Source organism: Heteronotia binoei, chromosome 16 (assembly GCF_032191835.1).
Source record: "Heteronotia binoei isolate CCM8104 ecotype False Entrance Well chromosome 16, APGP_CSIRO_Hbin_v1, whole genome shotgun sequence".
Lineage (NCBI taxonomy): Eukaryota > Metazoa > Chordata > Lepidosauria > Squamata > Gekkonidae > Heteronotia > Heteronotia binoei.
Window position 1 is genome coordinate 38,990,275 of NC_083238.1, and position 115,151 is coordinate 39,105,425.

At 45.3% G+C, this 115,151-nt stretch overlaps 2 protein-coding genes across 3 annotated transcripts; one reads left to right on the plus strand and one right to left on the minus strand.

Annotated features, from left to right (window-relative positions):
• The first annotated feature begins 981 nt into the window (after positions 1-981).
• On the plus strand, positions 982-101,049 carry ITPRID2 (ITPR interacting domain containing 2). Of its 2 annotated transcripts, XM_060256895.1 has the most exons (18): positions 982-1,480; positions 2,179-2,224; positions 27,429-27,478; positions 28,369-28,425; positions 33,900-33,939; positions 35,227-35,325; positions 36,489-36,697; positions 38,250-38,956; positions 61,257-61,329; positions 70,835-70,926; positions 76,644-77,840; positions 83,463-83,540; positions 84,242-84,369; positions 86,724-86,874; positions 89,467-89,532; positions 89,724-90,134; positions 96,138-96,258; positions 99,808-101,049. In XM_060256895.1, the coding sequence occupies exons 1-17, from the start codon at positions 1,333-1,335 to the stop codon at positions 96,243-96,245; spliced, it is 3,660 nt and encodes a 1,219-aa protein (XP_060112878.1). In that variant the 5' UTR covers positions 982-1,332; the 3' UTR covers positions 96,246-96,258; positions 99,808-101,049. The 2 variants fall into 2 exon arrangements, with proteins under 2 accessions (XP_060112878.1, XP_060112879.1); XM_060256896.1 differs by lacking the exons at positions 86,724-86,874; positions 89,467-89,532; positions 89,724-90,134; positions 96,138-96,258; positions 99,808-101,049 and adding an exon at positions 84,520-84,769.
• Positions 49,318-49,512, minus strand: LOC132585487 (small ribosomal subunit protein uS14-like). The gene has a single exon (XM_060257425.1). The coding sequence runs from the start codon at positions 49,510-49,512 to the stop codon at positions 49,318-49,320; it is 195 nt and encodes a 64-aa protein (XP_060113408.1).
• Positions 101,050-115,151: the final 14,102 nt, after the last annotated feature.

Sequence of the window (115,151 nt, forward strand, 5' to 3'; positions counted from 1 at the left end):
TTTCTTGAACTGGGCTTGGCAACTCTACTCGCCACCTAACGCTGTTCGCACGTCAGGACGGACGCCCCGGGTCAGAAACGTCAGGACGGACGCTCCGTGCCGCGAAGCCCCTCGGAGATCTGATCAGGAGGAGGCTGCCACGGCTCCGCGGCGCCTGCCGCAGTCTCTTTTCTCACGACACCAGGCGGAGGACGAGGCACGACTGGCCCCTATTACGTGGGCGGCGGCGGCTGCAGCAATCTTGCCTCCAGGCTGCCGCTGCGGTATGAGGAAGTGGGGGCGAGGCTGCAACTGCCTGCGTCCCCACCAGTCCAGCCACCCCGCCCGGAGCCTGTGCAAACCAAGCAACGCACCCCGCAGCACGAAGAGCCCCTAGCAGGTTGCCCCGGCCGCCCTTCCTTCCACCCAGCCCTGGCTAAGGAGGAGGAGCCGCATCCTGCTCGAAAGCCCGCCCTCCTTCCCCTGCCCGGGGCAAGGGGGAAGAAGAACACCCTGATGGAGTAAATTCTCGGGTTATCCGCTACGCGCTCCGCTGGGTTAGCCTCGGGCGGGCGCGCTCGGAGCCAACAGTCCAAAAATTTTGCGCTCTTTCCCATTTTCCAGCGCTTCCGGCTGTTCGGGAAGCGCGCTTCCTCGAGAGTAAGAGACCAATTGCCCACTAGATCTTTAATCTTGGGTGGGTTCACTCTGTCCTCCAGCTGACATTCTACACTAGAATCAGAGAAGCCAACTCTATGTTTCTATGTAGAATGTCAGTTTGGGGACGGAGTTAAACCACGATTAAAGGTCTAGTGCGAAATTGGTTTAAAGATCCGCCGGAGAAGCGGCTCGGTTGCGGTGGGGAGGGAGTCCACGAATCTTGGCGCGGGCGGGCAGGAGCAAACGCAGAATTAGTTGCCTTCCTCTTGCCCTCCCCTCGGATCCGCTCCTTGCTACTGTGTGTGTTGCAAGTTGGAGAAAGCTGTGCAGAGTCGCTGGGCAGCCCCGGGAGCCGGAGGCGGGGATGGTGGTGGGCAGCGCCTGGGGGGTTGGAGGCTCCCCGCCAGCTGTGCGCCGGGCAGATGTTTGGCAGTAGCCCCCAGCACTGCCGCAGCTGGTGGCCCCGATCGCGCCTGCTTTCTCTGCGGGGCAAACTTTTGCAAAGGAAACCCTCGACTTCTGCTGCTGCTGCGGGTCACCGAGCCCAGCTTCGCTCTGGCCGCGGCGCGCCTCGACCCGCCTCCGGATTTGCTTTGGGCAGGTCGACCGGCGGGCGCTCAGCCGGTGGATCCCTCGATCCCGGGCCATAGCGAGCAGCCCTGCAGAAAAGCAGGAGCCAGCCGGGGCTGTCCGATGGAGGAAGCGGCGGTGGCGGGCGACGAGGGGCAGGGGGCTGTCCAGAAGAGGAAGGCCTGGGCCAAAAGCCGAGACTCCTGGCAAGCGTCGGAGGCCGAGCGGCTCTCGCCAGAAGCGCCCAAGCTGAATCCGGAGCGGGAAGGAGGTCTGTCCTATCCGCCCCCACCCCCTCTTTTTCCCGCATCCGTCCTGGCGGGAAAGGTCAACGGCCGCCGGATCGCACCCTCCCTCCAGCTATGTGGCTGCGATCCCTAGCCACCAGGGCCGGCCCTAGACTGTCTGGCACCCTAGGCAAGGCTAACTTCTGGTGCACGTCCTGTCCTGCATTGATAACATCGCATGGGGGGTGCACAATTCGGCGTCCCCAGAAGGCTGGCGCCCTAGGCAGTTGCCTAGTAGGGCCAGCCCTGCTAACCACGCTCAGTAAGAAGCAATCCCCTTGATCTGGAAGGGGCTTGCTCCCGATTAAACGGGGCTGGGATCCGGCGAAGGGGGGCTCGGCCGTAGCCGTCACGATTGGGAAGGCCGGTGCTGCTGCGGATCCCGCAATCCTAACACACACGTGGGCTCGTCCCGTTCTGTCGGGCTGGTTTCCGGAGAGGGCGGTTAAGAGGGTTCAGCCGGGCTTCCTTGTGAGCAAAACTTGCTCAGGATTCCACTTCGAGGCGCCAAATTGTATTTGAAAGAATGAAAATGTGTCCTTCTCCCTCCTCCCTCCCTTCAACTGCTGACTTCCTGCATTGCACTTTTAAAAAAAATAAATGTGATCTTTAATGTAGCCTTTCTCAATGACAATTCCTTGCTTTCTCTCCCCCCCCCCCCTTTTTCTCTGTTCTTCTCCAGGCAATATCCCAAATGAAAAGATTGCAATATGGCTTAAAGATTGCAGGTAAGCCGCTTTAATTTTAGAGGCCCTGGCTTGTGCCTCTCTTGATTTCTATTCTGACACCTACAGTGCAACCCTAAACAGAGTTATGCCCTCCCAAGCCAATTGGCTTCAGTGGCCTTAGAAATATATAACTCTACTTAGACTTGTTCTGCTGGAAAGAGCGTCTTTGGTGCTGTGGGATAGTAAGAAGCGTCAGCCTTCCCTTTTAACCTTAATCCCTTCCCTTTTAGTGCTACTGGGGAGTAAATCCCATTGATTGCAGTGGGACCATTCCAGAGAAGACTGAGACGGTGTGTGCTTGTTTGACAGCTGACTCCCTGAATACTTTGGGACTTGCTTCTGAGTAGACCTGAATAAATCCCTCCGTCAGGCATGCTTATGTGTCTGTTTTCATTGGGTTTACATAGGCTTGCCTCTGTGTTGGGTTATGACCAGATTCTGTGTGTGTGTGTGGTGAGGATTTTTGTTTAGGGAGTTGAAGGAGAAATACTTGGTGTTGTTTAGCTCAGCGTTTATGATGTTGTTCAGGAAACAGCAGCTGTTCTCTGGAACTGCAGGTTCTGTGTTATAAAGCCACAGGGTAATGCCATAGTTTGGAAACAAGATTTTTTTTTTAAAGAAAGGAAACAAATCATGTAGACTTCCTGCAATTTGTGATTTCAGCTGTGATTCTGAATGCATTCAAGCTGCAGTCTTGAACGTGTCACTTTGCAATTAGCTGGGTTTTCTTCCCTGTAAAATAATGCGTTTGAAATTTGGCTGTTATAAGAATCCATTGAGCAATCCTGTGGAGGTTTACTGAGAAAGGTGTTCACAGAGGCTTTCTCTTGGGTAAGTCAGCATATTGAGTATTGGTGCCTTCAGGTGCGATCCTGTGCTAATTTAACCCTATCTGTGCCCATTGAAATCAGTGGGATTGGTTTGCAGTAATTCTCCATAAGATTGTGCTGTGATTCTCAGCTGTGTTACTAGAAATGAATTGGGTTGAAATCAAGCGTCCAATTGTAAATGACTTTAGAACTGGAAAGTGCTGCATGTCATGTGGCCATATTACATTAATTACTCAGGTTTCTCCAGATACTGAGAAATGAGTTTTTATTCCGTTAATACTGAAGAAGTCATTGAGCTGCTGTGTGCTCCAGTTTTCTCAGGGGACAATGATAAATCCAGGGAGTCGTCGTGGAACAGTGTAGTGCAGTGGTTAGTGTCGGCATTGATGACCAGCAATTAATGTCAGATTAAGACTCGAGCAATCTAGGTCTGAACCTCCATTCCTGTATGAGGCTCACTGGGGGAACTTGGGCCAACCCCACCCTCTCAGCCCAGCCTACCCAACAGGGTTGTTGTCAGGGGTGGAATTCTAGCAGGAGTTCCTTTGCATATTAAAACACACATCCCTGATGTAGCCAGTCCTCCAAGAGCTTGCCATTCTGGGCACCTCCAGATGCGGAGGTGCTTCAGAATCCGGACCACTCTTTCTTCCCCCAACAAGTTAAGCTCTCAAGCACTCCCAACAGTTTTTAAGAGGAACAAAAGGTGGAAGTGGCTTGGGCTGGCTTGATGCTTTCACACAGTCAAGTCTCCTCGCATTCGCCCTGCCACTTCCAGACTCCAACTGGGCGGCTCAGAAATTTGCTACCACTTCAGAAGCGGTAGCTTTCTGAGCTGGCCTGCAGAGGCTGGGGTGAGTACGGGATCAGGATGGGTGGCAGATGTCTGTGCATGGAAGGATTTTTTGGGTCGATTTCCGAGCTGTCTCTGAGTCATCCCAAAGTGCTAGTCTGTAATCACCCCTAGTTACTTACAACTACCTACCCCTTACTTCCACTAACTGTAAAGCTCTGAATCCGTAAGGCTGTGCCTCCCATGGGCTCCTTTTGAAGTTGTAGCATAAAACATAGATATATTTATTTATTTATTCTTCCATCTTTCCCTGCAGCAGGGACCTCAAGCTGCTTCCATTATTCTTCTCTCTTTTGCTTTATCCGCACGGCAGCCGTGTGAGCTGGGTTAGACTGAGACTATGTGACTGGCCCATAGTCAACCATGGCAAAACAGAGATTTGATCTTGGGTCTCCAACACTTCAACCACTACACCACACTTTCTTTCAGTAGTGCTTTATTCTTAGAATAATAGAATTGGAGGGGATCTCCAGGGTCATCTAGTCCAACCCCCCCTGCACAATGCAGGAAATTCACAAATAGAAAAGTAAAAGTAGTTACCTGTGCAAGCACCAGACGTTTCCAGCTCTGGGGTGACGTTGCATTATGATGTTTTCACAGTAGATTTCTTTACGGGGTGGTTTGCCATTGCCTTCCCCAGTCATCTACACTTTACCCCCAGCAAGCTGGGTACTCATTTCACCGACCTCGGAAGGCTAAGTCAACCTTGAGCTGGCTACCTGAACCCAGCTTCCGCTGGGATTACCTCCCCCTAAATTCACAGGATTCGCATTGCTATCTGATGGCCATCTAGCCTCTGTTTAAAAACCTCCAAGGAAGGAGAGCCCTCCACCTCCTGCGGAAGCCTCAATACTTTTTTGGGGGGTGGGGAGGGGAGGGAAAGTTGGCTGTTAACCCTAGCCCTGCAAAGTTTCCCCATCTCTGCTTTTAGGCAACATTCCCCATTTTCTTGAATAAACATTTTGATTCCCCATGTAATTGCAAAATAGCTGTGCTGAACGTTCCCATGCAGCTAATTCCAATGGACAAAAGCTCAGGGGCAATCTAACAAACCACTGTTGAAACTACGGAAGAATTTCAAATGCTGATTTTGGTTTGGCACATCAGCCCAAGATGGTTAGCGCACTCCTCATTAATTGGCCATGGTTGGACTTTTGCACAAAGCCAAGAATGCTGCTTCCTTTTGAACTTCCATTACGGTTATCTTCGTTAGCAAGGTCAAAGCCAAGGGGCAGCTGACTCTTAGCCAATCGGCATCCAGGTGGGAGGCTGCGCAGCATGCCAAAGCTTCTCCTGCTGGCCACCCAGTGTAACTGCATGCCTCTCCAAACAAACTTTTCTTGGGTTTTAATACTAGCTGTGGCTTTGCTTAACTTCTGCTTTTATTTATTTAATATGCATTGACTTGAAGTCTTTAGATACCTGCCTCTTTCCCAGGCATCCAGAAGCCTCAGAAAATCTCATTTCTTTTTAATCTCTGTAAAAAGTATCCCTGTTTTAGGAGAAGAGCCAAACTGAGAATTGTTCCCTATGTGCAGCAGTCTTGCTTTCCTTTGATTGCATTCCTTCAGCAATACAGTTATGTTAATTAGAAAAACAGAGCCGTTAAGTTTCAAGCCTGTTGATTAAAAAGATGATTGTTTTGTTCCAATAAACACAATGCTTTGACCTCTCAGTCGGCTAAGTCTGTTTTGACAGGTCAGATGCTGAATCTTAAGCTATATGTGTTGCTGGAGTGGGACGAGAATTACTTCAGGTATTCAACCAAAATTCTGTCAGATTGCTCAGTTCCATTGTCTGTTTTTTTGACCAATGAAGGGAGAGCCAGTGGTTAGCTATCTAGCTCACATACTTCAGCTTTAGAAGTCTGGGATGAAACACCAATGTGTGAATCAAACAGTCTCTTTGTAGACAGATGGCTCTGAAAGGGGCGGAAAATAAAAGGCTTTCAGTGTTTGCTACACAGCAAGAGCTTGGAATTTAGATCTGGCATATCTCACTGATTTGATTGTAAATGACTGTTTCATCTAGAGAGGGAGAGGGGGGAGAATGCTCCTTCGGTGACTTACAGGCCTGTCCGAAAGAGAATTCACTTTTCAGTAGATCTTGGGAAGAATTGTGTCTCTTGCATACGAGTAGCTTTGTTCTCTGTGCTGTTCTGCAGCTGAAACAAGTGACAAGGGAGATTTGTGTGTGTGTGGGGGGGGGAGTAGTGTTCCTCTCAGGGTCCTTCAAAGACTTTTCTGCTTAGAGAGAGAACTTCTGTGCAGATACCTTTATTCCCCAGTGGACTTTCTTTAAGGAAACAGTACCGATGCTGAGACTGCAAAAACAGCCCCTTTTGTTAGATTCTAAGTGGCTGGGCACCCCACCTCCTGCAATTTACCAAAGTGGAACTCCCCCTCCCCCCTTTGGCTATCGAAGGAGGAGGAATTTGTATTTGTGATGTGTAAGGCGAGTGCTCTTCAGAGCGAGGCTTGTAAGAGGCACATTATGAGTTTGCACTGAGGTTATTTATTGCCTTGTTAATTGGTAGCTTGTTTGGAAGTAACTTGTCTTGGTTGTACCTCTAGCTTTGACGCTCCATGATGCTTTAGCGCGCTGTGCGGAAACAGAACATTTAGATGTATCTTTGAAATCCTTGCAGGATCTTACTGGGGCTAAGGAGGTCTCAGCCAGAACTTGTTTCTGCCTTTACTTTTGACATTATTGCAAAGTTGACAGTCCAGTCCCAAACAGCCTTACACCATTCTAAGCCTATCTCATTGGAATCACACCAGCAGATTCTGATTAACTTCTCATCTTTCCAGGGCTTTTTTTTTGTAGCAGGAACTCCTGTGCATATTAGGCCACACTCCCCTGATGTAGCCAATCCTCCAAGACCTTGCAGGGGTCTTAATACAGGGCCTACTGTAAGCTCCAGGATGATTGGCTACAGGGGTGTGTGGCCTAATATGCAAAGGAATCCCTGCAACAAAAAAAGGCCCTGCATCTTTCAGAGATGAGAGAAGTTGCCAAAAACAATTTGAACAGAATTCAGCAGCCCCCCCACCAATGTTCCCTCTAAGCTGTGGAGTCTTGTGAGCAAAAATTCTACTTTGTGAGCTCCTGGCATTAAAGTTGTGAGCTACTGCATAAATTAGTTTGCTTTGGGGCAGTTTTTCCTGAGCTGAGACAAAATATGTGAGCTGGAGGCTAAACAATTGTGAGCTAGCTCACACTAACTCAGCTTAGAGGGAATGTTGCCCCCCAATAAAGGTATGTGTGAAAGGTTTAAAGAAACAGGGACTAAACTTGAGAGAGGCTTTTTCAAACTTTTATCCCAGTTTGCTCCTTAACAGGGATTTGAAGTTGCTCCACATCCTTCTCCCCTCCTCCACAGTGGCCTCACCACACCTCTGTGAGATATGAAAAGGTGGAATGGGCCCCGGGTCACTGAAAACCAAACTAGATGCAGTGGTAGATTCGTGTGGGCAGCTGAGTTGATCTGAAGCAGCAGAACAAAGTTTGAGACCAGTGGCACCTTTAAGATCAACACCCTTCTTCAGATACAGTGAAATGGGAATTACCAGTTCGTACATATAGGTAGGGGGTGAGCAGTGAATGAGCACACAGCATAATGAATGGTTACCATTTGGGGTTAATTCAAAATTGGAGGCTGATGGGCAGATATGTGTCCTTAATTGTGGAATGCTGAGAGTAATTAAATGAGACCCTGCCATTAAGTTTCATCCTCCTCCTCCCAAGCATATGGAAAAAATACATATGTTTGTAATGCATAATTATATTAACATTCATGGGTGTGTATAGGTATATTCGGAGGCTAAAGCCAGTAGAAGCTACTGCCAAAAAACTTGGCTGGTTAGTCATTTTTTTATTGGACTTGATTGTTCTCCACCCTTCTGCTGAGGAATTTCAAAGTGGTATATGAGGCTGTCTAATTTTTGTCATATTGTAAAAATCTGTATGCATTCTGCATATGCGAATGTATCATTCTCTCTCTCCCCTTCTTCAGCACCAACTTGCACGATTCAGTAGCTTTCCTGAGTTTGTAAGTGTCTTTGTGGTTTTTCTTTTCCTGGTCATGCTCCACTATATCTGCTTTCCTAAGATCATGTTTTCTTCAGCCAGCATGGTGTAACGGATAAGAGCTGTGAACCCTAATCGGGAGAACTGAGTTTGAGTACCCCACTCCTCCACGTGAAGCCTGCTGGGTGACCTTGAGCCTATCACAGTTCTCTCAGAACTCTCTCAGCACCACCTGCCTCACAAGGTGCCTATTTTGAGGAGAGGAAGGGAAGGAGATTGTAAAACGCTTTGAGGCTGCAACCCCAGATAATAAATAATGCACTTGAGACCACTTTTAGTGCACTTTTCAGCTGGATTTTACTGTCTGAACTGGCAAAGTCCAGTCAGAAAGTGCGCTGAAAATGAATTGGAAGTGTGTTTTTTAGTGTGTGTGATGTTAGGCTAAAAGACTTGAGTCCTAAGAGTAAGGAAAACTGAGGAATAAAGCCTGACTCCTCTTTTTCCATCTGTTCCTCCATGCCTTCCTTGTCTCACACTTCTGCATCCACCCTCATAAATAATGTCCCAGAGTTTCTGCTTCTCCACCCACTATGTTTTCCTTTCACTACCAGGGTCTCTCTTTCCCAACCTTCAGTTGCTCAGTCATTCTCTTTGTGTAGAGCAGGGGTGGCCAAACTTGCTTCACATAAGAGAGAATAAACTTCAGATGTTTGAGAGCCTGAAGACATGGTGTTTGAGAGCCACAAGACAGGAAGAAAAGCAGGAGGGCAAAAAGATGGGGGGAAGGGAGAGGTGAAAACAAAGCAACTTTAACTTTAAATGCATTCTCCAGGCCACTGGCTGGCTTGGAGAAGTGATTTAAAGAGAGAAATGTCTTCTCCAAGCTGACCAGTGGGGTGGTGGGGGCTTCAAGAGCCACATAATGCATGTGAAAGAATCACATGTGGCTCCCGAGCTACTGTTTGGCCGCCCCTGGTGTAGAGGCACTAGATAAAATGGGCACAAATCAGACATTTGTTTTTGGGAATGCTCCTGGTACTGGTAGGCATTCTGGGATCTTCAGTCACTCAGGTTTAAAAACCATCATCTGCAAAAACAGAGTTTCAAAAGTGCGACTGCAAGATGAAGTTTACTAAGTGGAAATTTATAAGCTGATAGGGGTAATAAGCTTGGATTTAATGTCTGGAGTTGGCAGGCATGCCAGCTGAATAACACACTTCCAGTCCACTTTAGCAATCGTTTGCAAGTGGATTTTCCCGGTTCAGCCAGTAAAATCCAGTTGCAAAGTAGTTAGAAAGTACATTATTTAGCATGCCCTGACACCTAAAAGGTAATTGTCCATGTTTACAGCTTTATGTCATACTTTGACAATTAGGAGCGGTCTCTGCCTGATCTGGGTTAATCCTTTAGACTGCATCTTATTTTCCATCTGTGCTATGTAATGTAATAAACTTGTCTTAGATCTTCTGGCTTTCCTTGTTCCCTCACCCACATTCTCTGGCTGTGTGTGTATATATATTCATGTTGATGTATACATCTTCCAGCAAAGTGTGTCACTTCAAGCCAGCTGAGAAAGGGGGGCTGTGGAGCTTAAAAACACCTCATAAAAATATAAAAGAAGACATGTTGGATCAGGCCAATGACCCATCCAGTCCAACACTCTGTGTCACACAGTGGCCAAAAACCCCAGGTGCCATCAGGAGGTCCATCAGTGGGGCCAGGACACTAGAAGCCCTCCTGCTGTTCCCCCCCCACCCCAAGCACCAAGAATACAGAGCATCACTGCCCCAGACAGAGATGAACCTCTGCTCCATATGTTTATCCAATCCCTTCTTGGAGCTGGCTATGCTTGTAGCCGCCACCACCTCCTGTGGCAGTGAATTCCATGTGTTAATCACCCTTTGGGTGAAGAAGTACTTCGTTTTATCCATTCTAACCCGACTGCTCAGCAATTTTGTTGAGTGCCCACAAGTTCTTGTATTGTGAGAAAGGGATTGGTTTGCTGGTCTTTAAGGTCCTGTAAGACACTTGGGGTTGGTTTGAGTTGTGACAGACCAGCAAGGTTGTGTGTGCACAAAGTGCTGTCAAGTTGCACCCTACTTATGGCGCCCCTGTAGGGTTTTCAAGGCAAGAGCCGGACAGTGGTGGTTTGCCATTGCTAGCAAGGCTACTCCTCTGGAATGCCTGTCTTCTCCTCAGCTGCTTGTGCCACCAACCAATGTCCCTGGGCTCTCCCCCCCCACCCTGTTTTCTCTGGGCTTTACTCCAAGTACAGGGGTGTCTTCCTGGGTATCACCCCTCCCAATTCTCATCCTTCCTCTTTCCCTCAGACTTCTGTCTTTTAATGCTCCTTCCTCTAGCGACCATCCTTCTGGGGCCCTTTTTCCCTTCAGCTTTTAGGTTTCTCAGAGCAAAGTATATAAATAGTTCCTAATAAAGTTTCTGAGGGAAATAATGATCAGTAATAGCCAGGGGTGGAATTCTAACAGGAGCTCCTTTGCATATTAGGCCACCCCCCCCCCAATGTAGCCAGTCCTTGCAAGTTCTTGGAGGATTGGCTACATCAGGGGTGTGTGGCCTAATATGCAAAGGAGCTCTTGCTAGAATTCCACCCCTGGTAATTGCTATGGAGACTCCTAGCCTGTGTATTTGTATCTCCCTCCCCCTAGGGCTTGTACAGCTCTTGCCCCTCCTCATTTCCACGGGTCTTGTATCTGATCTTTTCCAGCCCACAGTGACTTTTTACTTCCCCCCTTTTTTACTTTGTGTCATCATTCTGCTGCAGGCGCTTCCCCTTGAGCAACTGGAATATTAGTGAATGTTCGGTCTGAAGTATTTCAGTGAAAGCTTGGGGGAGAGGAGGGTTCTTGGAGCAAGAATGAAAACGGCACTGAAATTTTTAGTAATTTGGGGGCATTTCCTCAAACTAGACATCAAGCAGACTTTTAAAAAGTGCTTTTCCGGCACTCTGTAGTGAAACCTGCAGTTCTCACACCTGAAGTTGCCTGGTGCTGAGGCAAGCCATTGGCATCACCACTGTCCACTATGACTGGCTGCAGTTCTTTCTCCAGGGTCCCAATTAGGGCTCTCAGTTTGGTTAGAGCCAGTTTGGTGTGGTGGTTAAGTGTGCCAACTTTTATCTGGGAGAACCGGGTTTGATTCCCCACTCCTCCACTTGCAGCTGCTGGAGTGGCCTTGGGTCAGCCATAGCTCTGACAAAGGTTGTCCTTGAAAGGGCAGCTGCTGTGAGAGCCCTTTCAGCCCCACCTACCTCACAGGGTGTCTGTTGTGGGGGGAAAAGATATAGGAGATTGTAAGCCACTCTTGAGTCTGAGTCAGAGAGAAGGGCGGGGTATAAATCTGCTGTCTTCTTCTCACATTCAGGGGTCATTTTGTAGAAAAAGAGGTATTGGAACTCATTAGCACAGTTCATTTGCATAACTCATTTGCATATACCGCACACCCCTGACTTTACCAGGTGTACTAAATTATATCAGCCCAGCATCTACCTTAAAATGCTTCTTGAATTATAATGGTTATAATAAAACCTTACTTCCATCATACTTTTAAAAATTACTTTCTCCTATATCTGCTTTATATGTTTTGGTTATTTTCCCATTTTTTGTGAGGAAAATGTTGAAAAGTTTGTCAAATCTTAAAGGTCAGCAAAATTCCCACAGGGGGTTTGCTCGATGAAGCCCAGGAGCAAGTATTTGAGGGGTTGGTGGGTAAGAAAGAAAGAAAATACACAATAAACCTTAGAGGTTCTGGCACTCAGCTCCTGTGAGCTCCTGCTTTGTGCTCCTCACAGCTGCATGTGCTGCCTAACAGAGTTTATTTCATTTATTTATTGCACTTGTATGCCGCCCTCCCCAAACGGGCTCAGGATGGCTAACGACAGTCACAACTCGATGACAAATTCACATTATAACAATAAAACATTATTAAAACAGTTTAAGTACAGTTCAGATGGTGTTCTGTCTGTTTTGAATTAATTTGTGACGATATTGTGGGGTAGATAATGCACACCCCCGTAGATGTTAAAAGTACCTCCATTTAGTTATTAAAAGCCTGCCTGAACAGATATGTCTTACAGGCCCTTACAGGCGGAATTGTGACAAGTCCCGCAGGGCCCTAGTCTCCTCAGGGAGGGCATTGCAGAGGGCAGGCACAGTCACGGAAAAGGCTCTTGCCCTTGTAGTGGTCAAACAGGCTTCCTTTAGCCCGGGGATCTTTAGCAGATTTAACGAGCTTGATCATAGTGCTCTCTGGGGCTCGTGTGGGGAAAGACGGTCCGGGAGGTAGACAGGTCCCAAGCCATATAGTTCAGGGGTGGCCAAAGGTAGCTCTCCAGATGTTTTTTGCCTACAACTCCCATCAGCCCCAACCATTGGCCATGCTGGCTGGGGCTGATGGGAATTGTAGGCAAAAAAAGTCTGGAGAGCTGCCGTTGACCACCCCTGATAGTTGGAGAAGAGCATGTGAGTGGTGCACAGAGCATCAACATTCCTGGTGGCCATGACACTCCTGGGTGTAGCCACCACCCAGCCCCACTGGGGAAAAGGCACAGAGACAGTGTGGACAGTTGTGACTGCAGGTGGTTAGAGAAGCTTGCATGTGGGCAGGGGAAGGATGCCCAGGAAGGGGGGGCAAGTGGGGGGGTGAGCAATGAGGAAGGCCGAGTCGTGGCCATGGGGGGAACCTGGGCAGAGAGTGCCCCCCCCAGTTCCCCCCTCCCCCCCGGAACTGGCCTTGCCTAGTTGGTTGCACTGCCCAAGCTGAAGTTCTGTACATTTTGCGTTCATAGCTGTGTGACCGGCTGAAATTTGAACCTGAACGTTCAGCGGTGGGAAAAAACCCACCATGCTTTATCCTTATTGATGGGTAAGAGTACTGCTTGGGAAAAGAAAGGAAATGGCATTCCTGTTTCCAACAGCTTGCAGCTCTTAAACGTTTATTTTAAGTATCCTTACACATGAATTTGCAAGTCCCTAGACTTTTCCCAGACTTTTATTACTGGTAACTCTGAATGGAAAACACTGAGCAGATATGAATATCAAAATCCTGAAGAGTGTGTTTAGTATGTAATTTATGACTGCCCTTGTCAGTCTGGTATGACAGAACCAATTGAACATGTCGTTTTATATTTTTCAAGGACATTCGGGGTATGTGTATCACCCCGATTATATCCAAGTGCTTAGACCCAATGATTTTTATATTTCTCTTCTTGCTGACTTTAAATACAGCTACCTTCAAGGTAGCAATTTGTTACATACAAGCAGCAACTGGTCTAGTATTGGAATAATTTTATTCTTATTAATTGCTGGAATTGCAAAGAACTCTGGTTTTATGTATCTTATGTGTATCATGAATGGCTGGGTTTTTTCCTTGCTTTGCTGATCATGGATCGTAATTAACAGTGAACGAAACTGCACTGGTTAATTTATATTTCAACTTTTTTCCTGTGACAAGTGATGACAGTAGACATATTTTGTAAAAACAAATTAGTCTTAAAATCCATCTGACGTCAGCAAGCCTCGGTGCGCTGAAATCCGTACTGGTTGGCTGCAGCTAAATGTACGTCACCTGGGACTCTTGCAATCCTTTTCATTACACAGGATGCACATTAGAAAATGATTTAATTCTTCTAGTTGCAATGAGTGATTTGTAACAGCAACAAAAGATAATGTTAACTTGATTTGGCTAGTTCGAACGTGTAAAACCACAGTGAGAGGATGTATTGTTCATTTTAAAAAATCCCTCCCTGCAGAAATTTGACAAAAGAATTGAAATATTTTAAAATCCTTTTCTCAGTTTTCATAATAGGCCTCTCTTCCAAAAAAGAGATTTGTCCTGCATTGCGTAGTGTTCTTACACAGGCACAGTGAGGAGCTGGAGATCTTCTTGTGAGATTTGTCTTCTTATTCCTGAAACCAACATCCAGAGTACTTAATTTGGAAAGAGTAACTGTGTGGGTTTTTCCTGTGCAAGTTCAGTGGGTGTTTGGGGGCAGGGCTGGCTTTTTAATCTGGACTTGCAATACATTTCCTTGCAGGAATATCAAGGCTGCCCAGAAGTTCCTCTTTCCTTCTTGTTCTCTAAACTGCAGAGCTGATGTGGAAAATCAACATTTTCATGTGTGCTGCATAGACTTTGTGGGGGGAAAGCTGCGTGTTTTGTAGGGAATGTTGTCTGTGTGTGGGGGGAATGGTGTCTCTGTATAACATATATGATCCGTCTATTGATTTAGGTGCTTCATTTGCACCCACCTTTCTCCTCAGGGAGGCATCATTGGAGAGCCAGTTTGGAGTAGTGGTTAAGTGTGCAGACTCTTATCTGGGAGAACTGAGTTTGATTCCCCACTCCTCCACTTGCAGCTGCTGGAATGGCCTTGGGTCAGCCATGGCTCTCGCAGAGCTGTCGTTGAAAGGGCAGCTATTGTGAGAGCCCTCTCAGCCCCACCCACCTTACAGGGTGTCTGTTGTGGGGGAGGAAGATAAAGGAGATTGTGAGTTGCTCTGAGATTCGGAGTGGCGGGCGGGATATAAATCCAATATCCTCCTCCTCCTCACAACAAACTTGTGAGGTTGGCTGAGAGAGCACGACTGGCCCAAGGGCACCTAGCAAGCTTCCTTGACAAGGTGGGGATTCAAATCTGGGTCTCTCAGATTGTAGGCCAACACTCCAACTATCACGCCAGATATAGGAGCATATGAAGCTATCCTGGATCCATCCAGTGGCACATTGCCTGCCAGTTGTCTAGATCCCTGATTCTTTGGGGTCTCAGGCAGCTTTCTAGCATTTGCCACCAGCATTGCTGCCTTTGACTGGCAATGCCAAGGGTTGAACCAAGGATGTTTTGCAGGCAGGGAGTAAATCTGTTCTTTATTTTGTAAAGAGGACATTCAAAGCCTGGCTCAGTTAAACCCCCCCTCCATCAGAAACCACACGGTGGCCTTGAGCCTGTCTTTCAGGATTGTTGTGAATCCTCAAAGATGTAATTTTGAGTTCCCTGGAGGAAAGGCAGGATACAGAATGAAAACTCTTTCCTCAAATGTCCAATGTTAGGGCTGGAGGCAGTTCCTCCTGCTAAAGAAGACTTCCAACTTAGGTAAGGTGGCCTTTCCATTGGAAGAAGGGCCAGTTAAGTCAGAAGAAGGCTTTGACCTTGGTGCTGTAGAGTGGTGAAATATATAGGGTTGTCAGGTCCAGTGATCATGCTGGTGGGGGAAAGACATTCCAGGAGTGGAGAGCACAGGATGTGCTGACACCATGTGGAAGTGATGTCATCATGTCAGCAACACTGTGGTTTTGGGGCAAAACTCTATGGTAAAATCACCTTCACATCATAGAGTCTGGCCCAAAACCAAAGCACTGCTGCGTGATGTCACTTTCGTGTGATGTCAGCACACCGCATTTGGGGACAGGATTTCCTCCCACCAGGCAGGAGTCCACAAAATCAGGGGATTCCCCCACCTCCAACTGGGGAATACCATTCCTAGAACATATGCCAAGACAAGCAGACATTCAGGAAGTGAGGGGGTCTCTTCCTACTTCTACATATTGTGGTGGTGGAAAGTGCTATCAAGTCACAGGTGACTTAGGATTTTCAAGGCAAGAGACATTCAGAGGTGGTTTGCCATAGCCTGCCTCCATGTCATGACCCTTAGTGTTACCGTTGGTCAGGGCCAGGGCCGGCACTGGGTTTTTTGCCACTGGAGGGAAACCCCAGCTTCGCGCCTCCCCATCTTTTTTTAGAAAAAGCATTTGCGTGTGTGCGGCACAATGACATCATGAAAAGTGATGTCATCAAGCAGCCCCCCTCCTCAGGTAGGGTGACGCCCTAAACGGCTGCCTATCCCGCCTGCTCCCACGCGCCGGCTCTGGTCAGGGCTCAGTTTGTAGAAAAATAGGTGGTGGAGCTCATCCAGGGATTGTTAAGCAGCTGCACCTACTATTCAGTGGGCAAGGTAGGTAGTTGGGGAGGAGGAGAGGGAACACTCAGAAAGGTTCAGGAGCTGTGCTCCTGTGGGCTCCTACTGAATTCGAGGCCTGCCGTTGGTATTCCTTGGTGGTCTCCCATCCAAATACTAGTTCGGGCTGACCCTGCTTAGCTTCTGAGATCTGATGAGGTCAGGCTATTAATGTCAGGGCGCCCCTGCATATACTTCTCGGCAAACTTTCACCTGCTTAGATCACCGCTGTTAAAAGGTGCTGAACCCCTGCCAGAAACAAAAGTTGGCACTCGGGTATAGCAACTGAAGCAGATGCAAAGGGTGGGGCTGGGAACGGTGCCCCTTATCTGAGTACGAAAGTATAATTGCCACTTGCATTGTATAAAGTTCCTTGCGGCAAGTGCAAAAACTTGTGGAATGTGTAGAAGGAGAAGAAACCAGTTGGGACCCAGTGGTAGGTGGTAGAGGAGATTAACTGACTCTTTGTTGGTCCTTCTTCTGCGACTTTAACCCCTTCCGTGGTAGGTGAAAGTCATCCCCTCTGAGGAAAGTGTCGCTTTCTCTTTTTCTGTATCCTGGCTGCTTTGTTGTGTGAATGAGTAGTAGGCAAATGAAGAGGTGGACAGCTTTGCATTCTGACTTGCGGTAAAGCGTGTGCAATCTGGATACAGGAGTGACGCCTCTCTCAGCTTTGCTCAGTTTTTGACTTGTTTAGGGCTTACTATTGACTACCCGTGGCAAAGCTACGTTTCAGAGTTTTGTAGGGCTCTTCCGCAGAAACGCTGACAAAATCCTCCAGCCAATATGATGAGTATCTGAACTGAAGGATTTGAAGGGGAGAAGTATTCATGGCCAGGTGAAACAAACAGTGAATTTTAATGAAGCCGTTAGGTAAACCCCCGCCTCCCCCCTTCCTAACCTGAAGTGTGCCATCTTTTTTAATGGTCTGACCTAAACGTTTTGGATGTCACTTTAGGCTGCTGAATGTTGTTTAATGCTGCTTTTTACGTGCCTGACTTCTTTTTATGGTTTGTATTATAATTCCTTGTTCTTATGATGTTGATTTTTACGATTTTATGGCAACGTTTTTACCTTTGTGAGCCACCTGGAGCTGGTCTTTGGAGGAGCAGCAATTAGATCTTCAGAGGAAATAAATAGTGCTTTTTTTAAGCTGACTTCGTGGTGCATCCTGTTGGCAGAGCTGACCAGAGGGAGAGCCAGGAGGACCAGCTGATGTAGGCCTTGAGGGGCTTTTCAGCAGGGCTTCTTTTTCATCAGTTGTGTCACCACACCGCTTTGGTTTGTGCCCTGATTTCTGCAGGTCTTTAGCTTTTGCTTCAGGTTCTCCGCACCCCCCCCCCCCCCCGTTTCCCCTCAGCTCTTTGGAGGCCATTTTTATCCCAGTCTTTTTCTGGAAGCCGGTTCTGAGCTGCATGGCACCCTAAGCAGACTCGCTGCATGCTGCACCCCACTGCGCCTCCCCCCATGGCTCCACACAGTGGGGCCGCCCTTTCAGGTCGCTGGTTCTGACAGACAGTGAGCGTGGCCACATGGCACAGTTTTACCCACCGATCAGCTGATCAGTAGGGGGGCACGCCTTTAGATAGCCGGGAATGTGGTGCTAGAGCCCCGTTCCGGCATTGAAATAGACATGGCATGGGGAAGGGAAGGGAGGAGGAAGCTGGGGAGCAGACAAACTAGGCGTTTGCCTAGCGGCGAGGCCGAATTCGGTGCACCCGCCCTGCCGGCGCCCTAGGCAACTGCCTAGTTTGCCTAGTGGGCAAGCCGGCCCTGATTCTGAGTCGCCTTTTTCCTTGTATGTAGTATTTCTGTCAGTTTTCTTCATCCATCAACTCCCACCCACTTTTTGATGATTGGACTATCATGGTCAAACCATTACCTTCTCCTCCAATCTGAAGATGAGTTGTTTGGGTTTTTTTCAAGAGGCACTAAAATATCAATGTATTGATATACTGTTGTAATGATTGGTCAAGCAGATTCTCTGAATTCCCAGCTTACTTTTTTTTTTTTTAAATGAAAGTCTTTAGTCCGGTGTCTAGTTGCTTTCTGTGAACAGTTTAAAACATAATTTGGTGTAGTGGTTAAGTGTGTGAATTCTTATTTGGGAGAACCAGGTTTGATTCCCCACTTTTCCACTTACAGCTGCTGGAATGGCCTTGGTCAGCTATAGCTCTTGCAGAGCTGTCCTTGAAAGGACAACTTCTGTGAGAGCTCTCTCAGCCCCACCTACCTCACAGGGTGTCTGTTGCGGGGAAGGGACATAAAGGAGATTGTAAGCTGCTCTGATCCTCTGACTCTTATACAGTCTGTTTCTGTAGCTCTCCTGATGTGGAAGAATCTTCAGTTTATTTCTAGTGTTCTCGTGGCAGTCCTAAGTGGATAGATAATGCCACTGGGCTCATTTTACAGATGGGGAGCTGGCAGACAGAAAATGGCACTTTCCCATGTTCTGTTAGAAATGCGAACCGATCACTTCATACCTCTTAAAGTCAATAAAAATATTCAAAACCAGCAAGGAAGTTTATGTTCTTAGCACTTGTGCGTGAGATCTGCTATGTCAGCTAGTAAAAATTTATAGTAGATTATGCCAAATGTAAAGTAAGATGTCAAGAGCTGCGGTTAGATCTGCCCCAAGAGAGGCTGAGGACTCTCAACTCCAAGAGGCTGTTTTGACAGAGCAGCGGGAGAGTACATGTCTTAAATTAAATAGTAAAGAATGTCTTTTAAAGCTTTAGCTTGCTTTTCAGTAGTTTCCCCACTAGTTATAGCTAACTGCAAAAGAAGAAATGTTCTTCCTTCCTTAGTTCGGCTATAATATGAAATGTGGTTTAATTAAACCAACACTGCACTTGTCTTGAGTACAAATGCAGGCCATGCTATGGCTGCAGTCACACATGCTAAATAATGCAATTTCAATCCACTTCCAGTACACTTTCCAACTGCTTTTACCCAGTTGCACAGTAAAATCCAGTTGGAACGTGCACGGAAAGTGCATTATTTCGTGTGTGTGATCACAGCCTATGATTAGTTAGGGTCCATTAAATTACCATCAGAAGCCATGGATTCAAAGTCACTTGGTGAACCACAACTAGGCAGCATCCACAGCTCATTGGACATTGTGCTATCATTGCATTATATGCGGACAAGAGAATCCAGATGCAAATGACTGCTATAGGGCAGTAGTGCAACATCCAACAAAATGAAGCCACAGCCTTGTCTTTTTATAATGCACAGCCTTCATTTTAGCCTTGGTTTCACGTCATGTGCACATGCAGATATCCTGACTTCTACCCTGGTGCCAGCCACTATTGCGTATATCCCAATGACAGAAATACCCAGTTAGAAGGAACTACTTTTTGTGGAAGCCAGCCAGGACTTGAATGGTTGTAAGATGAATTCCGGGTTTTCAGACTAACCATGGTTTTATACTATGTCTGAACTGAATCTAAGTATCCCTTGTATACAGACAGCTGCCATTGGAGGCAGAGCTGTGCCCATCTTCTCCATGATTGGCCCTCTCATTCTGAGAGGAGGAACTTAGCAACAGGGCCTAATATATTGAGGGGGGCAGAGAGGGAGCTTATAGTGAGTGGGGTAGAGTCAGCCATCCACCAAGTAGCTTTTTTTTAGTCTAAGGAGCCCCCTAAGTTGAAGGAAAGCTTCAAACTTGAGGCAAAAGAAAAAGTGTGTTTAAGTGCCATCAAGTCATTTCCAGCTTAAGCCGACCTATGAATTACTGACCTTTGAAGGTCCTTAACAGCTTTGCTCAGGTCTTGAGGGCTGTAGCTTCCTTGGTCAAGTCAATCCATTGGATGTTGAGTCTCCCTCTTTTCCTGCTGCCTTCCACTTTTCTTACCGTGATTGTCTTTTCCAGTGAGTCTTGTCTTCTTATAATGTGCCCAAAGTATAAGGCTGTGATTGTACACGCTAAATAATGCACTTTCAATCCACTTTCAGTTTACTTTCCAACTAGATTTTGCCAGTTCACGCAGTACTATCCAGTTGGAAAGTGCCCTTCACGAGGGGTTGAAAGTGCATTATTTAGTGTGCACGACTGCAGCCCAATAGTCTCAGTTCAGTCATTTTAACTTCTCGGAAAGAGTCTAGGCTTGATCTGATCTAGAACCCACTTATTTGTCTTTTTGGCAGTCTGTGGTATCTGCAAAACTCTCCTCCTACACCACAAAGGTAGAGTATTTGAATGAATAAGCTGGTAGAGTATTTAAATAAATAAGTGAAGTAGTTGGGTAGGAGCGGGATCCACCCCAGTATATGCTGAAGGTGCTGTAAGGTGCTTTCAGAGTGTTATAGTTGAAGAAGCAGGATCTAGATATAAGGAAATAAAGAGAACCATGATACCCGGCGCCTGATGCAAGCTTCCTATTTAGCAGTTTCATTCACCTCCAAACAGGTGGGAGTCAAGTTATTTAAAGTTGCTTCAGTCTTGAAATAGTCTTATTTGCCAACATTCCCTTTGTTTTCTCTTGGAGCTTGAGGATCTTCTATGCAAGTGAAGAGGCTATGTTGCAGACAACCTCTCTTCAGGTTTTCATCATAGGACAGGGCTTTTTTTGAGCAGGAATGAGCAGAAATGCAGTTCCGGCTGGCTTGGTGTAAGGGTGTGTGGCCTAATATGCAAATAAGTTCCTGCTGGGCTTTCCCCACAAAAAAGCCATGTACAAAACAGCTGTGACATCAGGGGTGTGGCCTAATATGCAAATGAGCTCCTGCTGGGCTTTTTCTGCAAAAAAAAAAGGCCCTAGTAGTGGATAATTTATGTTCTCAGCCTGTGTGTGGAGATGCAAATCGCTGCTTTACTGGTTGCTGTTAATGGGCTTCTGAGGGGAGTTTACCTCAGGGGCCCACAATTTTTTTGAGCTCGCGGGCATCCTTGGAATTCTGACATGGCATGGTGGGTGTGGCAACAAAATGGCTGCCATAGGAGATGGAGCCATCTGCAAAATGGCTGCGACAGCTTTAGTGACACAGTTCTGATTCTTCTGCTGTGGTAGCAACTGCTGCCAGAGCAGCTTTTTAAAAATCTGCACTGCCAATTAAATATGTAATGATTGACCAGAAGCCTTGCTAGGCAAAAGCCCTACTTGGCTCCGCCTACTTCCTAAAAACTCTTGGCAGGCACCAAAATAGGTGTTGGCGGGTTCTATGGTTCCCACGATCTCTCTTACCGTTTTGCTACCAGCCAATGTAGATACCATTGGCACTAGCCTAGGAAGGATCTGGAAACAGAAGACCAGCTCTCTGAAGTGACCACATTAAGTAGAGGAAAGAAGCTTGAAAAGAGCTGTTGAAAGCTGGAGGTTTAGACACTAAATGTTTTAAACTTGAGCTTTAGAAAGGCTGTTGCTCAAAAAATGTCCTCCTCTGGAGCTTCACTTGCTGATCTGAAAATTCTCTGAAATTGCATCACACTCAGATTTCCAGAGACTTGCTTACCATCTGGCACCTGTTCCCTATTGAAACTTCCTTGCCATTGGCTGTTGGCGTTCAGAAAGGATGTTGCAAAGTAGATGTTGTTGTTGATATGTGGCTGATCTCGTCTCAAAGACTGAGCGTGTGCCTCACTGCTGGGAAACACATAGGGCTTTTTAGGGGGGCAGTGGGTGCATTTGGATGTAAGGACAAATCATACTGTGTGGTATTAGGGCACTGATCCTCAGCCTTTTTAGCACCAGGAACCGTTTGGTGGAAGACAATTTTTCCAGGGACCGGGGAGGGGAGGGCAATGGTTTCAGGATGATACAATTGTGCACTTTATTTCTATTAGTTTGGTGTGGCGGTTTGAAGGCAAAGGAATAGGCCCTAGTTTGGTAATAGTTTATGGAAGTAGGGCTTTTATTGTAGCAGGAACTCCTTTGAATATTAGGCCACACACCCCTGATGCAGCCAATCCCCCTGGAGCTTACAGTTGGCCCTGTACTAAGAGGTCTGTAAGATTTTGGAGGATTGGCTACATAATGGAAATCTTCAATTCCTGAGGAGGAAGGGGGGAGCGCACAAGCCAAACTATTTCCAAAGCTCCTCTTTATGATGACAAACCATGATTAGCTGTTTTGTCTGAATACAGCCATGAGCTCATGACAGGATCTGGCTTTGAAAGTGGAATAAACACAGCTCTGCCATTACCAAGGAAGTTTAGCCCAAATTCCTCAGATTATTGCATTGAAAACCTTTAGGCTTCCAATATACAAAAGTGTTTTATTTGCAAATCTTCCATCCGTAGTGCTTGAAGGACAGTTAAGTACCTGTTTTTCTCACTTTTGGCTTTCTTTAGAACATCTGATCCTTCTCATTGGTGATGAAGTACCTGCTGGTTGTAGGCCTTACTTATCATGTGTTGGACACAGCTAGCTTTTCTGCTAGGAAAAAGAGGGGGGAGAGGCAGGAATCCCCTTTGACCATCAAAAAGGCTGTGCTGGAGATGAAATAAGAATGGAATAGGGAAGAGTGGGCCCGATTCTATGAAAAAGATGGCTGAATCTAACCCAGGTCTATTCGCAAGCAGTAGCACTTTTAAAAATACACATTTTTTAAAAAAATCTAAATGTAGAATGCATACTTGAATATTTTCAAAAGATGCCTGAAGGCTTGAGATCTGGCAGGGACCAGAAAGGAACAATGGATGTTATTGGGCACAAGGTCGGAGGCTGGCAGTTGCTCAGTCTGTTCCTCGTTCTTGAACTGAAGACCTGGGTTTGTTTTGGGTTTTAAAATACATGCTGTACATATTTCCTCCTTGCCTACCTACTATGCCAGGTTCTTGTTTACAGTGACCGTGTTGGTAACACAGGGTAGAAAATCAGCCAAGTTCTTTTCTGGTAGCCAGGTCAACATTTCAGAAATGAACACTTCCATGGAATTCCCTTGTTGCCTAATGGATGCAGCGCAGTGAAATGGTGTTGTTCTGAAAGAGTACTCTATTAATTCCTGCTGGACTGTCATGTTGTAGCAGGGGTCCCCCCACCTCTTTGAGTCTATGGGCACATTTGGAATTTTGACACAGCATGGTGGGCACAAAAACGGCTGCTACCAGGGCTTTTTTTTGTAGCCGGAACTCCTTTGCATATTAGGCCACACACCTCTGATGTAGCCATTCCTCCTGGAGCTTACAGTAGTCCCTGTAATAACAGCCCTGTAAACTCTTGGAGGATTGGCTACATCAGGGGTGTGTGGCCTAATATGCAAAGGAGTTCCTGCTACAAAAAAAGCCCTGACTGCCACAAAATGGCTGCTGCAGCTTTCCTTCAGTCACATAGTGAAAATCCTTATGCTGCCTTGGCAGCTGCTGCCAAAGTTCCATTTTCAAAAGGCTGTACCACCAATCAGAAGCCTTGATGGGCAACAACTCCACCAAGCCCCACTCACTTTCTAGAAACACTTAGCAGGCGTCAGGAAAGGTGTTGGCAGGTGCTGTGGCACCCACGGGTGCCATATCATGGACTCTTGCATTATAAAATAAGAAACAAAACATCCACAGTAGGGGGAATGAAATGGCTTGTCCAATGTCGATGACTGTGTTTACCTTAGGTGTTGATCAGGGTTGTCAAACATGCAGTCCGAGGGCTAGATCAGGCCCCCAGAGGGCTTCTTTCAGGCCCGTGAACAACTCACTGTCATCTGCTTCCTTCTTTCTCTCTTGCTTTCTTCTGCATCACCACTTGCTTTGCTAGGCTGAACAACGCCTGAACAGCATACTCAAGATTACTGCAGCACAGCCATTGTCTCTGGATTTTGACGCAGAGTAAGAGGTGTCAGTTATCAGAAACTGTTAAACAAAACATTGCAAAAGTGCTAATCTTTTAAGCATGTTTTACTTTTTTTTAAAAAATCTTTCATTGTGTTTGTGGCTTTTATAAAGTTTTTATCTCTGCTACCTGGCATTACATTTTATGACACGCATGGCCCGACACGACAAGGTCTCATTTATGTCAGATCCCGCCCTCATAACAAATGAGTTTGACACCCCTGGTATAAATGATTTAGAGCTAACAACTCTGGATGTAAAAACCAGTGAAAAACGTACAGAACAGTCAGTTTCAGTCTGTGTAAGCCCCTGTTGTACACTGTAGAAGCTGGTTGGGTTGAGCTGCTTCCATTATCTGCCGAAAGTTAACTGTACAGATCTGATATGGGTGTTTTCCGTGCTAAGTTGCTCTGCCCCTAGGGACTGGACCACCGTCTTTGGCATCGAAAGTAATCCTGTCACTTGCCTAACCCATGAATCTGCATGGCTGAGCACTATTGGAATGTGAAATAACCACTTTACCACCCAGAACTGCTCCCACGATGCTTGGATAGCATATAAAGTCATTCTTCGTCCCCCCCCCCTCCCCTCGATTTACTTAAAGAACCTGAAGTTTCTGGATTGTGCTGGATGATTTCAGTGCTCTGTTGCAACAGCCAAACCTTTAAGACTGGTTAATGACGGAGACCTACACAGCTTCTCTGGATAGCCTGTCTCCCTCCCTGGGTGGGTTAAAAACAGCTCGATACCTATGCAAAGTGGTTTTTCTGCCCTTGAAGGGGAGTGTTGCCAATTTTCAACCTGCTACAGCAGGTTGGTATGCAGACATTTGCATATGGGTGATGCTTTATCTCTGCTATACCTGAAGCTTCACTTGCTGATTCCTGCAGTCGAAAGGCACAAGGGCAGGAGGCAGGAGTGGCTTCGTTCCTGCTCAGTTTCAACCTTGCTCAAGGGCTAGACTAGGCGGCTGTCAACCTCAGAGTTCCACTTGTCACTTTCAGGCTGCGATCACACACACTAAATAATGCACTTTCAATCCACTTTCCGTGCACTTTCCATATGGATTTTGCCAGTTCACACAGTAAAATCCAGTTGGAAAGTGCATTGAAAGTGGTTTGAAAGTGCATTATTTTAGAGTGTGTGAATGCAGCCTCATTGTTCCAAAGCAGAGAGGGTGGACTCTACTGCCCCTTACACCCTTTCTTTTAAAAAAAGTTTTATTAATTTCGTTGTAATCGCATAACAACAATGGTGAGCAGTAAGATACAGTTGTAAGTTGAGGAGCTGTACATAAAAAAAATATATCAAAAGACTATGTTGAGAGAATTATAACTCTTAGGAATTAAAAAAAAATCAATTTCCGATAGCTTTGAGAGAAGAGGAGAAAAGGGAGATAATGCTCTCTCTACATATTGCTATATATTAAAAAGATTCTGTTAAATGAGAGCCTCACGCACTCCCCCCCCCTTGCAGGTGTGGGTGAGGAGGCCTGGTGGGACAAGAAGGGGAAACTCTAGGCCAGGGGTGGCCAAACTTGCTTAACGTGAGAGCCACATAGAATAAATGTCAGATGTTTGAGAGTCGCAAGACATGAATGTCAGATGTTTGCGAGCTGAAGGAAGGCAGGCAGGCAAATAGATGGAGGCGAGAGGGAGAGGTGGAAAGAAAGCAACTTTAACTTTAAATTCCGCTTGGCTTGGATAAGTGATTTAAAGAGACAGATGCCTTCTGCAAGCCAGCTGACAGGGCGGTGGGGGCTTCAAGAGCCACACAGTATGTATGAAAGATCCACATGTGGCTCTTGAGCTACAATTTGGCCACGCCTGCTCTAGGCTGATCCTGCCTTGAGAAGGCGAGTTGGGCCAGATGGCCTGGATGGCCCATTTCAACTCTGAGATTCTATGTTTCTAAGAAGAGCTGTGATGACCATATACTTTCCCTACTGCTTCTGTTTTGTATTTTTTAAACAAACCAGAAGCATAATCTTTGGTTGACCAGTAGCAACCCTGCTTAGGGGCTCATGGTCAAAGATGGGAAAAGGAATGAAAAATGCAAACACGCAAAGCCGCCTTATGCGGAACCAGACAGACCATTGATCCATTAAGGACTGTGATGTCCACGCAGACTGGCAGCGGCTCTCCAGGGAACCTCCACCTCCTCTTCTTCTTCCTCCACCACCACTACACTAGGGTCTTTCATGTCACCTGCCACCTGGTCCTTTTAAGTGGAGATGCCAAGGACTGAACCTGAAAACTTCTCTGTGCCAAGCAGGTGCCGTACCACTAACCCATGGCCCCTCACTAAAAGGTTGATAGACGCGAACTTTATCTAAGGTAATGAGGACTTCCTTCTCCTTGCAGCATTCCTACGGATTGGCTCTATCAGAGCCATTACTCCTCACCAGGGCTTTTTTTGTAGCAAGAACTCCTTTGCATATTAGGCCACACACCCCTGATATAGCCAATCCTCCAAGAGCTTACAGGGCTCTTAGTACAGGGCCTACGATAAGCTCCCGAGAGAATTGGCTACATCAGGGGGTGTGGCCTAATATGCAGAGGCGTTCCTGCTACAAAAAAAGCCCTGCCCCTCTCACTGCAGTCCTTTGGGGCAAGGAGACCCTGGGGAATGACATTATGGGGGTCTGCAGCAAGAAGGGACAATTGGTGGCAATGGCCAGTTTAGTGCCAACCCTAGCTGTGTTGTTGTTTTCCCCCCTTAGCATGTGGTGCGTGCGCATGTCAGTGTTTTAGAAAGCAGGGATGGAGAAGTGGATAAGAAATGCACAGCATATAAAAAGAACGCCAGTGAAATATAAGGCTGCAGGGATTTTTAAAATGTATGAATTCATAGTAAAGAGGATAGTGGACTAAGGCTATTATCTTTTTTTAAAAAAAGGATTAATTCATTGCTTGTGAGACACTCTTGTTTTTTCACGTGTTGCATTCCTGTCTGTGTGGGGTGTGTGTGAAGCGCCATCAAGTCACAGCCGACCCATGGGTATTCAGGGCAAGAGACTAACAGAAGTGGTTTGCCACTGCCTTCCTCTGTATAGCATGCATGCCTCCATTTCTCCAAACTTACTTCCTGCATAGACTCAGGCTGCTGGTCTGGAAGCTGGTATATGCTGATTAATGTGCCTCTTTGGGCCCGTAGGTAACCAGGGGCCCACGGGGCCCAGTTCCCTGACAGTTTGGGGGGCCTCTCCCACCATCCCAGGGCTGCCAAGAGCAGCCACTGCCCCTCCCTTGCTATTTAAAGGCCCCATCGAGCAGGGACAGCAGGAGCAGTTGCCAGCCTCCTGCATGATTTAAAGGGCCCACCCTCAGCCACTCCTGCATGCCCCTGCTGTGTGATTTAAACTGCACGGGAGCGAGAGGGGCAGTTCCTGGCTTTTCCAGCTTCCTGTTCTCACCCCCACAGCCCCCTGTCCCTGTGGCCCCTAGCTACTGGCTGCTCTCCTTCTCCTCCTTTTTCTCCTCCTTTTCCTTCTCCTTCTCCTTTTTCTTTTTTCTCCTTTTCCTTTTTTCTTTGTTTCACTTTTTCTTCCTCCTCCTCCTCCTCCTCCCACCATTGGGGTCTTGGCTTTGTCAGAAGTTGCTTTATGGATTGTTTCCCCACTTCTCCCATGTGTGTGTGTGTTTGGGAAGAGTGGGCACAGTAGATATGACATTGTGCCACTTTAAGGAAGGATGTGAAGATGCAACTTTTCTGGACAGTCGTAAGTTTCTTTTAATCTTTTCCTTGGTTTCAGAACGCCACTGGGAGCCTCTTTGGATGAGCAGAGCAGCCTCACTTTAAAGGGTAAGAATCTGATGGTTAAGCAGTTTTCTGCTCTCCCTCCCTCTCCCTGGAGGAAATAATAGTGCAAACATGGTTAAATAGGCTGCTGGTGGAAGTTGCAGGTGGAAGTAGCTACGGGCACCTTGTTTCCTTTGAAAAGGTTATATAGGGGATCTTAGTCGTTCAGGGAAAGAAGCAAGGTTGTGTGGGGCATGAGAGAGAAATTTGTCAAGTGCAACACGGAGAAGTAGGTCAGCTTTTTTGGTACGAGTCTTCCTTGGCTTGCTCTGACTGCACTTGCCACGCCCAAGAAGTTACCACCTGCACCAACCAGAACGCAAAAGTTCAAAGTACAACAAGAATCTGCAGGTAGTGACAAGGAGTAGAAAAAGCCCTCGGAGTCGCTGAGCGCCTTTTTCTTTCCCAATGCACGAAGATGAGAGGGGATGTCTGATCCCGGATGTCTTCAGGTTCTGAGATCTCCGGTAAGGTTCCTGAAGTGTGTCTTCAGATGTGGTCTTTTGTTATATGCAGTGCAGTGCAACCTCTGTTCATGATTGGGGAGAAGGCAGTTTTCCCTGTCTTGGAAGGCTTTGAAAGAACTGCTGTGGAGGTCCCCTGCGTTCCTTCCTCTGTCTTTTAAGATCTGCATTCTGAATAGCAGTATTTGTCCGCTTGAGGTTCTTTGGAGGGCACTGACAAGAGCTAATTGGGTTTCCAGCCCAAAAAGAAATGGGAAATGAAGCATTGTTGAAATAGTTGTTACAAAACCTGTTGAATTTGGGGATTGGGGTTTTTTCAGTTTGCAGTCCTGATTGCTGAGATGCAGGCATTGGGGCTTGACACTGAACTTGCTGAATTTTACATCTCTTTCTCTCTCTCTCTCCCCCTCCCCCCCTATCTTTTCAAAGGCATGCTGGTGAGAAATGGAGGAAGTTTTGAAGATGACTTATCCCTGGGAGCTGAAGGTGGGTGTGGCACCAACGTGATTGTTCATCTAGTCAGAATCTGCCTAATGTCAAATGCAAGAAGCCTCTGTTCTTACACTTATGGGGCTTTAGTGGCTGATAAAGGGGGTCCCAGGGGGGAAGCAAAGCTCAGAGTTCGAAATGAGATTTTGGTGTTAATTGCAGGGTGGCTCGGAAAGGCATACTTCTTTGTTGTGTTTTTGGAGAAAAGACTGGATCGTGTTTCTACATGGAAAAAGAGGTTTTTTTTTTTTTTTTTTTTTTAAAGAAATCAGTTATATTATAAAAACAGTTGAAACAGTTCTGTCTGGGGCTTAATATGAAAGAGAGCTTTGCTTTGGAATGGGCTTTGTTGCTAGGGGAATCAGCCATGGAATATGTGAAGTAAGAGAGCACTTTTGAGCAGGTGCGGAGTCCCTTCTCTTTGTTCTAAAAGCAACCGTGGCCAGCCTCCACATGTCCAGGATTTCAAGCCGATGGTATGAGAATGAGAAATGCCAGCCTTGAGCCCTGGCATCTCTCACTTCGGGGATTAAGCGTTGTTCTTGGTGGGCCACAAACATGCCACGGCAGCCCTACAGGCTAATAAAAAGCATGTAACGTCCAAACTACCTTGTTATGTGAATGCATGAAGCTGCTCTTAATACTGATTCTGGCCAGGGATGGAATTCTAGCAGGAGCTCCTTTGCATATTAGGCCACCCCCCCCCCCCGATGTAGCCAATCCTCCAAGAGCTTACAAAAAAGAGCCTTGTAAGCTCCAGGAGGATTGGCTACATCAGGAGGGTGCGGTCTAATATGCAAAGGAGCTCCTGCTAGAATTCTACTCATAATTCAGGCTATTGGACTACCCAGATCAGTCTTGTCTCCCTGGAGTGGCAGTGAGTGTAGAGTCTCAGGCTGAAGTCTTTCACATCACCTGCTGTACAAGGATTTTAGCAGCAAGATACTGGGCTTTCTGCATACATTGTGCCCCTGAGCCATAGCCTCTCCCCCAGAGTAGTGACTTTTCCAGGGTCTTGCACATTGTCAGCTAGCTAATCCTTTTAACTAGAGATGTGAGGGATTGAACCTGGGGTTTCCTGGAGGCAAAGCAGATGCCGTAGCAGGGAGCCACAGCTCCATCCTCAACTCAAGCCACCTAAAAGGTAAAGGTAGTCCCCTGTGCAAGCACCAAGTTGTTACTGACCCATGGGGTGATGTCACATCCTGATGTTTTCTTGGAAGACTTGGAGGTATGGGGTGGTTTGCCATTGCCTTCCCTAGTCATCTACACCTTAACCCCCAGCAAGCTGGATACTCATTTTACCAACCTTGGAAGGATGGAAGGCTGAGTCAACCTTGAGCTGGCTGCCTGAACCCAGGATCAAACTCAGGTTGTGAGCAGAACTTGGACTGCAGTACTGCAGCTTACCACCCTGCGCCAACTACCAAACCTTAATTTCTCACTCCGCAGATGTGAACAGCTGCCGGGAAGTCAGCTTTCATCCAGTGGCTCCTACCGCATTGGAACATGCTTTACCTGCCACAAGGCATGCCAGAGTCCTATTAAATCTTTTAATTAAATAGTATAGTAGGAGCCGCTAGAGAAAACAGGTTTCCTGCTTTTCACACCTCTGGGAAGATGAGCAGTGGAGGCACATTGCTCTACCAGAGTATTAAGCATCGCTCCGTTGACAGTGAGCTTTATTTGGGGGTACACAGTCATGACAGAAGATTCTGAAGGCACAGGATTTAGCAGTACTGCTGAAGCTAAGTTATGTTGGGTCTGCTTCTCAGTGCCTGGTTGAGAGACCTCTGGGCAACGCTATATATGCCACTTTGGCATCCGTGAAGGAAAGCTGGGACATAAAGGTGAAGATAATGTTTATGTCTCCTCTCTTTGCTTCAATAAGATTTTGGGAGTATAAGGTTTTGTCAGATCTGACAAGGGAGCTTTGACTTTCAAAAGCTTCTACCCTGAAAATCTTGTTTTCTAAAGCGCTACAGGAATCCAGTCTAGCTCCTCTGCTGCAGACCAATGTGACTGCCTGCCTGAAATTCTCTTTAGAGTCCAGTAAGACCAGCCAATACAGCCAATGTATGAAAAAGTTCATGGTTAAACTGAGAATTGAAGCAGGGACCAGGCAGCAATTCTCCTCCTCCTCCTTTTCCTCTTCCTCCTTCTTCTCCTTTTCCTCCTCCTCCTTCTCCTCCTCCTTTTCCTCCTCTTCTCTTCCTCCCCCTCCTCCCCCTCCTCTTCTTCCTGTTTTGCCACCTTCTGGGTATGGAGAAGCTGTCACTGGGTGTGTGTTGGGAAGGTATTTGTGAATTTTCTACATCGTGCAGGAGGTTGGGCTAGATAACCTTGGAGGTCCCTTCCAGGTATGTGACTCTGTGACTGTCTTCTTGCTGCTCCACTACCTGCTGTAACCATCTCTGGCTACACCTGCTTTTGCTTAAGCCAGCAATAACCAAACGCTCTATGCTGGCACGAAAGCTATGCCAGGGGAAAACAACCTGTTACAGCCCTGATCTGGATAGGTCAGGCAAGCCCGATCTCATTAGATCTTGGGAGCGAAGCAGGTTTGACCCTGTCAAGTACTTGGATGGGAGACCTCCTTGAAATACCAAAGCTGGGAGGGCAGGCTTTATTCAGCCACTTCTCTGAATAGCTTCCAGGCCCCCCAGTACAGATCAGTCACCAGAAGTTGCTGTGAATTCCATGTGCAGACACACACACTAATGCAAATATACCAAAGGAAAGAAAATAAACCTAAATAATGCATTTTCAATCCACTTTCCAACTGGATTTTGCCAGTTCATACGGTAAAATCCAGTTGGAAAATGCATTGAAGGTGGATTGAAAGAGCATTATTTAGTGTGTGTGATCGCCCTTATAATGTTATATTGCCCGTTGTATGAAAGGATTGGGATTTTGACCACTCCTCTATCTTTTTGTAAAGATTGGTCTGCAGCAGGTATTATTTGCCATCTTTTATCAGGGTGCATCTCAAGAGCAGCTCTTTTGGCACAGATAGTGTGAAAAAAATCAGGCCATGATTGAGACAGTTTGCAGTCTGCGTGGGTGTGTATAGGTGGTGTGCTTTATTGTGAAATGTGTTTTGTTAATCTTTCCCATTACCAGGTGCAGTTGGTGTCTTGTAATAGCCCATGGTTAAATACAGTAAAAGTGACTCGACTGTGAAATAAATATGTGTTGAAGCGGCATTCACAAAGGAGTCTGGTTGACTAGGATTAAATGTAAAGCCAGCATCTGGAGAGGAATTTATGGCTTGTCTTGAAGTCTGCCAAGACTCGCTTAGAAGACCTGCTTTCTAAATTACTGTTTTAAGCCAGTGGCTTCTGGAATAGTCAATATACGTTTCCTGTCGTGGAGTCGGACCTGTACACTAAGAAGTCTGGTTATAGATGGTTTACTTTTACAGACCCTTGAAGAATAGCATGACTTATATTGTTGGTAGTGATGAACTTAGTACATCTTTTTTGCTCCTTGTTGCTCTATCACTTAATTAATATCTTAATTCACCGCTTTTCTCACTTTGGGTAACCAGAACGGCTTAACAACATTCACAAATAAACAGAACATAACCAGTTATAACAACCTGCTGTAACTCGGGCTGCTCTTGAATCTAACGGTCCGGTTTGTTTAAGGTGCTGAGCAACAGGCTAAGGGCCGAGAGAGCCCTTTGGTTCACACCCAAGGACTTGTGCCTCTGTGTGTGTCCAACTACTCTTGGACTGCCTCGGGCCAGTTATATCTTCAGCTGGGTTCAAGGCTTCCTTAAAAAGTGTTGGATATTCTTAGAGGAAAAAAATATTATTTAGCAGAGTTTGAAATTAGCAGCACAGCAAAGAATATGCAGAGAACACGTGTGGGTTTAAAAGATTACGATTGCTTTACTTAAAACTACAAGGGAAAGGTAAATCTGAGAAGAAAATAACAGACATTAACTTCTACATCTTTACATTTAGAGAACAAAACTAGGAATGGCTTCTCTTCTCCAAACTTAGACAAAGGGAGGAAGAGGACCATAAAATGCAGAATAGCCATTGCATTGATTTCCAATCACAACACTCCATTCCAGGTGATTTAACTAAAACCTCCTACAGACGTTAGTGAGCTTTCTCTTTAGCTAACAGATAGATTACACAAACACATGTTAGTCAAACTTCCTGTTGACTAACAAAGTTAACTCTATAATTACTGAAGTGTTGCAAACTTGCTAATTCCAACAAGAAGAGGTCTCTAATCATGACCTAATCCTGGATATGTATCAATCCTGGTCAGGCTACATTTTACGGGTTTCTCCGAAGGCCCTGTTTGAGAAGAGACCATAACAGGAAGTGACAATGAGTACACGTCCCATGAATAGCAAGAATACCATGTTGCATCATGTTTTTGAAAAGATAGTTGTGTATGCCCTACCTCAAATGGTTCTTCGGGCCTCACAATTCGGGCCTCACAATCTTCACAATTCCACAGGGCCTGCAAAACAGAATTATCTCGACTGGCCTATAATAGCTAAATGGGAGAGGACTGCCACTTTAATATAGGCTGAGCAGCAGCATCTATGAGGAACTGGGACCATCATACGGACCACTGTCAGATAAAAGAAATTATGAAACCAATACGAACGAAACTGCCTGCTGAAGAAGGTTGTGATCCCGCCTATTTAGGTTTTCTGAGCAGCACCGCAATGTTGTTTTAATTTTAATATCGTCAAGTCTGTTGTTTTTAATACTGTAATTTAATACCGTTACTTCTGGTTGATCGTTAGCTGTCTTGAGTCTGTTCACAGAGAGGGTGGGATAGAAACCTAAAGTAACTAAAATAGTAACTAAAGTAGTAGTAGTAAAATAGTAATCTAAAGTAACTAAAATAACTAAAATAGCTGTATAGGGTAAACTTAAACTGTACAAGTGGTTGTTGTGCGGAGCCACTTTCATCCTTGGTAGAGATAAGCTCAGCACTACATTTGTCCCTGGCGTTGTTCATTCCAGTTGCTCAGATAAGGGATGTGGGGATTGTCTTTTAACAGAATTGTGGGAGGACCAGGGGGGGAATTCTAGCAGGAGCTCCTTTGCATATTAGGCCACACACCCATGATGTAGCCAGTCCTTCAAGAGCTTACAAGGCTCTTTTTTGTAAGCTCTTGGAGGATTGGCTACACCAGAGAGGTGTGGCCTAGTATGCAAAGGAGCTCTTGCGAGAATTCCTCCCCTGGGGAGGACAGTCTCTTGATCATGACACCTGACTCTTTCTCTTTGGACATCAGTGTTCCTCATCTTCACCCTAGAAAAAGCTTACTTTAATATGTATGAAGTTGGCTGCATGTCCCACAAAAGTTTGTAGCACCAGAGCTCGAGCTGGAAGGAACTGCCCTGTTTATTATTGGATCAAGTAGTTGCTATTTGTTCACAGTTATTTATATTCCCAGGCAGGAAATTTATACGTATTGTTTCCCTTTTCAGCTAATCAGCTGCACCAAGGTGGTGAACAAATGGAAATCTGGTAAATAATCTCATTTCTGGTTTGGGAATAATGGCTGGCATTCTCTGTGAAACATTAATTTCTCTAAATATGTTGTTATTGGGAGCTTTCGTGTAGACAAATTGAGGGGGGAAGAAGCTGTTTTAGAAATGTCCAAGAAAACTGAAAAGGTTTCTAAAATATTTTTAAAAAGCTTTTAAAGGACTTGAGCTCAAAGTAGTTAAAAGACTTAAACTCAAAATCATCCAGATTCCCCACAGACATGTAGGCCTCCATTAGCATTGGTGTTTGTTTTTGTTCAAGTACATTTTCATCTTGCCTTTTCTCTAAGGAGTCCAGGGCATTGTAGAAGGTTCTCTTCCTCAGTTTTGTCTTCATAGGAAATGAAGTAATTTTGTCCTCACAGGAAATTAAGTGAGACTGTCCAAAAGTGACTGGCTCAGGGTAACCCAACAAGCTTCACAGCAAAATGGCTGTTTGAAACTGGGGCTCCCGCATTGACTTTCGGTATGGGTCTCTCTGTGTGTTCAGAGCCAGTTTGGAATAGTGGTTAAGAGTGGGAAACTCTAATTTGGAAAGCCGGGTTTGATTCCCCACTCCTTCACATGCAGCCAGCTGAGTGACTTTGGGCCAGCCACAGTTCTCTCAGAGTTGTTCTTTCAAGAGCAGTTCTCTCAGAGCTCTCTCAGCCCCAGCTACCTCACAGGGTGTCTGTTGTGGGGAAGGGAAGGAGATTTTAAGCGTCTCTGAGAATCTTGAAGGTCAGGATATAAATCCAGCTCTTCTTATGCTGCTGCTGCTGTGGTCTGGCAGCTGGGTGTGCTGGTGAGGGTGAGGTTTAGGAGCCAAGGCTGTGTTATGAGGGGGCCCTCCCTGCCACTTTCATGTGACTTACTGGAGGTGGTTGAGAGCGTTCCATTTGTGGCCTGAGGCTTGAACCACTGAAATCAAACCCTGGAAGGAACAGGGCCAAAAATAAAGACCAGAGTACTTTCCGCATTGACTGAATCAGTGAAGATGGTTGGGCAGTTTCCTGAAAATGAAGAAAATACCCACAGATGGCTTCCGGGCAGACAGAATACCAGAAGGGAAAAGATGCTAAAGAAAAGTGGGTTTTGGAGGCCTCCTGCTTCATTGTACGTGGATGGATGGAGGATTCCAAGGGCACGTTTCAGTCAAAAGTGTTTCTCCCCCCACTTGACAATGATGAACTCAAAGTGGCTTTAAGAAAAGAGAAATTATGTAATGTTGAATCCCTTAGATTAGAAGAAAGGAAACTTACTGCCTTATTACTATTTGCATGATCAGTAACGGCGTGTTGGCGAAGGACAAGAGGCTTCAGTTTCATCAGAAGGGCCGAAGCATGAATTCTACTGGCTCTGGGAAAAGCAGTGCAACCGTTTCAAGGTAAGCAAAGAATCAACATTCTGGATGTGTTAATAGGTCAGTGGAACTGGTGTGATATAGCTGGACTGTTCTCTTTCTCTCTAAGTCGTAGAGCAGGCCACGCTGAGAAGAATCATGACAGGAGTCCCCAACATGGTGCCCCATGGCACCCACTGACACCTTCTGATGCCTGCCAAGTGTTTTTAGGAAATGGGCGTGGCCAAGTGGGGCTACTTCACAGCTGGCTTGGAGAAGGCATTTGTCTCTTTGAATCACTTCTGGAAGCCAAGCTAGCCGGTTAAAGTTAAAATTGCTTTCTTTCCACCTCTCACTCCCTGCTCCATCCCCCATCTATCTTCCTTCCTTCCTTCCTTCCTTCCTTCCTTCCTTCCTTCCTTCCTTCCTTCCTTCCTTCCTTCCTTCCTTCCTTCCTTCCTTCCTTCCTTCCTTCCTTCCTTCCTTCCTCCCTTCCTCCCTTCCTCCCTTCCTCCCTTCCTCCCTTCCTCCCTTCCTCCCTTCCTCCCTTCCTTCCTCCCTCCCTCCCTCCCTCCCCTGATGTTCATGTTTCATGTCTCATGTTTCTTGGTGCATATTTTAAAAAAATTACAGAATTACAAGGCAGCTTCACACGTGATGCTGTTTGCATCCACTGGCCAAAGGCAGTAGCGAGCGTGGAATTAGCATAGACATTTGCCCCCTTAAAATCCATGGGGCTTCAGTCTGAAACTCTTAAGTGGGAAGTAAGTTGTGGTACTGCATCCTGGTCTTAAACAGCTTTCCTTGAAAATAAATCCTGCTTTGATAGAAGCAAGGCTGTCCCTAGACTGTCTGGCATCCCAGGCAAGGCTAACTTTTGGCATTCCCCCACCTCCACATTGACAACATCACCAAGTCACATGGAGGGAACCCAATTTGGTGCCCTCAGAAGGCCGGTGCCCTAGGCAGTCACCTAGTTTGCCTAGTGCCAGGGTCGTCCTGGATAGAAGTTGCATCTAAACAAGCAAGTCTTGAACTCCAAAAACGGAGACTTGGAGATGAACTCAGAAGGATCCAAGATTTAAGTGCTGGTGAGCTTAAATCTTAAATCCAAAGACGTGGGTTGTATATCTTATTCATAGCTATCCATACTCAAGGAGTTGTTTCCTTGAGGGAGAGAAGTACAATTCTTTTGTGTTTCCATCTAGTGTGTCTGAACTACTAGAACTGTACGAGGAGGATCCAGAAGAGGTTCTCTACAATCTCGGGTTTGGCCGCGATGAACCAGATATTGCTTCTAAAATCCCATCACGGTTTTTCAACTCGGCATCGTTTGCCAGAGGAATCGATATCAAAGTGTTTCTGAATGCCCAGCTGCAACGCATGGAAGTAGAAAATCCAAATTTTGCTTTGACAAGTAAGTTATACTCTGTTCAGTTAAAGCGCAAGGAAGAGCTATGTCGCTTCAGAGGGTTATCTGTTTTTTTGACTTTATTAATATCCTGCCATTCTCCCTGGTGGGGTCCCAAAACAGTTTACGTTGTTCTCCTCGCCTCCTTTTTATCCTCCCAGCAACCCAGTGAGGTAGGTTAGGCTGAGTGTGTGTGGCTGGCCCAAGGTCGCCAGTGAGCTTCAGTGGCAAAATGAGGATTTGAACCCAGGTCCCCCAAATTGTAGTGTGGCATTTTAACCACTATACCACATCGGCAATGTTCTCTCTAAGCTACAGAGTCTTGTGAGTAAAAATTCTACATTGTGAGCAGTGTTCCCTCTAAGCTGAGTTAGTGTGAACTGGCTCACAGATTTTTAGCCTCTGGCTCATGCATTTTTGTCTTAGCTCGGGAAGGATGACCCCAGAGCACACTTATTTGTGCAGTAGCTCACAACTTTAATGCCAGCAGCTCACAAAGTAGAATTTTTGCTCCAAAGGCTCTGCAACTTAGAGAGAACATTGCACGTGGTATCATTTTCTTAACTTGAACATTCTGACCTCATCGATTAAAATGCCAAGAAGATGGTAGAAGACACAGAATGCATTTGGAAAATATGAAGTTTATATTTCTGCTACCTAATTCTAAATAGGTACACACATGGCCCAGCCTGACATGGTTTGGCCCAACAAGGTCAATGAGTTCGACACCCCTGCTGTAGGGTTTTCAAGACAAGAGACATTTGAAGGTGGTTTGCCATTGCCTGCCTCTGCGTCATGACCCTGGTATTCCTTGGAGGTCTGCCATCCAAATAGTAGCCAGGGCTGAAGCTGCTTAGCTTCTGAGATCTGATGCCACTGGGATGTCCAGGTCAATGTATACTTTCTCTCAAAAGGTGGTTCCTGAGCACCAGTGGAGTTTAGTGTGTGTGAGTGTTGACTGTAACAGTGATCTAAAGAGGAGAAAAGGTATGAAGGTACAAGAGCCAGTTTGGTGTAGTGGTTAAGTGTGCAGACTCTTATCCAGGAGAACCGAATTTGATTCCCCACTCCTCCACCTGCATCTGCTGGAATGGCCTTGGGGTCAGCCATAGCTCTTGCAGAGCTGTCCTTTGAAAGGGCAGCTTCTATCAGAGCTCTTTCAGCCCCACCCACCTCACGGGGTGTCTGTTGCAGGGGAAGAAGATAAAGGAGATTGTAAGCCGCTCTGAGTCTCTGATTCAGAGAGAAGAGCAGGGTATAAATCTGCAATTTTTCTTCTTCTGAAATCATGTCTGGCACATAAGCTTGAGAACACAGCTTTTCTTAGAATATGAGAACTCTTTTCCTTCAAAGTCAAAACTTACGATGTAACCAGAGGTCGGAAACTTGAATCTGTGAATGTGATTTTAGCCAAGTTATCTCTGTGTGAGAAACTCCGCTCGTCCTTTGTGTGCTTGCTCTTTTACTTTGGCACGTTCCAAGCCGTTTGTAGCTTCACGGCTGAGTCTGACAATGCCATCCATTGTTCTGTGTGTCATCTCTTTTGCCCCTCTGCCAGGTCGCTTTCGTCAGATTGAAGTGCTCACTACGGTGGCCAATGCGTTCTCTTCCTTATACTCGCAAGTCTCTGGCACCCCGTTGCAGAAAATCGGGAGCGTGAACTCGACAGCTCCCGTCAAAGAGGCCGCCAGCCCGCCGCCTCTCAACCGAAGCAACACGGCCAGCCGTCTGATGAAGACCTTATCGAAGCTCAACCTCTGTGGGAACCAGCAGGCCGGGGAAGCGGGCAGCTGTTCAACGCCTTCACCGGTCGAAAAGGAGAAATCCGAAAACGGACCGCTCGAGGACGCCGATGCTAAAAATGAACCCAAGACCCCAAAGCACTTCAAGACCTCTTTGCTGGCGACGGTAAAAGAGGAGGCACCTAGCAACCAACCCGGCACCGTGGACGGTCTTCAGGCTTCTGAACTTCCTTCTGGAGCGAACGTTGCAAAAGGAATGCAGGAGGACCGCACGCCTTGCGGAGATCAGCAAAACAGCAGCTCCTTTGGTCGTGCAGATGGACACAGCGAGCAAGCTTCCGCTACGGACTCCACCGGTCTCAAGAACAAAGTACCAGACTCAGCCCCTTGTGGCCTTGAGGGTAGCTCTGAGCTGCCGGTGCTTCTCGAGTCCCCACCGGATAAAGAACCCTGTGCTCCAATCGCAAACCCGTCCATTGTCAGCCTCATGCTACAGCAGAAGGATTCCTTTGAGATGGAAGAGGTAAGTGTTCCAACAATGTGGCAATTTTTGGCAGGCACTAATGGGAGGATATTTACTCAGTAGCAACCTTATAGTAATGGATCCGCCCCAGATGTCAGAGTCTATTTTGCAATAAGTAGACGAGCCTTTCTTGAGCAGGCGACCAGGACCAATCTTTGATAGTGGAAATGCAACTTTTTTATATGTTTTGCTTCTTTTCGCCTGATAAATTTATTGAGAGCCAGTTTGGTGTAGTGGTTAAGTGTGCAGACTCTTATCTGGGAGAGCCAGATTTGATTCCCCACTCCTCCACTTGCAGCTGCTGGAATGGCCTTGGGGTCAGCCATAGCTATTGCTGGAGTTGTCCTTGAAAGGGCAGCTGCTGCGAAGAGCCCTCTCAGCCCCACCCACCTCACAGGGTGTCTGTTGTGGGGGGAGAAGATATAGGAGATTGTAAGCTGCTCTGAGTCTCTGGTTCAGAGGGAAGGGTGGGGTATAAATCTGCAGTCGTCTTCTTCTAAGTGGAAAGGAAGGCATGTTGCAGTGCTCATGTTCTCCATGGTGTAAGTTACCGCTGGAAATGGAGCTTAGACCTAAAAGGCCAACTGAATGATGATTTGTTTCTTTGTATTTACGGAAACGTTTAAAGCCTACTTTCCTTCCACACCAAAGTTTATTGAGGATTTTATCCACATCTCATCTTAGCCTAAAGAAGATAGCAGTTACTACTTTGCCCTCTTGCCCCCCCCATATCTTAAGTGTTCCAACAATGTGGCAACTTTTGACAGGCACTAATGTGAGGATATTTACTCAGTAGCAACCTTATAGTAACAAATTCCTCCCACCCCCCTGGATGTCAGAGTCTCTTTTGTAATAAGACCAGCCTTTCTTGAGCAAGTGACCAGGACCAGTCTTTGATATTGGAAATGTAACTTATTTATATGTTTTGCTTCTTTTCATCTGATTAATTTATTGGGTGATCTTGCATTATAGTCTGATAGCTAGGAACGTCCTAATCTATTGTTGCTGTGTATGAGGTTAGTTGCAATGTCACTCCTGTATTTAGCCTGATCTATTCTCTTCTCTTGTAATGGACTGCAGAACCAAAGACTGCAGGGGGACCTTTTCAGCTTTCAGTTGGTAGAATTTACGAGACTTTCAGTAAAGAATTGAGGGGCAAGTTTTAGCTGTGTTCAAATTCCCAGTGGGGCAGTTTGAGCCTGCTTCAGTGGGGGAGGGCGGGATATAAATCCAATAAACCTTTTTTTGCTAGAGTTTCTTGTGTCTGTCTTGCAGGCCTGGTGGTCTGGCCCTGGAATTATTTCAGAAAACATAGTACAAGCTTTCTTACTGGATGCTCATGAGGAATGGGAGTGGCTGGATAATTAGAGGTGCCGGATACTTGAGTTTTGCACCATGCACATGGCTTTCTTTGTAGCAGGAGCTCCTTTGTATATTAGGCCATGCACACTCTGATGTAGCCAATCCTCCTGGAGCTCACAGTAGGCCTTGTACCATGAGCCCTGTGAGCTTCAGGAGGATTGGCTACATCAGGGGTGTGTGGCCTAATATCCAAAGGAGTTCCTGCTACAAAAAAACCTTGCGCTGACATATTAATTAACACATCCAGAATATTGATTAGTTGCTTACCTTGAAATGTTTGCACTGCTTTTCCCAGAGCCAGTAGAATCCATCCTTTAGTCAGGGAGTATTAGCCAAGGCTTGGATCTCTCAAAGCCACCAGAAACTGTGGAAAAGGTGTCCAATACTAAACGCAGCTCCAAAAAACCCAAAGAATTTCTTCCTCACAGATTACCTAGTGTGGGGAAAAGAGAGTGTGGTTCCCGTAACTCTTTGAGAACTATATGAAAGATGACTGAGCAAAACTCTTTCTACTAAACAGAACCTGGGTTCTGCAAAAAACCCCCCCAACAGTGTTATTCTTTGCCTAAGGATCTCTTACAGGTCCCATTCATTGATACTCTCCTTTTCAGGCTTGGTTACTAAAGATGGGGACAGATCCCTATGTGACCAACTGTACTGTAAATCAGATTTCGCTCTCAGAAAATCCCATGAGGCCTCAGCCCTCACAATTAGGGTATCGGCCATATCGTCTCTGTTTGCGAGGGCTTGCGTTGTCTGGGCTAGGCAGGTAGTTCAACTGACTTTGGAGGAGAACAAAAAGACCAGGAAAGGTTCCAGTAGGCTCCCTAGAGCCGTCTGGTACCACTCTGGATAAACCGTGTTGTCCATCCTGCGCTGTGGCCGTGGCAGTAGCGGCACACAGAAGCCTGTGGCTCAGAGCTTGGCAAGCTGATTGCCATTCCAGCAAATATTAGCATCCTTTCTGTTTCAGGGAAGTAAACTCCTTGAAGCTTAACTGGATGGCATCCTGGCAGAAGGAGAAGGGATAAGGAGAAGAAGGAAGCCATGCCTAAAGCATACAGGGAAGAGGATAGAAGGTAGAACCAGGGCTTTTTTTGTAGCAGGAACTCCTTTGCATATTAGGCTACACCCCCCTGATGTGGCCAAATCCTTCAAAAGCTTACAATAGGTCCTGCAGTAAGAGCCCTGTAAGCTCTTTGAGGATTGGCTACATCAGGGGGGTGTAGTCAAATATGCAAAAGAGTTCCTGCTACAAAAAAAAAGCCCTGGGTAGAACCCTTCACGTTCCTTTCAAAGCCAGCATATTTTGCTGTGCTTCAGAGGTGACCAACTTGAAGGAGACACACCAACTTGAACAGACAGGAGAACAGTCAAGGATATTTCTATAATAAAGAAACAACCCCCCTCCCCAACTCAGCACTTTAATTTATTTTAATGAGAGACAGTTTGGTGTAGTGCAGGGTGGGGAACCTTTTTTCTGCCAAGGGCCGTTTGGATATTTATAATATCTTCTGCGGGCCATACAAAATTATCAACTTAAAAAACAGTGCTCTGCCGAGGGAGAACAATTCAGGCCAGCAAAATTAATGCAAATAATTTTTTTTTTCTACTTGAAGTCACGTGCGGAGAGTCTAATTCAGCACACACACACAGACCGGCCTGCTGCCCTAGGCAAATGCCTAGGTCCAGGCATTTTAGACCACATCCCCTAATATTAGTATATTAGGTCATACCATCTGGGATAACCACTTGCAAACTGAACTGGTGGTAGCTGGCTCCCACTGCTGCCAGATCTCCCTCCCTCCCTTCAGCTGCTCCCAGCAGACCTTTAAAGGCACCCATATACCCCAGCAGCAGTCCTTCACGATGCCCACGAGAGGGGGGGGCTCGGCCCAGCATTCTCCGAGGGCCAGACCAAGTGATCTTGAGGGCCATAAACGGCCCTCGGGCCTGACATTCCCACCCCTGGTGTAGTGGTTAAGAGTACAGACTCTAATCTGGGAGAACCAGGTTTGATTCCTTACTCCTCCACTTGCAGCTGCTGGTGTGACCTTGATCGGCCATAGGTTCTCTCAGAGCTGTTCTCTCAACAGCAGTTCTTGAAAGAACTCTTTCAGTCCCACCTACTTCACAGGCTATCTGTAGTGAGGAGAGGAAGGGAAGGAGATTGTAAACTGCTCTGAGACTCCAACTGAAGGGTGGGATATCAATCCAGTTTCTTCTTCCTCCTCCTCCTCTTCTTCCTTTGCCTCCTCTCAAAAGCAGGGATCCGGATTCACCTGGTTCCCATTTGCGGCACTGCAGGGAGGAGTAAGAGGGAAGGCAGCCTTCTGGTGGGTGGAGGGGGTGGGCCAGGCCAAGCGCAGGAAGCAGGGGCCCACCCCAGCCCAATGCTGCCCCTATGGGCTGTCTCTGGGGTGGGTTGGAGGCCACGGGCAACCAGCAGCTACTTAGGACACAGTGCCACCTGCCCGTTAAATGCTGATTTTCCTTTATCTCAGGCATCTTGGAATTCATAAGAACATATGAGAAGCCATGCTGGATCAGGCCAATGGCCCATCCAGTCCAACACTCTGTGTCACACAGTGGCCAAAAAAAACCCAAGTGTCATCAGGAGGTCCACCAGTGGGGCTAGAAGCCGTCCCACTGTTCCCCCCGAAGCACCAAGAATACAGAGCATCACCGCTGCAGACTGAGCGTTCCAACAATAGGCTGTGGCTAATAGCCACTGATGGACCTCTGCTCCATATGCTTTTCCAATCCCCTCTTGAAGCTGTCTATGCTTGTAGCCGATGCAGGTGTATACATTGAGCTTATTCTAAGCATCTACATTTTAGCAGCTAAAACTTCTACATTTTAGAACTGAGCCAAAACATCTACATTTAGAATGGAGGCTATTGTACTTTGAGTGCATCATGTGACGACAACACTCAATGGAAAATAGAATAGTGCTAGGAAAAATTGAAGGCAGCAGGAAAAGAAGGCCCAACATGAGATGAATTGATTCAATCAAAGAAGCTGTGGTCTTCAGTTTGCAAGACCCAAGCAAGAAGATGTTTTGGAGGTCATTAATTCAGAGGGTCACAATAAATCGGAAGCAACCTTAACTACACGTAACACACACACACACACACACACACACTTTAGTTTCAGAATTTTGATTCATGCAGAACCCATATAACAACCCAAAATAGGAACAATTCCCTCTTTTTGTTGTGTCCCAAGAAGCATCTTTTCAACACTAAGAAGGTGGCATTATGTGACACAGGGCCTCCTAGCCTGCCACTTGTGTTGCAGCCTAGTGTTGCTTTTGCAGCTTTTCCCCATAAGCAAAACTTGACAGAGATGTTAAAGCAGGAGTTTGTTTGTTTTTCCCATGCCACCTTGCAGCCTTTGGGGTTTATGCTCCTATAGGAAGTCTGTCATCGTCAAGATAGCCAGAGCGAAGTTTGCTTAGCAGCTCCTTATTGTTAATCCTCTGTTCCACAGTCCAATCAGGATCCTCTTTAGCTTATGCCCGGTGTTGATATTGGCTAAGGAAACGGGGATGGGTGGAGTGGGGCAAGGCTTGCAAACTTGCAGACAGAAATAGGAGGCTGGGATCCTGTGTCCCTGTCAAGGCAGGGGGGACCAAAAAGAACATGAAATAGCCGCAAGAGTCTCTCATCTGAAAATCCAGACCTATGAAATGGCTTGTAAGAGGACCTTTTAAAATATATAAATCTTATTAATTTAGTTGTGGGGGAGGGGAAATGCTGCATCTCTTTGGTATTTTGTTTGAAGTATGAAAATGTCTCATTTGTATTTTGACTTGTGCTTTGGCACTGGTAGGACAGATTTAAGAGCTTTGGGGTGAAGGTGAGGATGGGGGTGTTAATGTACTGAATGGCTACAGACAGCAAATTCTGACTTTGGGGAAGGGGTGTTGTGCTAGATATTGGCTCCTTTTTTCCTAAGGAAAGTTAAAGGAAAGGTCCCCTGTGCAAGCACCAGTCGTTTCCGACTCTGGGGTGATGTTGCTTTGACGTTTTCACGGCAGACTTTTTTACGGGGTGGTTTGCCATTGCCTTCCCCAGTCATCTACACTTTCCCCCCAGCAAGCTGGGTACTCATTTGACTGACCTCGTAAGGATGGAAGGCTGAGTCAACCTCGAGCCAGTTACCTGAAAACCCAGCTTCCACCAGGGATCAAACTCAGGTCATGAGCAGAGCTTAGGGCTGCAGTACTGCAGTTTTAACACTCTGTGCCACGGAAGTGCCTAACTAGCACAGGGGTTATGGAGGTGAATCTAAAAGGACGAAGGCAAGATTTGTAAAGCATTTTGAGATTAGGAGATGTATGCCTGTGTGTGTTTCCAATTTTAAGGTTTGATTTATTCCTTTGCACAAACTTCACCCTTTCCCATGGCCTTTCCCCACCCAGTAATTACTCACTGTGATGTGTTCTGAATCCTGTGCACCCTTCCCTGTTCATCCCACTGACCTCTGGTGATGGTAGCATTTCAAAATTAGGATAGCGCGGTTTTAGATTCTTCTGTACCCCTGATGCTGACTGAAATTTGGACCTAATTAACATTGTTGTTTGGGTTTTTTTAACTGGGAAGAGGGGAATCATGTGCACTTGGTTCTAGTCATAGAGAAGCTGTTGGATTTGGGTTTTTGTGTTGCTGGATTCTGGCTATTGCCTTGCGTCAAACCAATGTCCTGAATTGGCAATCAACATTGACGAATGATGACATTGTTAATGGTGGTTTGTGAAGAGGCAATCCTTTGCTGTGTTTTCTGTGTGCTTGTGCATGCAGCAAATTAGGGCTTTTTGGTAGAAAAAGCCCAGCAGGAACTCATTTGCATATTAGGCCATACATACCCTGACACCAAGCCAGCTGGAACTCCATTCCTGTGCGTTCCTACTTTAAAACAAAAACAAAAATAGCCCTGCAGCAAATTAAACCCTGCAGCAAGAGTCAGTTTAGTGTAGTGGTTAAGTGTTCAGACTCTCATCTGGGAGAACCAGGTTTGATTCCCCACTCCTCCACTTGCAGCTGCTGGAATGGCCTTGAGTTAGCCATAGCTATCGCAGGAGTTGTCCTTGAAAGGGCAGCTGCTGTGAGAGCCGTCTCAGCCCCACCCACCTCTCAGGGTGTCTGTTGTGGGGGGAGGAGATATAGGAGATTGTAAGCCGCTCTGAGTCTCTGATTCAGAGAGAAGGGTGGGGTATAAATGTGCAGTCTTCTTCTTCTTCTAAAGGCCACTGTGGGACCATAGAAGCCATCCCCCAAGAAAACTCTGTGATCTGACCTCCTCCTTTCCAATAAGCCTCCGCTGGGGTAGTTCTTCCATCTCAGTGCGTTATGTATGATATGAGACATTCAGTCATTCCCAGTGCAGAGGCTCAACAGACAGCCTTCTCAGTGGAGGAGGGTACCCATTGTATCTCTGCCTGAGTCACTGCAGTGTGTACTTTCTTCCATTCAATTGTTCTGTTAAGAGTAAATTTGAGTGTACACTACATAGCAATACTTGTATGGCTTACTAAAATAATAAAAATATATTTGAGAAAAGAATAGAAAAGTGCACAAAAAGTAAAATTAGAACAAACTTGCCTTTGCTACCAGCCCACAACTGCCTGTTTTGCTTCACATTTAGTTCTTGGTGGATGAAGTAATAGGGAGGCATCTGGGTGGAGCTTCTCTCTCTCCCCTGCCCGATAACTTGGACATGGCAGTGCTTATTGGGAAGCTGGGAAATGTAGTTCTCAGGGGTGTCCAAGACCAAGCTCAATAGTAGAGTGTTCAGCTTGCATGCTGAAGGCTCCAGGCTCAATCCTAAGTTCAAAAGTTTAGGTAGTAAGAAGAGGAGTTGGTTTTTATACCCTGCTCTTCTCTCCCCAAAGGAGTCTCAGAGTGGCTTATGATTGCCTTCCTTTCCTCTCCTCACAACAGACAACCTGTGAGGTAGGCGGGGCTGAGGGAGCTCTTTCAAGACTCCCCCAAGGTCTCCCAGCAGTCTTTGTGTGAGAGAAGCAGGTGTAAGATTTTGCCCAGGTTCAATCACGAGACTTCTTAATTGGGATCAAAAGAAGTTATAATGATGATACTTAAAGCAAACATCACATGGCAAGTGGTCACTAGTGCAGGTCTTGGCAGACTGGAGTACAATCGAAAGTTAGAAACTAGGAGGGCAACGGCTCTTCACTTTCCTGCCAAAAGTCTTTTTTAAATCTCTTGGAATAATGTAGGCCTCAGTAGTCAAGGCCAAGACCTCTCTTCCGTTGGTGCCTATCAGTGTTGCCCAGGGAGACCAGATTAGCCCTGTCTCCACTGCGGCCTCTTTCCACCTGCAAGTCTGCATCCCACAAAATATTGAATGTTCCAAAAAGAAACCTTGTGATTGTTCGTCACTGAGAATAAGTCTACACGACGAGGTTAGCATTATAGGAAATTCAGAATGGGCTACATTTCACATGAGCTTCTTAATAGGCAAGGGTAATTATACCAGGGTAATAACCACCAGCAATGCGAACGGCAGCCATGCAATGGAACCTTGCCAGGGGCTTGTTCCTGACAGTGGGGAATCCAACCTGGTTCTCCAGATTAAAGCCTGCCGCTCTTAACCTTTGCACGATGCTGGCCCTCAATGATGTGAGTGATACGATGTGAACGATCTCTGCCTGGGTTCCGTGGAGTGCTGCTGCCGTTCAGAGCAGATAATCCAGGTTGCAGTATACTTGCAGCACCCTCCAAAGCACAGTTAAAAAGGTTGCAAGCAGCGGTCGTTTCCAACTCTGGGGTGACATCGCATCACGACGTTTTCACTGTAGACTTTTTACGGGGTAGTTTGCCTTTGCCTTCGCCAGTCATCTACACTTTCCCCACAGCAAGCTGTGTATTCATTTTACCGACCTCAGAAGGATGGAAGTGTGAGTCAACCTTGAGCCGGCTACCTGAACCCAGCTTCCGCTGGGATCAAACTCAGGTCGTGAGCAGAGAGCTCAGACTGCAGTACTGCAGCTTTACTGCGCCAGTAAAGTCAATGGACTTGAGAGGGGGGTACCTCTGTTTAAGGTTACATTGCACGAGTTTCACTTGCTCAAAGGCAGCTTTATGTGCTCATTCATGTAATTGATATACAGTATGTCACAGAAGTGAGTACCCCCCCTCACATTTTGTAAATATTTAAGTATATCTTTTCATGTGACAACACTGAAGAAATGACACTTGGCTACAATGTAAAGTAGTGAGTCTACAGCTTGTATAAAGTGTAAATGTGCTATCCCCTCAAAATTACGCAACACACAGCCATTAATGTCTAAACTACTGGCAACAAAAGTGAGCACTGCCTTAACCCTCTTGGACATAGAGTTCACCAGAGCTTCACAGGTTGCCACTGGAGTCCTCTTCCACTTCTCCATGACGACGTCACGTAGCTGGTGGATGTTAGAGACCTTGTGCACCTCCACCTTCCATTTCAGGATGCCCCACGGATGCTCAATAGGGTTTAGGTCTGGAGACATGCTTGGCCAGTCCATCACCTTTACCCTCAGCTTCTTTAGCAAGGCAATGGTCATTTTGGAGGTATCTTTGGGGTCATTATCATGTTGGAATACTGCCCTGTGGCCCAGTCTCCAAAGGGAGGGGATCATGCTCTGCTTCAGTATGTCACAGTACATGTTGGCATTCATGGTTCCCTCAATGAACTGTAGCTCCCCAGTGCCAGCAGCACTCATGCAGCCCCAGACCATGACATTCCCACCACCATGCTTGACTGTAGGCAAGACACACTTGTCTTTGTACTCCTTACCTGGTTGCCGCCACACACGCTTGACATCATCTGAACCAAATAAGTTTATCTTGGTCTCATCAGACCACAGAACCTGGTTCCAGAAATCCATGTCCTTAGTCTGCTTGTTTGCAGCAAACCATTTGCGGGCTTTCTTGTGCATCATCTTTAGAAGAGGCTTCCTTCTGGGATGACAGCCCTGCAGACCAATTTGATGCAGTGTGAGGCGTATGGTCTGAGCACTGACAGGCTGACCCTCCACCCCTTCAACCTCTGTAGCAATGCTGGCAGCACTCATATGTCTATTTCCCAAAGCCAACCTCTGGATATGACGCTGAGCACTGCACTCAACTTCTTTGGTCAACCATGGCGAGGCCTGTTCTGAGTGGAACCTGCCCTGTTAAGCCGCTGTACGGTCTTGGCCACCATGCTGCAGCTCAGTTTCAGGGTCTTGGCAATCTTCTTATAGCCTAGGCCAGGGGTAGCTCTCCAGATGTTTTTTGTCTACAACTCCTATCAGCCCCAGCCATTGGCCATGCTGACTGGGGCTGATGGGAGTTGTAGGCAAAAAACAATTGGAGAGCTACTGTTGGCCATCCCTGGCCTAGACCAACTTTATGTAGAGCAGCAATTCGTTTTTTCAGATCCTCAGAGTTCATTGCCATGAGGTGCCATGTGGAACTTCCAGTGACCAGTATGAGGGAGTGAGAGCGATAACCTGCTCCCGCTTCACACCTGATACCTTGTACCACCAACGAGTCACATGACACCAGGGAAGGGAAACAGCTACTTGTGCCCCATTTGGACATTATCACTTAGGGGTGTATTCACTTTTGTTGCCAGCAGTTTAGACATTAATGGCTGTGCGTTGTGTAATTTTGAGGGGACAGCACGTTTACACAAGCTGTAGATTATACAAGCTGTATATTCACTACTTTACATTGTAGCCAAGTGTCATTTCTTCGGTGTTGTCACATGAAAAGATATACTTAAATATTTACAAAATGTGAGGGGGTATACTCACTTCTGTGACATACTGTATATATATTTTCCTGGCTCACAACAGCCTCTTTATTGTCTGCACAGGGCAACAGCAGCAGCAGGGAGGGGGTGCCAGGCCAACCCCCCCAATCTGGCTCCCCTCCCTTCCCCAGTCAAGGGCGGCCTCCTCCTCCATCCTCTTCTTCTCTCCCAGGGTGGGGGGTGTCAGGCACTGCTCAGTCCAGCTTGATGAAGCCGATGTCCTTGACATACTGGTGGAAGCACTGGTGGAGCATGTTGAGGCTGTACTTGCAGATCAGGCCATGGCGGTTGGAGCAGACCTGGCAGGAGTGGGAGCCTTGCCCAAACTTCCGCAGGTGGCTCCAGTAGAGCTGCTGGTGGCCCAGTGTAGCTGAGATGGTGGCATACATGCAATTGATATTTGATAGCCCGGCAGCCACATATCCAGGACACAGCAGACATCTTCTTAAAATACAACAAATACTAATAGGAACAAATTTGTGTTAGAAAATTTTGGCTCCTTTCTGTTTGCAGCTCTTTTAAAAGGTTCGTTTTTTTCCCCCCTGCATAAATCATGAAAATAGGAGGGGCAGTGGCTCAGTAGTGGAGCATCTGCTTGGCATGCAGAAGGTCCCAGGTTCAATCCCCAGTGTCTTCTGTTAAAAAGCTCAGTAGGCAGGTGGTGTAAAGGGCCTTTTCCAGAGACTCTGAAGAGCTGCTGCCAGTCGGCATGGCCGGTACTGACCTAAATGGACCAATGGGTGATTTAGTACAAGGCTACTTCATGTGAGTTGTATACCTAGCTGTAAATTTTTGAGCAGGTCTTATAACCGGGGTGGCCAAACTTGCTTTAACGTAAGAGCCACATAGAGTAAACGTCAGATGTTTGAGAGCCACAATACGTGAACATCAGATGTTTGAGAGCTGCAAGGAAGGAAGGAAAGCAAATAGATGGGGGAGGGAAGGGGAGGTGGAAAGAAAGCAACTTTAACTGTAAATGCATTTTCCAATCTGCTGACTGGCTTGGCTTGAACAAGTTATTTAAAGAGACAAATGCTGTCTCCAAGCTGGCCAGTGGGTTGGTGTGGGTTTCCAGAGCTACACAATATGTGTGGAAGAGCCACATGTGGCTCCTGAGCCACAGTTTGGCCACCACTGACTTATAACCAACCATACAAGAAGCAAATGACCACACTCAAGTTACCCCAGTTGGTTTTAGATGTTGGGCTAGCAGCACGAGGAAGCAGTGTGCAAGTTTGTGTATTGGGGCAGTCATAGAAACCTATTGCATGTAGAATAAAGGCCCTGAATGCTTTATACAGAGAGTGATCAAAATGTGGAATTTGCTGCCAGAGGATGTAGTGATGGCCCTCTTGTGTTCGTATGTTCTTATTTAGGGCTCGATACCTAAATATACCATGTATCCTGCACAACAGCCTAAGTAGTTTCTCTTAATTTCTCCTGAGCAAGCCAAGAGTGTTGTAAGGAGTGATCTGCTGTGTCTTCAGACCATATTGAATTTATTTTTAAATGCCACTTTCTAAGTGCAAATTCTCTGCAAGCCCTAAAGCATTTCACCTTTATATCGAGAGACTTGTAAAGTTTTTTTTATCATCTCCATAATATCATATTCAAATACTAAAATTTTATGAACCTCAGAATCTTGTGTACTTAAGTGAAATGATGAGGTTAATTAAACGCCCAAGGTTAACATCCAAACTGCTGTGCTTGGGCAGCGTTCTCTGTTTAAATTCAGTGTCAGTAGTAATCAGCGTTCCCGTTAAGCTGAGTTAGTGTGAGCTAGCTCACAGTTTTTTAGCCTCCAACTCACACATTTTTGTCTTCACTCAGGAAGGGTGGCCCCAGAGTGAACTAATTTATGCAGTAGCCAAATCAGTCACTCGCAACTTTAATGCCAGTAGCTTATGAAGTAGAATTTTTGCTCACAAGACTCTGCAGCTTCGAGCAGGGGTGTCAAACATGCAGCCCACGGGCCAAATCAGGCCCCCAGAGGGCTCCTATCAGCCCCCTGAGCCACTGGTAGTCATCTGCTGCCTTCTTCCTCTCTCTTGTTTCCTTCTGCATCACGGCTTGCTTTGCAAGGCTTGCTCAGTTGCACAGGAGCTACAGAGCAAAGCCTCTATTTTCTCCATTGGCTGAGGCTCCTCTGTTGGGGAGGAAGGGGGGGGGAGGGAGAGCTTGCTTTGCCAGGCTCTCTCAATCGCACAGCAGAGCTATTGAGCCAAGCCTCTCTTCCTTCTGTTAGCTAAGGCTACTCCTCCTCCTGTCCCCTTGGGGAAGGAAGGAAAGAGCCAGAGCCTCCTTTGCCTAGTTTCCTGGATCCCATGGGACAAATACAAAGAAAGTACCTTGAAGACAAAACAATTGTGTTTGCCTGCGTCCTTTATAAAGTTTATATCTCTGCTATTTATTTATTTATTTTTATTTTATTTATTTTATTCGATTTATATCCCGCCCTACCCCACCGAGGCGGGCTCAGGGCGGCTTACAACACAAAAAGCTAACAAATCTATTTAAAACACATTTACCATACATTAATAATTATAATTATACAATAAAATAGATAAAATACATATAAAATACATAAAAACACGTAAAACTACCTAATCTTAAATAGGTACATGCCTGGCCCAGCCCAGCAAGGTCTCATTTATGTCAGATCTGGCCCTCATAACAAATGAGTTGGACACTGTTGGGGTTTAGAAACACTTTAGCAGAGTTGTGTGGTGAGAACCACAATAATAAACAGCCAGGCACACAGTTTAGCTTAAGAACAAAGTAGTTTACTTTTACTATGAGGAAAGGGTTACTGGGATTACTAGAAAACAAAGAAGGACTCAATATCCTATCTAGCTCTCTAAGCTGCATCTCGACACTGTGATGTCCAATAGAAAACCCAACAGACACCCTGGCTTAGAGGGAGTATTGGTGATGATAGCCTTGTTAGTACAACTAAACAACTTGCTAATATTGGTACTTGTATTTTATTTCAAACATTTTTACCCTCCCTTTCAAAAGAATTTCCTAGGTGGCTTCCAACAAAATACCACATTAGAAGAAAAACCCAACCCTATAGCAGATCTTATTTATTCATTTTCTTTATTTAATTTGATGTATCTCCCTCCCTCTCCTGCAGGCAAGCTCAGAGCCGGTCACAACATTTCATTAAGTAAACATAAAAAAACGTATTAACATCTTAAGCAACAGCTAATAAAACTGTGTTCAGCAAACAAGAGAAGATAATTTGAAAGCGAATGCAAAGAAAGGCACTTTAACGTGAAGCACAATGAAGTTTGTGCCAGTGAACTGGGGAGGGTATTCCATAAATTGCTCCATAACAGAATGTCAACTCAAGAGTGGGAAAAGATTTCCAAAGGCAGTAGCTTTTTATCCTTTGTATAGGGCTGATCATGTCAAGATTCCTGCATTGACACCTCTGGTCTTCTGGCATAGCTGCATTTGTTTCCATTTGTCATATGTTGCAGGACTGACAGTGTTAACTTAATATTGCCTTACTTTATGTGTTTCAACTGTGTATGTTTCTGTTTTGGAAGCCACATTGTGGAAAGGCAGGATGTAAATATTTGATATAAAATTAACCCCCCCCCCCCCCCAATGCCATATTTTAGATTGAAATCTGTTTTGGGGCAGGACTCTGTCTCAAGTTTAGACTGTACAAGTACTAGGTATGTTCAGTAATAGCGATTAATGATATTTAGCTTACGATCTATGAGGAGTGGGACAGTGGGTGAGACTAACAAAGCTGGCAGAATGGTTTCTGTCTTGTAGAATGGATTTCTTTTTTCCTAACTATAAACGTTCCTGTTATATTTCATAAAGCATATGAACAGCATTTTAATGCAATGTTTCACTAGCCAATTTTTTTTTTTAGTGGATTTTTATTCCACCCTACCCCATGACCAGGCTCAGGGCGGGTTACAACAAAAATCAGATCAATTAAAATCAATAAAACATAGCTATTAAAACAATCAAAACCACCCAGTTTCAGAAGACAAACTGTTAAATACTGTTTCAACCTGGAACCAAATGATGTTGGTTATTTAACCAATGTTACTTGCTCTGTAAAATATAGAGCAATTGCTGAGGGACATTTGGGGTTACATTAAAAAGACGTATCTCCCTGCTTAGAGAGATGGTGTATGTCAGGGGTGGCCAACGGTAGCTCTCCAGATGTTTTTTGCCTACAACTTCCGTCAGCCCCAGCCATTGGCCATGCTGGCTGGGGCTGATGGGAGTTGTAGGCAAAAAACATCTGGAGAGCTACCGTTGGCCACCCCTGGTGTATGGGAATGAAATAGGCTTCCCACTTGTCTGGGTCTGGTGTGGAATTCCCAGTCCCCAGTCCCGATCTCCCACTCTTAAACTGAGGAGTGGGAGGGAAAAAATGGCCACTGTAATGTCACTGTCGGTATTCCTCCTGATCTCTTTCAGTCTTCACCACAGAGATCAGGGAAAATACCTGCAGCATCACCCAGAATTGATCTCACATCCTCCACAAACTTCACCCTCCCCAGTCACTGCCTCCCCAAATCTCCCTGCATTTGTCCAGCATGGGAAACTGGTTTTGACATGCAGCTAAGATGTTTAGTAATGTCTGTACTAGGGGTGTCCAACATAGTTGTTGTGGGCACCATGGTGCCTACTGACACATTGCTGGTGCCCACTGAGTGTTTTTTTTAGAAATTGGCAGGTCCAGGGGAAGTTTTTCCCCAGAGTGTAAATTCTACAAACATTGATACGGCAGCAGCTGTCACCACAGCACAAGGTGCTCTCTCCATCTCCTGTGGCAGCCATTTTGTGATTGCATCCACCATCTGTATCAGAACTCAAAAAGTGTCCACAGGCTGAAAAAGGTTCAGGACTCTGATATATACCAAATCTGGCCTATTAAAATGCCAGGTAATTAAGTATGCCTGTAAAGTTTTCAGTCAGATTTACATATATAGTTTGTGAGCTGTGAGTTTGGTGATGTCCCCTTACTCTGACTCTATTACAACATTTTTTGTGTGTGAGATATCATTGTGGGAAATGGTGAAGTTGCTGTGTCAAAGGCAATACTGATTTCAAGGGTAGTCTGTGATATTCTGCCAGAGGAGTAGTGGTGTTGCCAGGCATGAAGGGAAGCATGGTGTAATTTCTAGGGGAAATCCGGAAGTAATGTCATGTGACTCTCCAGGAATTGCTGGAAACTCTATGGTAAAAACATAGAGCTTCCAGCAGTTCTAGAAAGGCATGATGCCATTACTGGGTTTCCCCCACAAGTGATGTGATGGAAGTTTGTTTGCTTTTCTGCCACGGCCTGGTGTAGTATGAGCAGGCAGTGTCGACTGGCAGTCAGAGATCTCCTGCTTCAGCAGGCATATGGCAGCCTGTATTACCTCAAAGTAGGGGTGCCAGGCCTTCCCTGGCCACCAGCAGGGAATAGTGTAGTAGGGTTGCCAGATCCAGGTTGGGAAGGTCCCAGAGATTTGGGGATGGGGCCTGGGGAGGCAACATGTTGAGCGTGTTGAGCAGTTTGAGGGTGTTGCCTGAATAGAAGCTTTGTGGAGACCTTGGGTCCCAAGTAAACTTTTACTGTGTATTGGATTCATGATTAATCCCTTGCCTGAGGAAGGATTCTAGAAACAGGAGAAATGTCAACATCCCTGTTGCAATATTATTTCATGGGATTAAGAAACGAGGATTGCACATCATTTTATGACTGAATTTGGACAGTGGGGTTGGAGGCTTTCAACAGGAGTCATATGGACACTGAGTTCACCCATGTTTGTTAGCACGATATCCAACAATTGATTTGTCTGTAAAATGGGATTAAGTGCTGAGGATATTCTATGGACTGCTTTGGTTATAATTCTTACAGTAAAGTTGGTTGTAATTTTCAATATTTATCCATAGTAATTGTGGTCACAATATTTATTTGTTTTAAAAAAACCCACTGTCATCTCTACCTCAGAGTATCAGTTGGCCCCTTTAGAAGAGCGCTTTTATTGGCGGCTAATTGTGGTGAAATTTTGTGGGTCAGAGCCAGCTTCATTGATTCTGTGTAGTGTTTTTTCCTCTCAGTTTCTGGTAAGATTTATTTTGAACCATTTCCTTTTTGTAACAGCAGATATGAGGCCCAGCCCCCTGAGAGGTTCTGTCATCCCTTCTCTTGCGTAAGACCATATTGTTCCGTGGGTTAACCAGAATGGGCATAGAGGATATTTTGCCTCCCTTCACCCCTGGAGACAATCGATGCTATAACAAAAATGAATATAAAAATATCTCTATATTGTTTCTTTGGGCAAAGCTGAAGCACTTTTTGTTTCAGTGGTGTTTTATCCACTTTTTTAAAGAGTCACACAATGCTTTCGGCTTGATATTTTGAAAATATGCCTTTTCCTGAGAGGAAGTCTTTTGATAATGGCGGTTCCTATATTAATAAACCACCATGTTGTCTGAGTTTGTTTTGAGAAAAAAGAGAAACCAAGCAGTTTTATCAACAGAGGACATCTTAAGATTGAGGAGACATCTGAAAGTTGGGCTAGAGTGATAGGAGAAGGTCAGATTCTTTTTTAAAGCTCCCTGTAGTTAGGTGGTGAACTGCTTAATCAAATACGCTTAAATAGCGGCAACTCTTACATACTGCATATTCTGTTATGAAGCCAGAAGGAAAATCAGTAGCACTGTGGGTTTTAAAAGTGATTTTCCCCATTTCAGTAATCCATTCAGTGGCCCATTTCAAGGTTGTGTTGTCTTTTTAAGTTTTGAATCTTCATTTTTCCTACAACCGTTAGATAGTTGGGTTATTAAAATATTGCATGATGGAAATAGACCATTGAGGACACTCCAGTGAAATGAGAGAGAGAATATGCTTGGGAAGATTCTTTTTCCAAAGCTTAGCACAGTAATTGTTCCTCTCCCTTCACAGAATAATCCCAACATGTAGATTGCCTCCTGCCAGGCTTTTTGATCCTGGGAACCCCTGTGATATTCTTCACTGTGGAATAGGTCATAACCTCCCAACCAGTGAGCGGCACATGGGTAATGTGACATTGGTGGGTAGCTCTAGGAATCACCAGAAACTCTGCAGTAAAACGATAGAGTTTCTGGTGATTTCTAGACCTACCCATTGTCACTTCTGGGTTGTATCCAGAAGTGACCTACCAGTGCAGAAGACACTGGCATTTTTAGTGTTTTGAGTGGTGGCAGACAATGTTGGCAATCCTAATAGGAGAAGAGCTGGATTCTAATTTCTGCTCAGCCATGGACCCCTCAGCTCTCATGAGGCACTGTAATCACTACATACACTAGCTTTGTAAAGCTCAGAGAGTAGTTGTACATGGTTCTTCTCTGTTTCTTTTATCCATTCACAGTGCTCTTGTGATGTAGACTGCTGTGACTAGATAAAGGGGAGGCGAAAGGACCATGTTTACTACTCCAAGCTCTTTAGAGGAACAGCAGGCTAAAATATATATTAGATCTGGTAATGCATGGCTTGGTTGCTATGAAGAAAACAGTGAATCTTCCCCTACATTTTGTGGTTTTTTTGAAGGGTGTAAAGCATCCACCAGACTTTAAACAACTGGATTTGAGTAAAATAACACCTTAAGAGCCCAACAAGAATTCAGGAGTATAAGCATTTGAGAGTCAAATATACAGTCGGAAATTTTGGAAAAAACATATTGGATGACACCCATACATATAAAATACATGCTGAGTAAGCTATTGAAATGGTCGCTCTAAATTTCAGATGTCATGCCTTTGTTCTAGGAAATCCTGAAATAATCTGTCAGATGAATATTCATTGAATTTAAATTCCCTCCTGTGGAGAATAGTAAAACAATGTTATGAGATCTGGGAGGACATCTCCCTTTTCAAAATTGAAGAATCAAGTGTTTTGCATTTCTTTTCTTTTTTTTAAGTACTGTGGTTGGAAATCTTGTCTTCCTTGCTTGCCTAGAATTTGGGTACATCTTTCTCCTCTGTAATTAAGTATCTATTTTCATATCTCCTTGTGTCGTTCGGCTTCAAAATGCTTAACAAACTTAAAATAGGTTTCTTGGTTCCTGATGTGAATGACAAAAGGGGGCAGGATGTTCCCAAAGCACCAATAAAACAAAGGAGGCCATGTCCTGTACTTCATAATATTTAACTTTTTCACCAGAGAGATTCTGCTGTATCCAATAGACTCAAAGTGAGTTTGAACATTCCAGCACCCCAAAGTAGCTCTAAAAATAAAGTTATAGAAAACATCGAGGCTCTTTGTGTCGTCCTGAGTGACACAAATGTCTTTTATAACCTGAACGCCTCAAAGATTTGCCATAATTGAGAGACTTAATACATTGGAAGTAACAGAGTATCTTGTGGAACCTTAAAAGATAAACACGCTTAAAGAGCCACAAAAGTCTTTATTGTTTTGACTGGAATAGAATAGTACAGCTATTTTCTCTGTAATTGTCCTTTTACTTTTTATTTAAGTAGATATATTTTAAAACATAAAGAGCCCCATGGCACAGAGTGGTAAAGCTGCAGTACTGCAGTCCTAAGCTCTGCTCACAACCTGAGTTCGATCCCGGCGGAAGGTGGGTTCCGGTTGACGCAGCCTTGCCCCCCCAGTCGGAATGAAGAGACAGACACAAAGTGTTGGGTATAAAAACCAGGCCGCTTTATTAAATAATTAATCAACCTATAACTGGCAGGAATGGGACCTGAACGGGACAAGCCCTGGGGTCAGACCCTGACCCCGCCTTGTCCAAAGGGTGAGCCACCCTGCCCCCAGCACAAGCCCGCCGTATTCGGGTTGTAGCTGAGCGGCCAGGCCCCAGCCATTCTCCACCTGGGCTAGCATCAATCCCCCATGGAAAGATCCGCCCAGGTGAGGCTCTCCGTGATCTGCATTCCCCGCACTGAGCCGTGTAGCCCATCTGCGGTTCCTACAGACCACCCGCACCACTGGTGCTAGGCCATAGGTGCTCCCCTGAAAACACTGTGGCCAAAACATCCTCCAGCCTGCGATCGAATTAAAACTCCTACTGCTAACACCTAACGCTACAAGGCAGTACAAGGTAGGCGAAAAACAACTCCACATGGGCCAATTATGTGAAGATGAAAAAATTCCTACCTGGCCCCTAACAAGGCGACCGGTTGAAACCTGTACTGTCAAGGGAGGGTGGGCGGGCAGAGAGCCCAAAAGGAACTGAAGAGCTCTGGGCGGGGCCGGGGCTTATATAGCCCTGACGCCACGCCCAGAAACAGACCCGGATGTACCGGGCCGAGCGTTCTGTTGCTCCCTCCTTCCGAGGGGGCAAAGACAGCCCCCAGCCTGAACGCCGGCGATGCCGGCTTGGCTGGGAAGGGCCGGGCCTTCCATCCTTCTGAGGTTGGTAAAATGAGTCCCCAGCTTGCTGGGGGAAAAGTGTAGATGACTGGGGAAGGCAATGGCAAACCACCCCTTAAAAAGACTGCCATGAAACGTCACCCCAAAGTCAGAAATGACTGGTGCTTGCACAGTGGACTACCTTTACCTTTTTATTTTAAAACATAATTGAGTTTTCCCACTTCACTTTGATGACAAGACCCTGACCTGGGTACTCAGGCTAGCACAGTCTCCTCAGATCTCAGAAGCTAAGCGGGGTCAGCCCTGGTCAGTATTTGGATGGGAGACCTCTAAGGAATACCAGGGTTGTAATGCAGGGGCAGGCCATGGCAAATGACCTCTGAATGGCTGTTGCCTTGGAAACCTTATGGGGTCGCCATAAGTCAACTGTGACTTGACGGCACTTTCCACCACCAATATGACTAGAAGTAATTGCTGTATTTTGTAAGTAACTGGTCACATCTAAAAAGTGGTCTTTGAAAGTCTCTACACAGAGAATAACTGCACCCCAGAGATATAAGCAGGGCTTTTTTTGTAGCAGGAACTCCTTTGCATGTTAGGCCATACACCCTGGATGTAGTCAGTCCTCCTGGAGCTTACAGTAGGCCCTGTTCGAAGAGCCCTGTTAGCTCTTGGAGGATTGGCTACATCCAAGGGGTGTGGCCTAATATGCAAAGAAGTTCCTGCTACAAAAAAGCCTGGATATAAGTACCCCGGGGCAAAACTAATTTAACCATGGAGCAAAGACCACAAAACCCTGTGGCACGTTTATGTGTTTGCCTTTAATTACACTGATTGTCTTTAATGAGATGGTTTCTCTTTTAGTAACTGCCACTTTGTAATTTGATTTCTGCATAGGCACTGATTTTCTTTCAGTAGCCTGGAATGGCATCTATCAAGCAGCCCTTTTGTTGTGCGTATAAATGTCCAATAGACTTCAAACAAAAGATGTCCTGTCCAGCTCTGAGAACTGGGGGGAAAAAATCGCTCAAGAACTGCTTACCTAACAATTAATTGAAAGTGACTTTTTTTTTGACGGCTCAAACAAAGGAGTGACATTGTACTGCTGTTTCTCTAGCCTGTAAGCAAGCTAACCTGTATTGGAGTGCCTTGCAGGGTTTCCAGAAGGAAATTGTAGCACTGCATGCCCTTGATGTATCCTGTAGGGGCTGGATAAAAAGGGAAGTGTGGATAAAAAGGGAATTGTGTAAAGCAGAGCTTGCTTCCCAAAACACGGGTGGAATTGCTTCTGCCATAGAGTCCACGGTCACACGTACTGGGCACTTGCCAACTGGGCATATCAGGAGTGCGATATGCTCCACAGGGCCCTCCACAGAGGCATGGTCTTCATGTTGTATGAATCGGGCAGCATGTGGACTTCATGGATGTTCACAACTTCTGTTCATGCTTCACCAAATCAGGTTTAGCATAGTATGTATGTAGTGAATCTGAAAATCTACACATTGCCCCTTTCAGGCATCCTGCTGGCTATGCATATCAAGATGATTTGACCACAGTTGCCAGCCTCCCAGTACACGTGGATTGTAATATGTGAAATGGGCTTACGTTGCCATCTGAAGGTCTACAAGATAATGCCTTTTAGAGGCATGGAACCTGAGGGAGAATTTTGTGAAATGAAGAAGAAAAGAAGATATTGGATTTATATCCTGCCCTATACTCTGAATCTCGGAGTCTCAGAGCAGTCACAATCTTCTTTACCTCCCCCCACCCACAACAGACACCCTGTGAGGCAGGTGGGGCTGAGAGAGCTCTTGCAGCAGCTGCCCTTTCAAGGACAATGATAGAGGTTTACAAGATTATGCATGGGATGGAGAAAGTAGAGAAAGAAATACTTTTCTCCCTGTCTCACAATACAAGAACTCATGGGCATTCAATGAAATTGCTGAACAGTTGGGTTAAAATGGATAAAAGGAAGTACTTCTTCTCCCAAAGGGTGATTAACATGTGGAATTCACTGCCAGGTGGTGGTGGCTACAAGCATAACCAGCTTTAAGAGGGGATTGGATAAAAATATGGAGCAGAAGTCCATCAGTGGCTATTAGCCACAGTATGTATATATATATGTGTGTGTGTGTGTGTATGTATGTATATGTGTGTGTGTGTGTGTATACACACACACACACACACATATTTTACTACTGTGTGACACAGAGTGTTGGACTGAATGGGCCATTGGCCTGATCCAACATGGCTTCTCTTATGTTCTTATGATAACCTCTGCCAGAGCTATGGCTGACCCAAGGCCATTCCAGCAGGTGCAAGTGGAGGAGTGGGGAATCACACCCAGTTTCACCCAGATAAGAGTCCGTGCACTTAACCACTACACCAAACTGGCTGTAATATGTGTTCGTGTTTTGTAATTTTTTTTTTAAGAAAGACTCACAGAATGGATATGAACAAGGTAATCATTCTGCAGCATCTCCCTTAAAAAACAACATTTTTTCCAACGTGAAATACTGACATAATGCAATCATGGTCTTTTAACATTAGAGTTCTGTGTGCTTCTTCCAAAGTACTTACTTGCCTGTCCAGGAAGTCCAAAAGAAGATGCACAGATGGCGAGGGCCCTGAACAGTTTCTTCAGCTTGCCAAATTCGGCTGCATTAGAATTGCTAATGAGCAAAATAGCCAGTTCCACAGGGTGGTTAGTTTCACATGAACTGATCGGTGGACAACAATGCCTGTTAATCATAACTCTAAAATACTTGGGGTTTTTTTCTTCCTTTGTTGCAGATCCAAAGCACTGAGGGAGAGATCCCTCATACTCCTAGCACATGCCAGCTGGCCTTAGCGAAAACGAAAAAAGGTGAGTGAACTTCTTTCTTCTCCCCGACAGCTCCAGCGCAACCCTTTTATTTCTCAGAGTGTCCGTTTGACATGTTGATTTTAGCACTTGAAGCTCGGCCCACCCAAAAGGACTTAAATCTGCTTCCCAGCGAAGTTTTCCAATCATGGTGTTTTTCTTGTGGAGCGGCACTTTAAATGAAAGAGGGGAAAGTCAGGGCGGGTAACCTCAGTTAATGGTTTGACTTCTTTGTACCTCAAGGACCAGTTAGGGAAATTGAAAGCTTGTACATTTTTATTGTCGATCCCTGTCATTTAAAATGATTGTTTTAAACCTTAAAATTACATATTCTGTAAACCTAAATTGTCTGTTGCCTGCAGGATTTGAATGTTCCTCAGAACACTGACTGCACAGAAGTACGGCTTACTGGGCCTTATTTTCAGTTGAGAATATTTTGGAACTGATTCTTTAAAAATGACAACAACTTTAAAATTTGTGGGTGACAGAGGCTGTTTCCACACAGCTTGTTTGCCCTGAGTTCAGTGTTAAGAAGAATCATGAACCATGGTTCGTCTAATTCAATGAATCACCATTTTTTGGTTCATTCCCATCCCTAATTATACATTACAGAGCTCTGTGGTGCACAGTGGTCAAGCTGCAGTACTGCAGTCCAAGCTCTCTGCTCATGACCTGAGTTCGATCCCGGTAGAAGCCGGGTTCAGGTAGCTGGCTCAGGGTTGACTCAGCCTTACATTTTGCAGAGGTCGGTAAAATGAGTACCTAGCTTGCTGGGGGGAAAGTGTAGATGACTGGGGAACGCAATGACAAACCACCCCATAAAAAGTCTGCCGTGATAATGTCTTGATGTGATGTCACCCCAAAGTCAGAAATAACTCATGCTTGCACAGGGGACTACCTGTGAGAGCCAGTTTGGTGTAGTGGTTAAGTGTGCGGCCTCTTATCTGGGAGAACGGGGTTTGATTCCCCACTCCTTCACTTGCACCTGCTGGAATGGCCTTGGGTCAGCCATAGCTCTCGCAGGAGTTGTCCTTGAAAGAGCAGCTGCTGTGAGAGCCCTCTCAGCCCCACCAACCTCACAGGGTGTCTGTTGTGGGGGAGGAAGATAAAGGAGACTGTGAGCCGCTCTGAGACTCCAATATCATCATCTTCTTCTTCTACCTTTACCTTTTAATCGCACATTGGCAGATGTTGCTATAAAGGGGAATTTGGTGGCCTTTTATACAGTTCTATTCTTGCCCAGGGAATAAAAAATGCCAGTGGGTCCAAAATATTCCTTTGATGCTATTTCTTTATCCCGCCATTCTCCCCAATGGGGGCCCAAAACAACATACATTGTTCTCTCCTCCATTTTATACAACAACCCATGGTAAGGGTGAGCAACCCAGGCATTTTGTTTCTACTGAGAAATAAAAGGTTGTTATGTCCATCATGTTGGATCAGGTCGTATCAGCGACAACTATAAGCGAAGAAAGCAACCATTGTGGTTTTGTGCATGAACTGTTGTACTGGAAACAGGAAACCCAGGCTCAGACTGATGCTCATTCCTGGATCTCATTGGACCATTTGAAAACATTGATGTTGGCCTAACCCCCCCCCCTTGCAGGGTTGTCGTATTGCTGAAATCAACCCTAGAGTACCACAGAATGTATAGTAGAAATATCCCCCCAAAAACCTGTGGAAAATAATGATAAATAATCAAAGCATAAAGAATGCAGTGTACTAAATATATTTCGAACAATATTCCTTCAAAATATAGTAAATACCAACACTTTGTTCTACAGATATCCAAATTGGGGAGTTTACAATGTCAGTAAAGTATCAAGAATTTAAAAGTACATGAGTCCACGTCGAAGTCTGACTTCAAACGCTTAGAACAACTTAGCCTGCTCTGCAGGTTGCTTAAAGTGCGAAGCAGGCTAAAATGTTCTAAGCGTTTGAAGTCGGACTTCGACGTGTGCCCATGAACTTTTAAATTCTTGATACTTTACTGACATTGTAAACTCCCCCAATTTGGATATTTGTAGAACTAAGTGCTGGTACTTACTATATTTTGAAGGAATATTGTTTGAAATATATTTACATTGCATTATTTATGCTTTGATTATTTATCCTTATTTTCCACTGTATTGCTGAAATGGGCAAGGTAGACTCAAGCAAGCCTCTTTTGTGATGAGAGATTGGGGTGCTAATGGTGGGTCTCTGCTGCAAAGCGGGGAGCTTGCCCATTTCTCTGGCAGATGCCTGAGAAAATGCCTGCAAATATCTTTTTGAGCAGGCATCACAAAAAACAAACTTTAACCCCTGGGATCAGAAGTTTGGAATGCAGTTGGATGCAGCAACCAGGTGCCTGTGTGTGTGAGTGCGCTTGGTTCAGCTGGTGGTATCAGTCTTATTAGAAATTGACAAGCTCGTCTTTCCCCCATTTTCTTTCTGAGAGTCTTTCTCCTTCTAGGCTTCCCTGATGCCACAGTGAAAGATCACATTCTTGTCCACCTGTTTTCCACGGTCTGTTTCCAAGGCCCAAAACTTGGTTCGGGAGCCCCCCTCCCCCCTTTCTCATCCCCGAGCCTCTTCGTCTCTCAAGTTATTTCACTGTCCATACCAGAGTTATGCTCTCCAGCACAGAATGTTATGAATTTCAGAGATATTTATGATGGCGTGGTGACTCTGCCGGGGAGACTGTGGTTGAGCGCTAACTTTTATTGCCTTCTGAGTGACGTTTTTAATAGGCTTGCTGTGAACCATACTGCTGTTGAAAGCCAACGCTGATTGGTATGGCCTTTCTTCCTCCTCCTCCTCTTTTTCTTTTTAAGAGACCATAAAAAACATTCTTTGGACTTTTATGTAAAATCCACCGAGTTTTACAGCTACTGATGTCGAGCAGCAACACATGTTTCTAGGTTCTTGTAGTGTGCTTTGTTTACAAAGTTGTGCTTTCTATTTTTAAAAGGGGGAGAGCTTAAAATAATCATTTGCTTTTCGTTCCCCCCCTCCCCCCACACACACACTCCTTGAAACACATCATTTCACAAACAAAAAAAGAGAGTCTCCCAGGCTGATGACACAGCATGCATCTTAAGTTGCCAAACAAGTTTCTCTGGAGTATGTGGCCTCGGTGTATGTTGTTATGTAACTTGAACTGAAATGTGTTTGTTCTCTCCCCCCCCCCCCTTTCTTTTTTTTAAATTAATAATCAGGATTGGAATTAAAAGCTTCACTTGTGATGTTTTATAAACATAAAGCTGAAATTCTTAATGTAGCATAGTGCTAAGAAGCCCAGGGTGGGGTTATACCTGCCCTTTGCTACCCAAAGGAGTCTCTTCCCCTTCCCACAAAGGACACCTTGTGAGTTTGGTGGGGCTGGGAGAGCTCTGACAGAAACTGCTCTGCGAGAACTTGAAAGAGTAATTTCAGGAACACAACTTTTTTTTTTTGGTCTGTTTCATTAAGTGTGACCTGAACTTGTGGATCCTCTTGTGGATCAAAAACTGGCTAATTAATAGGAAGCAGAGAGTGAGCATAAATGGGCAGTCTTCGCAGTGGAGGACAGTAAGCAGTGGAGTGCTGCAGGGCTCAGTACTGGGTCCCATGCTCTTTAACTTGTTCATAAATGCTTTAGAGTTGGGAGTGAGCAGTGAAGTGGCCAAGTTTGCGGATGACACTAAATTGTTCAGGGTGGTGAGAACCAGAGAGGATTGTGAGGAACTCCAAAGGGATCTGTTGAGGCTGGGTGAGTGGGCGTCAACGTGGCAGATGAGGTTCAATGTGGCCAAGTGCAAAGTAATGCACATTGGGGCCAAGAATCCCAGCTGCAAATACAAGCTGATGGGGTGTGAACTGGCAAAGACTGAGCAAGAGAGAGATCTTGGGGTCGTGGTAGATAACTCACTGAAAATGTCAAGACAGTGTGCGATTGCAATAAAAAAGGCCAACGCCATGCTGGGAATTATTAGATAGGGAATTGAAAACAAATCAGCCAGTATCATAATGCCCCTGAAATTATGTGTGCAATTTGGAATACTGTGTGCAATTCTGGTCACCGCACCTCAAAAAGGATATTATAGCACTGGAAAAAGTGCAGAAAAGGGCAACTAGAATGATTACAGGTTTGGAACACTTTTCCTATGAAGAAAGGTTAAAACGCTTGGGGCTCTTTAGCTTGGAGAAACGTCGACTGTGGGGTGACATGATAGAGGTTTACAAGATTATGCATGGGATGGAGAAGGTAGAGAAAGAAGTACTTTTCTCCCTTTCTCACAATACAAGAACTCATGGGCATTCAATGAAATTGCTGAGCAGTCGGGTTAGAACGGATAAAAGGAGGTACTTCTTCACCCAAAGGGTGATTAACATGTGGAATTCACTGCCACAGGAGGTGGTGGCAGCTACAAGCATAGCCATCTTCAGGAGGGAGTTAGATAAAAATTTGGAGCAGAGGTCCATCAGTGGCTATTAGCCACAGTGTGTATATATATGTGTGTATATATATAAATAATTTTTTGGCCACTGTGTGATACAGAGTGTTGGACTGGATGGGCCATTGGCCTGATCGAACATGGCTTCTCTTATGTTCTTATGAACTTGACCAAAGTCATTCTTGTGGCATCTCATCAGCTCTTGATATGATCCCAGATTTCATTTTAAAACGTACCTCTGGCTGGGTACAATGAACAAGGCGCCCTGAAAATGTAGAAGGCTAAACATAACATACAAAGCTGCCTTTATATAGCATACTGTTGGATAAGGTTGTTGGCCACTGCCAGGGGATTGGTGGTGGGGGCGGGGGGAGGGAGGATTGCCAAATCCAGATTGGGAAACTCCTGGAGATTTGGGGTGAAGCCTGAGGAAGACAGGGAATTCAGTGGGGTATAGTGCTATAAGCATTCATTTTCTCCCAGGGAACTGACCTGTCTAGTCTGGAGATAAGCTGTAATTCTGGGGCATTTGTGTGTCCCACCTGGAGGCTGGAATCCCGAGATCTGGGAGATCCAGGTTCGAATGCTTTCTCTTCCATGGAAGCTCACTGAGTAACCTTGGGCCAGTCGCAGACTCTCAGCCTAACCTACCTCACAGTGTTGTTATTTTGAGGATAAAATGGAGGAGATGAAAACGGTGTAACCCACTTTGGGTCCCCATTGGAGAGGAGGATCCAAAGGAGTTAGCTGTGTTAGTCTGTTGCTGCAGAATAGTAGAGTCCAGTAGCACCTTTAAGAGTAACAAATTTTGTTGTAGCATAAGCTTTCGAGAAACACAGCTCTCTTCACCATGCATCTGACAAAGAGAGCTGTGTTCTCTCAAAGCTTACGCTACAACAAAAATTTTTTCTCTTAGAGATGCCACTGGACTCTACTATATTGGGGAGGAAGGTGGGGTGTAAAAGAAGAAGAAGATGATATTGGATTTATATCCCGCCCTCCACTCCGAAGAGTCTCAGAGCGGCTCACAATCTCCTTTACCTTCCTCCCCCACAACAGACACCCTGTGAGGTGGGTGGGGCTGGAGAGGGCTCTCACAGCAGCTGCCCTTTCAAGGACAACCTCTGCCAGAGCTATGGCTGACCCAAGGCCATGCTAGCAGGTGCAAGTGGAGGAGTGGGGAATCAAACCCGGTTCTCCCAGATAAGAGTCCGCACACTTAACCACTACACCAAACTGAAGTAAATAAATAATCATAAACATAACAACACCCATTAGCGCACGTACAAGTAGCTGAAAAGCCCCAGAATTAGGAGCTATTTCTGTTTACACAATTAAAAATATTAATAATATGTGTTTATTCTGGAAACTGTTACTTTGCTCTGTGATCTGTGTTTTTGTGACTTGGCAGGGTTTATTTATTCTAATGAATATCACTTAGTGTTCTAAGTTTTATTTTGTAGGCTGCATTCAGCACAACAACAGGACAAAAAAATTCTAAAGTAAATTTTAAAATCCTAAATTGGACCCAACAGTTCCCTTTTTGTTAAGCCATCCTCCAGCAGAGCTAACTTCCTACTCCAGAAAAAGACTTCTGCCTAGTCCGGGGTCTTGGAATCTCAACAGTAGATGGTAAAACTTAGTTGGTGATACCGCCTTCTTTTTGCTGGCTGATTGCAGCGATGTTTTGGGTTGAGCAGAAGAGCTTGAATGTTATGCTGTTGGATCTGCCTTGAACATTTCCCCCTGCTTTAGGAGTTAGAACTGAGTCAGCACAGCCTACAATTTTGCAATGGTCAGGTTGAAACCAGTTTGTCGAGTGCATAAGAACATATGATAAGAATTCATTTGTGGAGACTTTCAGATGTGAACGAAAGGTTGGATTGTAGTGTGTAGTTAGATTCTCTTGACCTTTAGGAGCACTCCATAGCAGCATGTATTTTTCCTGTCTCTCTAAGCATTTGTGGAAGCACTTGACTTGCAGAATTTTAATTGGCTGGCCCTTTTTAAGAAGAAGAAGACTGCAGATTTATACCCCGCCTTTCTCTCTGAATCAGAGACTCAGAGTGGCTTACAATCTTCTTTATCTTCTCCCCCCACAACAGACACCCTGTGAGGTGGGTGGGGCTGAGAGGGCTCTTATAGTAGCTGCCCTTTCAAGGACAACTCCTACGAGAGCTATGACTGACCCAAGGCCATTCCATCAGCCGCAAGTGGAGAAATGGGGAATCAACCCCAGTTCTCCCAGTTAAGAGTCCGCATACTTAACCACTACACCAAACTGGCAGTTTAAGACACTCCCCCCCTCCCCTGAGCAATGTATCATTTTTCAAAACATACACACACACACTCAAAACTTGTAAAAGGGGGAGAATGTAAAGCATGACCAGTGCCATGGGAGGAGAGGCCATTAGGAGTGAAGAAGTGGAAATCTGGGCTGGAGTTGATGGAGGATTTGTATGTAGCACAAACTCAAGGTCAGTGTGAAGCAGAACTCATCTTGCACCAAAAAAACAACAACAACTAGCTCCTTTTCCCAGGAGTGCATTTTCCTCCTTCAGGGTGCGTGTGTTCCTGATGGTGGGTTTGCAGCAAGTCCATGCTCAAGTGGAGTGTGCATGAAACTGCTCTCTGTATGCTCATCAAAACAGATTTGGCTATTAGCACACCACTGCAACTGGATATCGTTTCGACCATTACCACACTGTCCTGGAAGCCACTCCATGCTGAGTTCCTTATGCAGCATTTGGCACCAGCCATGCATTCTCCTCTGTGCATAATTTAAAAGCTGGATTTCAGTATAGGCCTTGGGGGAGTTAGTTTTGTTGCTTGGCAGCATCCACTGTGGCGGCAGGCAGGGGAAGTACCTACGTCCAAACTCTTGCAATCTGAAAACGCTGAATGTTTGACCTGGCTCTTTTCAAGAGCGACTGCAGTCAATGAGGCCTGCCTGTTTCTATAAAATCCAGTTCCTCATATTTCATCACTGATGAGCACGGGCCAGAGGTTTCAGTTCCTCCACCTTCCCTGCCTTTTGTATCACTACCAGATCAACCAGGCGGTCAAAATCCATTCCAAGCTGTCTCTGGGACATCCAGCTGGCATAACACATGAAGCTGCCTTCTTCTGATCAGACCCTTGGTCTATCAATGTCAATGTCTACTCAGACTGGTAGCCATCCTCCAAGGTCTAAGTCTGAGGTCTTTCACATCACCTACTGCCAGATCATGTAACTGGAGATGCCGGGGATTGAACCTGGCACCTTCCGAATGCCATGCCACTGTGTCACAGCCCCAATGTTGGACTGGATGGGCCATTGGCCTGATCCAACATGGTTTCTCTTATGTTCTACTCTTATGTAAGACTGGGTAGGGTTGCTATGCAACAGAAAGCAATGGCAGGCGACCTCTTGCTGATCTCTTGCCTTGAACAGAGAGTGAATAAAATGTGGAATTCACTGCCAGAGAATGTAGTGATGGCCATAGGAATAAACAGCTTTAACAGAGGTTTAGATGGATTCATGGAGGGTAAGTCTATCAGCAGCTGCTAGCCATAGTGACTTAGGGAAACCTCCATATTCAAAGGCACTAAATCTCTGAATTGCAGAGCCAGGAGGCAACATCAGGGAAAGGTCTTGGCTTCTATCAGGGGCTATTGGCCACATGGAGGAACACTGTGTCTGGGGCAGTGATGCTTTGTATACTTGGTGCTTCGGGGGTAACAGTTAGAAGGCTTCTGGAGTCCATGGCCCACTGGTGGGCCTCCTGATGGCACCTGGTTTTTGGCCACTGTGTGACACAGAGTGTTGGACTGGATGGGCTATTTGCCTAATCCAACACAGCTTCTCTTATGTTCTTCTGTCTGGGGCAGTGATGCTGTGTATTCTTGGTGCTTGGGGGGGGGGGGTATCAGTGGGAGGGCTTCTAGTGTCCTGACCCCACTAGTGGACCTCCTGATGGCACCTGGTTTTTTAGCCACTGTGTTATCCAGAGTGTTGGACTAGATGGGCCAGTAACCTAATCCACCATGTCTTATGTTCTTATGCCCTGCTCTTGGCCATCCAGAGGAACTGGTTGGCCATCGTGTGACATAGCATGCTGGATTAAACAGACCATTGGTCTAATCCACCAGGGCTGCTGTTATGAACACCCTACACTTGGGGTCACCATGCATCAGTTGTGACTCAGTGGCTCATTGTTTTTCTTTCAAACCCCCTCCCCCAGTCTGGGCCCCAAACCATCTTTTATCTATACAGCACTATCAATAGCCCAATGCAAATTTAGATTATGATAATTATCAAGACTCTGCCATGCTAGTGGAGAATCTGGGATGTAGTGGTGTGGTGTGGTGGTTATAGTGCTAGGCGACAGACTCTGGTTCAAATTCTTGCTCAGCCAGCAAAGCTTTTTGGTGACCTTAGTCCAATTGCTCCCTAACCTATCTCACAAGGCTTCTGTGATTCTTGATGATAAAATGGGGAAATCAGAGCTATGTGTTTACAGCCCTGAGCTTTGTGGACCAAGAGTGGGAGAAACTGTACTACAGAGATACCAACTTATTGTGCGATCTCTCAGTCCTCTTGGACCGGCCCAATTGTGGATCTGCATATGGAAATACTTTGTAGAAGTCTGCTCCAAGTGAAAACCTAAGCCTCAATAACCAATGTCGTGGCCAAGTACTCTTGGCTATGATATTTCACATGCATTGCTGGTGGAACACAGTTTGCTGGGGCGGAGGTGGGAGGAAGCAGAGAGAATAGTCACGGAAAGCAGTGTTTCATGCTTTTTGTTCAAGCTGTTTGTCACTAGTTATATGCTCAAGACCAGTTTTTGCACTGCAGGTAGTGGTAGCTTCCCATGGCTCTGTATTTTACTATGCTAGCTTGGTAACAGGATCTGTATGCTGGAAATCATCTGGGACTGCCAAGTGTGGTGGTTATACTCCGCCCTGGTGCTGAGCTTTTGGGACATTTATTTCACCAATAAATGCTTGCATGCTCTTGATGTCCAAATATGATTTATGAATGTGCTGGTTCACAAGATGTGGCTTCCATATTTATGCTTTATCCCGGCCCTTCTTTCTTTCCCTAGATCAGCTGTTACGATCTGCAAGCCAGCACTCTGACAGCAGCGGCTTTGCTGAAGATTCCTCCACCGACTGCTTCTTGCTCAACCAGCTGCAGGTAGGTTTACCGCACATCGTGCAAACCACTGAACAGCTACTGAGATGCTGTGTCTACCAGATCTGCTTCTCTGTTTATAACTTCTTATACTTAACCATTTACCAGGGCTTCAAAAAACCTGCCCTTCAGAGGGCAGGTTGGGTGGAGGGGGAAGAAGTGCTGTTTGTAAAGAAAATTTGCACTGTTAAAAAAAAAATGTCTTGCAAAAGTTACATTATGTTAGGTGATTTAGTATTGCAAAAGTTTTTTGAATTGTAAAAGTTACATTATGTTAGGTGATTTAGAAAAAGAGCAATAACTGAAAGCAAACTGGTCTTTGTGCACTTCGCTCCTCCACTGAAGTCGTTCCCTGCAAACTCCACGGAGTGTTTAGCATCGTGTCAAAGATGAAGGAAGCCATTCTAGGATGCAGGGACCTCTTTCTTGGAATGTTATGTTAAGGGCAGTGATGCTGTGCAGGTAACATACTTGTGTGTAGTGCCATGTTCTCTTTTTTAAAATGAGGAGCTCCACCATTCCCCAATAAGTTCTCAAGATTCTTGACGAAGACCTGCCTTGTCTGTGGAAGATGTAGGAAATGAACATATGAAGCTGCCTTATACTGAATCAGACCCTCGGTCCATCAGAGTCAGTATTGTCTACTCAGACTGGCAGCGGCTCTCCAGGGTATCACGCTGAGGTTTTTCACACCTATTTGCCTGGACCCTTTTTAGTTGGAAATGCCGGGGATTGAACCTGGGACCTTCTGCTTACCAAGCAGATGCTCTACCACCAAGCCACCGTCCCTCCCCAGTGGCATGCTGTCTGGTCCCTAACCAAGACTTGACCACGAACACCTTGTCTAAGTGCAGTAAGGCCCTACAATTCCATGGGAAAGTTCATTCTTTTCACATCACTGCTGGTTATTTGATTAGTCAGATGTTTCACTTTCCTTTTGAAATTTCAGATGACTGAATTATAAAGGATTATAAATATTACAATCAGTATTTTTTTAATTTAGTATAGTGGGAGATGTCTCTTTACACAGGATGTCCTTTGAAACATTTTCCTTTCCTTCCAATCCTTCTGGGTTCACCAAAATCCTAGGCATTCTCAGATATCAAAATGTAGTGAAGACAGGGGTTTTCTCCCTCATCGAGAAGAGTGTATTAAAATTCTGTGGCAGTGACTGACAAAGCAGTACTAACCAGAGGGGCATCCTTCGAAGCCCATGATGTCACTCGGCTATTCCAAGTGCAGTCTTAAGCCAACTGACTGGTGTGAAGTTTTCCTGGTTGTTCTCAGAAGCTGTGCAGCCGCATCGGCCCAGACAAAATCCAAAGAGTAAGAACGAAATCCGTGTAATGCTTTCTGTCGGGACCAACCCAGTTGACACAAAACATTGTGCAAGCGTTCGAGCTCGCATCATCCGGCTGAATGTTGCAAAACGTTTTCAAAGATAAGAAGGGTAGAAGGCAAATTCTTCAGTCTGTGGAGTTAAGGCCTGACCTAGTATGCTTCATTTGAGGGGTGCAATCAGGCAGTTAGTTTAACTTGATGGTGGCATGGTGTCGTCTTACAGCACATTCTCCAGGAAACTGAATTCAGTCCATGCTGTCCTGTCACTGAAATACTGAAACCGTTCCAGGTCTATCCAAAATCCTGCCAAATCCCAAACAAGAGAATCAGTTCCCTTGCAGGTTGAGGACACCATTTTTTAGCCTTGTTCACGTATCCATTTGGAATTCATGTAGAATGGTAATCATGCATGCAGTCAGCCTAAAAGTCCAGTCTTATTGTGATAGACTGTCATACTTTTGGAAGGGGGTACAAGGAAATAAAATAAAACAAACTCCCAGCATTTTGTGGTTCTCTTGCCTTTGTAACAAAATTGCACCAGCAAACAAGTTCTTTTCTTTACTCCATGCATAGCTGTCTTTCATTAGCTCAAGTTCTCAGGGGTTTCTTTTTGGGGGGGTTAAGAGAGCAGAAAGGAACAAAACAGTTGCTTGTTGACGTCTCCTTGTCTGAATGACTGCATTGACATCCTTGCAATACGTAATGTTGACCTGGAATGAAGCAAGTTTGACTTACGCTGTCTTGTTCTTAAAGGAACTTCTGTCTAGGTCTTTCCTGCACCTTGCAGGAGCAATGGAACAAAAAAGAAATCTGAATGAAAGAGCTCTGGATGACTTTTTTTTTCTTTAAAAAATCTAAACTGGGTATGTGTTCCTGTATATACGTGATAAATTAGTGCCCTCTACTGTTACAACTTTTTATTTGACAGCTAAATAGCATTCAGCATTTTAGAAGCAAATTACAGAAAGGAAGGTTTCAGGTTTATCTTTTCACATTTGTTAGGGCGCTCTGGAAATTGTAGTTGGGATTTCGGCAGAGAAAATGAGCCCAAAATTGCCTTTATCTGACAGTATTTACAATAGGCTGCAATCCTGAACGCACTTGTTAGCAAAGAACCACCATTGTGCTCAGTGGAGCTGATTTTTCAGCTTTCTGCTCAGGATTCCACCCTTAATGTCATGTCTCACAGTAATGTGGAGAACAAAATGTAACCCACACAACTCACGAAAAGAGTATCTCCTTGAACCAGCTTCTGTTAGGAGTCGTTTTCTCTGCCTGTAGCCCATTGTTGTTAATGAAGATCCACAGCAGGTATCTCATCTTCATTCTCCTCTCAACCATTTGATCTTTTCCCCCGACCATCTGTTTCTCTGGAGGAGTCCTCATGTATGTTTCAGTGCCTACCTAGATAAATATAATGGAGAGCAATTCATCACCAAAAGAAAAGAAGAGGAGATTGGATTTATATCCCACCCTTCACTCAGTCTCAGAACGGCTTACAATCTCCTTTCCCTTCCTCTCCCCAGGGCCGGATTAAACCCTGTGGGAGGCCCCTAGGGAGTCAAAATCTCAGAGGCCCCCTCACAAATTATCTCAGAGTTAGAGCAGCCGCCCCGTTGCCTGCAGCCCCTGCTGCAGCCTGCAGGCACCTTCTCAAAAGCCCCTTTGACAAAGTTCTGGGAGAGAGGCAGAGAGAGGCAAACTTGGTGATGATGCCAGCATCAGCCACACCAGGCAAGTTGGGCAAAAAGGTGCTCAGTTGCTGGCTGCACACGCAGGCTGCGAGGGCTGCAAGCAGGATGAAAACCTGGGGGGAGGGAGCCGGCCCAGGTTCCCTAAAGATGTGGGGGCCCATAGGCCAGTGCCCATTTGGCCTAATTGTTATTCTGGCCCTGCCTCTCCCTCCTTTCCCCTTTGAGGTAGGTGGGGCTGAGAGAGTTCTCAGAGAGAACAGCTCATTTGAGAACTTGTGATTGACCCAAGGACACTCAGTGGGTGCATGTGGAGGAGCAGGGAATCAAACCCAGTTCTCCCAGATGAGAGTCTGTGCTCCTAACCCCTACACCATTGTATGGGTTCTTTTAAAGACGTAAATTTTACATAGCATTCTTTCAAAGTCCCTCCAAAATGTGGTGAATCACAGATCCTGGTGCATGCAGATCCACAGAGCTGTTAGAGTGCTGCACTAGGTGTGGGTAGATGTGGATTCAAATAAAGCCCCCTCTCAACCGGTAGTCTCCCTGGATGATGCTAGCCAACCTTGCAGAAATATCAAGGGTAGCTGGGAGAAGGGCAGGGGACTATATAAGCCACCCTGAACAGCTGAGTGGAGGAGTGGCATAAAAATATAATTGATAAGTATGATACCAGCTGTGTCCCGTTTCCACGTGAATATCCATATTGGATTATGTGAAAAACTTCTTGGTCTGGACCAGGGGTGGCCAAACTATGGCTTGGGAGCCACGTGTGGCTCTTTCACAAATATTGCGTGGCTCTCAAAGCCCCTGTCGCCCAGCTTGGAGATGGTATTTCTCTTTTTAAATCACTTCTCCACGCCAACCAACCAGCAGCTTGGAGAATGCATTTGAAATTAAAGTTGCTTTCTTTCCACCTCTCCCTCCCTCAAACGTCTGATGTTCATGTCTTGTGGTTCTCAAACATCTGACATTTATTCTATGTGGCTCCTGTGTTAAGCAAGTTTGACCAGCCCTGGTCTGGACATACCTTGAAATTTCAATCTGTGTGGCTGTCCCTTTTAAACTTGGGAACAGCTGCCAGTGCATACACTGTCTGTCACATGAGCTTGTAGAAAGCAGAAGTGGTCTCTTTGGGGTTTCACCTTGAAAACATCTGCTGGCTGCATGCATGCATGCATATCCTCTCACATGCTCATCATTTATCTTTTTAGACAGGACAGTCTTTTTTCCCCATGATTGTTTAGGTATTGAAACCAATTCACCCAACCCCAGCATATATGTTCTATGTTTGGTGGGATGCAGGAGCAGTTGCCGGGGGTCATGTGCCTTTCGAATTGCCTGTAGAATATTTTAAAGAGAATTGACGCGTACAAGTTTTAAATAGGGAAGTTGGCCTGGCTAAGAGGATCTTTCCACCTGTTTTGTGCTTAGACAGATGACATAAATGCTGAGAGTTACCAAAGCTGCTTTCATGGCAGTGGCCAGATGGTGAAGCTAACAATGCAGTCTGTGCAACTTTTGGCTACCTCACGTCTCTCACTGTCCACTGTTTCAAATGATGACATACTGGGAGCAGAGCATGCTGGGAGAGGGGGGGCAGTCAAGGGAAGGGTCTGTTCTGCCGCTGGCTTGTCCAACTCCGTCTCCTCAGAAGAAGAGTCTATGCGGTGTTGCGCAGAAATGTATTTGGCCTCACGTTCTGAGGAAACGACGTGGAGAATACCTGCTTTAGCATACTTGGGTTTTAAATTCAACAGGCTGCAGGGGATCAGGTAAACTTGCTTGGGTGACTGAATTCGGTCTCTAGGCTGCTCGCTGGCCATCCCTGCTTTGGATTAACATGGGTGTGTGTATATTCTTCTGCCTCCAGAAAACGAGTACTGGAGGCAACCCATAGCATTTTATCTCTGAAATTTATTTATTCAGTATGTTTTTCCCCACCCTTCCTCCAAGGAGCTCAGGGTAAGGTTGCTAACTGTGGGGTGAAGTAAAACTGGAGATTTTGGGAGTGGAGCCAGGGGACGGCAGCAGCCCCGTAGCTAGGGGCCATGGGGGGAGGGGCCAGTGGGGGTGAGTGCAGAAAGCTGGGGATGCTGGGAGCCATCCCTCTCCCTCCTGCATGATTTAAAGAGCCTGCCAATCAACTGATCGGCAGGCCCTTTCAATGGCATGAGGGGGCAGTGGCTACTCCTGCAAGTCCCTTCCCTGCAATTTAAATCACAGAGGGGCGTGGCCATGGAATGGGGGTGAGTGACCCCAAAAATTCCTGTCATGGGGCCAGGTCCCGTGGGTCCCAGTTAGCTACAGGCCTGGAGAGCAAAGTATGGGGAGAGAAGGGACCTCAGCAGAATATAATGCCATAGAGTCTTATCGCCCAAAGCAGCCATTTTCTCCAAGGGGATTGACCCTGGTTGTCTGAAGATCCACTGTATTAGTGGGAGATCTCCAGGTGCCACCTAGTGTTTGGCAACCCTACCTCTCTTCTCCATTTCCCCCCTCACAACAAACCTCTGAAGTTTGGTTGAGAGACAGTGACTGTCCCAAGATGACCTAATGAGTTTTGTGGCCTGTGGAAATCTGTGCCTCACCCACATTTTTGTAGTGTTAATTTTTCTTTGTATGGAGGTACAAATGCTTTGGGGAATTTCTGATGGTAACTTTTTGTTCCGTATACTTCCACAGGGACACGAGTCCTTGCAGGCCATGGGGAGCAGCGCTGACAGCTGTGACAGCGAAACAACAGTTACGTCGTACAGTGAAGAACTCAAAACACCAATAGCCGAACATCCATCCTATTTCAGTGAACTGGATGAGGAGAAATTCCTTCTTTCAGAAGCAGAGCAACAAATGGGGGAGGTAGTTTCTGAGGCAAATGTGGGAGAAGGTGAGAACATTCCAGAATGCAAGGCCAGTCAGACTGAACCTGAAGAAGATGCAGAGTTCAGCCAAGGAAGTTTCCTGAGAAAAAACGAGGACGTTCCTGCAGAGCAGGTTGCGTTTGAAGTACTGGAAGAAGACAGCGAAGAAGGTGATTTAGATGAAAGCAGTGAGTGTGAATTCCCTCAGTATACAACTCACCACATTCTCAAATCTATGTCCTCTATAGAAAGCGCCAGCTCAGCCCCTTCCTCCGCAGACAGGGTTAACGTTGCTTTGGAAAGAGCCCAGAAGAAGCTCAGCAGTTCATCTGATCCTAGAGCTGGACGCACCCTGCTAAAATCCAAAGACCTTCTTTTCAAGCACAGGCATCGGATGGCTAACCTCAGCTATCCCCTCCGGCGCTCCCAGTCCCTTCCCACTACGCTACTAAACCCCGTGAGAGTTGTCTCCTCCATGAATGTCCAGCTAAATCCAGGAAAACAGACTCTGTGCAGCCCGCCTTCCTTTACTTACAAATACGACACGCCTGAGGAAGAGGAGAGGAGAAACTGCGAAGAAGTGAAATCCCTTGGGGAGGCCCGTGACAGTCCTCCTCAGTGCAAATCCACACTTTTTATTGCTACTTCACCCGTTAGGAAAGGAACGTCTCTGCCTGGAGGGAGCAAGGTGGTGGATGAGCCCTGCCGGAACAGGATCCACAGCTGCCCTTTGCACCTCCCGGCCCACTTGTCCCAGTCATCGTGTTCCCTCCATTCTCTTCATTCCGATTGCCTAGAGAGGCCCCTGTGCGCTCACGCGAGAACGTTCAGTACACACAGCATCCCGAGTACCCCCGGGTCCAGCTGCAGCGGCTTGCCTTCTCCTTTCAGCTGTCCTTACTCCTTCAGGAACCCGGGCCGCTCCCACCAGCCGCAGCCTGCGCATTCCCCTTCCACGGTTGAAATGCAGCTTAGGAGAGTCTTGCATGATATCCGAAGCTCTTTGCAAAACTTGTCGCAGGTAAGAGAGAGCTAAGATCATTGAGGGGGCATAGGCAGAGCTTTTTTTTTTTTTTTTTAAGCAGGAACGCACAAGAACACCATTCCGGTTGGTTTGGCATCAGGGGGTGTGGCCTAATATGCAAATGAGTTTCTGCTGGGCTTTTTTCTACAAAAAAGTTCTGTGTGAAACAACAGTGATGTCAGGGTGTGTGGCCTAATATGCCAATGAGTTCCACTCGGCTTTTCTCTACAAAAAAAGCTCTGGTGATGTCATGAGCAGTGTTCCCCCTAAGCTGAGTTAGTGTGAGCTAGCTCAAAGATTTTTAGCCTCCAGCTCACACATTTTTGTCTTAGCGCAGGAAGAATGACCCCAGAGCACACTAATTCATGCAGTAGCTCACAACTTTAATGGCAGTAGCTCACAAAGTAGAATTTTTGCTCACAGGACTCTGCAGCTTAGAGGGAACATTGGTCATGAGATGTGGCCTAATATGCCAATGAGTTCTTCCTGGGCTTTTCTCTACAAAAAAAGCTATGTGTGAAACAATGGTGATGTCCAGGGGTGTGGCCTAATATGCCAATGAGTTCCTGCTGGGCTTTTCTCTACAAAAAAAGCTCTCCATGAAACAACAGTGATGTCATGGGGTGTGCCCTACTATGCAAATGAGTCCATGCTGGGCTTTTTCTACAAAAAAAGCCCTGAGCATGACGATGCAGTTGTGAAACAACGTGTGTGAAGACTGGGCAAGGGCTGTGCTTCTTCCCTGCTTTCCTCTCCTCCTGCACCCATTTCTGGCCTTGGGAAAACTGATTCCTAGAGAAGCAGGACCCACAGAGAATAATAGTCACGTAGGCTGGAAAGCATCGTTGGGAAGGGGGTGAAAAGACAATATTTGTTCTATTCCATCACTAGTGTTCCTCTCACAGAAGAGGCTGGAGGGAGTGATTTTGTCCCCTTCTCCCTCTGCAGTGCAGCCTCCCTAGCAGCATTCCCTCTAAGTGTGAGCTAGCTCATAGATTTTTTAACCTCTGGCTCGCACATTTTTGTCTTAGCTCAGGAAAAACGAACCCAGAGCAAACTAATTTATGCAGCAGCTCACAAAATGGAATTTTTGCTCACAAGACTCCACAGCATAGATGGAGCATTGCTCCCTGGAATTCCCAGGGTTGGAAATGGCTGCTGCGGAGGGGGCAGGCAGGGGAACTCAGAGAGGATCCGCAGCGGTCAGGAAGTGAACCCATAAGCTACAGTGGATCCATCTGTCCTAGTTTAAGCAAAGGTGAGCAGCCATTTTTGGCTCAAGTACGCAAGGGGGAAGATGCAGCTTCTACCTGTAAGGATGTTGTGGTTCTGTTGAACAACAAGAGTGGGGAAGAAACGAGGGTTGTCTTTGGCCAGAGCCAGCCAAGTTCTGTTGTACTTCCACACTTCAGCAATTTGCCTTGCACCACCTGGGCAGTTGTACAGAGCCAAGAGGGAAGGGGTGGGCATAAATTGTACTTGTGACTGCCTTCCATGATGCCAACTCCACTCAGGGGCTATACTGGCCGTGCATGCCACACAGAATGATCTGGCAGTCCACTGTTGGGTACATATATGGGATGGGTGTGGTCTATACCTGCTTTATCCATTACCTGTTTTGCCTTACTAAAAATATGTTCTTGTTAAAATGCTTGCATGAAAACCTTACATCAGGGCACATTGCATTGTTTCAGGGATTAATGCTTCCATTTCCCCAGCCATTCGGTGGTGTCTTTGTTTATTGAGAAACAAACGGAAACATCGAACGGTGGTGTGATGAAGCTCGCGCTGAGAAATTCTCTGCTCAGCACTCATCCACGGACTGCTACACTGCTTCTTGTGTGTGCTTTTGACATAATTATGGCATATTTGTAGCATACAATGAATCTCAGGGCATGCTTATGCTGGGTACAGGACTCATCCGCCCGCTGAAACAAAGCGGATATTTGTCCTGCTTGCTGGCTCTGAACCAGCAGCTGTCCGAATAGTTCTTTTGTGCTGTTAAACCCAAGACATGGCCTTTTCCAAGTGCTGCTGTGAACACAGATGGAGCAAGTCATGTTTGTGTAAAAGCCAAGTTTAAGCCAAATAAAGCTAGCACGGAAACCTAGAGGATGAAATACACTGGAAGGTGTGAATGCCAAACAGATGTTAGCGGTAAAACTAAGTTGAAGCACTGGGAACACATATTTCATTATATCTATCTTCTCTCTCCCTCTCTCTCTCTCCCCCCCTCCCCCTCATACACACATATAAGAACATAAGAGAAGCCATGCTGGATCAGGCCATTGGCCCATCCAGTCCAACACTCTTATGTCACACAGTGGCCAAAAAAACCAGGTGCCATCAGGAGGTTCTTCAGTGGGGCCTGGACACTAGAAGCCCTCTTACTGTTGCCCCCTACCCCAAGCACCAAGAATACAGAGCATCACTGCTCCAGACAGAGTTCCAACAATACACTGTGTCTAATAGCCACTAATGGATCTTTGCTCCATATGTTTATCCAGTCCTCCCCCTCTCTCTGATTTAATGGTTACGCTTTGATTCTTTGGCTTTAAAAAGTTGTTTTCACTAAATTAAGCCTTACAAAATTCATTTGTACTTAATAGCCTTGTGACTTAATAGTCCTGTGACTATATTCCAGTATGTTTTCCTTCATGAATGTCAGGCACCATAGACCTAGGATGAGCAGAACATTGTTCCTGGCTGACCAATTGTTTAGATGGCAATCTAAAATCATGGTCTAAACTTGCACCAGGTTTCAGGGCACAGTTTTGAGATCTAGAGTTGAATCCAAAATAAATTATTTGTATAGCAGAATGGAACTTTCCTACCTCCCCCCTCCTTTCACTGCAGCCCACCGATCTCCACAAAAAATCTGCTTTTGCAAGATGAGGGGGACCCCAAGGAATGAAATGAGGGGGCTCTTCTGTAGGAAGAGGAAACTGTCAGGAAATGCAAATTTAGCCTGGAATTTAACCCATAGAATGGATGCCTCAGAGATGTTCGATGAGGGGGAAAATATTGCTAGCTGAAACATGCTACTGATAATGAGGGACGCTTAGAGCAATTTTAGCAGTCATTAATAAAAGAAACATTCACTGTGGGTGCTATATTACTGTGTTTTATCCAGAGCCATTCTATATTGTGTTCACAAATGCCGATTGTGAGGCTGTTACATCACACTTGGAAGATATCCCAAAGTGAAGGGTAAAAAAATGACAAGGGCTTACTAATCTAAAGGGGAAATCTTCCCAACGTTCACTTGTTTATGCTCTGTTTCTTGCCTGAGTCTTCAGTGAACCATTCAAGAGTTTTAGAAAAAGACAATTCAGAAAATTGTCCAAAGGGACAGTTTTGTGCTTAATGCTGTGGTAAGCCTGTCTTCACAGCAAAAGCTGAAGTTAAATGCCCAATTTTGCTTTGAGGTGGTGGGGTTTTGATATTGCTGAAATTCCCTCAGTATTGATGGATGTGGTGAAGGTCAGCAATAATAGTTATTTATTAAACATACCTTTTTCATGGTCTCGAAAGTGTTCAGGGTGGGTACCGTATATAACTGATGTTCTGGATTGAGCGGGGTCCAGATGATTTAGCTGTTTTGGACACTCTTCACAGGGGGTGTGTGAATTGTCTCACAAACAGGGCAGGGGGAGAGAGGAGGCAACTCTAGCCAAGCCCTTGATTGTGGGAAGCACAGAAGTTGTTGTTGTTATTTTGCTGTCCAGTTAATTCATTTGCCAAACAGGGCAGGCGGGTTTTCCTCAGAATGCCAAAGGGCTTGGAGGCCTTCATCCCATTATTCCTAAGCACCTTCTGCCTAAGTGGAGAAGTAGAACTCTCTTGATCTGGTTTTCACTTCAGTCGCCCTTGCATACACATCTGTTCTGAGACAGAGAAGTCCCTTTATGAAGAAACAAGAGTTTGCATGCCTCTGCTGAGATAAGCTTTCCCAAAGGGGGAAAAAATTACAAAATCAAGAGCTCATTTTTTTTTTATCCCACCCTTTCTCTAAGGAACTAAGAGCAGCACATGTGAGTCTTCCCTCCCTGTTTTGTGCTTGCAGTACAGTGAGGTGGGTTTGGCTGAGATGAAGTGACTGGCCCTAGCTCACCGAATGAGCTTTAAGCCTGAGAGCTATTTGAGCCGAGGTATTGGCTGTCCTAGTCCAAATGGCAGTGACTGCTGAACTGCCATTTTGAAACTCAGCCGGCCTGATGAGCCACCATTTTGTGACTGATTGCTCCCAGGGTTCTTGAAATGAATTAAGTAGCTCTCAGGAGCTTGAAGTCTGCCTTCCCTTGCTGTAGCTAAAGATTTTGAAGAGAGATTCACAAATAACTGGGAGTCCTATTGTATAGACAAATGTTGAAATGTGTTATTATTTCCTGCAGAGGGAAATTCCTCTGTCTCTGACACGCAACATAATATTTAGTGAACTTGGCCAGAATTGTGAAATCCTTGTGATTGTGAATATGATAAGAGATTGATTAATCTGTGGAGTTTAAACTTTTCCTTGATGTGTTCATAGTTCAGAAGACTCTGATTTCTACCAGACTGACCACCTTTACCCTCACTTGAAGGGGCCAAAGTTACTGCGTTTGTGCTCAAAGAGCTCAACTTGTTTTCTTAGATCTCCTGTTTGTAGTAGCCAAGTGAAGATGCTTCCAGAAAAGTCTTCCTCTCTCAAAGACAGCAAACAGAAATCATAAAAATGATATTGCCTTTGAGCTGGAATATCAAATTTTTGGGATAGAGAGCTCACTTTTGTGGAATCCAGTGTGTTCAGGGATAGAGTAGTGGCCCAGATTAACCTGGATAAATTGGGTGGCCTTGAATGAGTCACTTTCTCAGCCTGTCCTACCTTGTATAAGGTTGATGGGGAGATGAGTTTCAATGTATTGCCCTGAGTACATTGCAGATGTGTTTTTTGAAAATCCCCTTTTTGCATGTGAAAAACCAAACCTCAGTCAGCTCATTGCATAGACACTCATTGTCAAATTTGGGTCTTGAATTCTGCTAATTGGAGCTCACACTTTCTCCTCAGACTGGAACCTCTTAGAACTGACTCAGAATGCATACATGGTTGGTAATGGTTCTCCATGGGATTGCAGTTTGCAACACATTGGAAGGCTGTGCTTTTCTTTTCCCCTGCCCTGCTAACATTTCACTATATGTGAAAATGCTCTGAGGTCTGTATTTCTACACAAGATGCCAAAATGAAAGCAGAATGACAGCTGAATTGAATTGAAGGACAATGGGAAGACCACTCTGTCTCAGATTTTATGTAACGTTTTTGTTTTGGAAGAACAGCGCAGTCCTGTTGGCGGTGTCATTTCCAATTTAACACATGTGGGTCCCATAGAGTGAGACCAGACAAGAGGATCAAGTTTGTACATTTTAAGCAGTGCTAATTAATTCATCTTTTAAACGAATGCAAACCAATCTGGTGTACAGTGGCCAATTGCCTGCATTCTTCCAAGGTTGTTCACAACCACCTTTACCTCATGTCACAATTCTATGGTGTTTGACTATTGCCTGTTGCTTTAAGTTGTTAATGCAACCAGCTTGTTCAAACTGTCTTATTGATACATACATATTTTGGGGTTTTTTCCTCAGAATGCTGTTATGAGAGGTCATGACATTACAACTCCATCTTACAATACTCAGAGATCATCTGTTCTACCTCTATATGAAGTAAGTGGCACCTTCCTTTCTTTTTTCTGTGCATGATAAAACATATTTTTCTTCTTTAAATTATAAACAGATGGGTTGTCCTCATGAGAGGAAAGCAGTTAAACATAAAAACATAATATGTAGATTTCAGTATGGCAGATGGTTTTTCTCTCCATATATTCTCCATATGGTTTTTCTCTCCATATATTCAGCCCCCCTCCCCAAGTTCACTCAAGACAGACAATGGAACATGGGTCAGAGAGGAGTTTTATTTGCTTGCGTTCCAAATTTCTCCCAAGCGGAGACCTGAAGCGGCTTACCTGGCTTACCATACAGAAATACCACAGAAACAAGGGAAAGAGCGGGAAGATTTGTGAGTGAAGATAGGTCTCTTTTCACTCCAACTCTAAACTGTGACCCTCAGGCAAAAAGTTAAAGTAAAAGAGCCCTTTAAATTTTGCCCTTCAGCTTGTCTAGGTGTTAAATACCTGTGAGCAGAGGAGAAACAAACTTGACTAGATCTTGTTTGGCTACTGCTAGTCATCTTACAGGCTCTTCCCAGCTTCCTTTCCTGCCAGTTAGTAGACAACCTTCATCAGGAAGACAGATTCATTATTCAGTTGTTGGCCTCCAGTGGTGCCAAAGAAAAGTCAGCGGAGGACCTTGTTATTTTACTTGGAGCTCAGGGTGTAAATGATGCTTCTTTCTCCATGCCCATCTAGAATACATTCCAAGATCTTCAGGTTGTACGGAGAAGCCTCAATCTCTTCAGGACGCAAATGATGGATTTAGAATTGAACATGTTGCGCCAGCAGACGACTGTTTACCAACACATGACTGAAGAAGAGAGGTAAAACAAGTAGCTTGTGGCAGATTTTGAATAGGGAACCTGATGATGAGTCTCACTTTAGCAGCTTCTAGTTATGTTGGTGTATGTGTTCAATTCCCTGTGTCTGCTAAAATCTACACACATGCACACCCAGTTCTCATTCATTCTCAGAGCACTGTTTCTTCCTAGGTGGGCGACCCTGAATAAGTCACAAACCTCCTTTTGTTCTCCTCCCCAACCCAAGCAAGTCGGCCGATGGCTTTCTTCTCCTTCCTGTAATGCATACCTAGAACCAGCAGCTAGTTTCTTCCTCTGCTGCTAAAACCCTTTGTTTCTCCTCACTGCACACACTGATCACTGCAGCCTCTCTCCTCTTCACTCGCTTCAGAATACTTCTGTCAAGAGTACTTCTATCAGCTTTTCGTGCCTTTTATTGTGACCTCTGCCCTTGTGGTAAGTTCTCTTCATTTAGCTTCAAGTTCCTATTCTAAAAGGCTTTCTGCATTTCCAAAGGGATGGTTTGGATGCTTGGGCTTTCTTCCTCGGTCACAGGAGGTGACTTTTGCAGCTACCATAAAGGGGATCTTATTGGTGGAACTGTGATTTCTCAAAATCTCAATTTACAGTGGCCACTATGCCCTTACTAAGCAGGCCTCACCTCTGACATCTGCTATGTAGTCTCTTTTGTGCATTCAAAGCCTTCTGGGAAGTGGGGAGGGGTTCTGGCTCATCAGTTGGAGCATCTTCTTTGCCAGCTGAAGGTCTCATGTTCAATTCCCACCATCTCCAACTTGAAAGTTTGAGAGTAATAGGCGCTATGAAAGACCTGGGTCTGAAATTCTGGAGAGTCACTGCCAGGTGAAGTACTGAGCTCGATAAACCAGTAGACTGACTCAGTACTAGGTAGTTCACATATGTGCTCAGTTGGATTTCATTAAAACACCAGTTCTGCATTATTGCAGCATTTACGATGTGCAAATGGAGGACAATGATTGTTGGGATGCATCCAAAGCCAAGCCTTTTACCAACAGCTTCTTGAACTTCCCATTACAAACATTCTCCGTCTGTGCAACCAACCCTGCTGTCAGTTCTATCATACCACTCCCTATACCCAGCTCTATACAGCATTTAATATGTAGATGTTCTAAATATTACAGTTAACTTTGCAAGCCATGCTGTCTTTCCTAAGAGATTAGTTTTCTGACTAAGGGATGTTCCAGTGGAATTTCTGGCCTGGTTTGGGGACTGAGGTGGGGGTAGTACTTATTTAATTCCATTAGAAATGTATGTGGAATGCTGTATTTCTTCCGTATTTCCTTCTCTTGGTAGATGGTGCCATAGGTGAGAGTAGCCTTGAATCCATGGGGCAGGAGCCTCAGATGGTTCATTCTCCCCCCACCCAGTTCAAAGAATTTATTAAAATTAAATAAATAATTATAAAGATATCACATTTAAATTACAGACGAAACAATTAACATCCCAAAAATGACAATCAATGAAATGCTGGAAGTGGTAACACATTATTATCTTGGTGTACATCCCAACCAGATACAAACTCCTTGCCCAGTTCAAGAAAGGCAACCACTTACCTAATAGTGAATATGTTCCAGATTTTTTCACAGTACCAATAGTATCAGACAACTTGTCTAAGACAAAATATTCCCAAAGCTTAGAACACCAAATTGCCAATCATGGCGGTTCAACTCAGTTGGATTTACAATGGATGGTTCATTGAGCCCTACCTGCTGGGTCACAGTCCCTTATAACTACTGCCTGTCTCTCTCTCCACACACACAGACACACACACAAAAACCCACATTCATTTGCTGCTTTTTGGAAGAACCTGCTACTATGTGCAAGAGTGCCAGGCTTCCTACTCTTTGCATGCATACTCACACATAAATTCAATTCATAAATAATAATACTCAGGACAGGAACAGCAGGACAGCAAGGCAAAGTCTCTCTGTGGTGGAGAAAATTCCTCTGTGGCTCTAATCTGTAGCTTGTTCCTCGCCTAGTGTGTGACTTAGGTTTCTTGTCCCTGGCTCTTGATCTGGTACCCTCAGGCCTGGCCTTGGTCATACTTCTGGATCCTTGTCTTCCTGTCATGTGAACATGGCATCACACGACTTCCTGTTCCATGCTTGAAGCTCAGTGTGGCCCATGTTTGGTGGCAATCCATGTTTTGAAAGATTGAAGATTCCCCTCCAACCACCACCCCTGGCCATAGAATACATGTGAACATGCAGAGAGGCCACGATGCCACTTTCAGACCCAGGATAAGTTCCTCATTTGTTTCTGATGATCACGGTCTCTTCTGTTCTGCTAACAAGGGGACGTATTCTCTGTTTCATTGATCTTCCTTCTGATTTTAGGTACGAAGCTGATCAGCTCCAGACATTGAGGAAATCTGTCCGGATGGAGCTTCAGGAATTAGAAATGCAACTGGAGGAACGCCTCCTCACTCTCGAAGAGCAGCTTAGGAATTTACACGTGTCGTCACCTTACAGACCACAAACGCCCATGGTGGGTGACAGTTGCTGCAAGCATCCACGTAGCTCAGAAAGACGTGTTCGCAATGTGAACTTTGCCTTGCAATTGCCTTGTTCTTTAGGAACCACAGTGCCTCTCAGAGAATACTCCTGTGCAGATATTTTCAGAGTAACAATGCAACAATGCTCCCTCTAAGCTGCGGAGTCCTGTGAGCAAAAATTCTACTTTGTGAGCTGCTGGCATCAAAGCTGTGAGCTACTGCATAAATTAGTGTGCTTTGGGGTCATCCTTCCTGAGCTAAGACAAAAATGTGTGAGCCAGAGGCTAAAAAACTGTGAGCTAGCTCACGCTCACTCAGCTTAGAGGGAACATTGCAACACACGTGTTTGTTTTTTAACCCAACAATAAGTTTGCTTTTGCACTGGGAAAATAGAAACACTGGCTGTATCAGAGATGAGTGACTTTCACCCCAGCTTGTGTTTATATTACTGGAGTAGAACAGCTGTGTGAACCTGGCATATTCTTTTAGGGTGGTGTATTCTTTTTCCCCACATGGTTCCATACTAAGAACATAAGAGAAGCCATGTTGGATCAGGCCAATGGCCCATCCAGTCCAACACTCTGTGTCACACATTGGCCAATATATATATGTGTGTGTGTGTGTGTGTGTGTATATTTACACACACACATATACATACATACATATACGCGCGCACACACACACACACACATATATACTGTGGCTAATAGCCACTGATGGACCTCTGCATAATTTAATGTAATTTAGCATGCACTGTATCAGCAGCCTTAGGATGATAAAGACTTAGAAGTTGATTGTGTCCCCTTGGATAAAAGCGTGCTGGTAGTGATGGGGGTTTATTATCTTCACATCAAAGCCAGGTGGGTCAGCTTGAAGCTGTCTCCACCATGTGCGGATGGAGGACTGGGCTGTACTTGTGATCCCACTGCCCAGTTCCTATAAATCAGTAGAACAGTGTTCTGCTTTAGGGGTTCACCATCGCATTACTGTGCCTTTAAGGTAGTCTGATGACATAGTACTATCTTTCAGCTATACCTCCAGTTTCTCTGGCACCTTGCCTGATTTTGTTGCATAAATATACCTCCAGGAGCCAGCACAAGACACAAACGATTGTATAGGATGCAAGGCCATCTGTATGGTGCGTGTGGAACCTAGTATACATCCACTGATCCTAGTATACATCCACTGGTCAGAGTTTTGGTAAAAACTAATTCAAAATGCTGAAGTCAAAAGCAGAATGCCTCCTCTTTGTACAGAAATCCCAACGATCCACATGAGCCTCTTCAATACTGGCGGGGAGGGGAATCCTTCAATGTAATTCACGGCCCCAAACAGGAGTCTAAAGCTCATCAAAGGAAGTTTCTTCCGTATTGAAGACTTTGTGGACTCTTGATGATTTATGAATCTGTGGACTGTTGATGATGGTTTTTGTCTGATTACTATAGATATCATATGGATTATGATTATTTGAATTTTGAAAGAATTATTACTATTTGAATTATCTACAATTAGTAATTTGGGATTACGATATTTGGTGTATATTTTCTAGCAACCTTCAGTGTGGCTTGTAGATCTCTTGGAATTACAGTTGATCGCCAGACTACAGAAATCTCTTTGGCAGAAATGATAGCTTTGGAGGGTAGATTATATGGTACCACACCCCTGCTGAGCCCCCAAACTTTCCCTCCCAAAGCTTCAACCTCAAGTCGCCAGGAATTTCCCAACTTGGAGTTGGCGACCCTGCCCAGCTGCCTAGCAATGACTTGGGGGTTGAAAGTTCATGGTGTTGTGCCCTTTTCAAGCTCCAAGCAGCCCCATCAATCACTTGCACATCAAACTGTACCCCCATACTGATCCCATTGCTCTAGTAACTGGAAGTGGATTTGGGGAGCTATGTGCAGGGCTTCCCAAAACACAGGATCTGGGCAGTGTTCCCTCTAAGCTGAGTTGGTGTGAGCTAGCTCACAGATATTTAGCCTCCATCTCACACATTTTTGTCTTAGCTCAGGAAGGATGGCCCCAGAGCACAATAATTTATGCAGCTCACAACTTTGATCCCAGTAGCTCACAAAGTAGAATTTTTGCTCACAAGACTGCAGCTTAGAGGAAACATTGGACCTGAGATGTGGTCACTTCGATTCACTGTGCTTGAGGGACATCTCTCCTGGAACGTGTTCAGATCCTTTTTTGTTCAGTTGGCCTGCTGATTCTGACATTTTGGATGGAACATCTTTGCTCACTGAATTTGAAAGGCTAATAAAAATGAAAGGCTACCCCTTTCAGTATCAGAGTATTTCTCTTTTGAGGAGGCAAGTGCAGGAGAGAAAACGAAGAATCACTGGGGTGAACAACAATACTACATCCCTATCATTCTTTGAATATTGTATCTCCTCTAGTACATTCATGATTGGGTTTATTCTAGTTTCTCAAATGCCAGAATAGACTAAAATGAGTTGCTTCTCCGGCTGCCTTTTGGCTGAATGCCTCAGTGCTTCCTCAGAGGTTGTGGTGCCGAAGAAGACAGTTAACAGCTTCAACAGTTTCCAAAAGAATCAAGGCTCTGAGTTTCTGCTGTTTTGTTGCAGGGCATGTATGGAAGCAGAAGCACCGATAACTTGTCGTGCCCTTCTCCACTGAATGTGATGGAGCCGGTAAGTAAACAAAGAGAACAAATTCTTGTTAGGCCCGAGGATGTGGTATGGCCCTCTTTATTTGAAATACATGTCATCAAAATGTGAGACACCATTTTGTCCTCTGTCCTGTGGTGAGAGAATGGTTGTCTTCCATTTTCTCAAGGCACTGGGTAAAGCAGCTGACCTTTCTCCCCTCCTTCGATTCACAGGTTTCTGAACTCATTCGAGAGCAGTCGTTTCTGAAGTCAGAGCTGGGATTGGGGCTGGGAGAACTTGGGATGGAGACCACTGTAGGAGAGAGTTCAGAATCTTTCGACCATGGGAATTCAGATTCCTCGTCGGTGTGCTCTAGTCAAGCCAGCCGAAAAGCTGGCAGGCGTTCATCCGAGACAACTGTCAGGTCCAAACTCCAGAGCAAGAAAGTCTACCGAGCCTGTGTTGCCTTGATGCCCACTCCACCGGCAAGACCAGGAGCTACACAAACCCCTGAATCTTCTGAGGAGCCCACAACCTCGAAACCGGAGGCTGAAACAAAACTTGACAAGGGGGTTCTTGCACCTCCTGCCGAGGAAGTTCATAGAAACAGGGAGACCGATGAACTGCAGCAAGTCATCCGAGAGGTAAGAACAGTCTGACTAGAAATTTTTCCCTCATTATGGCTTGTTTTTATAAACCTTTCATAAGCTGTAGGTTTTAAATCAGATGAAGTTACTCAGAGATAGTTCAGAGATAAGAGTAGGACATGGGAAAACTCGGCACACAATGTCCAGAGAGAATCTTACGGGGAAAAGTATGTGTCTTTGGCCTGCCTTATATCCTCACACAGTTTGTTCAGTCTGATATTATGAACAGGCCGCATTTTGGGCAGGAGCTCACAGAAGCGGAGCTCTGGAACCTCTAAATTTTATTCTGCTTTCTTTCTTACCCCGCCCCCCCCCCCCAACAAATACTTGCTTCTAAGCTCAAATCCCCTGTCAGAATTTTGCTGATCTCTAAGATTTGACAAACTTTCTGAAAAATGTCCCCACCAAAAAATGGGAAAATACTCAAACATATAAAGCAGACAGATGGAAATCATCATGCTGCTGTGGCCACATAGGAGAAAGTCATTTTTAAAAGTATGATGGGAGTAAGGTTTTATGATGACAATTATAATTCAAGAAGCATTTTAAGGCAGCTGCTGAGCTGATATAATTTAGTATACCTTCTGGTGATGTCAGGAGTGTGTGGCATATGCAAATGAGCTATTGAGCTCTGGCACCTCCTTTTCTACAAAATGACCCCTGATTATAAAGAGCAAGTCTGTTGCGGGTCATTCCTCAAGGAGCATTGCTTGAGAACAGGACTATAACGAATATTGTTCAGCAGCTCCCAGTTGAAGTCTTCCAACTAGGCACCTCCAGGATCACAGGTAGAAAATTCTGTTCCAGACCTGCTATTTTCAGATCTCTTTTAAATGGAGAGATGGGCTGAACTTGTGGGCCTCTCCCATGCAGAGCATGGGCTCCACCACAGAGTGACAAGCATTTCTCACCTGCAGCAATGCAACGGCTAAGTCACTTCCAAGTAGAGAATGCCCTTTCTACAAAAAGACAGCAGCCCAGCTGGGCTCACCTGAAGAGCTCGGCAGCCTCTGAAGACCAGTGAATTAGATAAAACCAGTGAAATGTGCGCTTTGTCATCTAGCAAGGGAGCTCCAAGAGGCCAGGCTCTGTTGTACTTTGTGAGCACTGGTTGGTGCTTTTAGTTGTAACCATGCTGAGTGAGCATTGGGAGACACTCTTTGCTTCCACCCTTCCTTGGCCAATCACAGCACCGGCTGTCTGTTCGGTGTTGTGAGGGGGAAGAGATTTTTGTGCCCAGCCCACTGAGGTACACGAGCATTTGTGAATCAGTATGCATCATCCTTTATATGAAGCATAGGTGTAAGGAGCTCTGACCTGCATAGGCCAGGCTAACCTGACATCTTCAGATCTTGGAAGCTAAGCAGGGTCAGCCCTGGTTAGGATTTGGATGGGAGACCACCGAGGAATGCCAGTTTGTAACGCAGAGGCAGTCGAGGTTGTAACACAGTCGATAGCAAACCACTTCTGAATGTCTGCTGCCTTGGAAACCTTACAGGGCCACCATAAGTTGGCTATGACTTGACAGCAAAAAAAAAAAATGTATAGGGCAGTAACCCAAACTTCTTGCCTTCCAATCCAATTTGGCATCTATGGAAATGTCCCAACTTTGACACTCCAAACCCAGGAAATCTTGTTCTCTAAGGAGCTACTGGGATTGAATCTTAGCTCATCAACGGCAGACCAACATGTCTACCCTCTGAAAGAATCCTCAAATTTATTTATTTATTTGTTTATTTTATTTGTATCCCGCCCTCCCCTAACGGGCTGAGGGCGGCTAACAACAGTTAAAACAACATAGTATTAATAATAAAAATCACAATAAAATCATTACATTCCGTTTTCTGCAATTTCAGTTTACAATCCCTAAAATCCAAGATGGCATCATTATTGTTTTTTATTTAGCGCCACATATAATGATGTTGGATGTTATTTGGCGCTCTGCATTTATGCTAGGATGAGTTCAGATGTCAGTGCCTCATTATGTGCATAAACCCAGCAGCTGAGGTGACAGATGAGGCCTGGGTGTTGTACTTGCCTGAGACCAGAGAGTGAGATGTATTTTCCTTCTATTGCCTGAGTCCTCCAAGATGCATCTATAACTCAGAGGAACAAATTGGATGTTTGGGAGAAAGATGCCCAGCTTAAATTGATGGTTGACCATGGCAGCCTTCTTTGTAGATCCCGGTTTAAAGTTGTTCCTTGGATCTTCTGGTGATAATTTCTCACAATCAGCAGTTGACCAAATCATTTATTTCGTATGCATCTTGAGAAGGGCTTCCCCCACCACCACCCACGGCCTACAGGCAAACCATTTCATCCATATTTGCGTCTTGTACATACCGGAAGCATCCACTTTCTTCCAAAACAGAATGAATCCATTGCTGAGAAACCTATTAGTATGCATGCATGATATTTTGGTGCAAATGCCGAACTTGTGACTTACTGAATAATTTTTCCTCCTTCTGTATACTTGAATTATGTTATTTCTTTTTTTTTTAAGAATAAAACATTATGTAGTGTTTCAGTGCGTGCTTAAGTGGACTGTAACGTGCTTGAGCTTTGACCTGCAACTATTTTCTGGAATGCAAAAGAACCCACTAGCCCTTCATGAATACCCTCCCACAGAAGAGCACTGCAAAATACCAAGACGCTTAACCGTTCTTTCTTGGATTGCAGAACATGCAGCCTGAACTTTATCAAAACAGTCTCCAGTTATAGAAAGCAGGGCTTCTTTTGAGCAGGAATGCCCAGGAATGCAGTTCCGGCTGGCTTGGTGTCAGGGGGTATGGCATAATATGCAAATGAGTTCCTGCTGGGGTTCTTCTACAAAAAAAGCCCTGATAGAAAGCGATAATATATACTGGCCAATGTTCCCTTTGAGCTGCAGTCTTGTGAGCAAAAATTCTGCTTTGTGAGCTACTGGCATTAAAGTTGTGAGCTACTGCATAAATTACATTGCTCTGGGGCCATTTTTCCTGAGCTGAGACAAAAATGCATGAGCTGGAGGCTAAAAAGTTGTGAGCTAGCTCATACTAACTCAGCTTAGAGGGAACACTGCTCTGGGGCCATCCTTCCTGAGCTAAGACAAAAATGTGTGAGCTGGAGGCTAAAAATCTGTAAGCTAGCTCACGCTAACTCAGCTTAGAGGGAACACTGATCCTGGCATCCTGTGTTTTAACTAAATTCATTTAAATAAGTTGTGTTTTAAATAAATTGGTATTGATGAATAACAGATATAAACAAACTGACTTGGGGAAGGGGTGTGTGTGCATTTCAGTAGATGGGATATCTATGGACATGTCCCTGTTATTTTTCAAGACAGTGGTGTACCCTTGCAAGAGGATGGGGAAGATGAGGATTGATGCCTTGGAGCAGGAGTGGAACTGCATTTCAGAAAAGCACTTTCCCCATCTTCTCCTCTCATTGCAGCATTCTCTGCTCCTTGGAGTCACTGGACCCTCAGGTACAGTGTAGGGAGCAAAGTCCAAGTTTGCAGCAAGAGACTTACCAGAAATTACCTTTGCTTCCTCTGTAAATGCCAGTTCATTGAAGGAATTGCTGTTGTACCAGTGGAATGTCCCCTTAGGGCATTCTGAAGACATCAGTTTCCAAGAAGCTTCCCCAGAAACAACTGGCCTTCATCACATACATGTAATTTATCAATTGGGCAAGAACGTACAAATGCTATTTCTGGGAAGCCATGCTGTTTGTTTTTAAATATCATTTAGGGATATAATAACCTGGAATACTTTTTTTTTTTAAGCAACAATAGCAGACTAGCTGCAAGACCAGGGTTTTCTTTCTTCAGTACAGCCATTCAGAGGAGAAATCAAATCCTTGGCAAACGACATTTAACAGAGCTGCCTGACACCTCTGAAAAAGTGCACGAGAATTACTCATTCCCAGTGAGCAAATTTTGGATTTAGAGGGCTTGCAGCATCCTGCCAAGGTCACACAGGAAATCTGGAATAGAACATACGTTGCCAGGAATAGAACATACGATGCTTGTTCCTAGGCCTGTTTCTTTGCACAAAGATGAATCCATCCTCTTGTTTCTCTCCGCCCATTAACTGTGTTAATTTAGGGAGCCATCATTGGTTTGTTTTGGAATGCGATATTTGTTTCCATCATCAGATGTAGTCACAGCCTTGTAAATTTGCTGCTTGCCTGGGGGGAATAGCTGCTGTCCCACTCCAAGAGCAGCAAGCTGCACAGCGCTATGATAGGTCCATGTGTGTTCTCTCTCACCCGGGTAGCAGCAAACAGGAGACCACAGCTATGTACGTAAGTAGTCACATTGGGCAGCGTTGGAACACTGACTTGTGGCTGAGGCTAGAGAGAAACTAGGACTAGTTGCCTCAAGGGTGGCTCAAGGTGTTTTGCCACCACCTCCTATGACTTTGGAGCCACTTTACTGGTGACCTTCAAGGCAACCATCTTGGCTCAGAACGTAGGAGCATCGTCAGCACTCCCTCTGCCAGTTGGTGTGCCTCAACCAGCCACTTCAGTTTATTTAGGTGGTGAACCAACTCTGGGTGTCACTCATCCTTCATTGTATGTGGAGGTTTCCTGACTCACTTTTGGCATGGGCTCCTTGTCCTGGAAGGGGTTAGGCTTGCCAACTGGTCTATATTTTTAGTTGTTTTATAAGCCAAATGTATATCCCTGAAAGACATTTAATACGGAGAAAAGGCCATAGAGTGTTGTGTACTCACCCTAATGTGGAAGCAGTAGGTGGAACCAGCCATCCTCTAAGGAGCCTTCCTCCAACTTGAGTGGTGCTTCACTTAAAAGAAGAGCCCCATAAGTTGGAGGAAGGTTCCTTAGAAGATGGTTGGATCCACCCCACTATGTCCCTGACAGGGTGAGCGTTGAGCATTCTGAGGTTTTGTCCCCATATCAAAGTCCCCCTCAACTGGTAGTTGGCCTCAAACTTTGCTCAGTAGAGTGGTCGGATCAGGGTAGTATCCACCTGTCATGCCTGATGATGTTGCCTTTGGGTTTCTGGCTCAAACAAAAGTAGGGAGGCAAGCCAGTGTGGTTGGCTTTTCACTATGCTGGAAGGACCTGCACAGCAGCAGATATCCAGTGTTGCTGCCTTTGCTTAAAGGAAGGATTGGAAAGGACCAAGGTAGAGAAGAATGAATGGGCCTTCAGCTCCCTCTATCAGCTATTTCTTTTCTTTTTCGTGATATTTTGGGTATATTTGTGTTTGTGTGTGTGTCTGCACCTGGAAGTCATGTCAGCCTCTGGTGATTGACCCCTGCCGGGGGCCTGGAGGATATTCAGAGAGGTAGCTGAATAGAGCCTGCCCCTGTCCTCCCAACTGCTGCTATTCCAAGAAGGTCTCCCATCCAAGTACTAACCACAGTTGGCCCTTCTTAGCTTCAGAGATCTGACAAGATTGAGCTTGCAAGGCCTTTCTAATAGTAAAGATGGGCCTGAACACAGAATGGTCTCTGTTTTGGCATCCCAAACTACTTGGTGGTAGCAAGTGTAGCTTTCTCGCATAGCTTAATGCATACACGCCACCCCAGTATAATTTCAAAGCTCTGTAATGCCCAGCACTACTTGTTAGTGCAAGAAATCTGTAATGGTGTTTTAATACTACTTTCCAAGTAGCCATTAAGAGGCGTAAATTCTTTTACAATGAGTGCATTGTTTTAAGTTAGCATCGCTATTTGCTACTCTTAATTGTAATTGTCTTCTTCTAGTTTATTTATTTATTTATTTTATTCCACTTATATACTGCCCTACCCACTGAGGCTAGTATGGTACTGTATTATTTACATTTAGGATGTGATAAATGGAGGGTGGGGCAAGTTTATTAAATTATATAATACGCTTTCTCTTTGATGATTTTTGTGTGTGTTTGTGTTTTTGGTTTGCCTGCTGTTAACCTTTGGCAGTGGGGTGTATAATTTGCATCTAAAGTAATAGCTAAATAAAACACTGCCTTGCCTAACTTAGGCAAACTAAAATGTGATCTTGTTTCAGATCAAGGAATCTATTGTAGGTGAAATCAGACGGGAAATTGTAAGTGGCCTGTTAGCCGCCGTCTCTTCCCCAAACCGAGGAAGCGCTAAGGCAGAAACACAGCCATGAGTTGGTACCACAGGTAATTTCTCCAATCCTTCTTAATCTGTATTAATTGAAAGAAAGAGCCAAACAGTGTTACACTTTTTAACATACTGGATCCTGGTTCCCTGTATAATATGTTCATCTCAAAAAAAGAGATTGCAAATAACGCCCTCATGCTGGACCTTTTCAGCTTAGGAAAATAGCAAGGGGAGGAAGGAGGAATACCCCCCCCCCCCATCTTATTCAGGCCCCTGGAGACCTTTAAAATACCATTCCCTGCAGCTGCTGTGTAGAGTGGAGTTCAGAAAACCCAGACCCAGTTCATTAAACACAAAGTTTAGTTCGATAGAAAGTCTTAAAGCAGGGGTTGTCAAACTTGCTTAATGTAAGAGCCACGTAGAATAAATGTCAGATGTTTGAGAGCCGCAATACATGAATGTCAGATGTTTGAGAGCTGTAAGACAGGAAGGAAGGAAGGAAGGAAGGAAGGAAGGAAGGAAGGAAGGAAGGAAGGAAGGAAATAGATGGAGAGGGAGAGGTGGAAAGAAAGTGACTTTAACTTTAAATGCATTCTCAAAGCTACTGACTGGCTTGGCTTGGAGAAGTGATCTAAGGAGACAAACGCCTTCTTGACGCTGGCTGACGGAGTGGTGGAGGCTTCAAGAGCCACACTGTGGCTGATTCCGCACTAACCTTGCTCCACACCAGGCTTCCGTTTCTCTCCAGAGCAAGCTGGTGATTTCACACCAGCTGCTCCACGTCGCCATTTTACATGGAGAAAACCCGCAATTTGCCGCGCCGGAGTATGAACCTGAAAAAAAATTGCGGGTTTTCCCCACACAAAATGGTGTTGCAGAGGAGCTGGTGTGAAATCGCTAGTTTGCTCTGGAGAGAAACGGAAGCCTGGTGTGGAGCAAGGTTAGTGCGGAATCAGCCTATATGTGTGAAACAGCCACATGTGGCTCCTGAGCCAAAGCTGGGCCACCTTTGTCTTAAAGGTGTTTTCAAGGGATTAGCAATACATTTTGAATTTCTCATTCCTTCTGAATGTTCTGTTGTCCTTCCGCTTTGTAGCATTCTCCATAGCAACACTAGTATAGAGAGCATCTTCCGTTGCTTCCTGCCATCTAAATTGCAGTTTGTTTACTTTATTTAAAACATTGGTATAACACACTCTTTGCTAAAAAGCTTCCAGAGCGCTTTAAAAAAAACAAAACCCTGGATAACAAGACAACACTAAAAATATGGCACAACATTAAAAATAAAGCCACAGTGTATTAAATACTACATGAAAGCATCACTCTCAAAAGATTAATACTGTAAATATAGGATGACGGGGCAACGATCAAAGCAGCGAAACGTAGCCTTTTTTATTTTAACGTATGCAAACAGCCCCTGCCTTTGGTACTATACCAAAAATCCCTGGAAGAATATTGTTCTCGTTTGTTTGATCATTCCGTTTCTACCACAGCTTTCAATCCAGAAGCATCCCTGAAACTGATTATGCAGAATGATGAAATACAATTTCGTTGGGATGTTTGCGTCTCCCTGACATTAGAGATCCTGCCTCCAGTGGGGGACCTAGAGATCTCCCAGAATTACAGCTCATCTTCGTGTGATAGAGATCAGTTCCCCTGGAGAAAATGGCTGCTTTAAAGGGTTGAACTCTGTGGCATTTGAGGTCTTGCCCCGTACCGCACCATCCCCAGCTCCAACTCCCACCCCAAGATTTCCAGGAATTTCTTAACTCAGAGCTGGTATAACCCTATCTGACACAGGAATGCTCTGGGATGATATCTCACTCACAGATGTGGAGTGGAAAACTTCCTGGTGCTTTGTTGTTCCCTCGATAATTTCCCATTATGAAGATGCATTGTTTCAGAAAAATTAATAATAGCAAATAGGTGCCATTGCCAGTTGTAATTAATGTTCTTCAGGTGATTATCTAGGAGTTGTAAGAGAATACATGTGTGTTTTATTGGTTGGTAATTGAGGCAAGGATGAAGCTGCAAGTATGTATAATAATCCAACCAAATTTCTACTTGTGATCTCACTTGATTGGCTGTGCGGAACAAGTTAAACTGCTTATTACATCCCAGGAGACAAGTGAAAACAAAACCAAGACTGTGATTAATTTTGAGCTCATTTTTAGCATTTCATTTTTGTGTTTTCTGTTGGTTTTTTCTTGAGTTGAAGAGGTAGGAAGTGTTTATTTAATACCCTTGTAATCAGAACTGGAAAGCTTTCAGCTCAGTTAAGACCCCCCAGACAGGAAAAGGTGTTAAACCCATGTGATCTTACTGCTAAGCTTGTTTCTGTTTTTCAATATCTCTTGCTTCTGGAGAGATAAGCAGAATCAATAAAAAAGATGGAGTGTGAAAAGTTGTTCTTTTCTCTCTAGCTCAGGGGTGGCCAAACTTGCTTCACATAAGAGCTACATAGAATAAATGTATGTTTGAAAGCCACAAGAAAAGGAGGGAGGGAGGAAGGAAGGAAGGGAAGGAAACCAAATAAATGGGTGAGGGGGAGGGGAGAGGTAGAAAGAAAACAACTTTTCTAACAACAGATGACTAGATGGTCGGTTATCAGCTTATGTGTTCTTTAATGTGTTATTTATTGATAACCATGGTTTTATCTGTTTTTATCTGTTTTAAATGCTGATCCCTTTATATGTTTAAATACTGTAATTTTGTTGGATCTATCACTGGAAGCCGCCCTGAGCCACTTGTGGGAAGGGCGGGATATAAATCCCAAATAAATAAAATAAATAAATACTCTCTTCCCCTAGAACTGGTGGCTGTCTTACTGTCCCAGGGCAAAATAAGAATCTTTTTTTAAAAAGCTAGACCTAAAATTTAACAAATTTGGTGCCAATCAAGTAACTGTGGGGTAAGAATATGTAAGACCAGGAGCGAGTCAAAACAAGCCCAGTCTCTGGTAACACAGTCCCAAAGAAAGGAGGCATTTGTGCAATTATATAATTTTAGGTTATGGGCGTAATGAATTTAGGTGCCTCAGCTTCCTCATTAATGCCAGGCATTCTAGGAACTACAGTTCCCAGAATACACTGGGGAAAGAAGTGAAGGAATAAAGATGGAGGTGAAGTGGGCAGGTCTTACTCATCTGTAGATACCACTTGTATTTGGAGCCTTCTTTTCTGAGACAGGGTGGCTAGAGTGTCACCTCAGTGTCCAATGCTGATAACATCACTGGAAGGGGACACACAGACAGAGCTTCTGAATTGCCACAGGTGCATTCATAAAGGAGTAGGCAATCCTTGAGCTACCCTAATCCCAGACCGTAGGACTCTGTAGGTCATAACCAATGCTTTGGGCCCAGAAGTACATCAGCTGGAGTTCCTTCAAAGCAAGCAAGATGTTTACTGTCGCTGTGACCTCTCAGCTAAGTTTTGAAGTCAGTTTCAAACTGGGGCCTTGCACAGCTGCTCTTTCCATTTAGAGGAGATCCTGTCATAGTTCTCCCAGCATCTCACCAAGTTAAACAAGCTTACTCATCTAAACAACGCTTGCTTTGACTACTTCTGAAGTGCACTTAATATCTTTCTCTAACCCCCCCTCCCTCAAAGGTTGGCACGTGTTCCGAGGTCATTGTAGAACGTGTGGATGAAATGGTTTGTCTGTGCTCTAAGAGGATGAAAGAGAAGACCATTGCATACAATCTTCACTCGTGTGCTGCATCGTGTCTCCCTTCAGGTCCACACGCCACAGTTGCGAGAGTCCTCATCTTTACTACTACTGCCCAGGAATCATCATGAGAACTCTGGCTATCTTCCAAGTCCGAATATTTATTTGTCTGTTTTCCTACTGTCCTTTTGTGCAGAGTTTTTTTTTTTTCTGTGTCGAGCTGCGTTCTTCATAAAACTTGAAGGTTTCTGAACCCACCCCGGTTATGAATAGCCTAGAATTGTCCCATGTACTTAATTTTTTTAAGAAACCCACTGACCTCTGTGAGGTATTTAACTGTGCAATAACTGATTCACTCTGAGAGCTTGAAACAACCAATAAAATTTTTTTCACTGCTGTTACTTAGTGCCACTTCGAAAACAAAGAGAATAACCTGTTGTAAAAAAAAAAGAAAAAAATTGCTGTTTTCTCTGGGGAGAAGCTGCTGTTTGCAATGACTTTCAAGAATTAAATGAACTTACCTGCGAAGAAAAGCTACTACAGATGCTTACACTGAAAGCCTTATCTCTGTGCCATAGATAACCATTTAAAAATGTGTTGCTTCCTTTTAATGCTCTTTTTCCTTGGGGTCGTGCCTTGTCGTTTAAGAAATGTTTTAATATATAAATGGACGGCTTCTCGGCTTTACCGGGGGGAGGTCTTTTCCTCCTCTTAAAAAGTCTATAAAACACTAGTGTAAAACAAAGAAATGGTTGTGTATAACTTGAAGTGGATTGATCACTTTGAACGGGGTGTTAGGAGGAACTTGGCTCTTATTTCCCTGACACTTTCCCTAAGGTTTTACTAGAGCCCAGGGCAAGGTGGCATCGATTTGCAATAAATAAGATTGGAAATAGGCAGGGTTTTAGTACATGTGTGTTTTTTTGTCCACAGGACGCTCAGATAGTTGAAATATAACAATATTGGAATGCCACTGGGATTCCTTAAGGTGTTTGTTCGTTTTTAGCTAATAAAAAATATTTTAAGATTGTATGTGTATTAATGACTAGTACATGTATAAACAACAATATTGTATGGGAAAAAGTATGTCCAAAGATTTATAAGTGCGTTTGGAATACACCTAAGGGCTGATACTCTTTTTAAAAGGGGCTGCTAGGCCAATAAAATATTTATTTTGCCTACAAGTTGTCTGTTACATTGTTTGAATTCTTTGCTTTTACTGAGTTTCTGTTACAGAGGCTGAAGTCATCAGGGGGAGGAAGTGTGTGAATAATCTCTCTACCCCTGTGTGTTTGTGAAAAGTGCCCAGCTGACTGGAATCCTGGTCTGGGAATGCAGGTCAATAAGTTGTTTGAATCCTGAGTCAGTCGAACAGTCTGCGTTATTTTGGATGGCTTGCAGGATGGTCCAATTTTTTGTATGCTCTCTCCCATTTGAAAAAGAATAGAACATCAGCAAGAAGTTCTTAGATTAAGGTTTCTTCTTTGTAATTCAGGGCTTTTTTGTAGCAGGAACTCCTTTGCATTTTAGGCCACACACCCCTGATGTAGCCAATCCTCCAAGAGCTTACAGTAGGCCCTGTAAGCTCTTGGAGGATTGGCTACATCAGGGGTGTGTGGCCTAATATGCAAAGGAATTCCTGCTACAAAAAAGGCCCTGAGTTTCTTCTGCAGGAGTACATTCAAAAAAAGGGACCATCACAGGCAACTTGAAATGAGCCATGCCATTTGTAAAGGTTTTACCATCTTAGATGGCTGAAATGGATAGTGCTGGACCTTGCCTGATGTATGAAGGAAAACTGTCCACACCCTTGCTATACAAGGACTGACCTATTTGTGGACAGGTCAGAGAGCATTTCATCCAGGAGGCGTGAAGATGCTGGATTCAACAAATGATCCCTTTAATTCTTAGCATAAAACTCTCACCAGTTGATATTGATTTTTGTGCCAGTTTCAAAAGATCTTGTTATCTACTAGTTCTATCCACTTTTGGCCTTCATTTTTGTAAAGTTCAGCTCAGTACTTGAAAAGACAATCCAGTAGTCAGTCTGCCATGTTTGAGGCAGGTTACCAAAAATACCCTAATGAAAACATAACGGCAAGCCTGAAAATTAGCTTCAGGAGCTAAACCAGCCATAAAATAAGCTGCAGCATGATTGTAGCCCATGAAAGGACTTCTAGATTAGCCTTTTTTTTTTTTTTTTTTACAAACTGCAAGTGTGTATGTCAGTAAACCAGCAGAGGCCATTCCATTGTCTTAGTGCCATCACAGAAAAGGCCACACTCCTTGATTTCTTTGAATGTCTTAAACTAGAATGTCAAGAACATATTTTAGACCAAGGATTAGTTTCAAGCAATTTTAGATTGAATTGCCCTGAAGAAATTGTTTCATTCTTTGTCACCTTTGCCACCATTTAAGAAGCAATCACAGTTACTTAATGGTCTGACTTTCATACAACTAGAGTAACAGAGAGCTTCAATCCAGATAACATTTTAAAAAATGGCCATATGGATCTGCTCTGAGAGTATTGCAACTAGGGATATGCAACAAAAAAAAAAATGGATTTGGGGTCAAAATTTTCAAGGGGCTGAATATCCCTGAATATCAGATTCAGAGGCTGATTCAGGAGATATTCGGCTATTCCCGAACATATGGCTCCATTATACCCGAGGGGCCATTGAAGTTAATGGCAAAATCTCATAGGGTATAATGTATGGGTGCTGGGGAGAGAGGTTTGAGGGAGAGGCACCAACTTTGCAGTGCATCTGCAGGAGCCTCTCCCCTACAGAACCCCCAAGATTCTAAAAGATTGGACCAGGAGTTCCCATTCTATGGGAGCCAAAAGTGGTTGCCCCCCCTTCCCCATTTTCTATTTTTGGAAAAAATTGCAAACATAGGCAGCAGTCAGATTCTCCTAGAGAATCTCTGCAATGGAAAGTCAACTGCAGTGAGGATGCTTGTTTGCAAGGAGCGTAACAGTGCTATGTGCCCAGAAGAATAAGTTCTGCTGTGGCATTGCCAGTGCCACCACAGTTCAAATCTGAAAGTCTCTCTGAATTACAAACCTAGGCCAAACCGAATGCACATCCCTAATCGCAACATCACTGAATGCAAGTTAGGGACTGTATGGCCTTTCTATCTAAGCTAGTGTTCTTACTGAATTATAGAATCATAGAGTTGGAAAGGACCCCCAGGGTCATCTAGTCCAACCCCCTGCACAGTGCTGGAAAGTATCTCCTTGCCCTCCTCGTGATCTGGCTAAGTTCACAGAATCAGCATTGCTGCTTTCTATGTTTCCATCAACTATGTAAGAAATTGGCTCAAATCAGGCAATCTGTACCCTCAAAGAACAATGCACCCCCCCTCCCCTGAGTGATGCTGCACATATCTAAGCCATCATTTCAGACTGATGCTGTTCCGGAGGAGACATAAACTGGGCTTAATTGTCAGTTGTAATGAATATAGTACTGAAATATGACCAAATATTCTTTGAAAAGGAAAGGAAAGGTCCCCTGTGCAAGCTCCAGTCATTTCCAACTCGGGTGACGTTTTCACGTTTTCATGGCAGACTTTTTATGGGGTGGTTTGCCATTGCCTTCCTCAGTCTTTTACACTTCCCCCCCCAGCAAGCTGGGGACTCATTTTACCGACCTCGGAAGGATGGAAGGCTGAGTCAACCTTGGGTCGGCTACCTGAATCCAGCTTCTGCCGGAATCTAACTCGGGTCGTGAGCAGAGAGTTCAGACCACAGTACTGCAGTACAGCTGCTTTACCACTCTGTGCCACGGGGCCGCTGATTCATTGAAAACAGAACATAAATCTTTTGGGAATGCACAGCAAACTCGTAGAGATGCTTTTAAGACCAACAAAGTTTTATTCAGAATGTAAGCTTTCGTGTGAATGCACACTTCTTCAGATGAGGAACCAGGTACAGTGATCAGAGCTACATATAGCTGGTAGGCAGTGGTTTAGAATGCAAAAATGGTACAAATTTAAAATCCAATGACAGAATAGCAAAATTAACAAATTGAGCAAACCTTTGATCTGGGTAGCATGAGCGTGAGAAACCAATAAAACAGTAACATGTCAAAATGTGAGAATGTCTGCTAATCACTCTATTGTTTAAAAGCCGGGGCCAAAATGAAGGCATTTCTTTCTCAGAAGTTTTCCCCATCTTTTTGCCTATGTGTCTATTGGGAAAGTTTGAAGTAACACCATTTTTTCTCACTTTACTAGTATGTAATAGTTAAACACTGTTGTACTGTATTACAGATCTGAAGATTTTGGAAGTAGGGGTGTGCAAAAAAAAAAAAAAATCAGTAAAATTTGGATTCATGGACAAAGATATTCAGGGAACCAAATATCAGAATTGGGGACCAAATCTGATTCAAGAGTTATCTGGCTATTCCTGAATATACTGCTCCATTATACCCTAAGGGCCATTTAAGTCAGTGTCAAAACATATGGTGTAATGTCCAGGGGGAGGGGGGTTGAGGGAGAGGTACCAAATTTGCAGTGTAGCTGCAGGAACCTCTCCCCCAGAGAACCCCCAAGTTTCAAAAAGATTGGACCAGGGGGTCCAATTCTAGGAGGAGGAGGAGAAGAATTCCAGATTTATACCCCGCCCTTCTCTCTGAATCAGAGCAGCTTACAATCTCCATATCTTCTCCCCCCACAACAGACCCTATGAGGTGGGTGGGGCTGAGAGGGCTCTCACAGCAGCTGCCCTTTTAAGGACAACCTCTGCCAGAGCTATGACTGACCCCAAGGCCATTCCAGCAGCTGAGAGTGGGGAATCAAACCCAGTTCTCCCAGATAAGAGTCCACACACTTAACCACTACACCAAACTGGAGCACCCAAAGAGGATGCCACCATCTCTCCATTGTTCCCTATGATGGGAAAAACTAACACCTCCTGCGGCACTGCTCGGTTTGGGATGGGATGGGGCTCCAGATTCTTTTTTTGTCTGTCATGTCCCCCGGCACTACACTCACTGCTCCTGAGGAACCTTTTCAGGTAGCCCTCACTACTGAATCCCCCGACTTTGATGTCTTCTGCATGGATCCTTTTTGGGGTGCTGGGTTTTAATTGGAGGTGTCTCTGGACAGCTTGGAGTAAGTCCCCTCTCAGCAAGCCCTCCAGCTCCCTGAAAGGGGGAGCTTCATTTCCCCTCTTCCCTCCTACCCTTGTATCTTCTATACTATGGATCCTTGGATTTTTGGGGGCTGAGTCCATGGTGTTGGGGTGGCCTGATACCACCAGGGACCTCTCCCAAACTGAGAAAGTCCCCCCAATTTGACCCCCAGGGCTGCGTGAGGGCTGTGAATCTATCAGTCCTCCTTTCTTCATTTCCTCCCTTCTCTCTCCTGGATTTTGAGGTCCCTGGGGTGGGCTGATGGGCTTCTCTGATGCCCGCAAACTTCTGCTGTGGGTTTTGACAGGACACCTGCCGGCAGCCCCATGTCCCCACTAGAGCTGTTTTGGTATTTTCCCTGCCTTGTTGCATCTCTGGCATACCCTGCAGCTATGGTGCCCCCTCTTTGGATACCTGCTACTTCAGGGGCTCCCCTCCTCTGTCCCCTTGGCTGTGGCCTTGCAGGGCCCCTTCATTCCTGAGATATCTCAGGGAGTGGGGGAAGCCCCTGTGCACTGGAGTGCTGTTGTTGGGGCTGCTTGCCCTTTAACTCCTGGAGCAATCTGCACCACCTGCCTAATGCCAAGTTGTCAACTTGCTGAGCCGGCTGGCATAGCCCAGCAGCAACACCAGCCATGCAAAAGTGCACATGACTGTGATTGTCTGTTGGGGACCCCTCCCCCACCCACCCTGATCCCAGGGAAGTGAAAGAAGAGGCAGGAAAGGAAGTAAGTGCACTCCCTTTAACTTTTAAACCCCCTTTCCCACCACTATTCAGGAGCCCTGAATACTACCAAATACTTATTCAGCGATATTCGGGTAGCTGTATTCAGTGCCCAAATAACATCAGCGATTCAGATCTGGCTGTATTCTGTGCTGAAGCTGAATCAGCTGGTATTTGGGGTTGTATTCGATTCAGCCGAACAAAATGCACGCTGCTATTTGGAAGACCTAATTCTTATAATCATATAGCAAACAGAGATGTTCTTTTTAGAACACAGCTTGACAGCAAAGCAGTTATGAGCCACAATTATTGCTCTTTTTCATGTTGAATCACCCCATCACAAGCGTGGATTGCTGGTAACTATTTCCAGCTATCTCAGTACATCCTCAATACGTGATGCTTTCCTAATTAAGTAAAGCTCAGTAGAACCTAATCTTCAGTGAAATCAATTTGAGCTTCCTCCTTCATAAAAGTGTCTAGGAAGTATGTTAGCAAACCATTTACCTCTCTAATGTTGAATGGTAGGCTGCACGGCAAAGCACTGTTATCAATTTATGATGAGGATATATCTTTCTTCTGTCTCATTTCCTATACATTGGCCTTGTGCTTTCGACAAATGGCAGCAATGAGCATCTCTATAGGTAAATCAAATTGTTTAGATATTATCTTTCTCCAGTGAAGTATCAAGAGGAGTCAGACCATTTGTAATTTAGTTTAATGTTCATAGTGTTATTTGCATAACAGTTCAGCTTGTGACAGATGCTAGATCCCCAGGTCTTCAGGAAGTCAAGCTACCTGGCACAAAAGCCCTTATTTTTAATCCTGTTTGGGGACAGGCCATAATTTTCAGCTGTTCTACACAAGTGGCAAATGGTAGCGGTAAACTTCTGAGGAGATAGAATGGGGCTGTACCATTTCATCACTAGATGGGGAGAGTCACATTTTAATGAGGGATACATGAACATTCACCAGTTCAGCTCATGTCCTGTTAATGGGTCGCGATCAGACAGCCAATTTTTTTGATGGACTGTTTGTCTGTTCTTTGACCTGTCTATGGCTGTTTGGCAAGTTGTATCTACTATTCCTTATTTTACTCTATTAGGGCTTCCAGGCTTCTATTAGGGTAGTAGGCCTCCTGTTGATTGTCTCCATTGCCTGCCACCACTCAGAGAAAAATAAAGAAAATACTGCCAGCCTCTGCACTCATACATTCTGGTTGCACCTGGAAGTGATGATAGATAGCTCTATAGGGTTGCCAGGTCCAACTCAGAAAACATCTGGAGACTTTCGGGGTGGAGCCAGGAGACTTTCTCATTCCTTAAAATAAATAAATGAAAATACAGTAATGTAGTTTCCCTGAATACAGTCTTCATTTCCTCTTCCCCCAGCAGCTACACTTCCACTAAATGATAGTGAACACATGCTCACACACTCTCACAAAGCAGCCAAAATAAACACAGTTAGCAAGCACACACTTTTGTGATCTCATTGGGGCAATTTACTCACGTTGCTGACATCTTCAGACTAATGGGAAAATGAAAGAACAGCCTTGGGGTGGAGTTTTCCTCCAAACAAACAGGGATTGAGAGCAACATGGCTCTGTCTGCTCACCCTACCCCTTGCAGCTTTCCTGCCAAGATTTAAAGGCACACATACATTCAGAAATACAAACAGTTGCAAGCCTTTTATAAACCTGCTGAGGTTTGAAGGCACATGGTTGAAGGCTGTTGGGGCAGGGCTTCCCACACAGGCCAGTCGGCTGGCTACAGGGAGCAGCTTGAAAAACTGGGGGAATCCCCCACCTGGACCTGGGGGCTGGCAAGCCTGTAGCTCTAGGAATTGCCAGATCTCAATCTCATCCATCTCTTAGAAACCCTCACCTGTAATGTTGTTCATCAACATCTTCTTTGTGCAAGTGCAGTTCCAATGTGGGGCTGCCCAAGAAGACGGAATATGAACCTTCTTCCTGAAGACCTTCTGCCTTCCAACTGCTTCTCAACTTCCCCTCTCGCAACTGCTCTCAACTGCCGTTTCTCTCCCTTCTCCCTGAAGGTTCCATCCAATCAGCTGCTGAACCTTGGTCAAGTCTTGTTCTTATTGGATGCCCTGCAGCATCCCTCCTAACTGAAATCCTGTTCTGACCAGGAAAACTGTTTTAACTTCCCCTTAGTCACTTGCTTCATCAACTGAAAATACACATCATAACAATTTGAAATCCTCTTCCTATCCTCTTATAGAACCTCTATACATAAACAGAACAGCAATAACAAAAAAACATATATTGTAAAATAACTGTGAACAGTATTTGTTCTTCTTTGTACAGAACTCATATCTTCACACAGCACGACAATAAAGTTCTTTTCCGAAGACAGGCTTTCTGTTGTTCCTGTCTGCAGAGGTAAGGTAAATGGTAACAGGACTTTTTCAGTAGCGACACCTTGAAAGGTCCCTCCCCTTGAGGCTCATTGGGTGTCTCCCTTTCCTTTAGGTGCCAGACCAAAGCATTTCTCTTTACTCAGGCTTTTAACTAAAGGCATCATCTTTTTAGATAGTTTATGGTCTTCTTCATTTGGTGTAGTGGTTAAGTGTGTGGACTCTTATTTGGGAGAACCAAGTTTGATTCCCCACTCCTCCACTTGCAGCTGCTGGAATGGCCTTGGGTCAGCCATAGCTCTCATAGGAGTTGTCCTTGAAAGGGCAGCTGCTGAGAGAGCTCTCTCAGCCCCACTTACCTTACAGGGTGCCTGTTGTGTGTGTGTGGTGGGGGGAGGGGAGGTAAAGGAGATTGTGACTGCTCTGAGACTCTTGAGATTCAGAGTATAGGGCAGGATATAAATCCAATATCTTCTTCACCATGACCTGGATAGTTCGTCAGATCTCAGGAGCTAAGCAACATCAATCTTGGTCAGTGTTTGGATGAAAGACTACCAAGGAATAGGATCATGACATGGAGACAGGCAATGGCAAACTTCCTCTGAACTCACTTGTCTTGAAAGCCTCACAGGGTCAGCAATAACAAAAAACATATATTGCTTCCACTATTCAGGCCTCACAGGGTCACTATAAATCAGCTGTGACTTGATGACAAGTAATAATAATAATAAAATGGTCTTCTCCAGTACTGAGGATTGCCCTATCAATATCATTTTAGATTGCTCTGTTTATTTTATGCTTTTATGCGCTGGTATGCCCCATGGCGCAGAGTGGTAAAGCTGCAGTACTGCAGTTGGAGCCCTCTGCTCACGACCTGAGTTCGATCCCAGCAGAAGCTGGTTCAGGTAGCTGGCTCCAGGTTGACTCAGCCTTCCATCCTTCCAAGGTCGGTAAACTTGCTGGGGAAGTGTAGATGACTGGGGAAGGCAATGGCAAATCACCCTGTAAAAAGTCTGCCATGAAAACGTTGTGAAAGCAACGTCACCCCAGAGTCGAAAACGACTGGTGCTTGCACAGTTACCTTTTTATGTTTTTTATTGACCAGGTTTTTATGGGCTTGGCTTCTTTTTATTGACTTGTTGGTATTGTTTGCGTTGTGAGCTGCAGGTTCTGAAGAGATGGTATGGACATTTTCTAAATAAATAAAAAAATATTTATAAAAGCAGTCCCCCCTACCACCCCAAGAGCTTCTGGGCTCCCCTTAGAAAAGAGCCAGAGTCCTGTAGCACCTTAAAGACTAACAAAATTTGTGGCAGGGTATGAGCTTTTGTGAGTCACTGCTCACTTCTTCAGATCAGGCCCGTACCTATGAGGGGCCCTGTGGGAGCACAGCCCCCTGACTACTAGGCAGGGCCCCCTGACTTGGGGTCCCTAATCAGCCTCCAGTGCCTCGCCTGCATCCTTCTCCATTCTGCCGTCATCATACACCATTGCTTCTGCTTGCTTAGGGGACGTGATCATACACAGTTGCTTCTGCTTGCTTAGGGGCCAGAAGAATGCTCTGACCCCTCAGCAAGCAGAAACAACGGGGCACTTTCAGCTCCCAGGACTGAAAGTTAAGCTCTGTGTTGCTTCTGCTTCCTTGGGGCTGGAAGAAATCTCTGACCCCTCAGCAAGCAGAAACAACAGCACACTTTCAGCACCCAGGACTGAAAGTTAAGATTGGCATTGCTTCTGCTTGCTTAGGAACTGGAAGAAATCTCTGACCTCTCAGCAAGCAGAAACAATGGGGCACTTTCAGCACCCAGGACTGAAAGTTAAGCTCCTTGTTGCTTCTGCTTCCTTAGGGGCTGGAAGAAATCTCTGATCCCTCAGCAAGCAGAAACAACAGGGCACTTTCGGCACCCAGGACTGAAAGTTAAGCTCCGCCTTGGGCTGACATTGGGTTAGAGGGCGCCTGCAAGAAGAGGCTGTTCTGGCTCTCAAGTGGGGCGGCAGGGGTAGGGAGTGGATGGCTCCATTGCAGGCTTTCTCTGCCAGACAGGGCAGGGTAGGGTAGGCTGGCGCACACAAGTGGAGGTCCCGGCTGCAGTCCAGGGCTGGGGATCAGTGGAGAGGTGATGTTCGCCTGCAGGGGTTTTCTGGCCTGGTCTCGCTGGCCACCCGAGCGAGGGTGGGAGCTGCGCTTGGGCAGCCTCGGCTTGCTCTCCAGCAGGAAGAAATCAAAATTGGAGGTCTTGTAGCCCCAGAAGTCAGCTGCGACTTGGTGGCACCTTCCACCACCACCCCTTTTCCCGCTGGGCTTGCCTAGCTGGATCATGCTACAGGTAGGGCAGGAGACCGTGCAGCACATATCTAAACCTCTGAGTGGCTCCCCACCAGAGCTGCTGGAAGAGGGGTGGAAAGGGATCACCTTGGGGCAACTGTGGGAAGGGGGGAGGCTGTATGGCAGCGAGCTGGCAGCTTTCCTCCTCAGCGGTTGTAGGAGAGAAGGCCATGGAGGTTGGGGCCACTATGTGCCCCCTTAAAAAAACCCAGCCCCCCCCCCCCCCAATTCTTCAAATCCTGGCTACGGGGCTGCTTCAGATACAGCTAGAGGGTGAGTCCATCTGTCCTATGTATTGGAAAGTAGAATCACTCTTTTTTTCAATATATAGCACAGATGGACTCACTTTCCATCTGTATCTGAAGAAGTGAGCAGTGGCGCACAAAAGCTCCGACCCTGTCACAAATTTTGTTAGTCTTTAAGGCGCTACTTGACTCCTAAGGCACTACTCAACTCCTACTCGACTCTTTTCTAGTCCTATAGACAGACTAACACGGCTGCCCATCTTGATCTATTTCCATGGAGGGTTCCCCATAGAAATATCTCTATGCTTTTGTCCCATGTGGCGAATAGCAACTTGGCTGAGATATAGTTTTATATGTATAAAGATCTAGATCAGGGATGGCCAAACTGTGGCTTGGGAGCCACATGTGGCTCTTTCACACATATTGTGTGGCTCTTAAAGCCCCCACTGCCCCATTTGCTGGCTTGGAGAAGGCATTTCTCTCTTTAAATCACTTCTCCAAGCAAAGCCAGCCAGTGGCATGGAGAATGCATTTAAGCTTAAAAGTTGCTTTATTTCCACCTCTCCCTTCCCATTTATCTCCCTCCTTCCTTCCTTCCTTCCTTCCTTCCTTCCTTCCTTCCTTCCTTCCTTCCTTCCTTCCTTCCTTCCTTCCTTCCTTCCTTCCTTCCTTCCTTCCTTCCTTCCTTCCTTCCTGTCTTGCAGCTCTCAAACATCTGACATTCGTTTTATGCGGCTCTCAAGTAAAGCAAGTTTGGTCACCCCTTATCTAGATCATGGATCTCTCATGGATTATTGAATTTGGTTCTCACTTGTTCAGATTAGTGTTGCCAACTCTGGATTGTGAAATTCCTGGAGATGTTGGGGCAGAGCCTGGGGAGGCCTTCGTATGGGGAGGGAAGAACATAAGAACTTAGAATTTAAGAAGAGCCCTGCTAGATCAGACCAATGGTCCATCTAATCCAGCATCCTGTCTCACACAGCGACCATCCAGTTCCTCTGGACTGCCAACAACAGGGCATAGAGGCCAAGGTTTACCCCTGGCTCTGGGATTCAGAGGATTAGTGGTTCTGAACGTGGAGATTGCCCTCAGTTACCATGGCTAGTTGCCATTGATAGATGTATCTTCCACAAATCTATCTAATCTCCTTTTAAAGTTGTTTATTCCTGTGGCCATTACATCCTCTGGCAGCAAATCCCACATTTTAATTACTCTCTGTGTAAAGTAGTATTTCCTTTTGCCCATTCTGAACCTACTGCCCGTCAGTTTTATTGGATTCCCTTGAGACATCAGAGGGCTATGATGTCATTGATCCCACCCTATAAAGCAACTGTTCTCTCCAGGGGAACTGACCTTTAGCCTGGAGCTCAGCTGTAATTTTGGAAGATCTCTAGGCCCCACCTGGAAGTTAGCAGCCCTACTTGTTTGACATACTGAGTTACTATTGTTATAAATGAGCCCATATACAAAGGATGCAAGCAAAGCAATACTGAATTTAGGAACAATGTGATAATTTCAGCTGCGACGGTGATAAGAAAACTTCAGTCCCACAAATGCACCTAGATACAGATTGATTTGATTAGCGTTACCTGATGTCCTCTTTTTTTAGAGGACATGTCCTCTTTTTGGCGTGTCTGTCCTCTTTGAGGCTATTAAAAAAAACCTCATGAAAATGTCCTCTTTTTGGGGTAGGAAGGTTAGGAATATTCCTCGTTAGTAACAATTATCAAAGCTTAAATAGTAGATGCATTTTAAATGAGATTTCTCATAGTGATAACTTGTTTGAAGTAGTCAGTTGGGAAACATGTCCTCTTTTTTTCCTTTTCAAATACGTCAACACTAGATTTGATGGCGGAGGGGTGTTCTTTGTAAGTTAATCTTTGTTATACGAAAGAAAAGACAGACATTTACATCAAGATTCAAATGTCTGTCTTTACTTTAGTATAACAAAGGTTAACTTACAAAGAACAGTTCCGCATTAGAATTTCCCCCCTGTTTCTGGTTATGCATCCTATTTCTGGAAGTGAATATTACTGGTGGAGGTGTGACTCAGCAAACCCCAAAGAATGTGTTAACACAGCCTTCCTAAACAATCGACAAAGAATAACAGAAAAGCAAGGTAATGTTGCAGTACAATCCTATATGCTTGTTTTAAAGAGAACTTGATACATTGGCTTTTATCACTGAACCCCTATCATTGGCCACAGCATCTCTGTGTTGTTTCCAAACCACTTGTGCTACTTCCTGATTCCTCCTCACAGGCATTGACCAACAGCCTATGGTTAGCATCCCAACAATGACTAACGTGTTTACTCAAAAAACCTCTGTCTTGAATTTGATGCGGGACACATTTCTGTTCCACGTCCCTTTGATGACCCTTCAGAAATATTTGTGAACTAAATTCGTGAAGACACATATGATCCAGTGAGGTACATTTTTATACATGTTCACTACATCCTGCAATCTGAGTCTCACAGTGCACACAGTGTGTTGCTTGGTATCCAGAAAGCATCTCTGCCACAAAGTCAAAAGCCAGTCCTAGCTTCCCTCCATCTTATTTGAAGGAGTTGGTTTTTATACCCTGCCTTTCTCTACCCTAAGAAGTCTCAGTGTCTTAGAATCATCTTCCCTTCTTCCCCACAACCGGTGCTTTGTAAGGTAGATGCAGCTGAGATCTGAGAGAACTGTGACTGACCCAAAGTCACCTAGCTGATTTACTGTGACTGATCCAAGGTCACCCAGCTGGTTTCCTGTGGTGGAGGAGTGGGGAATCAACTCCACGCTGGCTAAGCAATTGCTTGAGAAAGCATCAGGAATTATCACCTTTGGGTCTCTAGGTAGTGTCTATTCAGAAATAGCCCTCATTTTAGGAGGATACATGACTTGGGACCTCCCAGTCTTTTTTGGTTATTCCCATGGCAGCCATTTTCTGATTAGTCCCATCTCCTTTAGCAGTTATTTTATGACTGCACCCACAATTGTTTCCCAGAATTTCAAAAGAAACATTATCAGGGTCTGGAACCCTTGTGTTGCAGAAACAGGCAGAATGGTAAACCTATGGAAAAGTTTCTTGGGCTAGTCTCTAGAGAATGCCCTGAATAAAATAAACGGCACAGCCATAATGTTTAACAGTGATGTAAGAGCTGGCATCAGTGTTGAATTTGCCAAGGCTTTCTGTTGATTTTTGCATTACATATTAGAATGCAAACTATTGCGGCAGCTATTTCTGTGATTTAAAAGTGCCTCTTGCAATATGTCTAGTGCAGTCATCACTTCAGATGTAAATAGATCGCTTGCACAGTTTGTCACTGGAATTAGCCAGCTGGTGCTAGCGTGTGAACCTGTTCTTCATTTGGCACATGTTCCACTTCCCTCTAGCTGCCTTTGACTGACATTGTCTTATCTCTCTCCTGCTTCCTAACTGATGGCATCATTCCACGAGAAATTGACCGCACTGGCTTCATTCATACCATTCCTCCACCTATTCCTTAGAAATTCAAACTGCCTCCTTTGCTCTAGATATCCCTTTTTTAAGCCTAAAATGTGGATTGTTGTGAGGACACAAATAGCACAGAGTTCTGCCCCCTTTCAGTTCTAGAGAGGTCAAATTGTGTAGACACAGATCATGCAGTTCCAGGGGTATTCCAACAGGCAGCCAGAGCACCTGTCAAGGACGGCTTTTGGATCACCGTAGAGAGACTGTGTGGTATAGCGGTCAGGGCTGGTGCTAGGGGATCTGCTGCTCCAGGCAAGAACCCCTCTGTCGCCCATACAGTACACCCTTCCTCCCCGCTCCCGCCCGGGGAGGGGGGGCTGGAGGTGGCAAGGGCAAGTGCAGTGGCTGTAGGTGAGACCAGCAGGTGGTGCACACATCACTGCCACTCAGTGCCACTGCTTTTGCCTGCCCAGGTCTGTGCACAGACCTGAGCAGGCGAATGCAGAGGGGCGATGCCTGCACTGGTTGGAGCCTTCCATCCCTTGCAGGGCATGGTGCCTGCAGACTTAGAGTACATGTTGGGGAACGGGCCAGTGTGTTGGGGGGAGGGAATACCTAGCAGTGCCCCTGTAGGCTAGGTGGCACCCTAGGCCACCTGGCCTAGGCCTACCTGGCCCACTCCTATGTTCCGGCTCTGGTACTGGTTGGACTGAGGATACTTGGTTTCAAATCCTTCATCTGGTAGGAAGCTCATTCTGGATGGCCATGCCAGCCACACTCTCTCTCAGCTTCAACAAAAAGGAGGACGAGGAACTGTATCTACTGCTTTGACCTTCATAGGGGAAGGGAGAGAAGGAGGGGGGGATATGATGGATGAATCTGTAAACCGCCATCTCTGCCATTTGCACTGAATGGGGAAACTTTTAGGCATATGCTTCCCACAGGGAAGTTCTTGGCCTCTAGGAGAGTGAAGACTCTTCTGCCCCCTGAGAAATCTTGGTTAGTCTTTTCTGTAGTGTTCTGGAAAGAGCAGTTTTTGTCAGAGTT

What these genes read in the sequence shown, in the direction of transcription:
- LOC132585487 (XM_060257425.1), bottom strand. Translation starts at nt 49,512, where the DNA reads ATGTATGCCACCATCTCAGCTACACTGGGCCACCAGCAGCTCTACTGG.
- ITPRID2 (XM_060256895.1), top strand. Translation starts at nt 1,333, where the DNA reads ATGGAGGAAGCGGCGGTGGCGGGCGACGAGGGGCAGGGGGCTGTCCAG. An exon ending in GAGCAGCCTCACTTTAAAGG is followed by an intron (nt 27,479 to 28,368) that starts GTAAGAATCTGA and finishes ATCTTTTCAAAG; the next exon opens with GCATGCTGGTGAGAAATGGA. An exon ending in GGTGAACAAATGGAAATCTG is followed by an intron (nt 33,940 to 35,226) that starts GTAAATAATCTC and finishes TTGCATGATCAG; the next exon opens with TAACGGCGTGTTGGCGAAGG.